The 135,614-nt window shown below is 38.7% G+C and overlaps 1 protein-coding gene across 1 annotated transcript; it reads left to right on the top strand.

The window, feature by feature from the left end:
- The first annotated feature begins 17,225 nt into the window (after positions 1-17,225).
- Positions 17,226-114,395, top strand: COMMD1 (copper metabolism domain containing 1). The gene is made up of 3 exons (XM_045828268.1): positions 17,226-17,415; positions 48,120-48,401; positions 114,179-114,395. Exons 1-3 carry the CDS (start codon positions 17,233-17,235, stop codon positions 114,287-114,289), a joined length of 576 nt encoding a protein of 191 aa, XP_045684224.1. The 5' UTR covers positions 17,226-17,232; the 3' UTR covers positions 114,290-114,395.
- Positions 114,396-135,614: the final 21,219 nt, after the last annotated feature.

Below are 135,614 nucleotides of genomic sequence, written 5' to 3'. Positions count from 1 at the left end.
TGATTTTCTCTGCTTGAAGTGTTGGGGTTGATTGTCTCCCACTGATCGATACCGAATGGTGGTTATAGTTTCAAATACACCCTTATTAAATACTAGAGAATCTTTAAAAAAAAATCATTGATGAAAAACATCGATTTATTGTTCCACTTATTTATTTATTTATTATTTTTTTCCCCACTTATTCACATACAAGAATCATCGGTTGTTTCTTGTATATATCCTGACTGGGGATCGAATCTCCAGCCCTGGCGTATGGGCAATACTAGAGAATCTTAAAAGTTTTGGAGCTGTGGTTACCTGCCAAAGTAGGACTGCCTTGCTAGTTAGTATAACGCCTTGGTTTTACACTAGATTCTTTTTAATTGTACTTTTTTTAAAGATTGCTCTCCTACACGCTGAACCTACAACCCAGGCATGTGCCTTTACCAGACATTGAACCGGTGACCTTTCCCTTTGTGCAGCTGAGCCCAGCTAACTGAGCCACATCCGTCAGGTCTAACACTTGTTTCTTCGGTGTAATGCAGCCACTGACTCTCAGGGAGCCTAAGCATTCAGTTGGGCCCAGTGCTAAACCCTTTACGTGTTTTAGCTCTCTTAATCCTTGCAACAAGCGTATGAAATACCTCCGTTTGTTTTGCTCTCTCTTCCCTCATCCACAGCCTGCTTATTTTACCTTTTTCATATCAAGAATCTCATATTCTCCAACCGAAGTGCCACTGTCTTAGACTCACAACATCATCTATTTGATTACTGTGACAGTTTAGCTTTTGGCTTACCCCAATTCCTCCAGTACGTTTTCTGTACTGCTACCACAGAGGAATCTTTTAAAAACTCAAATGTGTTGTTATTACTTGCCTGCTTAAAACCCTTCAGTAACTCCTTAACAACCTGGTATGAAAATGGGCACTATGTGTAAAATATGACCCAGGCCCTGTTTATCTTTTCAGGTTTATAACCCTGTACCCCTGGAACTGGTTCCACATTTGCTACTGTAGGTCAGGAAAGGATCTTTACGACATATTAATAAGAGAAAAGCATACAGATTTATTTAATGTAAGTTTTATGTGACATGGGAGCCTTGATAAGGAAATGCACAGCTGAAAAATGGTTAAACGTCAGCATTTTTATGCTAGATTTGATGAGTGGAAAGTTGTGGGAAAATGTGATAGGACACAGATATAAGCTAAAAGTAGTAATCTGGAAAAATTTAGGCCTGCTCATTCAGACTACCCTTGGCATCCCTCCTCTTTGGACCTAGGAGTGCTCTGGGTATAGGAAGGGCCCTTTTCATGTGAGGGTCTTGTGACCTGCTTCAGGAGAGAAGGGGGAGGTCAGAGAGTTCTTGCACCTGTCATTTCTAAAATTTTGTTTTGCATGTTCCTTCAAATATTTAATATGCCACAGTGCCATATTTTGGGGTAGTATTTCAACCCATTACGGTGTGCCTTAACACACTACTGTTTTTAATGCCCCCATACATAGGGACATGCTATTTTCCTTTTTTTTTTTGGTTGTTTTAAACATGTTTAATTAAAATAATCCTATAACAAAATATACCAACCCCTTCTTAACCCCCCTCTCAATCCTCCTCTCCAAAACCTCTATTGATATTTTTGGCTAATCATCTCTTCCCCTCTGGAATTGAGCATCTCAGAGATTCTAAGAACTATACATCTACTTTTATCTTTATTTATTTTTAATTTTTTTCTTTTTTTAAATTTTATTTTAATCATTGTTCAAATACAGTTTTCTCCTTTTTACTCCCAGTCCAGCCCCGCCTCCCATCCCTCTCCACTTCCCTCCCATTACCACCCTCCCCCTAGTTTTTGACCATGTGTCCTTTAAGTTTGTTCCCGTGAACCCTTCCCAATGTCCCCTGAAATTCCCTCTACTTTCCCCTGTGGTCACTGTCAGCCTGTCCTCTATTTCAGTGTCTTTGATTATATTTTGCTTGCTTCTTTGTTTTGTTGTTTAGGTTCCTGTTAAAGGTGAGATCATATGGTATTTGTCTTTCACTGCCTGGCTTGTTTTGCTTAGCATAATGTTTTCCAGCTCCATCCATGCTGTTGCAAAGGGTAGGAGCTCTTTCTTTCTGCTGCATAGAATTCCATTGTGTAAATGTACCATAGTTTTTTGATCCATTCATTTACTGATGGGCATCTTGGTTGCTTCTAGCACCTAGCTATTGTAAACTGTGCTGCTTTGAACATTGGGATGCACAGGTTCTTTTGGATTGGTGTTTTAGTGTTCTCAGGATAGAGTCCCAGCAGTGGAATCTCAGGGTCAAAAGGCAGATCCATTTTTAGTTTTCTGAGGAAATTCCATACTGCTTTCCACAGTGGTTGTACCAGTCTGCAGTCCCACCAACAGTGCACTAGGGACCCCTTTTCTCCACAACCTCTCCAACACTTGTTGTTTGTTGCTTTGTTTATGATGGCCATTCTGTCTGGTGTGAAGTGGTATCTCATTGTGGTTTTAATTTGCATCTCTCTGATAGCTAGCGATATTGAACATCGTTTCATGTGTCCTTGGATTTTCTGTATGTCCTCCTTGGAGAAGTGTCTGTTTAAGTCCTTTGCCCACTTTTTAATTGGATTCCTTGTCTTCTTAGAGTGCAGTCGTGTAAGTTCTTTATATATTTTGGAGATTAAACCCTTGCCTGAGGTATCATTGGCAAATATGTTTTCCCATACAGTTGGTTCTCTTTTAATTTTGATACTGTTTTTCTTTTAGCTGTGCAGAAACTTTTAATTTTGATGAGGTCCCATTTGTTTATTCTTTCCTTTATGTCCCTTGCTCTAGGGGACACGTCAGTAAAAAAGTTTCTTCGTGAAATATCTGAGATTTTCCTACCTACGTTCTCCTCTAGGACTTTAATGGTGTCACATTTATATTTAAGTCTTTTATCCACCTTGAATTTATTTTTGTATATGGTGTAAGTTGGTGTTCAAGTTTAATTTTTTTGCACATGGCTGTCCAGTTCTCCCAGCACCATTTGTTGAAGAGGCTATTTTTACTCCATTTTATGTTGCTGCTTCCTTTGTCAAATAGTAATTGACTGTAGAGACTTGGGTTTATTTCTGGGCTCTCTGTTCTGTTCCATTGGTCCATGTTTTTATGCCAGTACCAGGCTGTTTTGATTACAGTGGCCTTGTAGTATACTTTAGTGTCAGATATTGTGATCCCTCCTACTTTACTCTTCTTTCTCAAAATTGCAGCAGCAATTTGGGATCATTATGGTTCCATATAAATTGTTGAAGTGTTTGTTCTATGTCTGTGAAATAAGCCATTGGTGCTTTAATAGGTATTGCATTGAATGTGTAAATTGCTTTGGGTAGTATGGACATTTTGATGATATTAGTTCTTCCAATTTATGAACACGGTATGTTTCTATTTGTTTGTTTCTTCCTTGATTTCTTTCCTCAGTGTTATTTAGTTTTCTGAAAACAGGTCTTTTACCTCTTTGGTTAGGTTTATTCCTAGGTATTTTATTTTTCTTTTTGCTATTTCAAATGGGATTTTTTTTTTCTTGATTTCTGTTTCTGCTGTTTCATTGTTGGTGTACAGAAATGCCTTTGATTCCTGGATATTGACTTTGTATCCTACTCTTTTGCCAAATTCATTTATTAGATCAAGCAGTTTTTTGGTAGAGTCTATAGGATTTTCTATGTACACTATCATGTCATCTGCAAACAGTGACAATTTTGTTTCCTCCTTTCCGTTTTGGATGCCTTTTTATTTCTTTTTTCTTGTCTGATCACTGTGCCTAAAACTTCCAGTACTATATTGAGCAGAAGTGGTGAAAGTGGACAGCCTTGTCTTGTTCCTGATCTTAGTGGAAAAGATTTTAACTTTTGCCCATTGAGTATGATGTAGGCTGTAGGTCTCTCATATATGGCCTTTATTATGTTGAGGAATGCTCCCTCTATTCCCACTTTGCTGAGGGTTTTTATCATAAATGGGTGCTGTACCTTATCAAATGCTTTTTCTGCATCTATTGATATGATCATGTGGTTTTTGTCTTTGCTTTTGTTTATGTGATGTATTATATTTACTGATTTGCAAATATTGTACCATCCTTGCATCCCTGGAATGAATCCCACTTGGTCATGGTGTATGATCTTTTTAATGTACTGTTGGATGCGGTTTGCCAGTATTTTGTTGAGGATTTTAGCGTCCATGTTCATCAGCGATATTGGCCTGAAGTTTTCTTTCTTTGTTGTGTCTTTATCTGGTTTTGGAATTAGGATGATGTTGGCCTCATAAAAAGAATTTGGGAGACTCCCATCTTTTTGGATTTTTTGGAATAGTCTGTGAAGGATAGGAGTTAGCTCTTCCTTAAATGCTTTGTAGAATTCTCCTGTGAAACCATCTGGTCCAGGGCTTTTGTGTGTTGGGAGTTTTTTGGTTACTGCTTCAATTTCTTTTGTTATTGGTCTGTTCAGGCTTTCTGCTTCTTTTTCATTGAGTTTTAGAAGATTATATTTTTCTAGAAATTTGTCCATTTTACCTAGGTTTTCAAGTTTCTTGGCATATAGTTCTTTGTAGTAATTTCTTACAATCCTTTGTATTTCTGTGGTATCTGTTGTAATCTCTCCTCTTTCATTTCTGATTGTGTTTATTTGGGTCTTCTCTCTTTTTTTCTTGATGAGTCTGCTTAAAGGCTTGTCGATTTTGTTTATCTTTTCAAAGAACCAGCTCTTGGATTCATTGATCCTTAGAATTGTGCTTTTAGTCTCTATGTCATTTGATTCTGCTCTGACCTTGGTTATTTCCTTCCTTCTGCTTGCTCTGGGCTGTCTTTGTTGTTGTTCTTCGAGTTCTTGTAGACGTAGGGTTAGGTTGTTTGTTTGGAATGTTTCTGACTTTTTTAGGTGGGCCTGTATTGCTATGAACTTCCCTCTCAGGACTGCCTTGGCTGTGTCCCATAAGTTTTGGGTTGTTGTGAGTTCGTTTTCATTTGTTTCTAGAAACCTTTTGATTTCTTCCCTAATATCATTCTTGACCCATTCATTGTTTAATAGTATGCTATTTAATCTCCATGATTTTGAGTGTTTTGGGTTTTTTTCCTTGGGGTTGGTTTCTAGCTTCAGTCCCTTGTGGTCCGAGAAAATGCTTGGTATGATTTCAAGATTTGTTTCCAGCCCTTCACTTTCAGCCCGTGTAGGTCTTTTATCCTGAGGTGGGTCTCTTGTAGACAGCATATATGTGGGTCATTTTTTCTTATCCATTCAGCTATTCTATGTCTTTTGATTGGAGCATTTAATCCATTTACGTTTAAGGTTATTATTAATAAGTACTTATTCATTGTCTTTTATGTACGTGTGTTCCTCTCTCTCTTTTCCTTCCCTTCCTTAAAGCAGTCCCTTTAGAATCTCTTGCAGAGCTGGTTTGGTGGAGGTGTATTCTTTTAGACTTCTTTTGTCTGGAAAGCTTCTTATTTGGCCTTCTATCTTGATTGAGAGCCTTGCTGGATAAAGTAGCCTTGGTTACAGACCTCTGGTTCTCATTACCTGGAGTATTTCTTGCCATTCTCTTCTGGCTTGAAGTGTTTCCATTGAGAAGTCAGCTGTTAGCCTTATTGGGGCTCCCTTGTATGTTACTTCCTTTTTCTCCCTTGCTGCCTTTAAGATTCTCTCTTTGTCTTGAAATTTTGCCATTTTAATTATGATGTGTCTTGAGGTGGGCCTGTTTGGGTTCCTCTTGATTGGGATTCTCTGTGTTTCCTGGATTTGTGTGATTTTTCTCTCATCAAATTAGGGAAGTTCTCCTTCATTACTTTTTCGACTAGGTTTTCGATCCCTTGTTCTTCTTCTTCTCCTTCTGGTATCCCTATTATATGGATATTATTATGTTTCATATTGTCTTGCATTTCTCTTAATCCCTCTTCATTCTTTCTGAGCCCCTTTTCCTTTTCTTGCTCTTTCTGGATGTTGTTTTCTACTTTGTCCTCTAGCTCGCCAATCCTATCTTCTGCTTCATCGATCCTGCTTTTCATTCCTTCTACTGTGTTCTTCAGTTCAGAAATTGTATTCTTCATTTCCTCTTGGCCTTTGTTGGGAGTTTCTATTTCCTTTTTCATGTTTATATAGTTTGCAGTGAGATTGATGTAGTTTCCCTGTAATTTCTGATAGCTCATTGTGAGTTCATTGAACTTCCTGATAATCATTGTTTTGAACTCACTATCTGATAGTTGGGTTGCCTCTATTTCATTTAGCATTTTTCCTGAGGCTTCCTCATTTCCCTTCAATTGGGGGTTGTTTCTTTATTTTCTCATTGTTCGTGGGTTTCTTCTTGTTAGCCTCTGTTTCTTAAGTTGATCTGTTCTGGTTCCCTGCAATTATGGTGTGAACTTTTATGGTAGAATACTTGTGGGATTCAGTGGTGCAATCTCCTTCATGTATCCTGGTGTTCACAGCTTCCCCCTACTCTTTTTTTTGTGATCAGTTGGAGGAGTAAGGCAAAATGGTTTAAGACAGCAAGACAGTGTAACCCTACATTAACAGCCAGTAGAGAAGAGATGGGTTATCCTTTGGCTCCTTATAGTGTTAACCGTGATCCTCCACCCCACTATCCACGTTTTAAAAGGATGGAAAGAGGGTAAGACTCTTATTGGGGATGAGAGGATTGATAGTTGGATCTAGAAAGCTGTGAGGCTGTGGGAGGTCAGATTCTAAGGTAGGGTTGGATTAAAGATTAGTATATAGGAGTAGTGTGTAAAAGAATAGAGAGAACCCCCCACAATAGTATAGTTCAGGAAATTGCAAAGTGGGCTGAGATCAGGTAGGGGGTATTGAGTAGTATTTACAATTGTATGGACTAGGTCTTATTAACAGTAATAGTAAAGTGACAGTCTTGTGGCAGAATCGATGAGATCTAGATAACAAGAATAAAGAGTATAGAACCTTGAGAGGTGTATTAATGGAACACAGATGAAGGAGAGTAAATTATCAACACAGTGTAACTGAGATACCCGGGGGAACCTATCAAATGACAGTATAACCAGCCAAGCAACGAAGATTATACAAAAAGAAAAAGAATACCAAAATATTATTAAAATAAAAAATGTCGGAAAGGTGAGAAAAAGATATTACAAATTTACAGTAACTTGCAAGATAAAAAAAAAGGAAAGAAAAGCAGAAGATGGAGTGCAGGAGAGATAAATTTGGATTGGAAAGAATATTATTAGGATGAATGGAAGAGAAACATAACGGATTACGAGATATAAAAATAGTAAGAATTGAAAAATAAAATGTCACTTAAAACACAAGATAAAATCAATCATCCAACAACAGCCACAAAAACCAAACCAAACCAAACCAAACAAAACAATAAAAAAAACCTCTTGTTGGTTTCTAACTGGCCAGACCAGGTTTTCTGATCTTGCTGGCTTCAGCTGCCTGAGAGACCTTTGAAATGCTTCTCTCTCTTCCCAGCCAGATCTCAGCAAGTCTCTCAGGAACCCTGGGCACTCCTGAGCACACTCGCTCTCTAGAGCTCACTGCCACATTCTTCCAGACTCCAGGGTCCCTGCAGGGTTCCAGCTCTATGATCTCAGGAGGCACCCACGACATTTTGGGATTCACTGCACCCTCCCTGGGAGTCGTAAAAGGGCGCGCCCCTCCACCGAACTTTTGAGATTCGGGCTATAGGAAATCAAGATTCCTAATGGGGCGTGCACTTCCCCAGATCAGAACTGCTGGCTCCCAAGACCTGAAAACGCCCGAGCCCTTCCCAGCTCTGGGTTTTCCACCGATCCACACTTCCACCGGGCTATGGGTGCGGGCACATTTCCGGCCGCCCCTGGTTGGGCTGGCTGGAAATTTTTGAGTTTCAGGCTATAGGAAGGCACTAAGCGCCACTTCCCTTCCGGGATCACAGTGCGCAAGTCAAGATTCCCAATGGGGTGTGCACTTTACCTGATCAGAACTGCTGGCTCCCGAGACCTGAAAGCGCCCAAGTCCTTCCTGGCTCTGGGTTTTTCACCGATCGCACTCCCACCGGGCTAGGGGTGCGGGCGCTCTTCCAGGCTACCCCTGGTCATGCCGGCTGGAGGCCCTCACTTCTCCCAGGTCTCTGGGTGGGTGTTCATAGTCCCTGGGCAATTTTTTCCCAGTCCAACTGGCCAATCTGTGCCTTCAAGCAACAAGTTCTCCCCTGGAGTTGCTCAACCCCCGTATTCAGGGGAGGGAGCAGCAACTCCCCTCTCCTGGGAGCCCTGAGGCAGACCCAGGAGCACCGGGGCTGGGGACTGCACACCCCTAGTCCCCGCTCTGATCCCTAGGTCCCTTTTGTCCTGAAGCAGTCTCCTTACCGTTTGGTTTTTCAGTGATCGCAATAATTTTTGATGTCCTGCTTTCAAAAGTGATTCGGTAATCTAGTCCACTTGCTCTGTTTCTCCACCAAACCATGAGTTTCCTTCCTCTTCACAGAAGCCGAGAAACACCCTGCCCAGAGTAAAGCCGCCATCTTCACTCTCTACTCGGGACATGCTATCTTCTATGCAACATGTGCAATTATTTGTTGGTTGCAACTTTAGGAGTGTCCTGGGAGAAATCTGAATCCAGCACAACACCTACCCCCTTCCTACAAGCAGAGGATGGAGACCATTCCAGATTGATAAACAAGGGAACTTAATGAAGCTTGTCTTGTCACAAGACAAGTAGACTCTACACCTGCCCATCAGAATCTGATGCAGACACCGGCCCACAGTGTCTACTTCATTATGGATGAAATGAGACATTCACACAGACTATACTGAGTCCAGTGGAGGAAAAGGGACAGCATGGCTTTTCTCTCAAGGGGAGCAAAAGCCTTGGCCCTTGCCGTGACTGGCCTTTATTGGGTTTCTCGGCACATTACTTGATGGTCCTCATTTACTATGCACAGGTTCGCTTTAGGTGGTTGCCTTTTACAGAAAACAAAGGAGCTAATGCCACTAATCACATCACAGAAGAGGGATATTTGCAAATGAAAAGGCAAAAGTGGTTGAACCAGTTACACTCATCCTTGAAATGTTTAGCATGGATTTTAGGAAGTTACTTTGCAGTAAATGTCCTCAATTCAGGGTGAGGGAGTTTTTTCGCAAGAGCAAGACTCAAAGCGGCCTAGGCACACTGCAGGCCTGATTCCCCATGGGAGAACCTATTTATGGGTGTGGGTCCTGTGCATCTCCGAGTGGGAGCTGGGCCCATGTCATGCAGAATGGTCTCCTACAGAATCTTAAAGTTTATATAGAAGGTTTAACTGGGCTCAGTCATGTATATTGTCGAGATGGTGTCATCACCTCACTTTCAGGGCTGTGTCGTTGGATCCACTCCTACTGTGTAAATGATAAACCGAACGTACATTCCGAGGACAGGGAAAGGGTTGATTGTCCTGGTCCAGCTTGAAGGCCAACCAGTGATCCTTTTCTCTCAATTACCTCTTCCAATTCTATTTACTGTTAAAGCCTCCCTTTGACCTACTGAAGCTGAGTTAATAATTTTTCTTTTCTTCCACCACCAAATCTATTATCTCTAGGTACTAAGTAGTAACAACCCTTAGTTCATTGTATTTTAATCATTTGTTTATATAGAGGAGAAAATGCTTTCCTCTCTACCCTTCTGAGTGTTTTGCTGAAACTCCTATAACAAAAGACAGATTAACAAGAAAACAAGTTTATTAACATGTATACCACATATATACATGAGAGATCCCTATAGAAACTGAGTAACAAAGTGATGGCTTAGAAATTCAATTTGTGTACCATCTTCAGCCAAAGAGCAAAGAAAGGTGTCAGGAAGGCCAGTGATGGAGAAGTGACCAGGAAATGCAAGGCAAACATGAGTAAGGTTTATTATGAAGATTTAAATTAGTGCTTTTTCCATTGATAAGGGTTTATAGTTCTTGGCTGGGATTGACTTTGGTTCTTGGTAGGCAAGCAGGAGGGACACCTTTGAAGATTTATGTCCTGCTTTTAGGCAAATAGAGCGCATGGAGTTTTCCTTGTATCTGCTTCTTCTCAGTTGCCTTCAGCTAAAAAATAATCCTTATATTAAAATGGCATATTTTAGGGTGGCATACTCTGCAAACTTTCATTTACATACTATTTTCCCTTACCAGAATGTAAGATTTTAGGGCAGACTATTCAATTCTGTATCCCTTGGAGCCTGACAGAATGACTGGCTCAAAGCTCTCAACTAATACTTGTTGAGTAGCTGGCTGAGTGGAGAGTGAATGGTAATTAAAGTAGAATTGGAAAAGGTGGAGTAGAGACAGGGACCAGGGAGAGTTTATCGCAAAACTTTGGGGCCCCTGTGTTTGCACATTATTTCAGTTCACATTTTAAATTTTAACATTTTCAGAGCTAGAAAACCTCATAAAAAAAAAAACACTTGTTGCTGGTCTGGGACCAAACAGCCCATGAGCCATAAAAGGGTAATTGAATAGGGGAAGCTACCAGTTGTTCAATGGAATGTTAAACAGAAACCAGTTGGGCAACAATGAAAGGGAACCTGTTTAACAGGAGAGCCGCTATTAGGTGCTTGTAGTTTCTCTTCGAGCCAAGGTTTCAAGGTTTGTTTTCTTTGCTGTTGCCTCACAGCAAATAATCCTTTCAATAGGCCCATGCCCAGGTTTGTTGGATAAAACAGGTTGTGTTTTGACGTTTAATAAAGTTTTGTTCTCTGATCCTTTTGTTTCAAAGGCATTCTAAAAATGCAGCTGTTACCAACCTTGAACAGTTACATGGGCAATAGCAGCCCCTAGTGGCACAAGATGATTTTCTTTTATTGATCACTGGTGTTTCAGAGCTTGCTGTAGGCTCACGCAGGCAATATATATCCATGTATTACGTACATTGGAATAGGAGTAAAACAATGATAGTGATGTACAGGATTACCCCCCAACACACACACACACACACACACACACACACACTCTTATTTCCTGTGATGATTAATTAGCACTGGGAGTGCTGAGAGGGAGTTCTTAGGGCAAGTAGAAAACAGGAGGTTTATAGAAAGACTGCAGAGAGGTAAATTAACCCCTAGATGTTGCAACTACATTTGGTGTATCTTTGCATTTTGAGGAGAAAGTATCTGAGGTTTCTATGAAATTCTGAAAGCATATAATGCTATCAAAACATTTAAGAAGCTCTGACTGGTGTGTCTCAGTTGGTTGAGCATCATCCCACAAAGCAAAAGGCCACCAGTTTGATTCTTGGTCAGGGCACATGCCTGGGTTGTGGGTTTGGTCCCTGGACAGGGTGCTTATGAGAGACAACCAATAGATATTGCTCTCTCACATTGATGTTTCTCTCCCTCCCACTAGCTCTCTCTAAAAATAACTAACTAAATAAATAAAATCTTTTAAAATATGTTTAAGAAACATGTAAGGTGCATAGATTTTCTCAGTCATGTAGAACACATGTTCTTTTAAAACTTTCATTAAAAGAGGTTTGACTTTAGGATAACTACTTATTTTATATTCACATTACATAACTTTTTCTTACAACAGTATTACATGTATATTGCAGATGTTTAGAAGAATTAGGTAACCAGACAGAAGAAAATATAAACCATCCTCAGTTACTCAGAGATATACTCTAAAACCACTTTGGTAAATAAACTTCCAGACTTTTACTATGCAGTTTGATAGATTCAACTATACAAGTTCTGTCCAGAAAATATCCAGCCACGCACTGTGAAAAATAGAGACATTTATTGAAGAAGATACAAAAAACATTGTACGTAGGACAGTGATGCCTCCATCCCCTTCAAAGTAGGCACCTTGGGACCTCACACAGTTCTTCCAGCATGTCTTCCACTGGTCAAAACACTGTGCAAAACCCTTTGTTGGAATTGCCATGAACTTTCCCATCGTGTTTTCCTGAATCTCATTGACAGTCTGAAATCTCTTCCCTTTCAAAGGTGATTTTAGTTTTGGGAAAAGCCAGAAGTTGCAGGGCATGAAATCTGGGTTGCTGGGAGGCTGAGTCACCTGGGTGATTTGATGTTTCTCTAAAAAACTCTGTGGAGACATGATACATGAGTGGGCATATTGTAGCGATGAAGTTGCCAATCACCAGTTGCCCATAGCTGTGACCTTTTCATTGTGTTGCATGTCTCAACTCAGGAAGAACACTGAGGTATACTCCTTATTAATTGTTTGACCTGGAGGGGAATACTCATGATGGACAACACCTTCCCAATCAAAAAACACAATGACTATGGTCTGGATTTTGCTGCAACTTTGCCACACCTTCTTCAGGCACGGAGAACCAGGTGACTTCCATTAGGACGACTGGGCCTTTGTCTCCAGATCATAACCACAGACCCACCATTCATCTCTGGTTAAGATCTTGAGGAACTGTGGTTCATTGGTAGCAATTTGAATCAAGTCATTAGCAACTGTAGCACGATGTTCTTTCTGCTGTGGTAGCAGAAGCCACAGAATGAATTTTGCCATGACACGTTTCATGCCAAGATCCTGTGTCAAAATCTTGGACACAGTAGTTTTGGGAATCCCCAGGTCAGCTTCTAATTCTTGTGTGGTCAGTTGCTGGTCTTAGTTTGCATCCCGTACACATCCAACATTCTCAGGTGTTCTGCTTGTTGCAGGCCTCCCAGAATCTGGAAGGCCTTCCAACAAGGCCTTTCAGCAGATTCTCGACCATCTTTGAAATGCTTGTGCTACACTTTTATTTGAGCTGTGCACTCCCGAAAGCTTTCCAAATCATTTGAATAGTTTCGGTGGAGGAATCTTCAAGCTTAATGCAAAATTTGATGCAGATTTGTTGCTCTACTTGCTCAGTCATTTTGAATGTGATGGCCACATAGTATACATACTCACTCAATGGTGTCTACCACCCCCACCAACTAGTACATTGAAGTTGTCATTGTTCACACATGTGCATTCCAGTTCACTCTCCTTGGCTGCCAGGTTACATTGATGTTGCAAAAACTGTTCTTATTGTATTATCAATGGTTAGACTTTCTCCAGACAGACCTCATATATGTCCAGGGAAAATACTGAAGTATAGGTGATAAACATTAATGTTCCAAATGTATAAAGAGTTCTTAGAGATCAATGAAGTGACAGAAACCCCTATAGAAAATTTTCAAGAAAATAGGAAAAAAATGCAAGCATTTAATAAATATATATAAAAAGTACTCGCTTTCAAATTTTAAGAAATACAAATTAAAATAAGATGTTTCTTGTGTATCAGATGGCAAAAATTATAAAGAATAATACCAGTCAGGAAGACTTCCAGCCAAGATGGAGGCGTAGGTGGACACACTGTGCCTCCTTGCACAACCCAAATAAGGTCAGCAACAATTTAGAAACAAGGTAACAACCAGATCTGACAGAAAATTGAACTGTATGGAAGTCGGACAACCAAGGAGTTAAAATATGCACATTCATCCAGACTGGTAGGAAGGGCGGAGTCGGGCAGCCAAGCAGAGAGGGGTCACAGCACAGAAAGTGGTGGCACAGGTGCATAAAGCATCCCTGGTGCAAGACCACAGCGGGCAGACCCTGGGTATGCAGGCAGCTGGCAGACCTGATGATGTGACCATTGTGAAATGAGGCACTGCGCGCAAGGTGGCTGGCTGACCAGGTAGTCCCACATTCATGCACAGATAAACCAGGTGAAATTGGGCAGTGAGACAGACCATGCAACCCAGGGTCCCAGTGCCCGGAAATAGAACCTCAGGACACTGATTGAAAACACCTGTGGGGCTTGAGGCGCAGGGAGAGACTCCCAGCCTCACATGAGAGTCTGTTGGAGAGACCCATGGGGTCCTAGAACATACACAAGCCCACCAACACGGGAATTAGCACCAGAAAGGCCCAGTTAGCTTGAGGGAAGCAGCGGAAGGGACTGAAATCCAATGGAGAGCAGAGCAAGTGCCATTGTTCCCTCTCAGATCCCATGCCCACATACAGCATCACAACCCAGTGACTGGGTTGCCCTGTCCTGGTGAACACCTAAGGCTCCGCTCCTCATACCTTACAGGCGCGACAAGACAAAGGCCTGAACAGAAGAACAGATTGAAGCTCCACAGCAAATACAAATAAGTGACCAAGAGATAGCCAACCCATCAGATGCACATTTCAAAGCACTGGTTATCAGGATGCTCACAGAATTGGTTGAATTTGGTCACAAATTAGATGAAAAAATGTAGGCTATGATAAGTGAAATGAAGGAAAATGCACAGGGAAGCAATAGTGATGGGAAGAACACTGGGTGGACTCAGATTGATGGAGTGGACCAGAAGGAAGAAAGAAACAACCAAACAGAAAAGAATGAAGAAACAAGAATTCAAAAAAATGAGGAGAGACTTAGGAGCCTCCAGGACATCTTTAAACATTCCAACATCTGAATCATAGGGCTACCAGAAGGAGAAGAGGAAAAGCAACAAGAGGAAAAGTTATTTGAACAAATAATAAAGGAGAACTTCTCCATTCTGGCAAAGGAAATAGACTTCCAGGAAGTCCAAGAAGCTCAGAGAGTCTCAAAGAAGTTGGACCCAAGGAGGAACACACCAAGGCACATCATAATTACATTACCCAAGATTTAAATGAAGGAGAGAATTCTAGAAGCAGCAAGAGATAAGGGGACAGTCACATACAAAGGAGTTCCCATCAGACTGTCAGCTGATTTCTCAAAAGAGACCTTACAGGCAAGAAGGGGCTGGAAAGAAGTATTCCAAGTCATGAAAGGCAAGGACCTCCATCCGAGATTGCTCTATCCAGCAAAGCTTTCATTTAGAATGGAAGGGCAGATAAAGTGCTTCTCAGATAAGGTCAAGTTAAAGGAGTTCATCATCACCAAGCCCTTATTTTATGAAATGTTAAAGGGACTTATCTAAGAAAAAGAAGATCAAAAACATGTATAGTATAGTAAATGACAGCAAACTCACAATCATTAACAACCACGCCTAAAACAAAAACAAAAAGAAACTAAGCAAACAACTAGAACAGGAACAGAACCACAGAAATGGAGAACACATGGAGGGTTAGCAACAGGGGAGTGGGAGGAGGAGAGAGGGGGAAAAGGTACAGAGAATAAGTAACATAGACAGTAGGTAGAAAATATGCAGGGGGAGGGCAAGAATAGTATGGGAAATGTAGAAGCTAAAGAACCTATGACACATGGACATGAACCAAAGGGGGGGAATGTGGATCGGAGAGGGTGTGCAGGGTGGAGGGGAATAAAGGGGGGGGGGGGTAATGGGACAACTGTAATAGCATAATCAATAAAATATATTAAAAAATAAAACAAAATCAGCAAGAAAATTGTTAGGTTACTAAGGGGGAAAAAAGAATAATAACAGTCAATGTCAGTAAGGTTTCTTGGAAATAAATGAATACAGCCTTACTGGTGGGTAATTTGGAAGTCATGTGCTTAATAGTGCTGGCTGTTCTTTCCACTCACAACCCTTTAATTTCTCCATTACATTGCCCATTCTCGGCAACTCCTGTAGGCACACTGAACACAATGTATAGTTTAGCTCTAGGTTTGCTTTCATTGGAGCCATAAAAGCCTCTCTGAATTTGCCCTTTAGAAAATTAATTTCTTTTGGGAAAGAAATATATTTTTTTCTGTTATAAAGAATGCCTCTTGACTTCAGGCAAACACTGGATGGACATTAATTAATTAAAGCAGTCTACATCAGTGATTCTCAACAGTGCAACAAGATGGCACTACTTTGAAAAGGGGTATTTCACTTCTCACAATAATGGTGGGGGAGGAATGGCTCAGGCTCCACAGGGGCCAGGGATATAAGACATTCTGCGAATGAGGGGATGTTCATTTAGGTGAAAAATCTACCTGTTGGTTATTGTCTGAGCCTGAAGCCTAACTGCAACATAAATATAAATACAGTTATTTTTAGCATGGCTTTAAAATAAACAGAGCATTCCTGGTTTGCAATTACTGGGTAAAGTAAGGGAAGAATGTTTTTTTATTCTGAACTTTACCAACCCTTGCTCGCATTTCAGAACAACATGTTACTGGTAACAACCTGTCTGTCTCTATAACTTCCCCTCCCTGGAATCACCAATACAGCACACTTGAATTTATATTGGTGGAAGTCACAGGTGGTTCTGCCTAAACATGCAGGCATCAGGCTACTTTGTATGTCCCTGGTCACCTAGGTAGTACTACCCAAACACACATTGAAATACCTACATTATAAATTACTTTCCTATCATTTTCATCCTAAATTACAGGTAAGACATTATATTGATTTTTAAATTGAGATATAATTCACATACTGTGAAATTAATCCTTAAGTGTACAATTAAGTGGATTTTAGTATATTCACAAAGTTACGCAATCATAATCACTACCTAAAAATCTAGAACATTTGCATCACCCCTGCAAAAGAAATCTAGTACCCATCATCCCCTTTCAACCTTTCTCCAGTTTCTGGCAATCATCAATCTACTTCTGTATGGATTTTCCTATTCTGGACATTTCATATAAATGGGACCACGTAATAGCTGTACTTTTGCATATGCCTTCTTTTACTTAGCATGTTTTTAAAGTTCGCCCGTGTTGTAGCATGTATCTGTACCCCATTCTTCTTATGGGTGAATAATATGTTAAATTATTTAAATTATATGGGTAGGCATATCATGGGTAGGCAGTTATCTATGCATGTCATTTCAGGACAGTAAAAATGTTGACAAAATATTTGTTATGGAAAGGAGCATTGGATCAGAGCCACTGATCTAGATGGAAAGACAATTACGTGTATATAAAAAAGCAAGTAACAATCCAAGCAAACACATTATGTTATCAGGGGATAGATAAATTTTCCTGGACAAAAGGTGGATAGGCAAGGATTAGGCAGATATTAGATCTAAGTGATAGATCCTATTCAGTTGGTGGATTGGTAAGATCTGGAATGAGATGCAGCCGTCCAAAAGTTAAAACTGCCACTTTTATAGAATGCTATTCCATCTCAAGTGATCACCAAGTGTACTTTCCTTTGAGTGGGTCCTGGAGTAATGAAGGAAATCAGCAGAAGCAAAGTGATCCTTCTGGAACTGAGTGGATAGCTCAATGGTGGCAGCCTAGGGGTCGAGTTTTGCAGAGCAAACCTTGTAGCTGCCGATATCCGCCCCTGCTGCAACTTAGTTCCCACTTTCGCCCGCAGGCCTCTACCCGGGCTATTTAGGGCCCTCCGGGCTGCCGTGGCTTGCGGTACTCTCAGCTGTTGAGGGGCGGGGCCTCCAATGACAATGGCGGGCGAGCTTGATAGTTGCAAGCTCCTGAGCGGGTTGTTGAGTGGCCTGGCCCAGAAAGATTTCCAAGGGCACTCGGGTATTACCGAGGAGCTGCTGCGGAGCCAGCTCTATCCGGAGGTGCCACCCGAAGAGTTCCGACCCTTTCTGGCGAAGATGAGGGGGATTCTTAAGGTACCGTACCTCCCTGCAGCCTCCATCTCAGAGCCCAGACCCTTACCCGCCTCCCTCCGACTTGTTTCCCCAGAAGCTGAAAGGCTGTTCCCCTTAGACCTCTTTTCCTTGGGCTCTGCTTTACGCTACTTCAGAATCGGGGCGCTCGCTCAGTCGTCTCTTCTCACTTTCTTAAGGGTGATCCCTTTCTGCTCAAGCTCCCATCGCCTCCAGCAGTGCTGACCGGACTCCCACGGGAGAGGGTTCTGGGTGTTTCTGTAGATACGAGTTTATTGTTGTGTAGGTAACAATTTCGAGTTGCCTCGGCGGATCTGCGGGCTTTACACTTTTAAAAATTAAGAGTGATTAAGTCGTCAGACTTCTCCGTGTCGTGGAGGTGGGGAGCGTTAAAGTGAACCAGGATAAGGGGTGCTTCGGCCAGATTGAAACCGTCAAGTATTCCAGTGTGTAGTTAAGAGAACATATTTACCTTCTTGAAGTCAAAGGAATGTCCGATAGAAATGTAATGAGGCTAAACATATACTTTTAAATTTTCTAGTAGCAACATTAAAAAAGTGAAACGAAACAGATGAAGTTAATGTTAATGTTTTATTTAACCTGGTATATCAAAGTATTATCTCTTTACATGTAATCAATGTACAGTATTAGTAAGATATTTTTATATATTTTTTTCACTAAGCCTTTAAAGTATGATATGTATTTTACATGTAACGCACATCAGTTCGGACTAGCCACAGTTCCACTGCTCAGTGGCCACCATGTTGGACAACACTGGTTTAGACAGAACTATTCATAGGAATGCGGGTAGTGCCACAGTGTAGAGAGAAGACTGTAAAAAGGATTTTCGATTTTTGCGGGCCTCCTATGTGTTAGGAACTGTATTAGACGTTTTACATTTATTTAATTTGTTTCTTGCAAAAACCTTATATGGTGACACTCATTTTTAAGATTAGGAAACAGGTTTAGGGAGTCTAAACAGTTAGACTAAAATCACACTTTAGATTAAAGTCAATGTTAGCATTTCATCTGCTATACTTTTGCACTTGTTATTTGTTTCAAAACTACTTATGCTTTAAAAAAGCAGTTCTGTTTTTCTTTTTTAAACTGCTTTTGTTTATAGGATTTGAATACAGAAAAAAATCAATTATTTCACAAAAAGTAAATGGATTGTACCATGGAAATATAAGGGATAGTATTTCAGGTGTGATCCTAGACATGCTAAGTAAGTTGAGTTGATATCATAAATCACTAGTGAATGCCTTCTGTTTTTATCAAATTTTACTCTTTGGTCAGAAAAGGTTTGCTAGAGAATTGGATGTGTTACTTGGTTTTTTGAGGTGTTTGGTAGGCCACTGGGGAGGTGAACATGAGGCACTGCAGGCCAAGAAGTAGGAACAGTACATGTGCAGGCATTGTCTTAGGATCTCCAAACATTGGGGGCTACTTCTTTCTAGATGGACCGTATTTTTGATACTTTTGTTTTCTTCTGGGGTAAAAATTGCAGGAGACCCAGGGAAGCAATTTCCTGGAAATTCCCGTATTTTCTTTTAAGAATTTATTTATTTTTAGAAAGAGAGGGAGGGAGGGAGGGAGAAAAAGGAGAGAAGCATCAATTGCCTATTGCCTCTTCCACGCGGGGACCTGGCCTGCAACCCAGGCATGTGCCTGAACAGGAATGAAACTGGTGACATTTTGGTTTATAAGCTGATGCTCAGTCCACTGAGCCACACCAGCCAGGGCTTCTGTATTTTCTTTTAAATACATTGCTGAATAATATCCAGGTATCAGTCCTCTGCCAGAGAATGGAATACTTCAGGTTTCTGAGTGATTCTACTTTGAAGAGCTGGCATGGGTCTCTTGGTGTTGGGAGAACAGAAGACTTGCCTGTGCTTGGCAGCACAGCCTCTGCGTGGTCGGCTGGTCTGAGGTATTACGGGAGAAAGCCTTTAATTGTTTGACTTAGGGCTGAAATTTTAGGCTCTACACGACATCTAATTCCCATCTTCATTAATCTTATTAGCAACACTGAGGAGTAAACCTCTCTCTAACTCTTACAGTAACCTAAAAAGCAAACATGATTTTATTTTTTTTAATTACAGTTGACATTCAATATTTTGTTAGTTTCCGATTAGACATTTATATGATTTATGAAATGATCCCCCCATAATTCTCATACCCACCTGGCACCATACATAGTTATTAACAATATTATTGATTATATCCCCTATGCTGTGCTTTACATCCCCATGACTTTTGTAACTGCCTGTTTGTACTTCTTAATCCTTTCAATTTTTCACACAGCCTCCAACAAACATGATTTTAAAACCAAAGAGCTTTGAGTGGAGATAGATTATCTGTCTGCAATAAAAGAGAACATACACAAAAAAGCATGATTCAAGGATGCTATAGTGTTTGGAAGTAGACGTCTGAGCAAGCTGCTGTGGTCAGAAGAGAGGTATTAGTTCTTTTTGGCATGTTTCTAGGAGATGCCATTTTTGCTGCTCTTGAAAGCGTAAAGTATTTTAGACTAAAGTAAGAGGCAGAATATAGGGCATTTTAGGTTAAGAAAATAGCAGGGGTGTGGCAAGAAAATGTAGAGCAGATTTAGCAAATGGTGAATAGTCCAATTTGACCACAGCATGGTGGTACCCAATATGTAGTATTGTCATTGGAGGTGGCAAGAAATAAAACAACTTTTTATTCTTATATTTTTACTAGTTTTTATTCCTGCTCTTAAGCAAAGTATACATTTTTTTATTTTTCACTTTTTAAAAAAATTGTGGTAAAATACACATAATAAAATTTATTATCTTAACCATTTTAAAATGTACAATTTAGTGGTATTAAATACATTTATACTGTTTTGCATCCATCACTGGCACCCATCACTGGCACTTGAACGCTTTTTATCTTGTAAAACTGAAACTTCATACCCATTAAACAATAACTCCCATAACGACCCCCAACCCCATAGTCTCTGGCAACCACCATTATACTTTCTGTTTCTATGACTTTGACTACTCTAAATATTTCATATAAGGGGAGTCATACATTCCTTGTCTTTTTTTGTGACTTATTTCACTCAGCATAATGTCTTCAAGATTTATCTGTGTTGTAGCATATGTCAGAGATTCCTTCCTTTCAAGGTTGGAAGTATTACATTGTATGTATATACCACACTTTGCTTATCCATTCATCTGTCATTGGACACTTGGGTTGCTCTCATGTTCTATCTATTGTGAAAAATGCGGCTGTGAACACAGGAGTACAGGTATCTCTTTGAGACACAGCTTTCGATTCTTTTGGGTGTAGTACACTGAGAGGTAGAATTGCTGGGTCATGTAGTAACTCTATGTTTAATTTTTTGAGGGACCACCATAGTGTTTTCCACAATGGCTGTACCATTTGACAGTATATTCCCACCAGCAGTACACAGAAGTGCTGATTTCTTCAGCCTTCTCTCCAACACTTGATATTTTCTTTTTTTTTAATTTTTATTTTGTTGATAATGGCCATTCTCATGAATATGAGATGGGTAGGGTGTTTACATTTTTACATAGAGATCACAGCAGAGGTCAAAACATTTTTTTCTTTTGTCTTTGTGGAGTCTCAGCAATCTTGAATTCAAACTGCAGGCTAGAAGAAAAGCAGTGAAGAAAATACTAAATAAAAATGTAAGAGTCTAAAAAAATAAAGAAAATGAAAAAGAAACACAGAAGTCTAAGCAAAGGGAAATGTACTGAGGATAAGAATGGAGTAGTACATCAGTTCTCATTTAGTGGCCAGCCACATGTTTCAGTCATCTATAGAAAATTAAGTTCTGTGAAGAACTGAAAATGAAGAGGGACAATAGTGGTAGGAGGAACAGAACGAAGGGATGTATAACTCTCAGCAGGAAATAGGCAGTGGATACACGTTAGCAGCCTCCTTATTGCCCGTTGCCTGCATTCATTCATAGACAGTGTTTCAGGTACTCCTCGAGATTCAGTGTTTCTAATCTTCAAACTGAGTGACCGTGTACAATGTACTGATTGCTGGCATTTGTACTGTTGCCTGTTTTCCACTTGGAATGGAGCTCTCCAATCCTACTTGGCTGGGACATTGACCCCCTCTAGCTTTGCCTATTGATCACAAAAGGGCAAACCTTTCATCTCCTTGTAGATAAATGAAGCTGGCCATTCATTTACTCTAGCTTTATTTTTGGTAGCTCTTGAGAAGCAGTGAAATCTGTGAATTGAGAGTGGGTTTAATTAGGGAGATGACATCCTATATAAATGCTCTGTCATTTTTTATCTACTTCTTTTTGGCTTACATTTATATTTTCAACTTCTTGTAGATACGTGTTCACATACTCCCTATTTCTTGCTCCTGCTGTTAATCCTGTGGGTATGCCCTTTAATTCCAGTTTACTAGAATTCTAGAGAAGGATCTTAACTGTGAAGCTAGATTGACTTTTGTGCACTTAAATTCTGTTTTCACTACTGCCCTCTGTTGGTGATGATTTTGTGTTTCCTCACTGAAACTTCATTAAATAAAATACTTAATAAAAGTTTTATTGGATTTTGTTTTGTCTGTTGTTATATCCTTATACTTAGTTCTGTCAATTAAAAGTTAAGTTATCCGTTTTTCTTTCTTCTATAATTTGAATTAAAATATATTTAGATCCTTTTTTAGAAGTGTAGAAATACATGCAACACTTTATGGATTGGTCTTCCTCTTCACTTCTGCCCCCTCCAATTTATTCTCAGCACAGTGACTAGTGATTCTTTTTTCCCCTAGGTTTATCTTCCTGTCTTTATTCAAACATTTTAAGTGCTTTCTAAATCTCTTCAGGACCCTTGCGTTTACTCTTCCATATGCCTGTCATGCTCTTCCCTCAGATATTATATGGATTGTTAATTTGTTTTATTCATTCTCTACTTAAAAGTGATTTCTTGTTAGGTCTCCTTGATCTATCCAAAGAGCCTCACCTCTCCTTCCCCACTCTATTTACTTTGCTTTACTTTTCTTCATACTTAGCACTACCTGAAATTATATTATGTACTTATTAGCTTGTTTATTTGTTGACTTTCCTGTTGGAATGCAAGAATTAAGAGGACAGGACTTTATTATTCCTTTTTAATTCTTTATCCCTAACACCTGGTAATGTTTCTGGCATGTAGTAGGCACTTAATAAAAATCTGCAGAATAAGTGAATGAATTGATAGTGCCTAAATGAGGAGATTGCCATTTAAATATTGAATAATAAGCAAGAGAGAAAACCTACACTACTTCTGTATGGGCAAAGCTGGAAGCTGTAACACTCTACACCAGGTGTCAGCAAACTATGGCCTATAGAAGAAATCTGGTCTGCTGCTCATTTTTATAAATAAAGTTTGATTGGAACATGGCCATATACTTATTCATTTACATCTTGTCTACAGCAGCTGTCACAACAGTAATAATGGAGTTAGTTGAGTGGTTGTGACAGAGATCCTGTGGGCCTTCAAAGCCTAAAGCTTGGAACCTTTACAGAAAAAATTTCAAAAACTCATAATGTTTAATATTTGGAAACAATCTAATATATAAATTATATTTAGAAGTTAATTACTTGATAAAAATCTAAAGTGTAGAAATAGTGCTTATTTGCCATTACATCCTCTTGAGGGATTTCATTAACTTGTTCTTTAAGCTTATGAAATCTGTAGTAAATAAAAAATGGACTTTAATGTTTCTGTAATACAAAGTGTGTGTTCTTAGTAAGAGATAGAATTTGAATTTGGAATTTTTCCACATTCAGAGGATATAAAATTTATGTTAGTAGATGTAATATAATATAAAATGTAACATTGTGAATCTGAGAATCAAGTGAAAACTATGAACATAGAAAAACTGGTTTAAGCTTATATAAAAAAATAACTTAATAAAAGATTATAACAATATTCGTATTTTAAACACCTGGTTTTCTCCCATGAAGCCGTAAAAATTTGTAATTTGTTTGAGAATTAAATTGACTAGAAAGGAAAGAGCCGTGTTAATAGTTTTGGTATATTTTTTAATTGGGGTGTGTCACCTAAAGGATACTGAATTAAAATTTTTAAAAAATCTTTTAATTTTTTTGATTTTTCTTTTTTAAATATATTTTATTGATTATGCTATTACAGTTGTCCCATTCCCCCCCCCATCACTCCCCTCTGCCCTGCACACCCAGTCCCACCCACATTCCCCCCTTTAGTTCATGTCCATGTGTTGTACATATAAGTTCTTGGGCTTCTACATTTCCTATACTATTCTTGCCCTCCCCCTGCATATTTTCTACCTACCATCTATGTTATTTATTCTTTGTACCTTTTCCCCCTCTCTCCTCTTCCCACTCCCCTGTTGCTAACTCTCCATATGATCTCCATTTCTGTGGTTCTGTTCCTGTTTTAGTTGTTTGCTTAGTTTGCTTTTGGTTTTTGTTTTAGGTGTGATTATTAATGATTGTGAGTTTGCTGTCATTTTACTGTTCATATTTTTTATCCTCTTTTTCTTAGATAAATCCCTTTAACATTTCATAAAATAAGGGCTTGGTGATGATGAACTCCTTTAACTTGACCTTATCTGAGAAGCACTTTATCTGCCCTTCCATTCTAAATGAAAGCTTTGCTGGATAGAGCAATCTCGGATGGAGGTCCTTGCCTTTCATGACTTGGAATACTTCTTTCCAGCCCCTTCTTGCCTGTAAGGTCTCTTTTGAGAAATCAGCTGACAGTCTGATGGGAACTCCTTTGTACGTGACTGTCCCCTTATCTCTTGCTGCATCTAGGATTCTCTCCTTCATTTAAATCTTGGGTAATGTAATTATGATGTGCCTTGGTGTGTTCCTCCTTGGGTCCAACTTCTTTGAGACTCTCTGAGCTTCTTGGACTTCCTGGAAGTCTATTTCCTTTGCCAGAATGGAGAAGTTCTCCTTTATTATTTGTTTAAGTAAGTTTTCCACTTGTTGCTTTTCCTCTTCTCCTTCTGGTAACCCTATGATTCAGATGTTTAAAGATGTCCTGGAGGTTCCTAAGCCTCTCCTCATTTTTTTGAATTCTTGTTTCTTCATTCTTTTCTGTTTGGTTGTTTCTTCCTTCTGGTCCACACTGTTCATTTGAGTCCCAGTTTCCTTCCCATCACTATCGGTTCCCTGTGCATTTTCCTTTATTTCACTTTGCATAGCCTTCATTTTTTCATCTAATTTGCAACCAAATTCAACCAATCCTGTGAGCATCCTGATTACCAGTGTTTTAAACTGTGCATCTGATAGGTTGTCTATCTCTTTGTCACCTAGTTGTATTTTTTCTGGAGCTTTGATCAGTTCTTTCATTTGGGCCATTTTTTTTTGTCTTGATGCACCTTTACATAGTGAGGGGCAGAGCCTTAGGTGTTCACCAGGGCGGGGCAACCCAAGTTGCTGCACCATCAGGCTGTATATGGGGGAGGAGTCCCAGAGGGACCCCCTCTGCTTGGTCTCTCTGCTTGCTCTGTCCTCTGCTGGATTTCAGTCACTTCCCCCACTACCCACAAGCAAAGTGGGCCCTTCTGGTGCTGATTCCTGGTGAATGGGTTTGTGTATATTCTAGGACCCTGTGGGTCTCTCCAACGAATTTTCCTGTGAGGCTGGGAGTATCTCCCACTGACACCTCAAGCTCCACAGGTTTTTTCAGTCAGGTTTTGAGGCTGTGTTTCTCCAAGCTCGAACCCTGGATTGTGCAGTCTGTTCCACTCTCCAGTTGTTCCTCCCAGTTTATCTGTGCATGAATGTGGGACTGCCCAGTCCACAATCAGCCTCCTTGCCCACCCTGATCCTCTAGCTACTGCCTTGCTGCTTGTTCTCTCTGCCAAGCTGCCTGTCTCTGCCCCTTCTACTGGTCTGGATGAATGTATCTTCTTTAACTCCTTGGTTGTCGGGCTTCCATACAGTTCAATTTTCTGTCAGTTCTGGTTGTTTTTTTGTTTCTAAATTGTTGTTCTTTTGGTTGTGTGAGGAGACACAGTGTGTCTACCTACACCTCCATCTTGGCTGGAAGCCAAAAAAATTTTTTTTTGCAAACATTCAACTACCTGTGTTTTCCTCAATAGTTTTTTCATTTTTAGTGTAATTTTTCCCTTTAAAAAATTCATTTATTTGTATTATATAATTTCATTACCATTTAGCCCCCTTATACCCTTTCTACCTCCATTTAACCCTTCCCTTATTAATTTTTATTATAAACATTAACAGTATTAAAGAAAGTATAGAAATTTGAGACATGTAAAAACACTCAAATACCCAACATCCGAATTATAGGGGTACTAGAAGGAGAAGAGGAAGAGCAACAAGTGGAAAAGTTATTTGAACAAATAATAAAGGAGAACTTCCACAAGCTGTCAAAGGAAGTAGACGTCCAGGAAGTCTAGGAAGCTCAGAGAGTCCCAAAGAAGTTGGACCCAAGAAGAAACACCAAGGCACATCATAATTACATTACCCAAGGTAAAAATGAAGGAGAGAATCCTAGATGCAGCAAGAAATAAGGAGAGAGTAACCTACAAAGGAGTTCCCATCAGACTATCAGCTGATTTCTCAAAAGAAATCTTGCAGGCAAGAAGGGGCTGGAAAGAAGTATTCATGAAAGGCAAGGACCTCCATCCAAGATTGCTCTATCCAGCAAAGCTTTCATTTAGAATGGAAGGGCAGATAAAGTGCTTCTCAGATAAGGTCAAGTTAAAGGAGTTCATCATCACCAAGCCCTTATTTTATGAAATGTTAAAGGGACTTATCTAAGAAAAAGAGGATAAAAAATATGAACAGTAAAATGACAGCAAACTCACAATCATTAACAATCACACCTAAAACAAAAACCAAAAGAAACTAAGCAAACAACTAGAACAGGAACAGAACCACAGAAATGGAGAACACATGGAGGGTTAGCAACAGGGGACTGGGAGGAAGAGAGAGGGGGAAAAGGTACAGAGAATAAGTAACATAGACAGTAGGTAGAAAATATGCAGGGGGAAGGCAAGAATAGTATGGGAAATGTAGAAGCTAAAGAATTTATGACACATGGATATGAACCAAAGGGCGGAATGTGGATCAGAGAGGGTATGCAGGATAGAGGGGAATAAAGGGGGAGGGATATATTTTTCTCAAATATCATCAGGTGACATAACCAGTATTAATATTTTTGTGCATATGTATCCTACAAAAAATGTTCTTAATAAATTCCATGCATGGTACTTGGGATATAGTAATAAACATTACAGCTGTATTACCTGCCTTTCTGGGTCATACAGTTTCTCGTGAATGTAGACATTAAGCCGGTGGTTATTGGTATTTTGAAAAGGCATCCACAGAGCGCTATGTGCCTACTTAAGAAAAGCACTGGCTGGCGTAGCTCAGTGGATTGAGCACGGGCTGTGAACCAAAGTGTCTCAGGTTTGATTCCCAGTCAGAGCACATGCCTGGGTTGCAGGCCACGGCCCCCAGCAACCACACATTGATGTTTCTCTCTCTCTCTCTTTCTCCCTCCCTTCCCTCTCTAAAAATAAATAAATGAAATCTTAAAAAAAAATTAAAAAAGAAAGAAAAGAAAATTATAGGCAGGTTAGAGTAGTTCCTAGACCCTTCTACAATATGAACAAAGAAAGATAAAAGGAGGGTAAAGGCCTACTTATAAGATACAAGGAACTAAATGGAAAACCAATAGTGTAGAACTAATTTTTCTTTCCTTAGTTGTATATCCCTGGTCCAAGGTAGGGTTTTCTCATGGATGTGGTGTTTTTTTCCCCTTTTTCCTTTTTTTAAAAAATGTAATTCTACTTTATTTGAGTTTTTGTGTTTGCATTAAATTTTTTTTATTGTTCAATTACAGTTGTCCCCATTTTCTCCCTATGATCTTTTTATTGAATTTAGTGGGGTGACACTGGTTAACAAAATTACACAGGTTTCAGGTGCACAATTTCGCAACACATCATCTGTGTACTGTTTTGTGTGTTCACCACTTTCACTCAAGTCTCTGTTCTGAATATGGTTGACTAAAGTCATGGTAATGTCTTTCCTGGATGAGGATCTGGCTGCACTGGGACCTTCTTTTAAATTTCTTGACTTGATCTTTGGGACCAAATTGGCTGTTAAATTATCATCTGAACAGGCCAAGATGTGCATTGTAGTAGCTCCACCTTGTCGCTGCTACTCAGCTTTGCTTCTTCTCAGATCTTGAAGCATGTCCTCAAGTAGCTCCTTAAGAAAGAGGTAATTTTTTTTCTTTTTAAAATTGTCTTTATTCTAGTCTCACATTTAATTGCTAATTTGGCCGGAAATATATTTCTAGATTATGCAATAACTGACTCAAAATTTTCAAGGCATTGTTTCATTTAATGTGATTTCTCTTTGGAAGCTTTTAGGATTTTCCCTTTTTTCTTTATCCTTGATGTGTGATTTTCTTTTGTTTCATTTCAGGTTACTGCGGGCCTTTCAGTCTGCAGACACATGACTTTTAATTCTGGATAATGTTGTATTACTACTTAGATTATTATTATTTTTTAAGATTTTATTTTTAGAGAGCAGAGATGGGAGGGAGAAAGAGAGGGAGAGTAACATCGATGTGAGAGAAACATGTATTGGTTGCCTCTTGCTTGGGATCTCCATCTGGGGATCTGGCTCACAACCCAGGCATGTGTCCTGACCAGGGACTGAACTTGCAACCTTTGGTGTATAGGACAATGTTCCAACCACCTGAGCCAACCTCCCAGGGCCAGAATGCTTTTTAATGTTCTTATGCTTTTAATGTCTTTAATGCTTTTTAATGAACTTTCTTGTCTTCGTAGTAGAGTTTTTGCATTTATTATATAATGTAGAAATATTTTATTGTGTAAGATACTTTTAAATCTATTATTGGTCTCTATAAATGAATAACAATGTGTACAGCAGTATCATTTTGATACTTGAGTCAATTTAGGAATGAACTTCACCCTTATACACTTCGGTATAATATACAGCAAATATTAAGTAATAAGAATTTAATTTGAGTTTAAATATGGATGCAAAATATATGGTCTTAAAATATTTATATTAGGAGACATAAATAGAAGTGACTGAAAATATTTGACTTATTCTGTCATACTTTGAGGATTCATTTGTCTTCTCTCTTGCATTGTCTTGACTAAAAGTAGTAATTCTGCTTTTCTACTTTAGGTGGCAGTAGAATATTGGCTTGCAATACACCGATAACCAATTGGAAGCAACATAAAGTTTAAAATGTTCTTTCGCTTGAATATTCTAGTTCAGAAAACAAAGTTGGCTATTCAACAATAAGAATTTCTTACCCAAAAGAAGTCTAAATATGTGGTTTGATAATTTGAATTTTGAAATAATATTTCTGGCTCTGTAAATAGGTTCCTTTGCTATGGTTTTAAAATTTATTTATTTACTTTTAAAGATTTTATTTATTTTTTTAGAGAGAGAGGAAGGGAGGAAGAAAGGGAGAGAAACATTGATGTTTGAGAGAAATATCTATCAGTTGCCTCCCACAACCCATGCATATACCCTGACTAGGAATTGAACCACCGAGGTTCACAGGAGGTTCACTGAGCCACACCAGCCAGGGCAAGCTATTACTTTTTATTGTCACTGGACATCACATGATAAAGCAACGATTACAGATTACCAGCTGGAGTTTGCAGAATATTTTAATAGGCTCAAATGACCTGTAATGAGGTGTTCTGTCAGTTTTTTTCTTTTTCTTAGTTTAGGGCAAAACCCATATTAATTGAAGGTCTATGTTTGGTCCTTCTTTTCTCAGAGTAACTCTTATGGGTCTGGAAACTTGACTTGGGTTGGAGGAGTTCCTGAGTAGGGCAAATTTAAAGAAAATTCTTCTTTGATTTACCCATCAAATATTTCTCAGCCTATAATGTGCTATACCTGGCTGTACATAAAGGTGAATGTCCCTGTCTTGAAGAATTCTATATCATGTGGTAAATACCATAAGAAAGGTATAAATGATGCATTCTGGTGGAATGAATCCTTGTTTTAAAACTATAGAAATATGAAAAATCAAGGGGTTTTTTTGTACTAATAAAATACCCATCATCAGACTACCAGTAATATAATACTGTGTTAAGATATGACCAAAATTTATCAGGTCCTAATTTATGGGAAGCTGTATATTAGATAGTATTATTTTTATTAACATATGTCTCAGTAGTAAATAGCCACCCTACTTTAAAAATTATATGTTATATTCACTTAAATCTAAATATCAAGTTTATGTTTTTGTTTTCCTTTAACAAAGTAATAAAGCTTTAATATTTGGGGAAAAATCCACATTTTCTGACTTTGTCTTAACTTAGATTGTAGTTTTTATATATTTTGACTGTTTATTTTTAATAAAAAAATCTCAACTAATTCCTTTTTAAAAAGAGTCATATTATACTAAACTGTAAAAATTTTGGTGTGGTTTGTATTATGTGTGCCTTATAAATGATTAATTTTTAATGTCTTTTTATGCCAGTATGGGACTATTTTATGTCATAACATCTGATCATGGTATAGCTCTATTCCACAATTTTCTACAGCCCTATTTTTAAACAAAGAATATGCCATTTATGAAATCCTTAAATTTCTATTATGTTCATCCTGAGCAAATGGTACTTAAGAAATAAGCAGATGATTTACAAATTATTTATTATTTATTTAAAATGTGCTTATTAAATGAACACTTATTGAGTACTTGCTATGTGGCAGTTGCTGTGCCTGGCAATGGAACATCAATGAACCAAACACAATTTTTCTGCCTCCTGAACTTGATATTCAAGGGAGGCAGGGGTATCCTGACAGTAAAGAAGTATATTTGCATAAAGGAATGGTGGCAGAAAAATGTATTCATTGTTTACATAATTCTTTGGCTTCACCTCTGATAATCTTTTTTGATCCCTTAAAATCAATGGGGATAATGAATTTTACATCATTAGTATCTTTGGCTTTCTTATAAGAAAACCAGTACATTTTACTTATAATCAATATGATAAATGTTAAAATACTAATTTCGTGTAAATTTGATGTTTAGGACAATCTGCTAGTATATTATTTTTATCATCCAGATTTCCTTAGTATGTAATAAATTTCTTGATATAGAGGTACAAAGCAACTTACCTTTTCTATTGAGAATTCCACACAGAGGGTTCCACTCCTACACATATAAGATCCATGTAATTGACTTTTCTTTAGATTATATTTAATAATCTGTCCCTAATGTCATTAAGTCTTTATATCCTTTCTGGCTTTTCAGCTTGTTCTATATAAAGGATACTTCACTTTTTTTTTAGGTTTATAAAATAACATTTATTTTTAAAAAGTTAACGTGCATATAATAGAAAACTAAAAGCACAAGAAGCAAAAAACAGAGTCATCCATAATCACAAGCATTTTACAGTTTGATGTGTTATTCTAGGTCCCCTGTGTGATCTACACAACGAAGCTTCCATTTTTATGTAATTAAGATTGTACAGTTATGTATTATGCTTTTTCACACATTATGGACATTTACCATTTCAAACTCCCAAAGTTATATGAGTATTTTGATAACCAGGAATACACTGTACCAACTCAATCTGGAAGAGAAAAATGAGATCCTGCCTTTCTTGGTGACAAAAATTACATAGGGGCCGAAAATAGCAGCAGGCCTCTAGATAAAGATATTGGCAGGGTTACAATGAAAATACTGCATTCCCTTAATGTCCAATTAAAAATGAAACACAAAGCAACAGAGTACACACAGTATAATGCTTCTAAGAGAGTTCATTATGATATTTTAAAATACTAGCAAGGAGGCAAGTTTCCACTGAAATATTTCAATATATTCCTATAAACAACCAGAAGAGATGCACACACATCAGTGGTTCTCTGCACAGTGTAAATATGAACACATCCACATACATCCCTCGCTCTATGCTTCTGCCCCTCTGTGACCAGTATAATGAACAAGTCCTGATGTCTATTTCTGAGATGGATTAACAATTTCATGTCAAAGATGCCTCTTTTCTATCAGTCATAACAAGAATATATTTACAAATTGGGTAATTCACTAACTCTACTTTTTTATTATATATTGTCACCTCAAGACATCTAAAAAGTTCATATTGCAAAATAAAGAACAAACCTTGTCTAAAATAAACACAGGTACTTTACAGAAATGCACACATAGACCTATGGTTATAACCTAAAACTCTCTTCTAGATTGGGAGATACTAGCAAAGAGCCATTCCCTTCACCCTTCCTCTTCTTCTTCCTCCACCATTTCAATGACTGAGTACAGGACTACATCTAGCTCTAAGATGGGGATTAACAAAGACACTCCCAAGAAGACAGTCCTTCCTAAAAACTAACAAAAACGGCACTTATCGGGGGATTATTTTACTACCTCTACCTATAATATACTTTGGGCATTACTACTTGCTTATCCTTCAATACATAGCACTATTTTTTTAATTAAACATTTTTTTATTTTACTGACATTGGTTAATAAAATTGTATAGGTTTTGGGTATACAGTTCTATAACACACCATCTGTATATTATGTTCACCATCCCAAAACATTAACTAAAATGCACATATTTAACAATGGTTAGACAATCTGAACTTGTTTAAAGACTCACAGGCACAGAACTCTTCTCTACTTCCTTCCCTCTCCCCACCCCGATCATCCTGTGAATAGTCAACATACTCTCCAAGATAACAAGTTTAACAATTCCATTCCCCTTCCCCAAATACAACCATTCCTGTGAATTAATAACAAAAAAAAATACTTAAAGGGTGTTACTTTAACTCTCTACTTTTAACATATGTTGTATACTTTTAAACATCTAGAGAGACTAAGTGTTTTAAATAAGGATTTGAGTTTGTTCACTATACACATAGTAGCATTGAATAAAGTGCACACAGTGGCTGTAATCTGAAAGAAGATACTTATTTTAAGATCTTGTTATTGGATATAGCATAAACACAGAAAAGTACAGAGATGAGACTTGTGTAGCATAATGAATTTTCACAAACTGAACATACCCATGTAAGCAGCACCCAGATCAAGAAACCAAACACTCCCAGCACCCCAGAGCCTCCTTTATTACTCTACATTTATTTATTTTAATCAAATTCAAGTTTCAGTTAGGCAAAATGAGTAAGTTCCAGAGATCTACTGTACAACATTGTACCTATAAATTTATGTAATGCTCACCTCTCTTCTAGTCACTAGGCCATTTCCCCTTTCCCCACTTTTCTAACTTCTAACACCACAGTGTTTTTCCTGTTTGTTAACTTTATGTAAATGGAATATTACAGTACGTGCCCTTTTGTGTCTGGCTTCTTTCACCCAACATTTGCTTTATGAGATTAAGCATTATTGCATATAATTGTACATTATTTATTCTTATTGGTGTAGAGTAGGGGTCAACAAAGTATGACCCATAGGCTAACTCTGGCCCCTGTTTTTATATAGCCAGTGAGCTAATAATGGTTTTTACATTTTTATATTTATTAACTTTCTAGAATAAACATCTTTATTACATGAACTAAGACAGGAGGGATGAGGATTCATTTGCATTTTGGGTCTTGATTTTCTTCAGCTAGAACTCCAGCTCCTTGCCCTCCAGGATATAACCATGTGCTCGGCCACATGGGCCTGGTCTTGAAGTGCGTACAAGAAGCTTGCGCTGCTGGAACTGCTCCTCAAGAAAACTGGTGGTTTTGGCATTCTTTTTCCTTTCATCATATTCCTTCTGAAATTTTTCTGATCATTTTTTTGTTTGAAAATCTCTTCCTCTTCAGGAGTCAGCATGGCCCTCTTCTTGCAGCCCATGGGCTATGCATAGTGGGACTCGTACCAGTGTCTGTCTGTACAGTGTGCTATCAATGAGCATGATGCAGTTCTCTACTAGGATCTTGGCATGAACCAGTTTGTCACTGGATGCATTGTAGACAACATCAATAATCCTTGTTTTGCATCTACAACACTCTGAGCTGCAGCAGTTTGCCATTTCTTGTTGCCTCCCCACTCACCAGCTATGTGTCTACAGTGGGAACCAATGTCAGTGTTGGCTGAGGGGATCCCAGCTCCTATTTTCACTTCTTGTGGTAGGGGTTTCCCTTACCTCCCATTTTGTGGGGCTTGTGCCAGTTGTCCTGGGAGATGCCCATGGCTTGACACAGGCTAGAAAGAATGGTTTTTACATTTTTACATGGTTAAACAAAATTTTTACTGTGACCCATGAAAACTACATGAAATTCGAACTTCAATGTCCATAATACCATGATTGCTTTTGCTCTACAAGGGCAGAGTTAAGTAGCTGCAACAGAGACTGGGTGGCCAGCAAAGCCTAAATTATTTACTGTCTGGTTCTTTAAAGAAAAAATTTACCAATCCCTGCTGAGCAAATGATTGTTTGAATGTGTTACAATATGCTTATCCATTCTACTTTTGAGGGGGGATTTGTGAAGTTTCTGGTTTTTACCTTATTATGAAGAGTATACTACTTTTTATCCTTAAACTTTAGCTATTGCTTTCTCATTAGTCTCTTCCATTGAGTAGAGGAATATTTTGTTTATTTTAAAATGTACATTATTGTGAAAAGAAAACAAAATTTTAAGTATTCAATACAGTATTGCTGACTATAGGTATGTGCCAGCGTTATACAGCAGATTTCTAGAGCTTGAATTCATTTTGCTTAACTGAAACTTGAAATCGATTAGTAACACTATTAATTATAATTACTTTGAAAGACCCTTTATAGGCATCTGGCCAAATATTGTATATTACCTATGTATGAGAAGGTTAAGATGGGGATACAGATCTTTTTGGAGGTAAATAATTAAGAATCAAGTTCATAGACTCACCATTGACTTTGCTTTGCCCAGTTTCCAGGTGAGCATGCAAATTTGTTCTGAGTGACTAAAATTGCAGATCTTTTAGTTGAATGACAATTTAATGTAATCCTAATGTAATGTTCTATAATTAGACTTGGGTAATATGGAAAACAGCAGGTTGCTTTCAAGATCTAGCCTCGAGATTTTGCTGAAGCAGATACTAAATAGGCTGTTCTTTCAGACATTCACAATACATTGATTTGAAAACTGACTTGATTAGTGGACCTAAAAACAGAAAATACTACTTTTTATAGAATATATGTCAGGATTTTTTTGTTAATAAGTTGTAAACCCTTTTAACACTCCATCATATTAGGCATAGTCATTAATTTTCTTCTGTCTAGGTGGGTAAACTAAATGATAGATGATACAGAATTGGAGTATTCATTTTAATCCAGCAATGAAAGAAATATGCAGTCTTCCTATATTCATTAAACTATGTACAAAGTGTTGTGCTAAATTTGGGGGAACATTAAATGAGTAATACACTGTATTTCACAAGGAGCCTGTTGTTAACTGCAGGAGGTGAACATGTGTATACATGATTTGAATTGAAAGCAGATATAAAGCCCAATCAATAAGTTGTAATTAATTTCAATTATTAGGATGTAACAACATTTATTTATTTATTTATTAAGATTTTATTTACTTTTTAGAGAGGGAAGGGAGGGAGAGAGAGAGAGAGAAACATCAATGTGCGGTTGCTGGGGGTCATGGCCTGCAACCCAGGCATGTACCCTGAGTGGGAATCGAACCTGCGACACTTTGGTTCGCAGCTCGCACTCAATCCAGTGAGCTACGCCAGCCAGCACTAGGATGTAACAACATTTTAAAAAATTTTATTTATTGATTTGAGAGAGAGAGATAGACATTAGTCTGTTGTTCCACTTATTTATGCATTCATTGGTTGATTCTTGTATGTGCCCTGACTGGGAATGAATCTGCAACCTTGGTGTCTGGGGAGGATGCTCTAACCAACTGAGCTACCTGGCCAGTGTAGGATATAACAACATTTAAGTTGGGTCTAGAAGATAAGATTTCCACAAGCAGAATAAGGGGTTCTAGGTAGAGAACAACATTAACACATGCAAATGTGGAAATATGTGTTGAGTTCAAGCTGGCAGGGTCACTTTCAAACATGTGAGATATGAGATGATACAGGGGACATGACTGTCAAGAATTTTCTACTAAGAAACTTGGACTTTATTTTGTGGGTAGTAAGAAACCAGGAAAGGTTTTGATTGCACATGCAACATAAAGTCAGATTGTATTTAGAAAGAGCACTTCTGAAATAGTTTGAAGCATGTGGTATTTCATATATAGTTACTGAACCATGTGTAGTTCTGCAGTGTTCTAGGTGGATTAATTTATTTGTGAGGGGACCACAGAACCCACCCACACTTACTCATTGTAAGATTAGATTAAATTCCTGGTTTACTTAGCCAAGGATACAGAATCTCTCTCTGAGGGCAAGTGGTCATATAGTCCAGGAGAAAATGCAAACATATTTCAGCGTGGTGTTTTTTGGCTCCCACTGTTTCTCTGCCTGCAAAGTTAATTTTTGCTGCACATCTGTCTTTTTATATTGACTCATCACCATTGTAGATTTTAAAATGTTTAAAACACCTGACTTGTGTCAATAAGGCTTCATTTTAATCATCAAGTTTGCTGAGAAGGATCAGAATCAATCAGTTTGAATTTCACCACATCCTGTTGCTACTTACTCAGCTCAGATTTTTGGTAAACAACAGAATGGTCATGTGAGTACAGCAGAAGGAAGCAAAGTAACCATAGGATCCACAAGATGGGAGATCTTAAATTACGAAGTTGCTTTTTCTATAGTACAAAATACTAGATTTTGATTACCATAGTATATTACCTTTTACTTTTATTTCTTATTCTTTTATGAATTTGAATCTGTTGAATAGCAAATTCACTTAAAAATAAATGGGTTTAAATCTGGACTCATGGGCCTGATGAGTTAAAAGGTTTGGATTAGGCTTTTGTTGAGGAATGCCAGTAGAATTGCTTTTAGTTTCTACTATGTCTTAGTCTGCTTGGGCTATCATAACAAAATACCATAGACTGATAGGCTTAAACAGCAGAAACTTCTCAGAGTTCTGGAGCTGAGAAGTCTAAGACCAAGGTGCCAGCAAGGTAAGTTTCATTCTGAGTCCTCTTCTCTTGGTTTAGAGGCAACTTCTATTTTACTGTATGCTCACATGACCTCTTCTTTGTGTGTGCATTCAGGGAGGGAGAGGACAATCTCTCTGGTGTTTCTTTTGATAAAGGTACTAATACCATCATATTGGAGATTAGGGCTTTAACACATGATTTGGGTGAGCACAAGTATCCAATCCATAACACACTGGAAGTTTTTTTCCTTCACGATAATAAATTGTTGTAGTGCCACGCGTTTGAAGAGGAAATTAATCTTATTATGTATACTGTTTAGTTTGTACATAATTTTCTTCCTGAGAAATTTATAGTCATCAGAATCTTTTAGCTAATGTTTGACATTTTTTACTTCAATTCATAGAGTCAAAACCTGTGAAGTGCTCTTATTTTGAAGTCTGCCAAATCCAAATTGTTTTTTGCACAGAGACAGCAAGCAGTAAACAGAACAGGAACTGGCTGTGCGTTTAACTGTGGTATTGACATGTTCCTTCTTTTGACTTTCTGAAGAGGGGTAACAATGTCAGCTCCTAGAAAACAACTCTATATTCATCCTTTAAAAAATAAATGTCTGAAAATTTTCTTTTGATCATGTATGTCTCCTGATAAGAAAACATGCATTTAATTTTTTCCATAGTAACTAAGATCATTGAAACATATTATGGTTACTGTTTTAAAAAAGTAAATTGACTTAATTTTTTAGAGTAGTTTTAAGTTCACAGCAAAATTGAACGGAAAAGTACAGAGTTTTCGTATATTCCATGTTCTCACATATGCACAGCTTCCTCCATTCTCAACATCCTGGTCCAGAGTGGTACATTTATTATAATAGATGAGCCTACGTTGACCTATCATCATTACTCAGACCTTAGTTTACATTAGTTTACTCAGTTTACTCACTCTCTGTAATGTACATATTGTGGGTTTTGAAAAATGTACAATGACATGCACTTGACATTATGGTATAATACAGAATTTCACTGCCTTAGAAATACTCTGTTTTACCTATGCATCTCTCCCTCCCCCTTCTCCCTTGCTTGACAATCACTGATCTTTTTATTGACTTTGTTTTGCCTTTTTTCAAAATATTGTATAATTGGAATCATAGACTATGAAGCCATTTCAGATCAGCTTCTTTCACTTAGTAATATGCATTTAAAGTTCTGTGTCTTTTCATGGTTTGATAGCTCATTTCTTTTTAGTACTGAATAATATTCATTGTCTCGAGGTACCACAGTTTATTGATCTACTCACCAACTGAAGGACTTTGCGGTGGCTTCTAAGTTTTGACAATTTTTTTTCTTTTATTGATTCTACAGAGAGGGAGAAAAAGAGGGAGAGAAACACTGATATGAGAGAGAAACATCAATTGGTTGCTTTTTGCACGTTTCCCCACTGGGGACTGAACCCACAACCCAGGCATGTGCCCTGACCAGGAATTGAACCTGCGACTTTTCAGTTTGCAGGATGATGCCCAGCCAACTGAGCCACATTGACCAGGGCCCAAGTTTTGGCAATTATGAATAAAGCTACTATGAAACATCTGTGTGCAGGTTTTTGTGTGCACATAAGTTTTCAACTCATTTGGCTAAGTACCACAGAGCAAAATTGCTGGTTCACATGGTAAGAATATGTTTATAAGAAACCACTAAACTCTTTTCCAAAGAGGTTGCACTATTTTACATTTCCACCAGCAGTGAATGAAAGTTCGTGTTGCTTCACATCCTTGCCAGCATTTGGTGTGTTCATGTTCTGAGTTTTGTCCATTCTAATAGGTTCATTGCTGTTACTTTTTGATTTGATGATTTATTTCTGAAAGTCTTAGGGACTGCTTGGTAGTATGAAAGTATTAGTATATTTCGGGACATAGACAATATAGTTACCCAGATTAGAATCTAAATGCACTTGCCAAGCAGTCTTGAGTCGTGTATGTTTATACTGCCTTAAAGTACATCTATATGTGATTACAACTATGATCAAAATCATATATGCATATGGACGAGAGCTAGAAGGGAAGTTTAAAAAGTGATATGTTGGCCTGCCTTTTGTTTTCAGTAGAGTTATAATGTTTGTGATAAAGTTTGAATAGTTTACTTTTTAGGATGTATTTCAAATATTTAATATTTGAGTTGATTTTAGTTATAATCCAGACCATTTGTGAAGTCTTTGTGACATTTGTTTTTGTTAGATACACATTTACAAAATCTTTTCTTAAACTTAGTAATTTTTTACTCTGATTATATTCCAGAAATATGGCAATATGAGAAGAAATACCGTGTAGGCTACCATGGGTTTTAATGACTTTGTATATTTAAGACATCAATGATGCCTAAATTACCATACCACATAGGTCTGTAATTCAGATTGTTCAATGATTATCACTTGAAAATTTTAAAAGTTCTTTTAGGTTCCTTTGAAATTTGGCAAATGTTTTCCTGGTTTGTGTTATCCTCAAAGAAAGGAAGAATAAGACTTGAAAACAAATTCTGTCAGCAGTGTGCTAAGTCATGTTGTAAGAGAAAAAGACCACAGACTCAAAATTTAAAACTAAAGATTTTCCTAGTACTGCATTCCAGGAGGGGAGAAGGGGAGTGCTTACCAGTTAGAGGATGAGGGTTACCATCCCAATTTCTTATTACAACCTCAAAATTATAATGGGTTGGCCAAAAAGTTTGTTTTGGTTTTTTCATATGATGATTCTAGTAGTGCTTAGTGGTCTTTAACTTCATTCGAAAACAATTTTGTTAGATTGTATTGTGACAGCTGTCATATCAGCATGCATTTAAAAAAAACTTACCAAATTGGTGATTTTTTGTGCAGCCATTTTAATACTGAAGATGGAAGAAGATATGCAACATTTTCAGTGTATAATGCTTTGTTATTTCAAGAAAGGTAAAAACACAACTGAAATGCAAAAAAAAAAAGAGATTTGTGCAGTGTTTGGAGAAGGTGCAACGATTAATTGAATGTATCAGAAGTGGTTTGCTTGGTACTATTGACGTTTTGGCCAAACAATTCTTACACATTGGAAGATGTTTAGCAGCACCCCTGGCCTCTACCCACTTTAGAAGCCAATAGCAGAAGATAGCCAACATATCCAAAATATCCAAATCAATAAAGTTATTGGTGAAAATGAAAAATGTGTCTTTTATTTTACAGAAAAAACTAAATGGACTCTTTGGCCAACCCAATATTTTTCTTTTTTATAGGAAACCTTTTGTATGTGGATGGGGTGCAGAGGAGTGGATTGACTTACTATCGACAGAGGAGGATTCTCATGACCCTCAAGTAGAAAAGAAGAGACTTAAATCTTAGTTAGAGGACATGAGACCTCATGATACTCCATCTTGGAGAAGGAACAGAGATGGAGCTGGTCGTCTTACGGTAGCAAACTTTAAAAAGACTACTTTCCCTGACTGAGTAGCTCAGTTGGTTAGAGCATTGTTCTGATATGCCAAGGCTGCAGGTTCGATATTTGGTCAGGGCACATAAAAGAATTGACCAATGAATGAACAAATAGGTGGAACATCCATTCTCTTCGCCCCCCCACCCATCCAAATCAATTTTTTAAAAAAAGATTATTTGATCAACAGACTGATAAAAAACCTTTGAAAGGAAACATTATATTTATCCCCAAAATGTCATGGATTGTTTGTTTCTTTTTCAGACTATTCAAATGAAATGTAGCCTTATTTTGGAGGACTTATTTTGGATATAAATCAAAGAACCCCCAAGTTTATCCATAGAATATCAGTTCCTCAGGTTATTTTTTTAAGATATTTAAAATTTATTTTTAGAGAGGGGAAGGGAGGGAGAAGAAGGAAGAGAAATATCAGTATGTGGTTGCCCCAAGTGCACTCTCTCCTGGGGACTGCGCCCACAACCCAGGCACATGCCCTAGACTGGGAATCAAACCAGCAACCCTTTGGTTCACAGGCCCGCACTCAATCCACTGAGCTACACCAGCCAGGGCTCAAGTTATTTTTTAAAAGCATTTAGTGATCGATTAAGATTGGAAAATGCCTCATACTATATTCTTTTCTCGAAGATGGGCATTAACATATTAAAAACACTAATGTAGCAGGGTAGGTTGGACCAGAGATAGTTGGAGAATGAGGAGGACCCCAGTCTGGGGAACCCCAATCCTCTCAATTGGCTGCTCTCCCTCCCTCCAGGAGAAAGCAGGGGAAGGAGAGAGCTGCTGAGATGGCAGATTGAAGCAGTCTGCCTTCTCCAAAGGGAGGGGCCCCTGGATCAGAAAGATCATTTGAGGCAAACTGTAAACAAAGGTACTGTCAACCTTCAGCAAACCAGCAAACCTTACTTGAGGCAGCTGAGCAACTCATGACTCAGCAGAAGGGAGCATATGTGACTGGAGACTTTGCCCTCTTGCTAAACCACGGCAGCCAGAAGGTGGGCAAAGGCAAATGTGGCCAACACTGGCCCTCATTGGTTGAAAAACTGGATGCTCCCATTGGCTCACAGAACTCATGGAATTCTGGGAGAGAACTTTTTAAACAGTAGGAGGTCAGAAGCTACTGTCTTGCTGTCTTGGCTTCTTGGGCTGTTGTGATGCCTGGCACAGATGGGAGTGCTTGTGGGACCAGCAGATGCTGGGCCCACCTGGGACTTAAGTCCCACACAATTGGAAGTCAGCTCCCTGGAGGCAGAGTCCCACACTGGATGCATGCCTCACTAGGCTCCAGCCTTTGGGATGCTATGACCTAGTGCAGCACAGCACATGGGTCCTGGACTGCTTCTTCTCTCTTGTCCTGAAAGCAGGTTATGGAGACTGAGAGTAGCACATGGAGGCATGAACTGGAAAGTTCCTTATGTATGGAGTTTCCCTTGTACAACTATCTGGAGTGATCTGATGGTGCACTGCAGACTCTAAGAGAGAGAAAGTTGCTGCAAATGATAGCGACTCTGAAACCCACAAGTGCACACCCCAGAGAGGATGGAGACCTGTTTGTGTGGCTGGCTTTAGTTCCAAAAGGATAAATGAGCAATAAGGGGGAGCTTTTGGGTGTGACTTTGGTTTGTGATCTTTTGGGGGCAAGGGAGGTTCTCTGTGTTGTGGAAGAGAAGGGTTCAGGCAGGCTTGCTCCCATCCCCCCCTCCCCCAATTGGGAACCCTGTTAATGAAAACCTATTTCCTTCCACACAAATCCTTGTGTTAGGTGTATACACAGTGACAGATCCATGTCACCATGCCACCATAAGAGTTTGACAGATCAAACTCTTATTTGATCCATGGAACATCTCTCTTTCCCCCCACATAGCAACCATAATAGTTTTCTTAGCAACTGAATAGTCTTCAGTAAGTGGTCTATAATAGTTAACACCTACATAGTCCTTCAGCAAGTAATTTAATCTGTGCTTCAGTTTTTTAAAAGATAGAAACAAACTTTTTGAGTAATTATGTGTCAGGGAGTGGCAAAATTCCCTCTACCATTCTTAAATTCTAATGGCTAGACTAATAAAACTGGCATGATAAGTGGTAATGGAAAAAATACACCCCCTCAATATAAGATTGGCACAAGACCAGATTAATAGGTGAAAACTAATTAAATATATGGGCATGGGATAATAATGAATGATGTGCTCAGAAATGATAACCCATCCAGCTTTTTATACTTTTTGAACAAAAACCTGTAAATTTGTGAAGATCTTCTCCTTTTTATTGGGTTTATTGGGGTGACACTGGTTGACAAAATTCTATAGGTTTCATGTGCAAATTCCACAACACACTATCTGTGCACTCTATTATGTGTTCACCAGCTCAAGTCAAGTTTTCTTCCATCTCCATTATCCCTCTATAGTCTTTCCATCTCCCATCACCTGCCCTTCCTCGGCAGTTACTACATTGTTGATCCTGTCCATGAGTTTTTTCTTTTTTTGCTTAATCTTGCACCTCAACCCCTCCCACCAGGTGTCATCTTGTGCTCTGTCATGAGTCTGTCGATATTTTACTTATTAGTTCATTTTGTTCATTATGTCCACATATGGGTGAAATCACATGGTACTTGTTTTTCTCTGACTGGCTTATTTCACTTAGTATAATATTCTCCAGGTCCATCCACTGCTGTCATGAAGGGTAAGAATTTCTTTCTTTTTTTTATGGCCAAGTATTATTCCATTTTGTAAGTATACCAGTTTTTTAATCCACTCATCCGCAGATGGACACTTGACCTGCTTCCAGATCTTGGTGATTTTAACGAACACTGCAGTGAACATAGAGCTACATATATTCTTTCAAATTAGTGTTTCAGGTTTCTTGGACTATATTTCCAGAAGTGGAATCACTGGGTCATGAGAGAGTTCTATTTTTAAGGTTTGAGGTAACCTCATACTGTTCCACAGTGGCTGCAGCAATCTGCATTCCCACCAACACTGCATGAGGGTTCCCTTTTATGCAAAGCCTCACCAACACTTGTTCTTTGTTGATATATTTATGATAGCCATTCTGACAGGTGTGATGTGATATCTCATTAAGGTTTTAATTTGCATTTCTCTTATCATTAGTGAAGTTGAGCATCTTTTAATATGTCTATTGGCCATCTGCAAGTCCTCTTTGGAAAAGGGTTTATTCAGGTCCTTTGCCCATTTTTAATTGGATTGTTTGTTTTTTGGTGTTGAATTTTATAAGTTCTTTATAAATTTTGGATATTAACCCCTTTTCAGATATATCATTGGCAAATATATTCTCTCATTCAGTTGGTTGTTTTTTCATTTTGTTGATGGTTTCCTTTGATGTAGACCCATTTGTTTATTTTTTCTTTGTTTTCCTTGCCTGAGGAGACATCAGAAAAAATATTGCTATAAGAAATGTCCAAGATTTAATTGTCTATGTTTTCTTCTAGGATTTTTATGGTTTCAAATCTAACATTTAAGTCTTTAATCCATTTTGAGTTTATTTTTGTGTGTGATGTAAGAAGGTGTCTAGTTTTTTTTTTGCACATATTCGTCCAGTGTTTCCTGCACTATTTATTGAATAGACTATCTTTACCCCATATTATGTTCTTGCCTTCTTTCTCAAATGTTAATTGACCATAAATATGTGGGTTTATTTCTGGGCTCTCTATTCTGTTATATTGATCTATATGTCTGTTTTTATTCCAGTACCATGCTGTTTTTTTAAATTTTAAAAAAAGATTTAATTTATGTTTAGAGAGAGGCTGAAGGAGGGAGAAAGAGAGGGAAACATCAATGTGTGGTTGCCTCTTGCGTGCCCCTTAATGGGGACGTGGCCCACAACCCAGGCATGTGCCCTGACTGGGAATTGAACCAGTGACCCTTTGGTTTGCAGGTTGGCACTCAATCCACTGAGCCACACCAGCCAGGGCAGTGCCATGCTGTTTTGATTACTATGGCCTTGTAGTATAGTTTGATATTAGGTAGCGTGATTCCTCCAACTTCGTTCTTCTTTCTGAGGACCATTGTTGCTGTGTGGGGCCTTTTGTGGTTCCATATAAATTTTTGAAATATTTTGTGAATATTTAGTTCTGTGAGATAAGCCACTGATCTCTTGATGGGAATTGTGTTGATTCTATAGATTGCTTTGGATAGTATAAACATTTTAATGATGTTAATTCTTCCTATCCATGAATATGATGCATGCTTCTATTTAGTTGTATCTTCTTCGATTTTTTTTTTCTTCAGTGTCTTATAATTTTCTGAGTATAGGTATTTTACATTCTTGGTTAAATTTATTCCTAGATATTTTATTGTATTTGAAGCAGTTGTGAATGGGATTGTTTTCTTACTTTCTCTTTCTAATAGTTCATTTCCATGTATAAAAATGCAGTTGATTTCAGGATATTTATTTTGTATTCAGCTACTTTACTGAATTCATTTTATCAGTTCTAGTGGTTTTTTGGTGGAACCTTTAGGGTTTTCTATATACAGTATCATGTCATTTGCAAATAATGACAATTTTACTTCTTCCTTTCTAGTTTGCATGGCTGTTACTCCTTTTTCTTGTCTGATTGCTGTGGGTTGGACTTCCAGTACTATGTTGATTAAGAATGGTGAAAGAGGACATTCCTATCTAGTTCCGGATCTTAAGGAAAACACTTTTAGTTTTTTCCCACTGAGTATGATGTTGGCTGTGGGTTTGTCATGTATGACCTTTATTACATTGAGGTGTGTTTCCTCTTTTCTCACTTTGCTAAGAGTTTTTGTCATAAATGCATGTTAGGTTTTATCAAATGCTTTTTCTGTATCTGTTGATATGATCATGTGGTTTGTATCCTCCATTTTATTTATGTGATTTATTGATTTGTGGCTATTTTGTGCACCCCTGGAATAAAATCCCACTGGATTGTTCTAACCAGGCAGCATGGGGTCAGTGGCTTGTTGCCATGTACATGTATAACATGAAGATTTATAGGGAAGGAAATAGGTTTTTTGTAAACCACAGTACTCTTGAGGAAACTGGGAGCATTCCTGCTCTGAGCCAGGCTTGTCCACAGGGTAGAGAAAACCAGTCACCTGTAGAAAGATTAAAGTCTAAATCCATGACCAGAAGTTCCCATTATTACTTATATATAGCCCAAGGTTGTTACTCAAAGGGACCTCCATCTCTCCAGCTCTAATCTTGTCTCTTCTGGTGCCAGAGACACCATCACTTTGCAGCAGTTTTCTGGTCATGGTCTGCTCCAGGTGTCCTTTGGAGTCTGCACACTGGCCATCTGAAGTCTCACTCCTGGCACACTGCTTCTGATTTGGCTTCCACCTCCCCGACCAGCACTTGTTCCCTGTCTCTCTGGCATCAGCTTGTGGGTGCAACTGTGCTCCTAGCCAGATGGCTTCCAGGATTGGTTAGGGCAGCTGCTGCCTGCTCTGGCAGATGTTCATGGGGGCTCCGCCCTGCAGCCAGCTGCCAGGGAACATGGCTTCTGGGGCTGGCTTGGGTGCAAAGCACCGACCAGCTAAGTACCTTCCCGCACTCCCCTCTGTGGGTCTTATGCCCTGTGGGGCTGGAGCAGGTGGAGTGGCAGTGAGAGCAGGAGCTGAGAGTGATGGGGCCTATGTTGGAGGGGTGTGTGTAGGTAGCCGGTGGGTGGCTGCTGCCATGGCGTCCATTGCAGGGGAGAGATATCAGGTGTGCCGCCTGGCCACATTGTCTCCTGATCAGTTGGCCTGGGCCTCCTCCCTTTCTCCCTTACTGGTCAATGGCCTACTGTGCTCCTGGCCATGCAGGCCCTGGAGAGTTCAGGGAGTGACACAGAGAATGCTCTGGACCGCTAGGTTGCCCCAAGGTCCACAGGCTCAGGAATCTGAGCCCCTGGTGGCCAACTGACAAGCAAGGGGAGGAGAGAGCAAATTGCTGGCATTTCCCATGCTCTGCTTTTAAAGCCTGCCCCCAGAATCCGCCATGTACCAGAAGTTGATGAGAAGGGATCTCTATCCCTTAAGTCTCCTTCCTAGACTGACACAAGCACCCTACACACCACTTTCTGCTGAGTCATGGTGCAGTAGCCCTAGTTTCTGGGGCAATGCATGCATGCTCTGGTCCTTGGTGCTTCCCAACCCCTCCCCATATGTGGGCAGTGATGGTCCTGGTTATATTATGGTGTATGATCTTTTTGATGTATTTCTAGGGCAGGTTTGCTAATATTTTGTTAAGGGTTTTAGCATCTACGTTCATCAGAGATAATGGCCTACAATTTTCTTTCACATATTGACCTCATAAAATGACCCTGGGAGTCTTCCTTCCTTTTGAATTTTTTGGAATAGTTTGAGAAGGATAGGTGTTAGTTTTTCTTTGGACGTTAGGTAAAATTCACCTGTGAGGACATATGATGAAGGGCTTTTGTTTATTGGGAGTTTTTTGATTACTGCTTCAATTTCAGTAGTTATAATCTGTCTATTCAGATTCTCTGCTTCTTCCTGGTTCAGTTTTAGAAGGTTGTATGTTTCTAGAAATTTATCCTTGTAGGGAAAGTGGAGGCAGTCTGGCTTCCTCACCCAGGGGTCTGGGTAACTAAGGGAAACAGTGTTCCCATAGCCTTGGAGGGGCCTGATAACCAGTGTTGCCACAGCCTTGAGACTGGGTCTGATAAACTGTTCCCAGAACATGAAGTGGGCTCGCATGTGCAGAATTATGTTATGTTATATAATGTTCTGGCATTTCTCCGGCTTTGTTCCCCTCTAGTACTTAAAACAAGTAGGGGCTTCTCACTAGTTAGACACGCAGCTTGCCGAGTGCGTGATTTGCCCACCGGTGAATAAAGGTATGTCAAGCATCCCCATGGCTCCACGCATTTTCTTCCGTCTCCCAGAAGTGAGGGTGGATCTGCTTGGCCTTGATCTGCTGCAACACAGTCCTTTTTGTCCACATTGTCCAATTTGTTGGCATATAGTTGTTTGTACTATTTTCTTACAATCCCTTGTATTTTTGTGGAGTCAGTTGTTACTTCTATTTCATTTCTGATTTTATTTATTTGGGGCATCTCTTTTTCTTGATGAGTCTGGTTAAAGGTTTATTAGTCTCGTTTATCTTTTTAAAGAACCATCTCTTGGTTTCATTGATATTTTATATATATTTTTAGATGCTCTTGTTTATTTCTGCCCTGATCTTTATTATTTCCTTCCTTTTACTTACTTTGGGCTTTGTTGTTCTTTTTCAGGTTCCTTAAAGTATAAAGTTAGGTAGTTTATTTGAGATTTTTTCCTTCTTTTTTGAGATAGGCCTATAATGCTATGAATTTCCCATATAGGACTGATTTCTCTGTGCCCATAGATTTTTGGTGGTTATATTCTCATTTTCATTTGTTTCAAGGTATCTTTTGATTTCTTCCTAGATATCATTGTTAACCCATTCATTGTTTAGTAATGTGTTACTTAGCCTCCATGTCTTTGTGTGTTTTTCAGTTTTTTTCTTGTAATTGATTTCTAGTCTCATACTGTATGGTCAGAGAATATGCTTGATATGATTTCAGTATTCCTAAATTTACTGTGAATTGTTTTATGTTTTAACATGTGGCCTATCTTAGAAGATATTCTGTGTGAACTTGAAAAGAATGTATATCATGCTGCTTTGGGGTGAAATGCTCTGAAGATATCAATTAAACTTATCTGATCTAGTATGTCATTTAAGGCCATCGTTTCAGAGTAACATTACAGTGAATGAACTATTTGGTTGAAGGGGACTACAAAGCTAAAATAATGCATTCATTTAACTTAGTGCTTAGTGCTTGGAAATTTACTTAGTGCTTCTTATGGACAAGGCATCATGCAGTTATTGCATGTTAAACCACGCCTGACTGTTAGGCACTGTGAAATTATGTCAGATTTCATCAAAGAGCTAATTAATTTTATTCTCCTATTTTATTTTTAAATTATTATTTTATTATTTCCCCATCACAGTACTGGATATTTAAAAATTAGATTATAGTTATTGATATAGAATTTGAGTGACAGGGAAGTTTTAACAGTAGCTTTTCTGATATTTGATGTTTACAAAGGGAATATTTTTATACTTAGGAAGAATTTATTCTCATTACTGTCCCTTGAAAACTTATTCATTGATTATGAGTCACTCAAAATATGATCTTTAGTGAAGGAGCTACCTATTTCTAGTTATATACCAAATTCAAATTCATTACTTTTTCTGTCTTTATAGTCTATTGCATCTGCAGACATGGATTTCAACCAGCTGGAGGCATTCTTGATTGCTCAAACCAAAAAGCAAGGAGGAATCACATCTGATCAAGCTGCTGTCATTTCTAAATTCTGGAAGAGTCATAAGACAAAGATTCGAGAGAGCCTCATAAACCAGAGCCGCTGGGACAGTGGGCTTCGGAGTCTGAGCTGGAGAGTTGATGGCAAATCACAGTCGAGGCACTCAGCTCAGATACACACCCCTGTTGCTGTAGTGGAGCTGGAAATAGGGAAGAGTGGACAGGTGAGTTCACCTTCAATAAATCTCCCTTTGTCATCTATATTTTCCCTTACATATTAGCAATACATTCAAATTGATTTTATGTGATAGTCATCTTTGCAGAAATAGTGCGAATAATGGGAAAAGACCTGTTTCCTAGAATCTCACTTCAGAGATGGAATCATTTAAAAATTTGGACACTACCAACCATGTATAGAGTCTGGAAACCAGCCTCGGGGTTCTGGCAGCTATCACAGGGGAAAAAAATGGGTCACTAAGGTGAGAGTACAGAAGTTGGCCACTACTCCATTTTCATTTGAGTTCAGAATTCTTGGCATTTGGCCATAATCTCTAAGGCAATGATAGAGATGCTATATAAAGACCAGGAATTAAGATTAAACAACATAGAACAAAACTGCCTCACTTAAGTCATATTTATAGGCAGTCAGGTACTAGAAACAGTGTATCTTTTTTTTTTTGATGAATTACATGGTTTATTATTAACTTTAGAAAGGTCACTCAGAGGAGTGCCTTGTTCATTTTATATTATGCGCACTTCATTTGGTTATTTCCTGATAAAAGAGAACATTTTTTACCCCCTTACAAATCACGTTTTACTCTAAATTTAAGTTCCCTAGTTACGAGGCCCCTGTGGTTGGGTCCTTGCTTTCTCCTCTTGGCACCTTCCCTACTACTTACTGAAGCTCCCGAGTCTGGGCCGAGACCTGCCTAGGGCCTGGGGAGGCCTCTCCTCAAACCTGGGTTCCTATGACGTGCCCCACTGACGTGCCCCCCCTGACGAGGGCACAGCCGGTCAGCTTCCACTCCCCTTGCAGACTGACCCAGGAATAAGCGCTGATCCCTATACCATCACTTCTGGTAAGCGAGCTGTCTGCCAGCCCAGCGGCAGCGGCAGGTGCAGGCACCCTCTCAGCATTCTGGCTTTCTGCCTTTCAACTCCGGAAACAGTGTATCTTAAGTACCGTAATGAATTCTTACTAAAGACCCTAAGTGTGTCACTTCTGTCCTTGAGCCCACAAGTAATTTTTAATTTGATGTTGATTATTTACATGACATTGCTGCTTTTTCTTGCAGTCATTATAGCAGATGATTTTGGTAAACATGGTTTTTCTTGAAGTCATTTGGTTTGTGCTCCAGAATACTGCTAGATCAGGTTTTTAATGACCTGGTGTGTATGTCTTTTAGGGGAAAAAAGCAGCAACTTGTAATTAGGAAGAGAAAACCTAGATTACTGAATTAGCTAACCAGATTCATTTTCAGATAAATAATGAAATGCATGTTTTTATTACATTCTATAGTAGAAATATATTATTTTCTTCTAATGATGAGAACATTTTTTTAGCTGGCACGTTTCCTCATATATTCCCTTGAGTTTTTTAGGGTTTTCCAGGGTCTGTACTTCCATAATGACTTTACTTTTAATTTAAAATGTAATTCCTTTTTAAAAATATAATCCTTCTTCAAAATGCATTTGGAGAATCTTTTATTCAGTTATTATAAAATAGTACTAATTGCCTGTATTGACTTTGGTTTGTTTGACCCTAAAGTCCATTCTCTTAACCATTGTGTTTTATGGCTTTCTTTCTTCTGTTTCTAGACCAAAAGTCTGGCAGATTAGCAATATGCAGTAAGTACGTTTAGGTGTTTTACCAGCAATTTGTACAGGATATTCATTTTTTATCATAGCTTCCATATCTTGGCAATTGTAAATAATGCTCCAATGAACATAGGGGTGCTTATGTTCTTTCGAGTTAATGTTTTGGATTTCTTCAGATAAATTCCCAGAAGTACAATTGCTGGGTCATAAAGCAGTTCCATCTTTTTTTAAAAGATTTTATTTATTTATCTTTAGAGAGGGGGAGGGAGGGAGAAAGACAGGGAGAGAAACATCAATGTGTGGTTGCTCCTCGTGCACCCGCTACTGGGGACATGACCCACAATTTAGGCATGTGCCCTGACTGGGAATCGAACCAGTGACCCTTTGGTTCACAGGCTGGGACTAAGTCCACTGAGCCACACCAGCCAGGGTGGCAGTTCCATTTTTAGTTTTTTGTATCTCTATGCTGCTTTCCACAGTGGCTGCACCAATGTGCTTTCCTACCAACAGTGCAAAAGGGTTCCCCTTTCTCCACATCCTCACCAACACTTTTTTGTTGATTTATTGATGACAGTCATTCTCACCAGTGTAAGGTGATACCTCATTGTGGTTTTTAATTTGTATTTCTCTGATGATTTGTGATGTCAAGCATCTTTTCATATGTCTATCGGCCATCTGTATATCCTCTTTGGAGAAGTGGCTATTCAGGTCCTTTGCCCATTTTTTAATTGGATCGTTTGTTTTTTGGTGTTAAGTTTTATAAGTTCTTTATAAATTCTGGATATTAACCCCTTATCAGATGTAGCAGTGAATATATTCTCCCATTCTGTGGGTCGTCTTTTTATTTTGTTGATGGTTTCTTTTGCAGTACAAAAACTTTTTAGTTAGCACCCTGGCTGGCGTAGCTCAGTGGATTGAGCGCGGGCTGGGAACCAAAGTGTCCCAGGTTCGATTCCCAGCCAGGGTACATTCCTGGGTTGCAGGCCATAACTCCCAGCAACCGCACATTGATGTTTCTCTCTCTCCCTTCCCTCCCTAAAAATAAATAAATAAAATCTTTAAAAAAAAAAAAACTTTTTAGTTTGGTATAGTCCCACTTGTTAATTTTTTCTTTTGTCTCCCTTGCCTGAGGAGATGTGTCAGATGGTAGATACACTTTTGAAACCACCACTCCAGTCATAAGACAGTGTGCGTCACCCCCTAAAAGTTCCCTTGTGCCCTTTTACAGTCCATCCCTATCTTCACCTCAGTTCCTTAGCAACTACTAATCTGCCTTTTGTTGTGGCAGATTAATTTTTTTCTGCTTTAGTTTTTCTTTATGTCACTTATTACTGCCTAGCATGTTATATACAGTTGAGCCTTAAACAGCATAGATTTGAATTGTGTGGGTCCACATATACATGGATTTTTTTCAGTAAATATATTGTCAGCCCTCCATATTCCTGGTTGGAGGAAGCCCACAGATATGAAGGGCCAACTGTGTACATTGTCCTATACCATTTTATATAAGGTACTTGAGCACCCAAGGATTTTGATATCTGCAGGGGGTCCTGGAACCAATCCTCTGCAGATACTGAGGGACTGTAGTTAAGTTTTAGGCAAATCAAAAGTTATGAGTGAGAGGGGGTGCTTAACTCTTGTAATACCCGCATTGTTCAAGGGTCAGTTGTATTTTGTTTTATTGATTAATCTTGTCTGTGCTCCACATTAGCATATAAGGGGGGCAAAGTTTTTGCTATTTTGGTCACTGCTGTATCCTTATGATCCCGGGTCTTGGATACTTCCTGGCAAATGGTGGTCAGTAAATATTTGTTGAGTGAATAAATGAATCATATAATTCACTATTTACTAAGCATCTACTGTGTATCAGACACTATATAGGTGTTGGAGATACATCATTAAACAGTATAGACAGTTCCCTTATTTTATGGAGCTGACAGTAAAAGAAACTAGTAATTAGCGTAAGAAAGTATGTCAGAGAAAAAAAGAGCCTTATCAAATCTCAGAAGAGGGAATGGCTCTCTTTACCTGGGAAATTGAGGAAGGTGGTTCTGAGGAGGTGACATTTACATTTGGTTTCTCTAACAACTTCATTGCTTATTTTGAGCTGAGTGTCATGATCAGTAAAAAAGTTGGTACATGCAGTACTAATTCTCTAAAGTTTATAAACATAACTCTTGCATGTTACATGTAGGTGTGACTGTTGGCACTGGTTTAGTATGGTTTCCTGATGATTGCCATTTCTTTTTTATTTTAACCACTTTCTACATGTTGGTTTTTCAGTTTTTCAACTCACAGGCAGTAAGAAGTAGCAAGAAGTAAATTGGCAGAAAATTGTTTCAAGAAAAAGCAAGACTTATCTAGTGCAGCGATTTTCAGCATCACTACATATCATACTCACCCGAAGAGCTTTAAAAAATTATGGGTGCTCAGACCCCACCTCAGAGTAAAGGGCACCACTTCAGTTTGAGTGAGGAAGGCTGCTCTAAGGAAGCAGGCTGCTCTGGGAGTGTAAAACACAGGCAGAGGGAAGAGCAAAGGCAAGAAGTTGGCCTTGGTGAGAAATTTGGATTTTTATTCTAAGTGTAATAGGAAACCATCAGAGGGTTTTAAACAGGGCATTATGCAGTGTGATTTATGTTTGCATAGGATTACTTTAATTCACATGTGAAGGATGGATTATAACATACTGAAAAATGAAGCCACGGTACTAAGATCCAGGAAAAAACATCACTAAGGTTGGAATTGTTTATTTGCACATTAAAAGCAGCTTTCTTTTACTTCCAAATCTCTGTGTGATAGTAGTTAGGTAAAATGGGATCTCAAGATAAAAAACAAAAAGCTTCATTCTTCATTCTATTAGCAAGGTTAAGTATCCCAAATGAACAGAGCCAAAATTAATACTCCACTTCAAAATAGGGTTGTGTTCAAAATGGGGTTTTGGACAATCTCCATTCTATACTTCCACCTCTGTTCACATGACAGTTCCATCATAATGTCTCAAAATTTGTTTTCAAGCCTAGGAATAACTAATACAAATCAATATTGTGCCAAAAGGAAGAAAAAAGTGAGGCTAGGAAAACATGTAGAAGGAGCTATTGCAGTGGTTTAGGTGAAATAATATTAGCAAGGTAGATGGAAATAATTTTGGCAAAGTGGAGAGAAGTGAGAAGATAGAAGAAATGTTTTGAATATAGATGACTTACTTTGAGATGAATTGGAAGGGATGTGGAAAAATGAAAGAAAGTGAGGAATTGGTGATAACTTTTTTGTGTGTGTGAATGTTAGTTAGTATAAATTGGTAATCCTAGTCTTGAACAGTTTTATTACTAAGTTGACCATCTCATATGCAACTTGAGTTCTTTGATAGCTTTAATTAGCCCTTCCACTTGGGAAAAAAATAAATCAAAAGAAACTATTTAACATTTGGCAGTTAAGAAAATGCTCTTTGTGCTGAAGTAATTTTATTTTTAAGCTCTCAATTTATAGAGATGCATCTGAGTTTATTGAGCTTAAATTTTTCCTTATAGGCTTAACAGGTCTTTCTTATGATGTGCCCTTTTCTGTATGTATATTTTACTTCAATAAAAAGATATAAAGAGGGAGAGAAAGATATGAGTGTCTTTGCAAACTTATTGACCCTCCGAGAGCAGGTCTTTGGCAGGACTGAAGTTCTTAGCTTCTAAGTAACCTGCCAACAGGGAGCCCCTAGTTTTGGACTTCTTTCAGATTTTTGCTGTTCCGGCTCTGGTTCTGGTTGTGGACAGTTGGGGGTGATTGAGAGGAAGCCAGGAAACTAAGCCTTAAGAGGACTTGGAAATGACATTTGGATGTCAGTGTTTTTTGCTAGACTCAGGGTGACAGTATATCTTGCCCAGCAATGTTGAGACTGTTTGTGTTTGTCTAGTATTTGTGTACTGGCTGGTTGGCTCTAGGCTTCAATCCACGCCACTGCTCTGCTGCTAGGATGCGTGTAGGAGGCCTGTGGCCCAAGCCCATTCTTAGCATTTGTTTTGTATGTGTAATATATCTCGTATATTATGTAAAATTGACTATTTAACCACTTTTAAGTGTACAGTTCAGTTGTATAAAGTATATTCACAACATTTTGTAAACATCACCACTCTCAATTTCCAGAACTTTTTCATTATCCCAAACAGGAACTCTGTGTCCATTAAACAGTCACTCTCCATTCCTACCTCTCTCTGGCCCCTGGTAACCTCTTCCTACTTTATGTGTTCATGAATTTGCCTATTTTAGGTACCTCATATAAGATGAATCATACAATATTTGTCTTATTGTATCTGGCTTATTTTGCAGAGCATAATGTCTTAGGATTTATCCATGTTGTAGCTTGTGTCAGAATTTCATTCCTTTTAAAGGCTGAATCATACTATATGTTTATACCACATTTTATTTATCTGTTAATATGTTGATGGACATTTGAGTTGTTTCTACCTTTTGACTATTGTGAATAATGTTACTATGGACACAGATGTGCACATGTCTGTTTGAGTCCCTGCTTTTAATTCCTTTACATGTATACCTAGGAGTGGAGCTGCTGGATCATATGGTAATTCTATGTTTAAATTTTTGAGAAACTGCCAAACTATTTTCCACAGTGGCTGTGCCATTTTACATTCTTTCTGTCAATGCATGAGAGTTCCAATTTCTGCATATTCTTGTCAACATTTGTTATTTTCTGGGTTTTTGTGTTTATGTGTGTATATGTGGATAAATTGCCATCTTAATGGGTGTCTCATTGTGGTTTTGAGTTAAGTTCCCTAATAATTAGTGATGTTGACCATCTTTTAATTTGCTTATTGGCCTTTTATAAGCTTTGGAGAAATGTCTATTCAATTCCTTTGTCTATTTTTTACTCTGGTTGCTGTTTTTTGTTGTTATAGCTGAGTTGTGGTAGTTTTTAATATATGCCTGAATATCAATCTCTTATCAGATATATGATTTTCAGATATTCTCTCATATTCTGTGGGTTTTCTTTTCACTCTCTAGATGATATCCTTTAATGCACAAAAATTGAAATTTTGCCCTGGCTGGTGTGGCTCAGTGGATTGAGTGCAGGTTGCAAACCAAAAGGTCACTGGTTTGATTCTCAGTCAGGGCACATGCCTGGGTTGTGGGACAGGTCCCCAGCAGGGGGTGCATGAGGGGCAACCACGCATTAATGTTTCTCTCCTCTTTCCCTCTTCTCCTCTCTCTAAAAGTAAATAAATAAAATATTTTTAAAAATTTAAATTTTGATATAGTCCAGCATATCTACTTTTTCTTTTGTTTCGTGTGCTTTTGGTGTCATATCTAAGACCTCAATGCCAAATCTGATGTCATAAAATTTTTCCTCTATATTTTAGTCTAAGACTTTTATAGTTTTAGCTCCTATGTTTAGATCTTTGATCCATTTTGAGTTAATTTTTGTATATGGCATAAGAACATTCTTTGCACTTTTGTATGGGTTTTCAAAAATGATTTCTCAATTGGGGAAACAGAACGTGGGACTTCCTAACTTGGAAGCAAAGTTTCAGGTTTATCATTTTATTGCCAGGGTTATTAACCTAAGTAGAGTAGAGGAAGTCAATAATAGGAAAGTATGTATTAATTTTAATAAATCATTTGTGGATTTTTAAGTCTTGTGGATACAGTAGAGAAGCATGAACGGAATTATGATGATAAAGCTATTGAGAATGGTGACATCTAAACAATATTGATCATGAAATGAATTAGACCTCTCATCTTGTGATACCTTCTCCTTACATACTCCCTTAATCTAGAGAAAACAGCCTAGCTCCTAAGAATATAATGTAAGGCTTCTATGCTCTATCACCTATTTATATTGTATAGTTCAGCCAAGTGGTACTATATTTTCATACATGCATATCCTTTCCTGTTGCTACTTGGAATGTTCTTGATCCATCCCCATTTTCACTCGCTAAAATCCTCTCTCTTTTCAGAGACCATGTTAACTACCATGAACTTCTCCCCAGTTATTGCAACTGAATCTGATAATATAAATTATCAGGATATTTGGAACATTTTTTAGCATTTGATACAACTTAGATTTAAAATAAAAAACAAAAAAACTGTATTAGTGTCTAACTTAATTAATCAAAAAAGGGGGTTAGTGGATATATGAGTCTATTTAGGAAGCCCAAAAGTGGTTAATGGTTTCAGATGTCTCTTGGTTCTCTCTGGCTATGTTCATGTCATTTCTGCAAGCAAGCTTACTCCCTGCTGATGTAAAGTAATGGCTATCAGCCCATACCAGTAGAAAGAGGTGCTTTTCTCTTCCCAACTTACTTGTATTGATTAAAGACTAATCCTTATTTTTCTGGCTCAGAATACATGGCTACTCATGGAGAAGTCACTGTTTACAGGAATTAGGGCAATTTAAGCTTGCAGTATTTGCCCAGCCCTTTCACCAGGGGCAATATAAGGCATAGATTGGTAGCTGAATAGGTGAGGAATTTCTCAAAGGAATTAGGTATATTGGACAAACAAAACCAATATATGTCCACTACAGTGGACTGTTAGTTTATACCTTCAAGAAGCCTACAATTTATCATTAATATCTGTATCTCTTAAAGCCTTCTAATATTAAAATAGATGTTTGATAAATTTTGAGTGAATTAATAAGTGAGAGAATCCACATATTAGTTACCTATTGCTAAATAACAAATTTTCCAAAAAATTAGGGGCCAAAGACAACAAATATTTATTATCTCAGGAGTTGGCATATGAATTTGGGAGCAGCTTCACAAAGTGATTTTTAGCTCAGCGTCCCTCAAGTTGTACTAGTTGTCAGCCAGGGCTACAGCCATCCCAAGCCTTGACTGGGGCTGGAGGATCTGCCTGCAAGCTCATTCACTGGCTGTTGTAAAATAAGAAGCCTCAGTTTCTTTCTGGTTGTTGACCATAGAGTACTATATTTTGCCATGTATAATGTACTCCCGTGTATATGCACACCCACATTTTTGGCCCAAACTTTCAGGAAAAAAAATCCTTCAGTTTATTTTTTTAATTCAGTTTTTTATTTATTTATATTTAGAAACAAAACCAATTATCGTATTCTAGGGTATTATTTTGCATATGGATATTGATATTGCTTTCTAGAGTTACACTTTTTTTAAAAAGATTTTAAAGATTTTATTTATTTATTTTTTAGAGAGGGAAGGGAGGGAGAAAGAGAGAGAGAGAAACATCAATGTGTGGTTGCTGGGGGCCATGGCCTGCAACCCAGGCATGTGCCCTGACTGGGAATCGAACTTGCGATACTTTGGTTCACAGCCCGCGCTCAATCCACTGAGCTACGCCAGCCAGGTAGAGTTACACTTTTAATGCATAAACACAAATAAAAGAATTGAAAACATTTATATAGATATGGAATAGTACTACCCATGTATAATGTGCACCCTTATTTTTCCATCAAAAATTTGGGCAAAAAAGTGCTCATTATACATGGCAAAATATGGTAATATAACTTGTTACTTCCACAGTGGGTGAGTCAATAGAGAAAAAGCAAGCATGAAGCCACAGTGCCTTATATGACCTAATCTCTGACTTGCACACCATTACTTCTGCTTTTTTATTTTACTTTAAAACTTTATCTATATACCTATTTATTTTTAGAGAGAAGGGAAGGGAGGGAGAGTGAGAGGGAGAGAAACAGTGATGTGAGTGAGAAACATCAATACGTTGCCTCTCATAAGCACCGTGACCAGGGACCAAACTCACAGCACAGACACGTGCCCTGACTGGGAATCAAACCAGTGACCCTTCACTTTGAGGGATGGCACCTGATCAACTGACCCACATCAGTCAGGGCTACTTCTGCTTTTAAAAAAAATAGTAAGTATATGTTAAAGCTTATTTTTGGTGGGAAATGAGGATAGAGTAGTATCACAAGTATGGAATTAATGAAGCTAGCTCTTATTGGTTTGTTATTGTATGTTTTGGTTTTTATCTATTTAGCAAATATCTAACAGTGTTTAATGTAAAAATAATAATAGCTGTTATTTATTATATCCTCACTGTACCCCAGGCACTGTCTTAAACATTTATGACAGTGCCTGGGGTACAGGCACTGTCACTCAGTGCCTCTTTAACTCACTCAGTCCTCTTACCTACCCTCTGAAATAGGTATGATTTTTTTTGCTATAGATTAACTTTATTTTTAAATATTTTATTTTTTAAAATATATTTTATTGATTATACTATTACAGTTGTCCCATTTTCCCCCTTTACTCCCCTCCACCCTGCACACCCCCTCCCACCCACATTCCCCCTCTTCAGTTCATTTCCACGTGTCATACATATACGTTCTTTAGCTTCTACATTTCCCATACTATTCTTGCCCTCCCCCTGTCTATTTGCTACCTACCATCTATGCTACTTATTCTCTGTACCTTTCCCCCTCTCTGCCTTTCCCACTCCCCTGTTGCTAACCCTCCATGGGATCTCCATTTCTGTGGTTCTATTCCTGTTCTACTTGTTTGCTTAGTTTCTTTTTGTTTTGGGTGTGGTTGTTAATAATTGTGAATTTGCTGTCATTTTACTGTTCATATTTTTATCTTTTTCTCAGATAAGTCCCTTTAACATTTCATAAAATAAGGGGTTGGTGATGATGACCTCCTTTAATTTGACCTTATCTGAGAAGCACTTTATCTGTCCTTCCTTTCTAAATGAAAGCTTTGCTGGATAGAACAATCTGGGATGTAGGTCCTTGTCTTTCATGACTTGGAATACTTCTTTCCAGCCCCTTCTTGCCTGTAAGGTCTCTTTTGAGAAATCAGCTGACAGTCTGATGGGAACTCCTTTGTAGGTAACTGCCTCCTTTTCTCTTGCTGCTTCTAGTATTCTCTCCTTCATTTAAATCTTGGGTAATGTAATTATGATGTGCCTTGGTGTGTTCCTCCTTGGGTCCAACTTCTTTGAGACTCTCTGAGCTTCTTGGACTTCCTGGAAGTCTATTTCCTATGCCAGAATGGAGAAGTTCTCCTTTATTATTTGTTTAAGTAAGTTTTCCACTTGTTGCTGTTCCTCTTCTCCTTCTGGTAACCCTATGATTCAGATGTTTAAAGATGTCCTGGAGGTTCCTAAGCCTCTCCTCATTTTTTTGAATTCTTGTTTCTTCATTCTTTTCTGTTTGGTTGTTTCTTTCTTCCTTCTGGTCCACACCATTCATTTGAGTCCCAGTTTTCTTCCCATCACTATTGGTTCCCCGTACATTTTCCTTTATTTTACTTAGTGTAGCCTTCCGTTTTTCATCTAATTTGTGACCAAATTCAACCAATTCTGTGAGCATTCTGATTATCAGTGTTTTGAACTGTGCATCTAATAGGTTGGCTACCTCTTTGTCGCTTAGTTGTATTTTTTCAGGAGCTTTGATCTGTTCTTTTGTTTGGGCCATTTTTTTTTGTCTTGACATGCCTGTTACATACTGAGGAGCAGACCCTTAGGTGTTCACCAGGGTGGGGTGACCCAGATCGCTGTGTTGTGACACTGTGTGTGGGGAAGGGGTCTGAGAGGGAACAATGGCGCTTGCTCCATTCTCTGCCAGATTTCAGTCACTTCCCCCACTTCCCACAAGCAAATTCTGGTGGTGATTTCCAGGTGGGTTGGCTTGTGTACGTTCTAGGACCCTGTGGGTCTCTCCAATGAACTTTCTTGTGAGGCTGGGAGTTTCTCCTGCTGCTGCCTCAATCCCCACAGGTGTTTTCAATCAGTGGTTTGAGGCTTTATTTCCTGGCACTGGGACCCTGAGTTGTGCAGTCAGTTCAGCTCCCCAGTTTTGCCTGATTTATCTGCACACAAATGTGGGACCACCTGGTTTACCAGCTGCTGCCTTGCTGGCCAGCTGCAACCTTGAGGGCCACACCTGTTTCACAATCTGCTGCCTTGCTGGGTCCGCCAGCCACAGCTTTGCACACCCCGGTTTGCCAGCTGCTGCTCTGCCTTGAGTCCTCTCCGCACCTCCTACCAGTCTAGATGAATATGTCTTCTTTAACTCCTTGGTTGTCGGACTTCCATAGTTTGATTTTCTGTCAGTTCTGGTTGTTTTTTGTTTTCAAATTGTTGTCCTTTTTTTGATTGTGCGAGGAGGCACAGTGTGTCTAACTATGCCTCCATCTTGGCTGGAAGTCTATTTTTGAATAATTTTAAATTGACACAGAAGTTGCAAAGATAGTAGAAGGTCCCTTGTAATCCTCATCTAGTTTTTCCTGTTAACATCTTACATTACCATGGAATATTTATAAAAGTAAGAAACTAACATTGGTGTATTGTTACTAAACTACAGATTTTATTTGTATGTTACCAGTTTTTTAAAAAATATATTTTATTGATTATGCTATTACAGTTGTCCCATTACCCCTCCCCATTATTCCCCTCCGCCCTGCACACTCCCTTCTATCTGTATTCCCTTCCCCCCTTAGTTCATATCCATGGATCGTACATATAAATTCTTTGGCTTCTACCTTTCCTATGCTATTCTTAACCTCCCCCTGTCTATTTTCTACCTACCATCTATGCTACTTATTCCCCGTACCTTTTCCCCCATTCTCCCCTTCCCCGATGATAACCCTCCATGTGATCTCCATTTCTGTGATTATGTTCCTGTTCTAGTTGTTTGCTTAGTTAGTTTTTGGTCTTGTTTTTGTTTTTTTAGGTTTGGTGGTTGATAGTTGTGAGCTTGTTGTCAGTTTACTGTTCATATTTTTTATCTTCTTCTTTTCCTTAGATAGTCCCTTTAACATTTCATATAATAAGGGTTTGGTGATGATAAACTCCTTTAACTTTACCTTATGTTAGAAGCACTTTATCTGCCCTTCCATTCTAAATGAAAGCTTTGCTGGTTAGAGTAATCTTGGATGGAGGTCTTTGCCTTTCATGGCTTCGAATACTTCTTTCTAGCCCTTTCTTGCCTGCAAGATTTCTTTTGAGAAGTCAGCTGATAGTTTTATGGGAACTCTTTTGTGGATAACTGTCTCCTTTTCTCTTGCTGCTTTTAAGATTATCTTCTTATCTTTAACCTTGGGTAATATAATTATGATATGCCTTGGTGCGTGCTTCCTAGGGTCCAACTTTTTGGGCACTCTCTGAGCTTCCTAGACTTCCTGGAAGTCTTATTTCCTTTGCCAAATTAGGGAAGTTCTCCTTTGTTATTTTATCAAATAAGTTTTCCATTTCTTGCTCTTCCTTTTGTCCTTCTGGCACCCCTATGATTTGGATGTTAGAACGTTTAAAGTTGTCCCAGAGGTGCCTAAGCCTCTCCTTTTTTTTTTTTTTTTATTCTTGTTTCTTCCTTTTGTTCTAGTTGAGTGTTTATTTCTTCCTTCTGCTCCAAATCATTAATTTGAGTCCTGGCTTCCTTCCCTTCACTGTTGGTTCCCTTTATTTCACTTTGCATAGCCTTCATTTTTTTCCTCTATTTTGTGACCATACTCAATCATATTTGTGAGCATCCTGAATTCTGCATTTGATAGGTTGGCTCTCTCTTCGTTGCTTAGTTGTATTTTTTTCTGGAGTTTTGATCTCTTCTTTCATTTGGGCCATATTTTTTGTCTCTGCACACCTGTTTCGTAGTAAGAGGTGGAGCCTTAGGTATTCACCATGGCAAGGCAACTCACGTTGCTGTGTTGTGGTGCTGTATGTTGGGGAGGGTCCTGAGAGGGAACAGTGATGCTTGCTCAGCTCTCTGCTGGCTTTTAGTCACTTCCTCCACTACCCAGAATCAAATTGGGCCCTTCTGTTGCTGATTCCCGGGTGGGTGGTTTTGTGTACATTCTAGACCCTGTGGATCTCTCCAATGAACTTCCCTATGAGGCTGGGAGTTTCTCTTGCCACCTCAGCCCCTACAGATTTTTTCATTCAGAGGTTTTGAGGCTGTGTTTCCCCATGCTGGAACCCTGGGTTATGCAGCCTGTTTCACTCCCCAGTTGTTCCTCCTAGTTTATCTGCATTCAAATGTGGGAGGAACTGCTCTGCCAGTCCCCACCTTGCCGCAAGTGAATCCTTTCTACCCAGGCTGCCTCTCCTCACACCTCCTACTGATTTGGATGAATATTTCTTCTTTAACTCCTTGGTTGTTGGACTTCCATACAGTTTGATTTTTCTGGCCGTTCTGGTTGTTTTTTGGTTTTAAATTTGTTGTTGTCCTTCTTTTGGTTCTGCGAGGAGGCAAAGTGTATCTACCTACACCGCCATCTTGGCTAGAAGTCTCCCCACTCCCATGTTCTCTTTAGGAAACCATTCCTAGCCTGTATATTTACTTAAATTCCACAGTCTGAAATCACAGAGACGAGCATAAAGAATAGATATCATTTTAAAAAGGTTCAGTAATTATGTTCCAGCCTTCAAGAGAAAAAGCTTGAGCTTTTCTCTTTTATCTGATAGAGCATTACAATGGCTTTGCTTTAAGGAGTTGATTAGCCACTTTGAAACAAAGAGTGGAAGTGAGAATAGCACTGTAGGGTTAGGTGGTGTTTGCCATTTATCAGGCTCTTGTATAGCATATGCATCTTAAATATTAGGGAAATTGAGGTACTCCTTGCATCCCACCGTCAGAGTTGGACAGTTCAAGTTACAATTTTGAGCATAGTGGCCTGATTCTGGTAGGTAGTTATAGACATATAGGAAAACACAGTCCTGTCTGACAAATAATATACTTGCTGATGGAGTACTAAATGTGAGATATCCCAGAAGGGTAGTATTTCCTGTCTTCTGGATGTTAACGGAATTAAATATCTGAAAAGAAATGTTCTTTTTTCATTTGTTAAAACTCTGCTGGAAAAAAAAAGTTCTTAGAACCAGGAATTCCATAGGAATTAGGAACTTAACTGATTAGGTATTTTCTGTCACAGTAACATGTCCTCCTGGGAAAATTTTTAAAATTCCACAGTAATTAGCTATTCCACATTAGCTATTTATTGAGTACCTCTTATGTGCCAGTTCTTAAAATAATGTTTTAAGGTACATAGATGAGGAGAAAGGTTCAGAGATGTTAATGTACTCAAGGTCATACAATGCAATTAGAAGGGTTAAAGGGTTGAGCACAATTCCCCTTGACTGTAAAACTCATTTTCTTTTCCTCACCATGCTCTCTCAGTCAAAAATCATTAATGAAATAATCTTTTACTTTTCAGAGTTATAGTTTCCCTTTGTCAAGTGGATCTTTAATTTTTTTGTGGTGAAATTAGACATAATATACCTAAAAATTAAAATCCAAAAAGACTAAATTAAAATATTTCAGGGAGAAAGTTCAAGTTGAAATCTTTGGAATTAAATATCACCAGCATTGATTTGTTTTGCTGAGGGTTTTAGTATATCCCTGTCAGCTTGCTTTTTGTGTTATATTCTCTTTTTTAGAAGATTTTATTTATTTATTTTTAGAGAGAGGGGAAGGGAGGGAGACAGAGAGGGAGAGAAACATCGTTATGAAACGTGGAAACATTGATCATGCCTCTTATACACGCCCCAGCAGGGGACCGAACCTGCAATTGGGGCACATCCCCTGACTGGGAACGGAACCAGCACCTTTTCGCTTTGCTGGACGATGCCCAACCAGCTGAGCCACACTGGTCAGAGCTATGTTGTGTTCTTTAGTATGAAATTTTTCCTTGACCACTGATCACAATTTTCCTCTTCACACTGCTATACTCCCTACACCTGAGAGATTATAGGCATCTTTTTAGTCCACACCTTTCCTCTCCATGACAAATATACGATGCAGTATTACCTTTAGTCAGTAGGTGCCATCATCTAACATGACATACTTCAGCCTGAAACTAACTTATTCATGGCTTTTGTTTATTTTAAATGAATTTATTTTTACCTTCTAGATCAGAAAATTTTTTAATTATTTTAAAATTAATGTTTAAAATTTAAAACATTTTAAATTTAATTTTTTTAAAATTAATGTTCCAATACAGTTGTCTCCATTTTCCTACCACCACCTTCTCCTGCCCCTCCTACCCCTTCCACCCACCCTTAGTCCTACCCACCTTTGGCTTTGTCCATGAGTCCTTTATCTAGATAAAAAATTTTGGATCCCTAATTTGTTTATAATGAAAAATATTTTGTTTTCTTTAATAAATTACATCTGTAAAGTAGACTTGTGTTTTCTTCTGCCTGTTTTATTATTAAAAGAAGTTGAATAATTACCAAATTGTTTTTATGTATTTTTAATGCTGGTGCTGGGGTAATGAATGGTACCAGTGGTAAAACAATCCTTTTATGAGTATGAGATATCAGGCCAGTTAATGTTTTTACCTCTCAAGGTATTTATGAGAAATTGAAACACCTTGTTTTTAAAGCTAAACAATACTCCAAATGTATTTTTTTCTGTGAAGATTTTGATACTTGAGAAGATTGTTAAGTATCCTCTAAGGAACGTTATACCAGGGAACACTGAGTATACCATCTTTCACCCACTAAACATACATTCTTTTATTCAAAGAGGCTAAGCCCTATCATCATCTTGAGATCTGTCTATGAGTCTCAGCCTTTGGAAATACCAGCTAAACCCATGATACTGGGTATAGCTTTAGGCAAAGGGAATAACTTGTATCTTGGCCAGTTGGAAATTAGACAAGAGTGGCAGTTACTGTTCACCAAAGATGCCTCTGCTTAACAATGACTGGGTAGTCTAAGGGGGTCTCTCAATTCTCAGACTTGAGTTCACTGCCTTATTTCATGTTTCTTTGTTAACTGTCCTCTCTTTAGTTCTTTATAATTTTATTTTTTAAAATATTTATTTATTTTTAGAGAGAGAGGAAGGGAAGGAGAACGAGAGGGAGAGAAACATCAATGTGTAGTTGTCTCTTTTACACCCCCAACTGGGGACCTAGCCTGCAACCCAGGCATGTGCCCTGACTGGGAATCGAACCAGCGACCCCCTGGTGGTTCGTAGGCCAGCACTCAGTCCAGTGAGCCACACCAGCCACGTCTATAATTTTATTTTTTGAAACCAAATCTCTTTGGAATTATTTTTTAATCTCATAAGGAAAGGTTTTTAGATTTTTATTGTTGTTTAATAGTATCCCATATGCAGTTAGTATGTCTGTATTTGCTCTAAATTTGAGTTAACTTGAAAGTTAGGTTCAACTAAGTCTATCCACATGATTGGAAATAGTGGCAGAATAGACTATTCTGTAGTGTTCTCTGTCCTGCTCGTGTACAAGCTATTTGGGATATCCTCAGGTCTGAAATACAATGAACTGAAACAAAGATGGCATATTGGTGTAGGAGAGAAGCTGAAGGAGTACTATGTAATTCTTCATATGCATAGCAAGGAAGAAGCTTAGTTACTTACTCTGAGAAACTTAACCTGACTTTTCTTCATCCCTTATGTTTCAAATGTCCCTTGATTATGGAGACTTTTTCCTTGACTTCCCTTTTATACTTCCCCTATTATACTACCTTCCATATATACTTCTCCCTTTATCTTTTTGTAATGCCTATTCCATTTGTAGTTCTTCGTCTGTTGTCTACTATCCGTCTCACTGTACTTTAAGGCACATGAAAGTAGGAATGAATAATAGGCTATCATTCATTGTTGAATCACAGGTGCTTAATACAATATTAGGTGTAGTGATACCAAATATAAATTTGTTAATGTTAGTGAGTGAATGAATGGTCAGATGTTGTGAGAGGCTATTAATTCTGGGTAAGGACTTGCCTGATTCGTTCTCCCTAAAATTTTCATTCCCCAAATTAAGAACTTTCCTCTAAAATCCTTGAATTACTTTGCCTAAGTAGATACTGAAGGAAGAACATTACGAATGAATATGGAGTAGTTAGCTGTTTTAAGAAAGGTCTTTTATAATTTTACAAGGTGGGTGGTAACTTATTTTTTAATAACCCCAGACACATTGAGCCATTTATTTCTAAATTTATTGTGCTGGCTTTTTGGAGGATATTTATTTTATTTTTCTACTTCTTTCTGATTAGGCTGAACATCATTTTTTTTTATTGGATACTCATGCCAGCTTATTATTTTTGTCTGTGTATTCATTGGTTTGATTTATAAAAAGAACTAAAGATATATAAGATTTTACCATATTAACTAGCAGATATGTGAACATTTGTGAGTAGAGACTGAAAGGAAGGAAAGAAAATAAAATAGTTATTTGAATGACCTTTTAAACCATTTCTTAAATAATAAACATTGTTCATAATATTCCTGTACCACTCATTGTGGCATTTAGGAATACTTGCTATATCATTTGCAGAATATTTTGTTTCTTTAGGGAGGAAGGGAGCATCAAAACATTTTCACAGGAAAATCATGATCCTCAAATAGTAAAGTTTGTTCTTTGCTGTCTTTATAGCTTTCCTGCTGCTAAACTCCAGGTGTTTCCTTTTGCCTTTTGGTTTCCTTCTTGCTTGTATTAAATATAACAATAATTAAATTCCAAAACCTTTTCAAATTTTGTCCACAAATTTGTAATCTACTTGTTTATTCTTTTTCTTCATTGTGAATAACCAAGACTGGGTTTTATTTTACAGAGTTACTTGAATTTGTGGCTTGTCTGTCAGACCTTCATTCTGTCCAATTAGTCTTTGTAAGGTGGAGGAGAGATGTCATTTTGAAGGGAGAGGACTTTATCTTATTTCCAATTGCCTTGTAACCTACTGCCTAGTTAATCTCTTGCTTTTGCTTTTTGTTTATTTCAATTTTCTGCTTTGATCCTTTTACTGACTTTCTTGTTGGCTTCATTTTTTAAAAGTACCAATTTAAATTGGTTATTAGGCACAGAATTTAGAAATGTGAAAGTAGCTCTTTAATATATTTTCTTTGCATTAGTGCCTTTCCTCCACATGATTCCTGTCTTCTTGGCATCTTTGCAAAATAGATTTAAAAGGACTGGGCTTACTCTGTTTCTTTTTTTAAAATTTTTTTTTTCTCAAAGGTTAAACCAAGCATCATAGACTAACATCCAGTGTCAAAGAAAGGTGAGAAGAAGTGAAAAAATAGGACTTTAGGGACTGGAGTTCCATTCCTACTCCAATCACCAACCAAAGAAATAATCTGGTGAGAACGGGCTTCTGTTCATTTACATACAGGATCTACAAGGAGCCAGCTCCCGACTATGAAAAGAACAACCTGTTTTTTTCTCCTTTATAAACTCTTAGAGGCCTTCTGTTGCCATGTTCACTTTATTTTGATCTGTGATACAGACTTTTGGGAACTAAGAGTACTAGTATCATTTTATAGAAGATGAACAATGAGTCCTGGATAGGTCATACAACTTTATTCTATTTCAGCTATCCTTTTAGCAAGTGCAAATGTGAAGCTAGTTCTGTGCTATGTGGACATCCTGCACAGAACTTGGTCTGGATTAAGGAGACAAGACAAGCTCCGTGTATATAGTTCTGAATAATTAAGTTTATGATGACGTGACTGGAAGGACTGTGGCAAATGCTGGACAACTCGAAGCCAAGAGAAATGAGGCTAGTTTGAGGGAAAAAAGAAGAGTTCATGAAATGGTGACTTGAGTAGGATTTATCCAGATCCCCTTGGCTTTTAACAGAGCTGGGTTTATTGGTCATTGTGGAATTCATTACATGCTACCACTTTATGTCTAAAGATTAAAACTAGTGTGGGACTCACCATGAAACATTCATTGAAGAAGTTAAGCAAAGGGAAAAGCTTGTGAATTCTTATACCTGTTTTCTGTTGGCTTGATTCTCCAAACACATTTCATTTTCTTTGCAGTGAATCTTTACCACATGATTCAAAAAATTTAGTAAATGCCAGTTTTGAGGAAAAGAAACTTGATGGATTTATTTTCTCTTTCCAGTTCATGATTTACAAAGCCTTAGATGTTTAGTTCTCTATAGTAGCTCCAGTCCTGGACTAGGTAAGTAGGTGAACTAATGCATAACTTAGAAAGATGAAATTAGGCAAGTGAGTCTTGTGAAACAAAGTGTTTTTGTTACTGAATAGACCCGTGGGGGAGCCCAGATACTGTTACTGAAACAACCCGTCCTCCCCTGGGGTCTTTCTGTTCTAGGTTCGTCTTTGCCTGCCACTGATATGAACTGTGGCTGTCAATGCCAGAGTTTGGTGAAAAGGAAAGGAACTATTTATTCAAAAGTTATACAGGCTTAGAGTAATGGCGAAATGTTCCCATTAAAATCCCCAAATCCCTTTAAAACACCCACAAACACACACACAGTCTTGACTTCTGCCCAACCAGGCCAATCTGTGGTACCCTATCTCAGGAAAAAGAAATAGAAGTCAGTAGCTCAGCTAGACTCCTGGTTCCTCCCAGTAATCCAGGCTCAACTGGGCAGGTCTCCTGCAGTCCCAACTGTAATCTCCAGTTCTTTTTATTTTTTAATTTAAAAAAAAATATTTTATTTATTTATTTTTAGAGAGAGGGAAGGGAGGGGAAAGAGAGGGAAAGAAACATCAATGTCTGGCTCCCTCTCATGTGCCCCCAGATGGGGGTCTGGCCTGCAACCCATGCATGAGCCCTGACTGGAAATTGAACCAGCAACCCTTTGGTTCATAGGCCAGCACTCAGTCCACTGAGCTATACCAGCCAGGGCTCCAGTTCTTAATCCAAAACCACGTGGCACCTCCTCATGGCCCCCAGCCAGGGGGGAAAGAGTCCTTTCCTCCCTTTTCTTCCTGCATCATCTCGCATTGTCCTTGCATTGTCTGCTGTAATGCTTCTGACCCGCATGGCAGCCTGCCTTTAGTTTAAATCCCAGCCTGGAACCTCCTTTGCAACCCCATTTCTGACTTTTCCCACAATCAGCTACACCTGCTAGCACTCCTGTATTTTCAGCCTTTCTTGGCTGTTATAGTTAGTCTGAGCAGGTGTAGCCCTGTGGTTTGGAGCAAACTATCTCCAAGCTCTCACACAGGCACTGTAACCAGGGGGAGCTGCATCTGAGTTACATTGTAGGTCATAGTTATGCATACCTTCTGGCTCCATTCAGGCTGGAAGACTAGTGTGCTGTTATTGATGCACAAAGTAACCATTTTTGCATATCAGGCATGAAGCAGGCCTGCAAAATAACTCTCAATGGCCCTGCTTCATGTCTCCCCCCCTAGCCGGGCCTATTATCCTGTATTCCTGAATGCCCCAAGTTCTGGACTCTCATTACAATCCCCCCTTTGGGGGGCTCTGGGGCCTCCCAGCCTACACCCCATTACATTTGGTCTCTCTGTGTTATCTTTGGATGCAGATTTGAAGTGGTCACTCCCACCACCACCTTCAACTTGGAAGGAAGCCAGAGTTCCTTGCTTGAGAGAGATGTTAAGAAAGACTAATTCAGTTTTATTAGACACCAAAGAGTATTCAGGAGAGTTACAATATACAGTCCCTACATCCAGGTTCTCTATGATCTGATTGGGGACACAGAAATGAAGAATATAACTTGTCTATGTGTTGCTAGTACTTTACAGTTTGTAAGCACTTTTCTCACATACTCTATTTTATGAGACTTTCAGAATCACCATTTTTAAGTTGATTTGGATGAGAAACTAAATCTCACCACTTAAAATTACTGAATTGTGTAATATGGACAATAAATGTTAATAGTCATTCAGGAATGAGAGAAACCATTACCTATCAGTAGATTTTGGGAAGTTCACAAACTCCCTGAAATTATATAGTAAAGTTTATATGTTAGTGCATTTTTCTAGGAAAACAATTCATAGTTTTCATCAGGTTTTTAAAAATTGATGTATAATTGTCTATTTCATCAGAATTTGAAAGTGAGGCTGTGGCTTCAAAAAAAAAATTAAAGAACTACTTGTCCAGTGTGTTTGAAGAACACCTAGAGAATGAGGCCTGGAGATGAGTTCTGAACAATAGGTTGAGAGAAAAGAGCAATCTGAACAGAAAGGTGACAATATCTAAAATTTCTTTTATCTTCTCTAAATAGCAGTGCCCCAAGCTGTTAAATCTTCAGCACAGATCCCTTTTGTTCTCATGCTACTTTTCCATGCCAGCGATCCACTTCCTGTTGCTATCCCACGTGTTCCAAGAGTCACAATCGGTTTGGATGTGGTGCTTATTGGTTACATAATAGGTCTTAATAATTAATTTTTAGATATGATTTAACTAGTAGAGTTTTTTTCTAGTTAAAGTGGGTGAGAGAAATACATTTAAGAAATGACAACAGCCCTGGTTGTTGTGGCTCTGTTGGTTGGGCATCATTCTGCAAAGTGAGAGGTCCTTGGCTTAACTCTCCATCAGGGTACATGCTGGGGTTGCAGGCTTGGTCCCCTGTTGGGGTGTATATGAGAGGTAGCCAACCCATGTTATTTTGTTTTTTTAAAGAAAGAAATGACAATACTTGTAGTAGAAATCATGATAGTTTAACCTGGAATTGAATACTGAAGGTATATAATATCTCCGTATTTTAGCCTATTTAACTAACATTGTCAAACACGTGTCATGGCCCAGAAACTGACTGCTGAGAATACAATAGCCAGAAAAATTGGACCAAGCTCTTTCTCTCATCAGGCTTTTAAAACAAATTTCATAAATGTGTGTATAATTTATAAACTCAGTTATACTCTTAGATTTTTCTTTTTGGGAAAATCCCAAATAAGATAATTGGCCTTTATTAACAGGACCCCTTTCTGATGGTTGTTGTCTTCCTATAATAGTGATTCTCATTGGGGCTTGTAGCAGATGGGTTGTCTCCAAAGTACATTTGGAAATGTTAGGAAATAGCTGAGGAGATGCTACTGGCATCCAGTGGAGGTGAGGGATGCTGCTAAACCTCTTATGATGCACAGGACACCTCCACAACAAAGAGTTATCCAGCCTGAGCTGTAAATAGTGCCAAATTGAGAAACCCTGCCCTAGATGGACATTTTAAAGTAACTGAACAAAGCTGTTGAATAGGCCTTAAGATAGACTCAGGGCTTACTTAAGCATTCCAATACTACAGTATTATGCCACCTTATTTTCTGGTATTTCCTCACTAGTGGGTTACAGATTTTATTAAAAGAAAAGATTCTCTGGTATACCAGCTAATATTCTGCTTTGATTGATTCCAGTGGATGTGGTTAATGTAGTAGGGGATGGCAACTTGGGTTTGAAGTTTAGAACTATCCTTTTATTTTTTGCTTGGAGCACAACCTTTGTTCCATAATTATTCTCTCTATCATTTGATTGCTCTGAGTTTGTCCTCTACAAGGTTTTAACAAATATTTAATTATTTATTTTTTTAAACATTTTTCTGTTGTTCAAGTACAGTTTTCTGCCTTTCCCCTCTACCCTTCCTCACCACCCCAGCCCTCCCCACCTCCCTTCCCTGTTTCCACCCCCCACCTTATTATTATCTATGTGTCCTTTATAATTGTGGAACTATTCTTTTATAAACATCACCCCAAATGTCATGATATGATTGATTTATTGTTACTGTCTCTTATTGTCAATACTTACTGACTACTGTTGTTAAATATTTGGGTAAACCCCCAAACATAGTTGTAGACTGACATATAGGAAGGACTTAAAAAGGAATCAGTATAGGTGTTTATTCCTAGGTGAATACTCTAGAACAGCAATTTTCAGCCTTTTTCATCTCATGGCACATATAAAGTAATTACTAAAATTCTGCAGCACACCAAAAAAATATTTTTTTGATAATCTGTTTGATTCATTCATACCACGCAACTATTGTTGTATTGGCTGTTGTCATTTTATTATTTGACAATCTAAGGGAAAAGAGGTCAGTGCCCCTGACTAAATAGTTAGGTATTTCATGTTTTAAAAATTTTTGCACCACATCAGTTGAAAATCACTGCTGTAGAACAGTGATTCACTAGCTTGATGTGCATTGGAAACACCTGGAAATCTTAGTAAACTACAGGCTCATGTCTGAAGTGAGGCCTGAAATTCCACATAGTTGATAACACTATTCTCTGACCAAGAGAAGGTTAATTTTTAAAATGCTTTCCACTTTTTACTTTTGTCATTTCACTTTTTAGTTATAAAAGTGATAAAACTAATGTTGGAGAAAATTTGAAGAACAGAAAAGAAGACAAATCTCTACCACTCCAAAGAAGCTGCTAGTACTTTGTATATTTCCTTTCAGTAATTTTATCCCAAGGGTCTTTAAAAATATATTCTTAACCACGGTCTGTGCTTTACACAATTTTATGTCTGCTTTTGTTGAATATAAAAGAAGAGAAAAATTTCCCTTTTTTCCCTTATTTTTATTCTCTTCTCTAATACTACATTTTGAATTTATCAGGAAGTCTTGCTTCAAGGAATAAAGGATCACATGGCTTACTGTAGAGACTTCGTTTTGTAAGCTGACATATGTCATGTGGCAGTTAAAAATATATTTCTCATAACTAGGAAAACGAAGCTCGGAAACAGATATTCCAGAAGTTGACCTCATCAGGAAATGCCATTCCTATTTGAAATTGAACTTTTCTTTTCTTTTCTTTTTTTTGCCTTTTTAAAAATATATTTTATTGATTATGCTGTTACAGTTGTCCCGTTTCCTGCCTTCACTCCCCTCCACCCTGTACACCCTTTCCCACCCACTTCTCCCCCCTTTAGTCCATGTCTATGTGTCATGCTTATAAGTTCTTTAGCTTCTACATTTCTCATGCTATTCTTACCCTCCCCCTATCTATTTTCTACCTACCATCTGTGCTACTTATTCTCTGTACCTTTTCCCCCTCTCTCCTCCTCCCACTCCCCTGTTGCTAACCCTCCATGTGATCTCCATTTCTGTGGTTCTGTTCCTGTTTTAGTTGTTTGCTTAGTTTCTTTTGGTTTTGCTTTAGGTGTGGTTGTTAATAATTGTGAGTTTGCTGTCCTTTTACTATACGTTTTTTTAAATCTTCTTTTCTTAGATAAGTCCCTTTAACATTTCATAAAATAAGGGCTTGGTGATGATGAACTCCTTTAATTTGACCTTATCTGAGAAGCACTTTATCTGCCCTTCCATTCTAAATGAAAGCTTTGCTGGATAGAGTAATCTGGGATATAGGTCCTTGTCTTTCATGACTTGGAATACTTCTTTCCAGCCCCTTCTTGCCTGTAAGGTCTCTTTTGAGAAATCAGCTGATAGTCTGATGGGAACTCCTTTGTAGGTGACTGTCCCCTTATCTCTTGCTGCTTCTAGGATTCTCTCCTTCATTTTTACCTTGGCTAATGTAATTATGATGTGCCTTGGTGTGTTTCTTCTTGGGTCCAACTTCTTTGAGACTCTCTGAGCTTCCTGGACTTCCTGGAAGTCTATTTCCTTTGCCAGAATGGGGAAGTTCTCCTTTATTATTTGTTCAAATACATTTTCAATCTGTTGTTCTATCTCTTCCCCTTCTGGTACTCCTATAATTCGGATGTTGGAATGTTTAAAGATGTCCTGGAGGTTCCTAAGCTTCTCCTCATTTTTTTTTTAATTCTTATTTCTCCATTCTTTCCTGTTTGGTTGTTTCTTTCTTCCTTCTGGTCCACTCTATTGTTTTGAGTCCCAGTTTCCTTCCCATCACTATTGGTTCCCTGTGCATTTTTCTTCATTTCTTTTATGGTTACCTGCATTTGTTCATCTAATTTGCGACCAAAATCAACCAATTCTGTGAGCTTCCTGATCACCAGTGTTTTGAACTGTGCATCTGATAGCTATTTCTTGGTCGCTCAAAAGGATGAGTTCTGGGGCACTGAGTTGTTCTTCTATTTGAGCCATCTCTCTGTCTCTATTTTTTTTTTTTTTTGGTCTGGTTGCTCCTGTTACGGTGAGAGGGGGAGCCTTAGGTGTTCACCAGGGCTGGGCACCCCAGTCACTAGATTGTGACGTTGTATGTGAGGGCGGGGTTGGGAGGGAACAATGGCAGTAGCTCCATTCTCCGTGGGACCTCAGTCCCTTCTCTGGGATCCTGGATTGCGCGCTCTGCCCTGCTCCACAATCACTGCCTCACTGGGTCTGCCAGCTGCCAGTTGCATACTCAGGGTCCACCCGCTGCAATCTTGCACACCCCAGATGCCTTATGCGCCCAGTTCTCCGCACTGTGACCTGTGCCTGGCTGCTCTCTCTGCCCCTCCTACTGGTCTGGATGAACAGGTCTATTTCAATTTCTTGGCTGTCTGACTTCCATTCAGATAAATTCTCTGTCAGTTCTGGGTGTTATTCTGCCTCTAAATTGTTTTTGTTCCAATCTTGGTTGAGTGTGGAGGTACGGTGTGTCCACCTATGCCACCATCTTGGCTGGAAGTCTCTAAATAAAATCTGACAGGAGGAAGTAGAACTTTTATTTTCTTAAGGAAATAATTTTTCTTCCTTATAGTTAGAAGCTCAGTAACAAATGTGCACTGTAATTTTTCAGTTACTGAAAATCTGTGGGTGAGTTGAATGTCTGTGATAGTGAATCTTATTTTCCGTTTCCTTATTTTATTGTTTCAGAAATGTCCTCTAAATGAGATCATAAAGAAATTTACAAATTGTTAGAAAAAAATTAAACTTTGCTCTATGCTTTTGTTGCAACTTATTTTTTTTTCATTACCTTCTCACCTTACTAGGTTCAGTGTATCTGCTAATAGGCTTCTAGATTAACAAGGAATTAATTTATATTCTGGATTTTTTATTTTAAAGGTCCATTTAAACTATCTGAGGTCTCTGAAGTTTCATTCAACCATATATACTTCTTTAATCTCAACTAATAATTTATAGAAAGCATCAAATTTTAAAAATAGTCATTTTATAGTTTTAAGAAATTTTATTGCTATCCTGAAAAGTGTAACATTTTTTCATAATGTGTCTTGTCATTCTAAGTCAGTGATTTATAACAAACTTTATTCTCATATGTGGTCTTTGTCTTCTATAACATTGAAATCTTTCAAGTCTCTTGATACTTTCTTTAAATTGACAAATTTCTGAGAGTGGTTATATAGTGTATCCCATTAGTTATTTAGCCCTGTTATGCTGTTGAGAGTGATTGTTTTACAGATTTTCTTAGGTGTGACTCTTCAAGAAATGGATTTTTAAGTCTCCTGTGGTTATATCACAACTGGTACCTTTTGGGCCTCCTGGAATTCATTGAGAGCAACTCTGTAAATGGTGCAAAGATTTTTAAAGCCATATGTTCTGTAAAGCATATTAATGATTTAGTGAGCTTCTGTACTCTGTCATCGATGTGATTAGGCTTCATAGCAACTATCAGCATTCTGGTAATATGCCAAAGACTTAGTTCATTGACTCAGCAGAGTTAACCCTTTAAAAGACTCTTATTTATGCTATACAAACAACCTTTAGACTTGCCTCATTATATTTCCTTTCTCAGAGAATGTATTATCCTCTCTCAGTCTATTTTAGTGGGATGATTCTACAGCTTACTCAAAAGGAATCTTTCTACTATCCTGTTTTTCTTTACTTATTTTATTAGTTAGGATTAAGTTCAGCTGCTAGTCACAGAGATTCAAATTAACAAAGCCTTAAAAAAAAGATTGAAGTTTATTTCTCCTTTATTTGAAAGTCCAGAGATAGGCTCTATTCAACACAATGTTTGAGTCCCAGACCTTTCCATCATATCATTCCACTGGCCCTTGGACATTGTCCCTGTCCTCATGACCCAAGAGGCCATTGTATCTGCATCTCAGTCAATAGGCTGCAGGAAAGGGTCAAAGAGAAAAGGGGCAAAGTTACACATCTCCTGTCTTAAGGAAGATTGTTTGAAGCTGCTACAACATTTTTTCCACTTATCCCCCACTGATTAGAACTTAGACACATGGCCATACTTAGTTACAAGGGAGGGAGGAACATGCTTTTATTCTACATACACAATTTACTATGGAAGAAAGGACCATGTATAAGAGGAACAGATGGCAATCTATCACTCTATGATTTGGTTCTTATAGTTGTTGATTAGAATAAATTTCAACACAGTTTTATCCCAATTTTAGCATAGTGTCTTTGGGATATTATTGATGAGAACTTTGGGAAGGGTAGGCTAAGACTGGGGGAAACAAACAGAACTGACACCATCTGTGTGTCAGTGTATCATAAACTCTTCTCATTGTTGAATTTCTGTGTATCAGTTCAGAGTTCCTCACTAGTCATTGCAGTTTCTTTATGATTTGGACCAAAGGGACAGCTCACTGGGGGTCATGCTAATGGAAGATCCTTCCAGTCTTCAGTGAGTCCTGAGCATCAGAAACCTAGACTGATGAAAAAGTATCATTCTTGATACCTTCTTTTTTTAAGTCTGATGACTACCTTACCACCTTAGAAAGGTGAGTATGGGAGCAGTTACAGGAAAAAATGACATAAACTGTTAAATAGAAAAGTTTTCCTAGTAGTGCAGGGCATTGAAGACAAGATACTTCATAGAAACAGAACATGAAACCATGAGTTAGGATCCCTAGAAAGGAAATGAACACCAAGACCAGCTATGAGATTAATAGGATTTTGTACAATGAGAAGAAATTGGGTGATGTTTCCACCTTGCTTTTCCAGTGGGCGGAGAAACAATATTCTCAACTCTTTCTGATCCAAATCTGTTTTTGAGGCTAATAAACTGAATTTAAGGCTGGAACTTGGAGAAAAAAAGAATAGAGAGGGATAGTTCCTTCTTTTCAGTTGTCCACATGAGCTCAGTCAGTTTTTTTTAGATTGACTGACTTCAGCAATTAAATTTCAGGGATGACCGAAATGGTTGGCTTGGCCATAATGCAGTCCAGCAGGATATCTGGAAACACATTTGACCTAATTGCAAGGAACAATGGGCATGTCCATGGATATCACATTGATGTCATGCCTTTTACCCCAGAGAAAGGAGCTTTTTGTGAATGAGGTATTATGGTTGACAAATTTTCTATGTACATAGAGTATTTATATACTGCTGAATGTTTCATTTTTATTTTTGTCCATTGTGTTTTGCGCATGTGCGCGCGCGAGAGAGGTAGATAGATAATATTGGTTGCCTGATTGCCTTCATTTTTCAAAAAAAAAGATTTTATTTAGTAATTTTTAGAGAGAGAAGAAGGGAGGGAGAAAAAAAGGGAGAGAAACATCACTTGGTTGCCTCTCCCATACCCCTAACTGGAGACCTGGCCTGTAACCTGGGTGTGTGCCCTAAGCAGGAATCCAACCAGCAGCCTTTCAGTTTCTGGGACCATGCCCAACCTACTGAGCCATATCAGTCAGGCCCCTGAGTTGCCTTATTATGTACATCCAAACCAGGGATCGAACTTGCAACCTGGGTATGTGCCCTGACTAGGAACTGAACCCAGGTCTACACAGGGTGATGCTGCAACTGAACCTCACCCTCCGCCCCCCAGGGCTCTTACAGTATTATTAAAGTTATTCTGTATTGGATTGAAGCAATATATAATTCAAAGGAACATAGTCAGCCTTATTATATCAATATTTGTCAGTGTAAAAATACTCTATTTTTATGTATGAGTGGGTGATGAAACTTGAAATACTATCAGTAGGATGCAGAGATTCAAAATATATGAATCAAAACTAATTACAACAGACCACCATGATTCAGAAAATTACAGTAGTGATATAAGTACTTACTCCAAAGGGAATCTGGAATTTAATTGTTATTTTCATTTCAAATGCTCTTTTAAAACTAATATCATTTAGATGATGAGGACATGATGTTTATTATACTTGTTTATTTGTTTTTAATAAGTTCTCAGTAGAACTTTGATAGATTGTAGTTCAAGGCAAAAATTAACCTAGATGTTTCTGTACATTTCAGAAGAGGAGGAATCATTTAACTGGAAAACTCTTTATAATGATTTGAATTCTGTTATGCAATTTGATTATTAAATTAGAATTAGAAAAGCTGTGAAAGAAAATGAGAGAAACAGAGAAATAAGAATGGAAAGTATCTAGTCACTATGAAAGAAGTATGTGGCAAACCCGGTGGACTTGGTATGGTGGTTGGGTCTTTCCATTTACCACTCTAGAAGTGCATCTGAATTAACAGTGCTATTTCCCAGTTAGTTGGCTGGTTGTAGGCTGTGAAACTGACATTATTCAAACTTTGAATTGGTTAGGGATTCTTGCTCCCATTTTTTTTAAGATAAAGTTGGAGAGGAGAGAATTAGATTCTTGAATTAGTTATTTATAATTCCACAATTATTTCCTGAAATGACCAATAGAAGAGAAATACCCTCCTTATCATTTTTCTTCTCTTTACTAATGGGCTTTAATCTTACAATAATCTTTGTTTAGCATTTCAGTACTTAGACTATAGATTGAAGGAGAAGAGGGCAAAATATCTGCCTGAAAGTGATTATGAAAATGCCTAAATTCTCAGGGGACAATGAGGGGAAATTTTGACTACAGCTGCTTCATTCCTGTGATGGCTGATCAGGGATGCAAATCAAGACCAACTTTATGCAAATTTGATGGGCTGTTTGTTATTGCTGAAGTCCTAGATTCAAGTTTTAATATTCAAATGTGGAGAAAAAGATGGAAACTGGTGTTCATGAGTACTTAAAATTAGACACCTATGTGAAAAAATGAGAAAAAAAATTGTAACCTATTCAAGGCATTTTTCTGTTTTCTCACTTGACCTTCAGTGATCCTATATAGTAGGTATCTTTATCCCCCAGATATATGACTATCTATCTGCTTATTCCTTTGTCAGATATTAACAGAAAAAATCTGAATGAACTGGAAATCAGTGAGAATTGATACATAAGGCTTTTATGCAGCACTTAAATAAGTAGGGAGTGGTATAATGTGAAGCACTGAAAAATAATATCTGTCTGAATATAATCTTTCCAAATGGTCTGACATAAGCACCCCAAGCAATTCTACATCCTGAGAAATAGAAATAGTTGTACATCTCAGAATGCTTTTGAAGAAATGGCTAGTATTTTGTATTATTTGCTTTTTTTATCTACCTGTCATATAAAGAATATACTTTCAAAAAATGTCTTCAAAGAGTGCCAGGATGAAGATGAAACTAGCACAGTGTCTGCTTGCTCGCTGTTCTGTCTCTCGTACCCAGCAGAGTTGGTTGTAAATAAGTGTGCTTTAAGTGAATAACCTGTGCACTTGGTGTATGTTAATTGGTACCTAAGATGTGCATTTGGATTGCATTGTGGTCAGAAAAGAAGTTGGACACACAGCCCTGACAGCAGTTATTAGTGGAAGGTGTGTGCAATTGACTTGTAGCAGAGGAACAGGTTTGTATAGTCCCAACTCTAGTTAGTCACTAAATGAGATAAAGAAATCCCTTGTAAAGTAAATTTCATTTATTAAGCTCCTTTTTAAGATTACAAAAGAATACTTATAAAACTAGTTAAAAAATATAAAAATATGTAAGTCTTTAATAAGATATTCTCCAATTCTGCCAATGGTCATATTCTTTTACATTGTCTTCCTTGCAAATACAAACATAATTATAATTACAAGGTTCCAGGGAGTGGTTGGATATTTTTACCAAAATTGGACTATATGATGCATATTACTTTGACAACTTGTTTTACCACTAAATAGATTGTGGGCAACTCTCCAGGTCAGTACATATAGGCATATATCATTCTTTAACAGCTGCATAATCCTCACTTCACATCCTAGTAAACTATTCTATTTATTGTACATTCAAGATATTTCTACTTTGTCTTTAATTGCTGTTTCTGCCACTCCAAACCCGCTATTTTCAACTGGTGTGCCACAGCAGGCACACTGAAATGCTGCAAGAATTTTTTCTTTTTTTAAGATTTTATTTATTTATTTTTAGAGAGGGGAAGGGAGGGAGAAAGCAAGGGAGAGAAACATCAATATGTGGTTGCCTCATGAGCACCCTCCTACTGGAGACCTGGTCTGCAACCCAGGCATGTGTCCTAACTGGGAATCGAACTGGTGACCCTTTGGTTGGCTGGCACTCAATCCACTGAGCCACACCAGCCAGGGCTGCTGCAAGAATTTTTTTTTTCATTTTTTAAAAGATTTTTTAACCCTGGCTGGTGTAGCTCAGTGGATTGAGCGTGGGCTGTGAACCAAAGTGTTGCAGGTTCGATTCCCAGTCAGGGTACATGCATGGGTTGCAGGCCATGACCCCCAGCAACCACACATTGATGTTTCTTTCTCTCTCTTTTTCTCCCTCCCTTCCCTCTCTAAAAATAAATAAATAAAATCTTAAAAAAAAAGAAAAAAAGAAAAAAAGATTTTTTAAATTTATTCTTAGAGAGAGGGAAAGGGAGGGAGAAAGAGAGGGAAAGAAACATCAATTTGTGGTTGCTTCTCATGCACTCCCTACTGGGGACCTGGCCTGCAACCCAGGCATGTGCCCTGACTGAGAATCGAACCAGTGACCCTTTGGTTTGCAGACTGGCACTCAAAAGAATTTTTTAAACACACAATACCTGACTATTTAGTCAGGGGCACTGACCTCTTCTCACTTAGATTGTTAAATAAAAAAATGACAACACCCAACACAACAATAGCTGTCCAGTATGAATGAATCAAAATTATACCTGTTTTCTGTCAGATTGGCAAAAAAGACAACATACCTTCTGGTGTGCCTCAGAATTTTATTAGTTTATATGTGCCAATGAGATGAAAAAGGTTGAAAATTGTTTCTCAAAACAGTCTGGCAAAAATATATCTCCTTCTATACTAGTGCCTTTGTTTCTATAAGAGAGTCCTAAAAGTAGAGTTTCTGTTGCAAGGGGTATGTGTATTTTAACTTTTAATAGCTATTGATGAATCACTTTTCAAAAGGTGGTAATATTTCACACTTCTGCCAGCAGTGCATAAAATTGTTCCTTTGCCTTATATCTTTACCATCCTTGATGTTACTTTTTTTCTTAGCCTGTGTTTTTAAAAATGATATGCCGTTGCTTTACCCTGCATTCCCTTGTTCATTAGTCGAGGCTGTTGTCAAGAGCCATCTATCTGGATCTCCTCTTATTAAATGCCTGTACACATCCTGTGCCTGTTTCTTCTATTGGATTGCTTATGATTTCTTTATCCATTTTTAGAAGATTTTTGTATTACTGGGTTTTAAAATCCATTATGTATTGAAGTTTATTGCTGTTTTACTTTGTTAATGGTGATTTTTTCCAGAAAGATTTTAAATTTCTATATATTCAGATATATCAGTCTTTTTCTTTATGCTTTAGGTTTCCTGACTTTTGTTAGATCTCCTTTAAAAATATTCTCCTGTTTTGGGTTTTTCTGTTTATCTTTTGACATTAATATTAAACTTGTAACCCATTTGGGATCTGTTTGTATATAGTATAAGTCAGGCATTTAACTTCCTTTTTCTAAAGTGTCATTTAAATATTATACACCTATCATTGGACCTCCAAATTGACATCCTATCTAGTAATTTAATACAATTCATCACTGGATGGATTAGTAAGAATGGGATGTATGACCCACCCTAAATTACCAAATTCTAAAAGTTTGTTCCATAAATTTTTGATTTGTGATGTTAAGGTTTTTATTTCTCTGTGATGCTAAAGAACAGAACAAATATTTTTTTTTTTAGTTCTGAATACATATATGTTTTGTAGTTACTTGTACCAGGGTCAAATAAATGTTCTGATAGTGCATTGTTTTGTGTCTCTTTAATCTAGAACAGGTTCACCAAATTTTTCCTGTAAAGACCTGGATAGTAAACATTTTAGGCTTTGTGAGCTATATGGTCTCTGTCACAACTATTCAACTCTGCCATTATAGTGTGAAAGCAGCCATATACAACAGGAAAAGAATGAGCCTGATTGTTTTCCAATAAAACTTTAATGGGGAGAAAAACCAGCTCAGAACAAACTACATTTGGTCCATGGGTTGAAGTATGCCAATTTCTGATTTGCAGCAGTATACCTTCCTGTCTTTTGTGTTCTTTTCTTTAAAAAGTCTAAACCAGTGTTCTTTTAGAAGGTCTCTTTAGATGGCAGCAATTGCATTTATACATTTGTTATCTTACTAGTGTTCTTTTAAATGGTCTACATAGGTACTAGTTGTTGCTAGTGGCTTACATCTGGATTACACAAGCCAAGATTTATATCTAAAGTATTTTTTTTAAATATTTTAGTCTGGCCCTGGCTGGCGTAGCTCAGTGGATTGAGTGCGGGCTGCGAACCAGGCATCACAGGTTTGATTCCCAGTCAGGGCACATGCCTAGGTTGCAGGCCATGACCCCCAGCAACCGCACATTGATGTTTCTCTCTCTCTCCCTCTCTTCCCTCTCTAAAAATAAATAAATAAAATCTTTAAAAAAAAATTAAAATATTTTAGTCTTTTCCCAGCACAAACTTTAGGTAAACCTGAGGTAGGAAAAATGGCATCAGAATAATTCCATTTATCATTGATAATTAGGATCTTCCATCTTTGGAATTCAGAGAGCTACAAGAACATTATCTCATAATTCTCAAGTCACTCTCTGCAGGCAAATACTATTATCTTAACTTATAAATGTAGTTTGTTGTCTTTAAAGGTTAGAGAGCTTCTTCACATAAGTTGAAAGCAAAAGTAGAGATGAATTTTAAAAGCTGTTTCATAATCTTTCTAGACCACTGTTAAGTCAATAGTTGCTTTTATTAGAATTATATGGATTATTATAATGTAGTTTGAAATTTTTCTAGTCAAAAGATAAAAACATGAAATGGTAATTTCAGTCTGTTCTGGTTAGTTCATTTTATGCTTAACTAAACATTTCTGATGGGTGCTGAATAAATAGTTAATGATAATGGTCCTTTTCAAAAATATTTAAGAGTTTATAGAGAACAGCAGATACTATCTTTATTATTTATCACCTAAATGTCATTAGTGTGAATAACATTTTATTCTTAAAGGTTCTCCAGGACTAGATAGTATATCTAGCATTCAAAAGTAATTTAGGGTTCATGTTATTAATTTTGTTAACTTTTGGATAGAGACATTTCTATAGATGAATGTGTGATGTGTGTTATTCTTACTTTTACTTCAAACGTATTTCTTCCTCTTATTTACTGTTTTGGTTAATGGCGTCTTATAACCCAGGCTGGATATATCAGTGATCTTCATTACTTTTCTCTCCCTTTCCTCTAATCAATTTGGTTACTTACTCCTGCATGTCTACAGTATTTTATGTCCTGCCCAATTAATTAATTCATTCATTATTTCCTTCCTTCCTTCCCATGGCCACTGCCCTAAATCAGTTTCTTTTCACCTGAGCTCTGATCTTTACCTTTCTAGTTCTTCACACTGCTTCCTGAAATACACACCCAACCACTGAAATCTTCTCAAATGACTTCCATTATCCGAAGTCCTAATGCCTTATTATGAAATCTCACCTTGAGTGTATCTCATCCTTACTCTCCTTCTGTTAGACTTTTAAACTTTATAAAAATAATCTCTGCATTACTTCTGTTGTTTCCTCTACTCTGAAATATCCCTTCCTGTATTTTTTCCTGTAAAAATTTTAGGGCACATGCCATTTCCTTCATGAAACTTTAATTCTTCATGTTAGACTTAATTATTTCCCTTGTATATGCATTCATAAGACCAGTATCAATCCTTTTTTTATTTTTTATTTTATTGATTATGCTATTACAGCTGTCCCAGTTTTTACCTTTTTCTCCCTCTGCCTGGTACCCTTATTCCCTCCAGTAATCCACTCTCTGTAGTTCATGTCCATGGGTCATGCATGTAAGAGCTCTTTGGCTACTCCATTTCCTATACTGTTTTTAATATCCCCTCTCTATTTTGTACTTCTTAATTCCTGAACTTTTCCCCCTAATCTTCCCCTTCTCCCTCTCATCTGATAACCCTTCAAATGATCTCCATATCTATGATTTTGTTTTCGTTCTGCTTGTTTGCTTAGTTTGTTTTTTTAGATTAAGTTGATACTTGTGAATTTATTGCCATTTTAATGTTAATAGTTCTGATTTTTTTCTTATATAATTCCCTTTAACATTCCATATAATAAATATATGGAATATATGGAATAACACGCCATATAATGGCTTGGTGATGATGAACTCCTTTAGTTTTACCTTATCAGGGAAGCAATTTATCTGTCCTTCAATTCTAAATGATAACTTTGCTGGATAGAGTAATCTAGGCTGTATGCCCTTGCTTTTCATGACTTTGAATACTTCTTCTATCCCTTTCTAGCCTACAAAGTTTCTTTGGAGATATCAGCTGAAAGTCTTATGAGAACTCCTTTGTAGGTAACTCTCTGCTTTTCTTTTGTTTCTTTTAAGATTCCGCCTTTATTTTTACCTTTGGCATTTTAATTATGTGTCTTTGTGTGCTCCTCTTTGGGTTCAACTTGTTTTAGACTCTCTGTGCTTTCTGGACTTAAATGTTTATTTCCTTCATCAAATTAGGGAAGTTTTCTTTCATTATTTTTGCAATAAGTTTTCAATTTCTTGGTCTTCTTCTTCTCCTCTGGCATCCCTATGATTCAGATGTTGGTACATTTGGAGGTGTTCCAGAGACACCTTAGTCTCTCCTCATTTTTTAAATTCTTTTTTCGTTTTGCTCTTCTGATTGAATGCTTTTTTTCTTCCTTGTGTTCCAAATCATTGACTTGATTCTTGGCTTCCCTGTAGATTTTTCTTTATTTCACTTAATGTAACCTTCATTTCTGCCTGCATCTTTTTTATGCTGTTGCAGTGCCCAATGAGTTTTTTGAGCATCCTGATAACTGGTGTTTTGAATTCTTCATCTGATAAGTTGGTTATCCCCATTTCTTTTTAGTTCTTTTTCTGGAGTTTTGTTCTGTTCTTTCATTTGGGCTATATTTCTTTGTCTCCTCAATTTGGCAGCCTCCCTGTGTTTGTTTCTATGTCTTAGAGCTGCTTTGAACCCCTGTCTTAGTAGCGTGGCCTATTGTAGAAAAGCTTATTTGTAAGTTGTGTGAAGCAGAGCCTTAGGTAATTGCCAGGGCAGGACAATCCATGTCACTGCTCCATGGCTCTGTGGAGGAGAGCTTGGAGAGGGGACAATGCTGCTGCCTGTTCTCTTGAGTTTTGCCCCGGAATAAGCTGCCTGCCAGCACTTACCCTGTTGCCAGTCACTTCACGTTTCTTCCCTTATGCCACTGGTGCCCTTCTAGCTATTGCGCTGATGCTGAATTCCAAAAAGGGTTTGTCTGCGGAAGTCTTTATAATACAGACTCTTTAAGAGGAGCTTTTAAAGAGGAGCTCCTCTTTAAGAAGAGTCTCTTGAGAATCCTGCAGTTTCTTCTACCGCCCCATTCCCCCACTGATTTTTACAGCCAGAAGTTGTGGGGATGTACCTTCCTGCTGCTAGAACCCTGGCCTGGGTGGACTGGTCTGGGGCTGGGATCCCTCACTCCCAAGTATCCCTCCTGATTTTTATCCACATCACATGGATGTGGGATCGCCTGCTCCACATCTCTGCTCTTCTCTGTGTTACTCTTTGTCTCCACACCATTGCACCCCTCTCCACATCTCCACTCCTCCTACCCATTTAGATGAATGTGGCTTCTTTAATCTTTGGTTGTCGGACTTCCATACAGCTCAATTTTCTGATGAGTCTGGGTAATGTTTGTTTTGTAGTCTAGTTGTAATTTTTGCTGTAGTTGTGTGATGAGGTGAAGCATGTTTACCTATGCCTCCATCTTAACCAGAAGTCAGGACTAAACCTTTTCAATTACATCTTTAACATTTTATTTTGAGTTGTAGCTTATTGTGTGTGTGTGTGTGTGTGTGTGTGTGTGTGTGTGTGTGTTTATATATTTATATATATATCCTGTACTACCATGAGCTTGTTGTGGGGGGAGAGTGTATATAGAACACAGTCATACTGGAATAACTTTGCATGTAGTAGTCCTTGCTTTCAATTTTTCCTTGAATTCTATAATTCATTGAGCAGATCAATTGAGCAATTTTAAGAATTGATTCATCTTCATACTTATCTTAAATGGCGAAAATGTCTACTTGGCTTTTAAAAGTTCTCTGTGCTCTACCTAGGGAAGCTTATTTTTTGCTCTTCCTGAGCTACAGCAAGAGGACATGCAGATTGCCAATAGATGCTCAACAGCACTAATTACTAGAGAAATGCAAATTAAAATCTCAATGAGATATCACCTCATACCTGTCAGAATGACTAGCATCAATAAATCAACAAACAGCAAGTGCTGGCAAGAATGTGGAGAAAAGGCAACCCTTGTGCATTGTTGGTGGAATAGTAAAATGGTGTGGCCACTATGGAAATGGTATGGAGATTCCTTAAAATATTAAAAATAAAACTACCATCTGACCTAGCAATTACACCTTATGAATGTTTATCTGAAGGAATCCAAAATTACTAATTTGAAAAGATGTATGCACCCCTATGTTAATTGCCTCATTATTTACCATAGCTAAGACACAGAAGAAACTTATGTACATCAAAGATGAATGAATACACACACACACACACACACACACACACTATAGATAATGGAATATTAGCCATAAAAAAATGAAATCTTACCATTTGCAACAACATGGATACACCCAGAAAGGTATTTTGCTAATTGAAATAAATCAGACAGAGAAGGACAAATACCATATGATTTCACTCATATGTGTAATCTAAAAAACAAAATAAATGAACAAACAAAACAAAGAAACTCATAGAGAACAAATTGATAGTTGCCACATAGGAGCGGGGGCGGTTTGAGGGGATAGGTGAAAAAGGTGAAAGGGATTAAGAAGTATGAATTGCCAATTATAAAAATAGTCACAGGGATGTAAAGTACAGCATAGGGAATTTTGTGAGTAATATTGTAATAAAAATGTGTGATGTCAGGTGAGTACTAGACTTATCAGAGTGGTTGCTTCATAAGGTATATAAATGCCTAGTCACTATGTTGTACACCTAAAACTAATACAATACTGTATGTCAACTGTAAATAAAACATTATTAAGAAGTCTTTCATGATCTGCCCTGCCTGCCAGTTGACCTAAGAGATGCAGTTTTCCTTGCTGGTCCCAGCTAATTAGATCAGAGGGAACCCTGAACAAGGGTGGCCCATGGTTTGTGTGTGACACTCTCAGCTAAGGCAGGGATAATAATTTGGGGATAAGATAGATCTTTTGAGGACTTTCAGTTTTTTAATGTAGGGAAACTGCTAAATGTTGATGAAGTTTATAACTGAGAGAGTGCATGGAGCTTGTGTTAAGGTAGTAATTACTGGCCATCTATTTCTTTCAGCTTTCTGAAAAGAACAGAACCAATCAGCTTAAGTAGAGACACTGTGTGGGATGTGTGCATGTGTGAGATAGTTTGTACATATGTAAGAGAAAGATACATGCCTGAAAGAGTAACAACAGTTCCTGATAGTATCCTAGGCCCTGGGAGGCCCAGACTGTCCTAACTGTCCTACAGACATATGATGCTCATCCCAACTGTGCGTTTGCTTAAACTGGTCTTCCTACTTTTCGTCTTTCTCCCCTCTTCAAGCCATACCAAATATTACCACTAGGTTAGTGTTTCTTAAAATCTGCTCTGATCATGTCATTTGTCTGGCCAAAAATCTTTAATGATTCCTTCATTCCTTTGTAATAACGTTTAAGTTCCTTAGAAATATGTGCAACTTTACTTCTGGGTTGTTTTCTCTAAAAGAACAAAGTTCCTTTGATTTGGTATTTTGGTATCACAGGTTATGATGAAAGTCACTAGCTCTGTTCTGTTGGCTATTTGTTCCAAAGAATTTTACTGAGAATATCAACTGGACTGGAAGCCCCAGAATCATTTGGTGCAGGATAAAACAGAAATGGCTCTGTGGCTTGTCTCTCCCTGGTGAATGTAGATGGTGGTGTTCTGGGGCTTGTGGAAGACTTTTATGAGGCCAGTCTCCCACCATCCGGCTTCTTGCTGACAGACAGTCTGATGAGAGCTCTGTCTGATGATGAATCTGACCATGTGCCAAACTGTCCAGTAACCTTTTCTGGGTTTTAAATGCTAAATGTTTTTATTGATCAGAAAGAAATAGCCTTTTAGAGATCATTTAATTTTTGCTTTGAAAGCCTTGACCACCAGTGCCAACAGAGCTGACTTGTAGTGTGGTTGGTTAAACTTGCATTCATTTGGGAATTTTTTTTTGAATTTCAAGTATCATGGGTCCATGTTCAGCCTTATCCTCTATGTTTGAGGGGAAAAAGGAGAACAGCAACATGCAACTTTTGGCAGGATATGAAATATAATGATCTCCCTCCTCATAATGGCTCTCCATTGTCTATAGACTATCTTTTAAAGGTTATCTATAAAAATCTTAACTCTGTATTCTAGAATTTAGTGTCTTTCAACTTTTTTTCCTATCTGTGCCCCTTCCTTCTCTAAGGGAATTCTCTTTTTCACCAAACTGGTCTGTTCATTCTCCTTCTTCCCCATAACATGCCAGGCATACTTCTACCTTATTGTCTTTACATATGTTTGCCTAGCCTGAAGTGTTTCTAGCTGGTAAGGCCCTCCCCTTAATATTTACTCCCTCAAATCAGAATAATGCTAAATTATATATCAGCATTAATAAATACCTTATAAATAGATGACTTGCCTTTTCACTGACGGAAGAAATCTGCCTTGTGAATTTATAATTGCCCCAGGTAACTACGGGCAATTTGTAAATAAAATTAAGTTTTTCAGAGGCATTATACAAAAAATGTGGTTTCTGGAATAACAAAGATCAACACAGAGCCCACTTTTGTACAAAATAGGCTAAAGCTGAGAAGTGATTATCCCTTTGGATGATTCTTGTACTCGCCACTTCAGTCCCACCACTTCTCACTCTCTCTCCATATTGCCCCAGCCTGTTTTGGCTCTGTACTTCAGCCCCCCCTCCACTCCATGGACAGTTGAATTTAAGATGGTGCCTATAAGATACCAAAGGAAAATGAATGTGTAGTCTTTCAAGGAGAAAAGAGATGATAACATCATGGTCCTCGATAATCCATCTTAACAGCTAAGAGAGAGGACTTCATACATACTTCTTACCTCCTAATTGATAATAATCAGTAAGAATAACTCAAAAGTGACATTTAATCATGGGGTAGGACACCAAGAACTAAAATACCTTTTAGAAAGTAATTTTCTGATCTTGGCTGAGAGTGGGCAGTAATCACTAAGAAGGACTGTTTGAATCCTGACATCACTTTTTAGGATCCATTTTCTCCAAAGGGTGAGCCCTTTGGGACATAAAATGGAAACAAAGGTTTCAAAACAGCTAATATGCAAGAAGGGATTCATTAGGTCTTAACTATAGTTATTTCTTTCTCTTCCTTCAAATGTTTGATTAGGCAATAATGGTTGGTATTTGCCCAATGTTTTAACTGGTGTTTTAACTGTCTTCCTACTTTTAGTCTTTCTCCCCTCTTCAAGCCATACCAAATATTACCACCAGGTTAGTGTTTTTTAAAATCTGCTCTGATCATGTCATTTGTCTGGCCAAAAACCTTTAATGATTCCTTCATTCCTTTGTAATAAAGTTAAAGTTCCTTAGAAATATGTGCAACTCTACTTCTGGGGTATTTTCTCTAAAAGAACAAAGTCCCTTTGATTTGGTATTTTGGTATCACAGGTTATGATGAAAGTTACTAGCTCTGTTCTGTTGGCTATTTGTTTCAAAGAATTTTCAAGTTCTCTCATTATATTGCCTTATTTAGGTTTTCCTAAAACACCCTACAAAGTGAGGTAGAACAGGCGAAGGAGGTCATGCTCTAGGAGTTTACGTGAATTACCCAAGCTCACATGACTAATAAGTGAAAGAATTGGAAGCAAATGCTAGATCTTAGGATTTCTGGTCTTGTGCTCTGTAATTTTATACTGTCTAGGTCTTCATTATCTTCCTATGAATGATCTCATCCTGCTTTTGTATGTGTTACCAAAGGACAGAGGCAATGACACTGAGTCCATAGCAAGGAGACAATAATGTGAGAATTGAATTTTGGAACTGGGTCAGCCTCTATCTGTAATTTATTCAGTCTTTACCTCCTTAAATAAACTCCCTGGGAGGTGGCTAACAGTTTCTTATAACATCAGAAGTTTTTATTTATGTGTTTACTATAGGTCAAAAATATTTATCCACTGAAATTGCCTCAAATTAGTCCACTAAAATTAGTGGACTAATTTCAGTGTCCACTGAAATTAGTGTTCTAATTTTTGTTTTAACCTTCACTGAAGGATATGTTTATTGATTTTAGAAAGGGAGGAAGTTGGGGGGCAGTGAAGAAAAAGAGAGATATATAACATTAATGTGAGAGAGAAACATCCTGTACGCACCCTAACTAGGAATCAAACCCACAACCTTTTTGGTGTACAGAATGATGCTCCAACTAACTGAGCCACCCGGCCGGAGCTAAAGTGTTTTAATTTATTGTCCATTTTTTTCTCATTAGAATTCGAGCTCCTTAAGGGCAGCAACTCTATCTTGTTTACAGCTAAATCCTCAGTGTCTAAAACTGTACCTATCTGGTATAAGACAGTAAGTATCTGATGCCTAATTCACTGACTTAGTGTTTTATGATCCTCACAATGAGAACACATCCCCCCAAGTCAAATGTTGTCTGCTTTTCTGACATTTACTTTCTGCTTTAGAGCTGATGGGTGGTTCGCCCTGTAAAGGAGTGTGGACAGTGACCCAGAGCTGCTTGGAGTTGAAACAATTATGTTTATGTGCTAAAAGTCTCTGAGTCAGGTGGCAAATAATTGATCTTTGTATACCATTTCTTTGTCACTGCTACTTGTACTTTAATCTTTTGTAGCAATCAGTACTTTCAAGTTCCATTTTCAGAGATGCCATGTGGCAAGGTCTGGTTGTACCATGAAGAAGAAAAGGTCATGAAGCATTGCTTTATTAGATTGTAGGTAGAGTCTGAGGTTCTGGACTTCTGAGTAAGAACTCCTCTACGTGCTAAAAGTTAAGTGATAATGTAGGTGAGGGAAATACACAGATGTGTTTGAACTAGTACATCAGCAAATCTGCTTTCTCCAAGAGCAGAAAACACAAATCCAGGTGCTAAAAGGTTAATAAAGACTTACTGTTTATTCCTGAGACTTTGCCAGTTTCTTCATGGTTGAACCTGGCCTTTTCTGATTGTTAATATTTGAATCCATTGGGTGGTCTTGTTGAATAAAGAACTCTATTAAGAAGGGGAAAAAATGACAAATAATGTGTCTGATCCTTGCAAGAGAGAAAAGACTATTGAATGAGCACAAAACTCTCAAGACATAATGTGATAAAAACATTCAGAAATTAATTTACTGCTTGGGGCTTGTCATAGCCTGCCTGTAGCAGTTGGTGGTGTTCCCGAATATGAACACTTCTTTGTTTCCGGTGGGTAGTGTCAGGCCCCAGGAGTCTTTCACATGACCATTTATTTGTCACTAGTAAGAACCAAGTGCCTGTTTTGAAGAAAACAGAACTGGTCATTAAGTGTTTAGCAAAATTCCTCATAAAGTATCAGGGGACAGAATGTATATAGCAGTAGAAAGGGAGGCTAACGTTTATTGAGTCTGTGTCACACTAGATGTAATGCTAGGTGCTTGCACATGTGCTATCATATTTAGTCTTTGTACCTTACCTATTAGATTGGTATTATTTTTCTGTTTTCTAGATTTGGAAACCAAGACTCATAAAATGACTTTCCCAAGGTCATACAGCTAATAATAGTGGAGCCAGATCTAAATCCAAATTGTCTAACTCTGAAATCAGTGGGGCTTTTTTACCCTCAGAAAACTGCTTTGGGTTCCATGGGTAATGATGGATTGAGCTCACTAACTCTAGGTCACAATATCTACATCATTCACCTTACTTCATCTTATCACATAGGTATTGTATCATCTCACATCATTAAAGGAAAAAGAAGTGAGTACAGTACAGTAAAATATTTTGAACAAGAGAGAGACTATTTACATAACTTTCATTTAAGTGAAGAGGTTCAGAACAGGCCTCCCCAAGATGTGCTACTTTGGCATGTGGATCATTTTGAGCTGAAGGCAGTGGTGGCTTTGCAAGCCCAAAAGAAACTTGTACTCCTCTGTAAAATATTTAAATTGGGAACCTGGCCCATAATGAGTTATTACCAGAAGTAATTTGTTATGACTTATCTCTAAGCAGGACAAACTTCTAACTACTGAATATCTGATCTTCAGATCATCTTCCAAATTATCTTCCTTCCCTCCCTCTGAAGTCTTCAGGTGCTTTACCTCATCCTCGGCTGTGAATGTCATACATACCTCATTCTCTCTGTCTCTGAATCTTTCCTGTATGTGGGGTTTCTGATTCCCTGATATATGGGGTTCCTATATGCTATTTATGTAATTAAACTTGGTTATTGTCTCTTATTGATCTAATCTGTCTCATGCAGATTTAATTAGGCTAGCTGAAAGAACCAAGGAGGGTTCTTCCTCCCTCACAACAGTATATTGTTGTAATTGTTCTATTATTAGTTATTGTTGTTAATCTCTTAACCATGACTAATTTAAACTTTATTATAGGTATATATGTATAGGAAAAGACATAATATATATAGTGTTCAGTACTATTTGTAGTTTCAGGTATCCACTGGGGTTTTTTGGATATATCTCCCATGGATAAAGTAAGATTACTTAAGAAAATCGTAGGAAATTTAAAAGTAGGGAATTTCTGGAAATTCCCAGTAGAGCCGTTATGTCCTAAGAAACAGGGATTATAGTGACCTTCAAAGTATAGCATCTTAATTGTTATCTATTTAGATTTAATCTCCAGTTTATAATTCTCATTTCTAAAACAGTTCATTTCAATGAACTTATTTGGAGGAAGACTGAAACTTAGGGCCTCTACCCTATAAATGACAGAATTAATGGATGTTCATGTTATAGTATTTCTGCTTTTCATTTATGAAGATAAAAATAAAGATTTGCATTAGAATTTTTTATATCTTTTCAGACTACAGATATAAGCTCTAATTTCAGCACAGTTATGAAAATATAATTTTCCATTTGCTTTGCTGGACACCTTTCCTTACAGTTTGAAATTTGGGACACAAAAATTTTCTTGTTCGTTTCATTTCATTTCATTTCATTTTCTTTTTTTGACTCCAAGGGCTCATTTGACATTCATTTGAAGTTCTAACTGATGGGGCGTGGCTGGGAGGATGGAAAAATGATAGAATATTTGAGTTACTAACACAGAAAAACCCAGATTAAATTAGAGTCCAAATCTCAAAAGTGGGTTTGTACTTCTGCACTTAGAAGAGTTGGTGCAGCTGCTATAATCATTTTTTTTGTTTTGTTTTAATCTCTGACATAAAGTATTGGTTTAACATAAGTAGAAGAATTTTATTGATGTTTTCTAAGAGAATGTAGGGAGTGTTAAAAAACAAAATTCAGCTCAGTAAACTTGAAGATCTAATTGGTTTTAATTGATTCATGAATCCGGCAGCATCACATCAAACAACTAGAAGGGCTCTCTGTGGGTTGTACAAAATAAGAGTATTTTTATGGGAAGAAGGATGGGGCTAGGGATCTATTGACAAAAGCAAAGAAAGGATTATTTTCTGGCAGACATCTTTTTTTGGGGAGGAGAAATTAGGGAGGGTTTTTATTATGTAGATTGCCCTTTTCTACAGGATTTGGAGAAGGCTCATGTGACAGATTACCTTACTGGTGCTTGACCCAAAAATTCTATATGGTTGATTAAGATTATGTTTCTGGGAGAGGATGAAGCTGCAATTAAATCAGGTATTAAATCATGGGCTTTTAGCAGGAGAGACACCATTTTGGGGCTATTTTTTTTTCTTCAACAGGAGGATATAACCATACTAAAATAATAGGTTGGATATGCTCTGTATACCAGCTCCCTTACCCTCTTGCTATGGGCAAGGGAATTATGGAAATGAAGTATGAATGTCATTTTAACTATGGACCTCCCAGTTTTTACAGTGTTTTTTTAAAAAACAATGTATTATTGATTTTGCTGTTACAGTTGTCCCAATTTTTCCTTTTTTGCCTTGCCCCAGCACCCTGCACTCACCTCAGGCAATTCCCCCACCTTTGTTCATGTCCATGGGTCATGCGTATAAGTTCTTTGGTTACTCCATTTCCTATACTGTACTTTATATGCCCATGGCTGTTCTGTAACTACCTATTCATACTTCTTAATCCCCTCACTTCTTCACCCATTCTCCCAAACAACCCTCATGTCTGGTAACCACCAAAATGCTCTCTGTGTCCATGATTCTGTCTCTGTTCTTCTTGTTTAGTTTGTTTTTTAGATTCAATTGTTGATAGGTATATGTTTATTGCCATTTTATTTTTCATAGTTTTGATTATCTTTTTCTTAAATAAGTCCCTTTAACATTTCATTTAAGAATGGTTTGGTAATGGAGAACTCCTTTGTTATTTCTTGTGTAGGAAGCTCTTTATCTGCCCTTCCATTCTAAATGGTAGCTTTGCTGGGTAGAACAATCTTGGCTCTAGGTACATGCTTTTCATGACTGAATATTTCTTGCCAATCCCTTCTAGCTTGCCAAGTTTATTTTGAGAAATTGGCTGACAGCCTTGTGGCAACTCCTTGTAGGTAACTAGCTGCTTTTCTCTTGTTGCTGTTAAGTTTCTCTCTTTATCTTTAACCTTTGGCATTTTAATTATGATGTGTCTTGCTGTGGACCTGTTTATATCCATCTTCTTTGGGACTCTCTGTGCTTCCTGGGCTTGCATGTCTATTTCCTTCATCAAATCAGGAAAGTTTTCTTTCACTTTTTTTTTCAAATAGGTTTCTAATTTCTTGCTTTTTCTCTTTTCCTTCTGGTACCCCTATGATGCAAATGTTGGTTTGCTTGAAGTTGTCCCAAGGCTGCTTACACTATCCTCATTGTTTTGCTTGGTCGTTTTTTGTTTCCTTATGTTCCATATCATATTTGATTCTCAGCTTCATCCATTCTACTGTTGAATCCTTGTAAATTGTTCATTTCTGTTAGTATATTCTTCATTTCTTCCTCGTTCTTTTTTTGTGCCGTTGAAGTACTCAGAGTTCTTTGAGTATCCTTATAGCCGGTGTCATCACACATGTCACCGCTGACGTGTATGATGGCCTGTTCGGCGGCACCTCGTCCAGGCTGTGATGGTGGACGGCAGCCCTGGTTTTCTGGGCTTCTGCATTGTGCCTGTGAAGCAGCAATTCTCATGCCTAGCCTGCATATTAGGATCACTGAAATATTTTTTTATTTTTTACTTTTTTAAGAATTTTTTGAACTCTGCATCTGATAGATTGTGTATCTCCATTTTGTCTAGTTCTTTTTCGGGAGTTTTGATCTCTCCTTTCATTTGGGCCACGTTTGTTTGTCTCCTCATTTTGGCAGCCTCCCTGTGTTTGTTTCTGTGTAGTAAGTAGAGCCACCAGGACTCCCTGTCTTGGTAGCATGGTTGTAGGCTCCAATAGTACAGTCTTACCTATCACCCAAACTGTGTACTCAAGGTTCACCCTCGTGTGGGCTGAGTACATCCTTCTCTTGTAGTTGAGCCTTGCTTGTTCTTGGTAGGTATGTGGAAGGGATTTACCCAGTCCAGTTAGCTTCAAGGACTGGCTGTGACCACTGACCACTAACCTCCTCCCTCCATGGAGGATCAGCTGTGCTGGGGCAGGGTGGTGGTGCTCTGAGGTGTTCTGTAGCTGTCCACTGGGTGCACAGGTTCTGGGGTTTCCCAGGTGGTGCAGGTCAGGGTCAGCCACTACCCGTGATCCACCCAGGGCTATCCAGCATGAGCTACAAAGCAGTCTGCAGATGGCTGCTACTTTTGCTGCGCTTAGAGGTTTCCAGGCAGAGCCAAACTGTGATCCAAAGCTGGCTGCTGTTAGGGGCCAGGCCTCAGTCCACTTAGCCAGAGGTACAGTTCTGTGGGAGGGCTGTAATTTGGGTGGGACAGAACTTGAGGTAAACGCCATGGCGGGGTAAAAAGTGTAAGCCAGGTTGATGGAGTCTCCTGCTTGTTGGCTTTGTGGCTCCATTAGGGGAGGGCTCAAAAAACACACAGTGCCCCACTTTTCTGTCTGTCTCCCAGCTCTCACCCTAATGCCACACACTTAGTTCCTCCCCATATGTCACTGGTGCCTTTCAAGCTGCTGCCCTGGTGGTGCTGGAGTTCAGAGGGAGTGCATCTGAGTTAAGTTCAGCATAAGCCCTTTAAAAGGAACTTTTGGGGTGTCCAGTAGTCTTTTTCACCAACTCTAATCCCACTGGTTTTTACAGCCAGAAGTTATAGGGGCTTCTCTTCCTGGGTCTGGTACTCTGGGCCTGAGTATGGGACTGGGACCCATGGCTCTTGAGATATTCCCCCTGAACCATCATTCACCACATGTGGGTATGGGTCCTGCCTGTCAGTGTCTTCGCACCAATCTGGATTGGTGTGGTTTCTTTAGTTCTATAGTTGTTGGATTTCCATTGAACTTGACTCTGACAGTTCTGAGTGATCTTTGGTCTGTAGTTTAGTTGCAATTTTGATGTGGTTGTGTGAGGAGATGAGCCCATGTTTATCTATGCCTCCATCTTGACTGGCTACATTGTTATTGTTGAATATTGATCTCTTAATTTGAACTATCAGAAAATTACTTCATTTTGGGTATTCTCTTTTGGAGGATTGACAGTAATGGGTTGACAGGAGGACAGAGTTTGCACCTCAGACCCTGCCCCTGAGTTTAGTCAGAGTACTCATCATCATGTTCACATTCTTGGTAGTTCTAGCCTGGAGGCTTCTTTGTGTTTGGTGCCTTTGTCTACTCCTCCACCCCACTGCACTGGCCAGTGTCTCTGCGAGAACTCAGCAGGAAGAAACACGCTCATTGTCACACCTCTGGTGTTCTTTCACTAGCCAGTGCTTGTGTACTTCTTGGCTAGTACAGGCAGCGGCAGGATATCTGGAGGCGGCCAATAATGGAGGCATTCAGGAAGTGAGACGCTGCTGCCAGCTTCCGCCTGGCAATGAAGTGCTTTAGCCATACGGGATTGCTACAGGTGGCATGCAATGTCAGAGTGAAGTCCTCTTTTCCCCTTTGGGGAAGTTTAATAGAGATGCTGCTTAACCAACCAATATTATTTTAATGCTGCTGGGTATGAGATACTGTGGTTAAATTAGAGAGGTGTAAAATACAGTTCTGCCCATCCCCCCAAAACTGTGTTAAGTTGCTTTAGATGCATTATCTCATTAAATTTCATAGCAACCTTACCAGTTAAGTGTGTTAAATCGCCATTTCACAGATCAGGAAACTAAAATCTAGGCAGTCTCACAGCTCAAAAGTGGTGGAGTTTTATTTAGATTTGAATTTAAGTTTGTATGACTTCGAAGCCTGTGTTCACTAATCACTGGAGATATAACTAGTAAATAGATTAGGCATGTTTACACACACATAGAATCTAATTATGAGGAAATATCAAACTCAAGTTGGCATTCTGTAAAGTAACTAGCTTGTATTATTTTAAAAAAAAGTTGAGTTGAAGAAGCATAAGAAAGGTTGACTGAGAAACTTTTCCAGATTAAAGGACACTAAAGATACATCTAAATGTAATCAGTGTGTGATTGTGGATTTGATTTGGGAGCAAGAAAAAAACTTTATAAAGGACATTATTGGGGCATTTGGTAAAATTTTAATAGAGGCTGGATTAGATGACATGCCTATATAAGAGATTATCCTTGTCTTTGGGAAGGACATATTAAAGTTATTAGGGATAAAAGGGAATTATATCCCTACTTACTGTCAAGTGGTTGTATGTTAGAGAAAGAGAATGACAAGGTAAATGTGGCAAAATTTGAACAATTAAACAAATGATGAGTCTAGAGAAACAGTATGGGAAAGTCATATTTTTGTCATATTTTCTATATACTTGGAATGATGTAACCAAAAGTTTTAAGTGGCTTATATTCTACACATTTGTTTAAAATTCTTCCAGCAAAGGAACCAGCAAAACCCAACTCAGCTAGGAGTTAAAGACAACATTCATCCTTCCTCTATTGGCAAAGAATTTATCAAACCATATTCACAGAGGAAATAAATGTCATAGTGTCAAGATGTTTTTCTTATACCTCCATTAGAGAACATATTGGATTGGACAAAAAGTCCATTTATTTTTTCCATAAAATAAAAGGCACATTTTTTATTTTCTCCAATAACTTTATTGATTTGGATATTTTGAGTATGTTAGCTGTTTCCTACTCTTGGCTTCTAGCGGGTGGAGGTCAGAGGTTGTGCTAAACATCTTCCAATGAATAAGACAACCCCATAGCAAAGAATTATTTGGCCAAAATGTCAATAGTACCAAGAAACTTTACAAACCACTTTTGACATGTTAACAGCACCTTCACAGCACCTTCTCTATACACTGCACAAATCTCTTTTTTTTTTTGCATTTCAGTTGTATTTTTACCTTTCTTGAAATAATAAAGCATAACATGCTGAAATGTTGTGTATTTTCTTTCATCTTCAATATTAAAATGGATCCCCCAAATCCACCAGTTTTAAAAAAAAAATTTCTCAAGTATTTTATTTATTTATTTTCAGAGAAAAGGAGAAAAAGGTTACCTCTCACGCACTCCCAACTGAGGACCTGGCCTGCAACCCAGACATATGCCCTGACCGGGAATTGAACTGGCGAGCCTGTGGTTCCTAGGCTAGTGCTCAATTACTGAGCCACACCAGCCAGAGCAAAAACATCACCAGTTTTGATATTTTTTAAACACGTGCTGATATGACAGCTGTTCACAGTACAATCTAGAAAAATTGTTTTGAAGTTAAAGACAATGAAGCACTACTAGAACCAGAGAAAAATAATTGTACAGAAAAAAACCCCACAACTTTTTGGCCAACTCAATATTTAACTTTTCTTCAAATTAATTTTTTTTACTATTCTCCCCCCATTTCTTTTGATGCTTTTAGATAGTTCATATTTCTGGAATATTGACATAATCTTAACTAGAATGATAAATGTGTTTGTAACTCAGGAGCTACAAACCGAGAGCTATACTGCACTTGTGTTCATGATTTCCAAAAAAACCACCCAGAGGACTAGCAGATATGAACATGCTGTGGACATGCTTTTCATTACTCACATTATAGGGGAGTGCACCACTGGCGGAGGATCGGTTTGAGAGTGACCAAACCCCACCTCTAGCCTTGGTGCTACTTAGAAGGATAAGGCAGTGAAGAGGGAGCTGCAGTAGTGTGTGAAAGTGCTACAGGGTTGTGATAAACATAGGGGCCTTGAGAAGGCTGGGACTCCAGATAAAGGCTGTTTTCCTTGCTCGTTATGGTTGCTGGCCAGGTGAGCCACTTGTTGTCGGAAGTGGAGGGGCTATGTCTTGAGTTATCCCACAGTGGGTTATTTTTTTTTCATAAAAGGATAGATTGCAAAGTAGAGTAAGCATTTATTTTTACCGATTATTTGTCAGCTTATTTTTAACAATGTGCATGTTGCCTGCAGTCTTTACGCTTTTAGTCAGGCACTTATGTATGACTGAACTATGCTGTTTTGGGCATTAACAAGAGCTCTCTTTCCACCCATTCTTATTTATCCTTGGCTTGGCCAAAGAATAGATGTGGGCCAAACCCTTGTTAAGAGTTTAACATCCTTCATATTTAATGAATTTAATGTATTTATCTTTAAATTATGAAGCCTCACAATTTAATGTGTTTATCTTTTTGCATCCCAAAAGTTCCTTAAATGCTATTCTGATTTTTTCAATTTAAATAATTTGGTGTTCTTGGGTTAGACAACAAGGTAGAATTGGGAATTCCTACTGATTATGGTTGAAAGAATCCCAGGTTTAAGCAAGATATTTTGGTTCTGCTGACTGTGTTTTGGGTTAGTGGGAGAAAGAGTCTGTCTAATTCAGGGAGCTCTACACATTAGTCCATAGAACAACAAAGGTAAACTTTTGTGTCCAGCTCCCCTGGTGATGGGGACAAGTAGCTAGATACATATACAGTCACACCTTGGTACTTACTAGCTTCAGAATTTATCAAACCCTGTACTTGTTGCATTTTTACGAGAAAAAAATGTTTCAGCACTTGGCACTTGCTTGAGACTTGTTACACTTGCTAGAACTTGTGTAAGTCATGCCGCTGCCGCACAAGAGAAAATGCTTCATCACTCATCACGTTCAGTGCTCATCTGTTTCAGCACTCGTCATGAGTTCTGGAATGAATTAATGATAAGTACTGAGGTACCACTGTAACTAAATTCTCCTGCTTCTTCCTCCCCCACAACCTCCCAAACACACAAAAAGAGAAAGGGAATAAAAGCCTATCTTTCTCAGAATAAAAATTTAGTCTCTTTATGATATGCTTCTGTGCCAGGGTCATATGCATATATTAACTTAGCTGTGTGGTACCCATTACACTTAGACTAAATCTAGAAATCTTTCTGTGCAACCAGGATGTATCCATTGCCTATCCAAATGTTTTGATAGGCCACTTTAGATTGACTTTGGGTAATCATACCGTCAGCACTCAACTTTCCTTGGAATGTTTGTTAAAGTTAACTAAATCCTAGAATAGCTTTCACATGTGGATACTTAGTGCTTATTGACGATGTTTATGTTATATATGAATGTGAGTCAGGATTGTGAAATGATTAAGTGCTCAGGCTCTAAAGCCAGGCACACCTGGTGTTAAAACAGGCTCTGCTACTTACCACCTGTGTGGTCTTACACAAGTTGATCCTTCTTCCTCACTTTCATCATCTGTAAAATGGGATAAAATTATCCTCACCAATGTTAAATGATGCATGTAAAGCACATAATATAATGCCTGGCATTTTTATGTGTTCAATAAGTCTTAGCCATTGTTAGTTATCATTGCTACTAATATTATCTTTATTGTAATTTCTGTATCCCTCTGAATTTGCTTATGTCTTCAGATTTTTCACACTTTTCCCACAATCTCTCCTACTCCTGTGTTCCAGACTGACGTTTTTAAAACTGTGGCATTTCATTTTTCTCCAGGGTCTAGAGATGATCCTTGCATCCCTCTCAAACTTTTGTATTCCCTCCACTGCTTCCAAACTTGACTGAATGAGTGGTAGTCAAATAAGGAAGTCCATTTCTTCTCCAGTTAGGACCTGACTGCCTGCTCTGCTTTTTTACAAAAGACTGAACTTTTAATATCTAGTTTCTAGATTTGTGGGCTCTCTTCCTACATAAATTGGATCAGAAGTATATAAAAGCTATTGCATTATCTGATAATGCCTTCCTGCCAAAGATAGCTGAGCAGATCTGCTTTGGGTCACATTGACAAGATCTGTCAGTTCTGCAGTTGTTCAGAGAAGCTGATCCCTGGCCTCTTTCTAGTTAACAGGTCTGTTCTAAGGATCAGATGAGATCATACATGTGCAAGTGATTTCTAAACTGTAAAGCACTGGGTTAATGTGAGGGATGATTACTGCATGTGAACAAAGACCAAGCAATTTAAGTGACATTAGAATTCAGTGCTATATAATAAATGCAGTTGTCTCTCTTCTGCCATCTCCAGAAGTTTGCAGTAAGTCATTTGAGCTAGGGAAGCTAGTGACTCACTTCATGCAGTGACTAGTAATCCTTTCTCTTTCCTTCATCTCCATATTCTATCACAGAATGGTGTGCCAGACCCCGAGTCAGTCTTCAGGGCTGGATGTTGGGACATAGGATGGCAGGCAAGGTACATAACAGGCTCTGGGAGTGAGGATTATGAGAGTTTTTTAAAGCCATTTTCCATTCCATTCCCAGTAGTTTTTATTCTGGCAGACCCCATAGGTTAAATGACATTTCAAAATCAAGTTCAGTGAGGGTGAGGTCAGATATGGCTTTTGCCACACTGGGCTGGCAGACCTGAGCAATCTTCAGATAGTTTTTGCACGTATCTGTTTTTTGTGTTTTTGTATGCGTCTGTTTTTTGTGTTTTTATTAGAAATTCTTTTCTATTAGAATTTATTAGAAATTCTTTCCTGTAAGATATGAACAGCAAGTCTAAAATCATGTGTAAGATCATCATCATTAACTGCAAATGTTCAGATGCTTGGTAAACACGGGCTCCTCCAAGCACTGGGGATTGTTTGGACTGGGTGTCCCTTTTGCAAAATGATATGTTAAAGTCCCAACCCCTCCTAGTACCTCAGAATGTGACTATATTTGGAAATTGTCGAAAATGAAAAAAAATTAGTCCTCTTTCCCCATAACCTCAAGAAAAAAAATCATTTACAACTTTCCTCCCCCAAATTAGCATTTTCTGAGGTTGAAACTCCTTTTACCCTTGGTCAAGTATTTCCACCTTTGCCCCCTTTGCTTATTTGCTTCCTCCAGAGAAGGGCCAATGGAAATACTGCTTTCTCACTATGCCTGTTTCTGCTTAATTGTGCAGTCATTAATGACTTAAACCGCAATGAGAAAGCTGGGAACAGAGGATGGTGCTGTTGGCAGAGCCAAGAGTATGATCTCTCTAGTTGGAGAAAATCTGCAATCACATAATTGGTTTGATTAGTACTGCTTCTGTCTTCCTCCCCTGCCGAGGAGTCTGTTATTCATTCCCACACTCCTATCTTTTTATTGGATATATTGAGATGTTCCTGCCATCTTAATGTGTAGATTATCAAGAACCCCAGAAAACAAGTGACATTGCATACTTTGTTCCTGCCTGACCAGTGGTATTGCTTAAGAAACAAGCAACTCTGGATGCTTATTTTGTTTATTTTTTTTTAATCTCTGTTCCTGTCATGTAAATATATTTTAGTTTGTTTGTCAAAGTTTTTTGCAAATGAGTTTGCTCTGGAATGTACCTCTTCAGGAATGAGGAGGGCCCCAATCTGAACTTCAAAACTAAAATTAGCGACACAGTTCCCCCCCACCCCCAACCCTACCCCTGCCCAGTGCTAAAGAATTCTGTCATTTGTTTTCTCTAAGGTTTAAGTGAAATTGTTTTCCTTCCTTCAATGTGATTTGCCTTTTCAGCAGTTCAGCTATTGTTCCTCTTGTTCTTTGTCCATTTTCACATGGGAAGTAGTTCTACTTAGCCAAAAGCTAGTATGATTTTCTACAGATCCAACCAGAGCACCTAAAATAGTTTTCTACCCAAATATTTTTCAGCCGAAGTTTTTCAAAATACAGAAAATCTGAATAGCTAAACATTCAATCCTACCCAAAATGAAGTCGTAATATGAACTAGAGCACATTTTGAAAAACACAGAAATCAGCCAATGATCTAATCGTGTTGAGCTTTTCATGTTTATATAATTTGGCTCCATTTTATTTTCTTTTGTTGGGTGGTTCTAAAATATCTTTGTAAATGCTTAAGTCCTGGTATTTATGTAAATCAGCATAAAATCTGTAATTTTTTAAATTAGTTTCCATTCTGCTTTGCTATATATACTTTATTAATCATGTTTGGAAGTGTCCAAACTCAGAATCAGATGTGTTAGTGGTTGACATTTTAAATCAAAGAGCTGGGAATTCTGGGCTTTTTGTAATTAGAGTTATTCTGTGAGTTTCTTTTGTTTTTTTCTAGTGATAAAATGAAGATTGATGGTACCTCTATCATTGACTATCCACCGACCTGTAAGGGGGAGCAGAATAAATGTCAGGCTGCTTTGAAATCCGGGCGGGGGGGGGGGGGGTGGCGGGGAAGGATAGTGATACTCTTAGTGTAGCAACATCATTCAGCCAACAAAAGAACCACTCATTCTTGCAAGGTCAAAACTATTTCCTCTCTTTCAGAAACAAGTTAGGGTTGCCTAGCCCAAAAATTCACATTCCTTTTGACCACACATTGGCAGGACAGGCATGTATAGTTTTCTTCTAAATCATGGCTCTAGTTATTTTCCATCTTTAGAAATCTTAAACCAAAAGGATCTCAGGGTCCTGTTCTTGGCATACTGCCACTTTCTTAGAAATTCAAACAACTTTGAGTGAGCAGTGTTCTTGGAATCTTACTGCCTTGGTGGCTCACATACCCTGACTCTGCAGATAAAAAGGAAAGCACAGCATCAGAAGGTTTGTGTTTATCTGTAAATTCATCCTTTGGTTTTCATTGAAATTATCTTGCTAGTGTTTCCTTTGTAAGATTTCCTAGGTTTTCCTAGGTTTTCCTGGTGCTAGCAACTTCTGTGACCAGGTGACTAGAAAGGCATGGAGAGTATGGATCAGGGAATCTGAGTTACTTAATATACTTCACCTCTGTGCAGCTGATACGGGTTCCGGGGTAAAGAGAAGGATTTGCCTTTGGTACTTTCCTAGTTCTTTTATACTTTGTGCCCTATCTATACCTCTTAATGGCAAGGTACCCTGTGTTTTAAGGCAGACTACTTTGGTTCATGCATATTGGAAGAAAACAAATCTCCTGATTAAAGAAATAGAAAGGTGTCAGTAACTTTTTGTAATACCTCTCCTGGGAGTACTTATATTTTAAATATGTCTAGGCTGAGAACAGTAGTCCTGGTTACTAAATAAAAGGAAATATTTGGATAAGAAGATCTTTTTTACTTAAATTGCACTATATGGGTGTGATTTTCAAAAGTAGTTATATGAAATCAGGACTAAAGTTTTTCCCAATAGCTCTAATCTCCTTTTCTGTAAAACATCTTACAGAGCTGTTATGTTTAAATTTTATTTTATATCTTTCATTTTGTGGAAATAACTTAAAAGATGAACCAAAAAAGGGGAAGAAGTGAAACAGCAGAGACACATATCATAGGACTCTGAATAATTAAGATCTGATGTTGTTTTTAAAATTTTGCCACTTTTATATAAAATGAGCGTGTCATTGGTAAAATTGAAGTTAGTTGCCTCAGCTTTGTTTAACAGTAAACTAACATCAGTGGTAGGTCTGAAACTTCCTAGATACCAATGTCTTTTTTTTTGTCCTTAGGATTCTAGTTAACTGATGAAAAGTTTATTTTCCTATAGAGTTTATTTTTTTAGTATAATTAGAATTTATGGCAGTGGGGGCTTTTTAATTTTTTTAAAGCGCTTTAATTTCTTTTGTCAGGTTGTCCTCACAAAAACCTCCAGAAAACTCAGTAATTATTGTCCAGTAATGGTTAATGCTTTTAAGCTACACTGGTAATATACCTTGTCCTTTTCTAGGAGATAGTGGGACTGTGGAAAAACATTTCCTCTAGAATGGGGCTGTCCAACCTTTTGGTGTCTCTGGGCCACACTGGAAGAAGAATTGTTTTGGGCCACACATGAAATACATTGCAACATGTAATCACAAAAAAAATCTCTTAATGTTTTAAGTAAATTTACGATTTTGTGTTGGGCCACATTCGTAGCCATCTTGAGTCGAATGTGGCCCACGGGCTGCAGGTTGGATGCTCCTGATTCTAGGAGCTGGTCTGGCTTCTACTGAAAGCACCGGGCATGTGCTGAGGCATTGCTATTTTTATTTGTTACAGTAAATTCTTTTAGTTTTTGGAGACCCTATCTTGGTCCCACATTATTGTTAGAATATTATGGACACCTCTTAAGTTTTGGGGTGAGCCATTTTAATTTAGTTACTCGGTCATTAAGTTGCAGTCTTAGAGCTCCAAAAGAGTCTGATTTCAGTCTCTTTTCATCCTCAGTAGGATGATTTGTTTTGTGATTCAGAGTACAATTATTTTTCCCTTTTGGAGAATTGGGTTAGTCTGTTCTTTAAACAATAGATGTAGGACTTGTCAGCTATTATATTTGAAGTGAGGATTTCCTTAGGATAAAAATGGCCTGAGTAAAGACCATTGGTTGTAATATGTATTGTTAAAAATCACAGGTTTTCTTTTCTGAAGTATTGTTTTAAGCCACAGCTGAGCTATCCATTGTTTTACATATAGGATGTAAGAGTAGGTTATAGATAGAGATGAGGCCATATTTCTGATATCAAAACCTTTGATGCAAATTCTTAATGAAATCTAACCTTCCACAGTTGTCACTGCTATTGTTATTGTTGTTTTTCTTTAATATCAAAGTGCTACTATATAAGATTTTGATATCAAATAAGAGAAAAATAACTGTTCTGGCTTATCCTGTTATTTACACTTGGAGGGCAGCCTTTCTACCAACTTAAACATGATGAAAAGCCTTGCTTTGCTCATTTTTGGAGTTTGTATTGGATGAGTATGTACTTCAGCAATCTGAAGAAACTCATCTTAATGTTTATACTGAAGTACTGATTGATGCCAGAAAGTAAAGTGAGAAATGAAGAAATAACACTCCCACATAACAAATATTGGCAATGGTAGAGGAGAAGGAGTTGGGGGTTGGGAAATAAACATCCTGATCCCTCTTTCCTCTTGCCTGAACCCAACTATAAGCCAGAAAACAAGGGGGTGATACAATCTCAGAGACCAGCTTCACAGGGCATGGAATAAGGCAGAGAAGGGTGGAGAATAGATACGAAAGGACAAGTGGAGAATAATCGCAGTTTTCAGGGAACTATAACATTTTAATTTGGGGGAAATGGTTCCTTAGGAAGGAACTTGAGAGATCCTTTGCCACAGAGAAGCTATTTTGAGATCTCCTGAAGGAGTTAGGGAACAGTATCAATGATAGTTCTGAGAAAGCCATAGGAAGTATGGGAATGAGTGGTGAACACAGGTTTACTTAGGAAGATGTTTTGAACTTCTCAGGTGGACAATGTTCAAAACTTTTGGGTAACTTATTTATTATATAATTGCTCTTTAAGAAGCTATTACCAGTTTTGACCTTTGCCACATGTTCTTGTTCTCTCTCCAGTTGCTAAACACAGAAGACACAGCGGGGCTAGAGCTGCAGATCAGAGGGTTAATTTAAGTTTATGAAATAAACAGCGCAAATAGGGGGATAGGCCTTATGAGTTAAGTTTTAACCCAGCAAAGAGTCCCTTTGTGTCAGTAAATACTGAGCAGGATGGTAAGAAGCTAGGAAATTCCTTGGCAAGTGGAATGGGGAAACTGAGACAGATGGATGGTTCAAGCTTACCCTATCCAGAACCCTGACTCACCTGCCTCCTTCTCCTTTGCATGACTGCTCCCTTAAGCATCAAGCCCTCAGGACAATGAGGTTCTGATCAGCATCAAATAATCTTAGGAGTTTTGGTCAAACTAGAGATAACATCTAGACCTCAGTTGCGTTTTAGCTCCAGGCCCAGAAGAACAGCAAAAGCAGACAGAATTACTTACACCATGGCTGACATAAGGACCCGGTGCAATGACTAATGACCTCCCTAGTGCCAACCAATCAATAGAGACCACAACACTGACCCTGTAAAATATCTTTAAGACAAAAGGACTCAGTGCACTTGCTCTTGTTCTCTCTCTCACTCTTTCTCTCTCACACACCTTCCCATATCTCTCCTGTTCCCACCACCACCTTCCACCCCCACCACTGCCCTGTCCCCCCATTAGGTGTATATCATTGTTTTCTTTCTCCTAAGCTCAAAGGGCCCTTCTTTTGCCTCTGTAACTTGTTTCCTGAGTCTGTGCATCCCAGCCGGCTCACTTTTGCCCCTGTGACTTTCTTTCTAAAAGACCAAGGCAGCCCTGACTGGTGTGGCTCAGTGTGTTGGGTGTCATCCTATAAGCTGAAAGGTTGCGGGTTTGATTCCTGGTCAGGGCACATGCCTGGGTTGTGGGCCAGGTCCCCAGTTGGGGGCATGTGAGAGACAACCAATCAACATTTCTCCTCCTCTCTTTTTCCCTCCCTTCTCCTTGCTCTAAAAATAAATAAAATCTTAGGGGGGAAGAAAAGCCAAGGCAGATCTCTGAGCAGTCCACTTGATTCTTAACTTCAAGTGTACTTTCACTTTGCTTGTTGTATATAAACGCCATACACTAGAGTTCTTGCCTCTGAATTCTTTATTTGCTGAACTCAAAAACTGGGAGCTCATATCACCAGTAACAAAAACTTTGGGAATAAGCCTTATGAAATCTGGCCAAATGTATGTGGCCTTCTTGAGTCAGTATCGGTTCATCAGGATCCTAAGGCACTCGTTCCCATTGTCACCCTCCATCCCCCAACTTGAGCATTTTTCAAGAAACCACAGCATGTTAGAATTTGCTGATGTTGTATTATCATGCTAAATATGGTCAATAAATTGAGAATACAGCTTTGTGAAAATTGTGCATGGAAAATTATAATATAGAAAATAGGTTATAGGATTTCTATTTTATGTTGAATTGATTCTAAATGGTTTATAGGTATTTTATAAGTTGTAGTCTTTTTTATTTTCTATTTTTAGCATCTTATCATTGTAGTATTGTAATGGGGGACCCTCCCCCATGTCAGTGGGGAAAGGGTGGAGAAGCACCAAGAATGGCACATGAGTGGTGGCTACACTGTAGCTGCCAGAACCAGTGTGAGTGGTCCTGACAGCCAGGGTGATAACACAGCTATTTCCAGCATGCAGGGGATTCTGGGGGCATCCTTTAAAAAGAGGAGCATGCAGAAATGCCGTGCTCATTGTTCTCTCCTCTTTCCCAGCTGCTGGGGGCCGGAGTTGCTGGGCCCCAGGCTGTGAAGACCACATAGTCTGGGAATGTTCCTGGTGCCCTTCCTCAAGCACTCCAGGGCCTACCTGGAGCACAGCGGGAACTAAGCCAGTAAGAGAGGAAAAGAGGAGGCTTCGGGCAACAAGGCCTGGGAGCCTGAAGGCAGGGCAAAAAGCCCTGTGCCCCTCTCCCACATGGGAAGCTGTTGTGGGAGCTGCCCACTCTCCAACCATGCCCTCCTCCAGTGGAGGCCGTCAGCAGCAGCTCTCACAGGGCAGCTGCCTGCCTGCCACTCACATGCTCCTCCAGCAGGTGGGCCATCAGCAGCGGTCGGTCGCTGCCACTGTGCCTGCTCCAGCCTGGGCAGGGCCTTGGACGCACTGCACCAACATGTGGGTCAGGGCTTAGAGGACCAGTCAGTGCTGGTCCTGGAAGTCCTGTGGCCGGGTAACAAGCCCTGTGCCCTTCCCTTGCACAAGAATGGGCAGCGGCACAAACAACTAGAACTGTGCCATGTAGGTCCTGCTTGGCCAGACACACAGACACACGGGAGGGCAGCCCCAGGAAAAAGAGGACAGCTCACCGCAAGTAGGATGCCTGAAGGCACAGACTCCAAAAGATGCCTGAAGCCAGACAGTAATTGGAAACCAGCTAAGCCACATATATTTCTTAAAGGATGATGCCTTTGGTGGGAGAAGAGGTTCCAGGTGCAAACCAGAACTAAGTTGGCAGAGGGTAACAGGATGATTTTCTTTGGGTGTTTTGGAGGAACAGGCTTTGAGACAAAAACCTGCCATTATTTCAAACTGTATATACTTTAAATAAAAAGATTCCTTTTTATTTCCACCAAACTCTATCTCCAGAATTTTTGCCTAGTGGCAGCGAGCTAGGTAGGACCCCACTGGTTGGTTGGTTACCGTATTATTTTACCAAAGAATTGCTTAGAGTACGCTTATGGGCCAAGATAAGGAAGTCATCAAAATGGACATCCTATACAAAGAGGTTACTTAGTGTGAGATGGGGAAACCCAAACACTTGTTTAATGGCAGTCTTCAATTATTTTATAAATGAATAATGAATTATACTCTCTGACCCTGCTAGGAAATGAGCTTCAGATAAAGAATTAAAGACTTAGGCTTGACAAGTTAGAGCTTCCTGAAGAATGTTAGAGTGATTACCTGGGAAAAGAGTTTCTGAGGAATCTGAGATGGTCTTCTCTGGAAGTCATTAAAGCTAGCTTGTTTTTGTTTGTTTTATTTTGTTGTTGGTTCAGACAGGGTGGTTTCTCAAGGATCTCTTCTTAGAATTTTATAGTGTTTGCACTTGGAGAAAATATTTGACTATTTTGCCTCTGCTTTCTTCTCTAATTTAAAATAGTTATTTAAACCCTTGAGTTTAATACAATGACGTACTCCCCTTGATCACAAAGTACATAGTCTTACTAATGATGTGCTTGCTTATTCATCTGCTGACCACTTTCTGACTCTTCCCCACGCTGTATCCACACTCTACTAAAAAGAAATAGGTTCTAACTCTTTGCTCAGATATTTACATACAGGAATTTAGTGTTGTCATTTCTTACTATTATGATCATTTAGGTCCAGATCAAGGTAGATGACTGAAAAAAAGCTGAAGTGTTTCATCTGTACTTTTTCCCTCTGGCTTAATAAACACCACTTATGTTTCTAAAGATATTTTCAAGTGTACTAAATGTACTTTTGGTAGGGTACTCCAGTCAAATGTGAAATTTGAAAAAGCCCCATGTATTAATTTCAGCTTAAAGGCTCTCAAATTATTGATAAAATATTGATAGCATAACTAAATGAAGCTAGGCATTGATAATACAGTTGCAAGTAAACTTTTTCTTCAAGACTCATGGGTGGTTACATGTGTCTTTCTAAGACTGTTAGTGTGCATTGCTTCAAGGGTGAGAGGTGCAGGTTGGGAAAGGATAGAAAATATTTAACTTTTGATTCTCTTTATCTAGCCTGCTATTTCTCTTTAGTATTTTATTTCCTTTAAAAATAAACTGAACTTCATTAATACTTAAGAGGGCTAATCAAAAATAATGTGAGTACTAAAACCTCTTACAAATTAATGATTCCTGCTCAGAAAAATCCTGGCTATTTATTAATAAACTGTGCTTAGGCGTTACTATCCCTATGAGCATTGTCCTCGATAATCTCTTCTCATGTAAATAGAAATGTATCATTGTAACAGACTTTCTCTCACTGAGGTGAAACAGAAATTACATCATCTTTTCTGGCAGTTTCCTAAATATATGTTAGACTCCCCTAATTATTATTTTCCAGGCCATTGTTTCAAAAAGCCAAATGTTAAAACATGTTTAAAAGTCAAGCTAAGACTTCCGGCCGAGATGGAGGTGTAGGTAGACACACTGTGCCTCCTCGCATAACCAAAATAAGGACAACAAAATTTTAGAAAAAAAAAAAAAACCAGTACCGACAGATAATTGAACTGTATGGAAGTCTGACAACCAAGGAGTTAAAGTAGACACATTCATCCAGACCAATAGGAGGGGCGGGGCTGGACAGCTGGGCGGAGAGGGATCAAAGCAAAGCGGTGGCTGGTGGACCCAGGGTGCACAAGGTGGCAGTGGATGGACTCAGTGAGGCAATAGATTGTGGAGGGGCATGGCACACAAGTTGGCTGGTGGACCAGGTAGTCCCACGTTCACACACAGATAAACCGGGCAAAACTGGGGAGCAAGACAGACCACACAACCCAGGGCCCCAGTGTGGGGAAATAAAGCCTCAAACCACTGATTGAAAACACCTGTGGGGGTTGAGGTACCAGGAGAAACTCCCAGCCTCACAGGAGAGTTCATTGGAGAGACCCACAGGGTCCTAGAACGTACACAGACCCACCCACACGGGAATCAGCACCAGAAGGGCCCACTTTGCTTGTAGGTAGTGGGGGAAGTGACTGAAATCCAGCAGAGAGCAGAGCAAGCGCCACTGATCCCTCTCAGACCCCTTCCCCACATATAGTGTCACAACGCAGCAACTTGGGTTGCCCTGCCCTGGTGAATACCTAAGGCTCCACCCCTCACTACATAACAGGTGTGTCAAGACAAAAAAAAAGAAATGGCCCAAACAAAAGAACAAATCAAAGCTCCAGAAAAAAATACAACTAAATGACAAAGAGGTAGCCAACCTATCAGATGCACAGTTCACAACACTGGTAATCAGGATACTCACAGAATTGGTTAAGTTTGGTCACAAATTAGATGAAAAAAGGAAGGCTGCGCTAAGTAAAATAAAGGAAAATGTACAGGGAATCAATAGTGATGGGAGGGAAACTGGGACTCAAATCAATGGAGTGGACCAGAAGGAAGAAAGAAACATCCAACCAGAAAAGAATGAAGAAACAAGAATTCAAAAAAAAAATGAGGAGAGACTTAGGGAACCTCCAGGACATCTTTAAATGTTCCAACACCCGAATGATAGGGGTGCCAGAAGGTGAAGAGGAAGAGCAACAATTGGAAAAGTTATTTGAACAAATAGTAAAGGAGAATTTCCCCAATCTGGCAAAGGAAATAGACTTCCAGGAAGTCTAGGAAGCTCAGAGAGTCCCAAAGAAGTTGGACCCAAGGAGGAACACACCAAGGCACATCATAATTACATTAGCCAAGATTTAAATCAAGGAGAGAATTCTAGAAGCAGCAAGAGATAAGGGGACAGTCACGTACAAAGGAGTTCCCATCAGACTGTCAGCTGATTTCTCAAAAGAGACCTTATAGGCGAGAAGGGGCTGGAAAGAAGTATTCCAAGTCATGAAAGGCAAGGACCTACATCCAAGATTGCTCTATCCAGCAAAGCTTTCATTTAGAATGGAAGGGCAGATAAAGTGCCCTCAGATAAGGTCAGATAAGGTCAAGTTAAAGGAGTTCATCATCACCAAACTGTTATTATATGAAATGTTAAAGGGACTTATCTAAGAAAAGAAGATAAAAAATATGAACAGTAAAAAGACAGCAAACTCACAGTTATTAACAACCACACCTAAAACAAAAGCAAACTAAGCAAACAAGTAGAACAGGAACAGAACCACAGAAATGGAGATCCTATGGAGGGTTAGCAACAGGGGAGTGGGAAGAGGAGAGAGAGGGAAAAGGTACAGAGAATAAGTAGCATAGATGGTAGGTAGCAAATAGACAGGGGGAGGGCAAGAATAGTATGGGAAATGTAGAAGCTAATGACACATGGACATGAACTGAAGGGGGGGAATGTGGGTGGGAGGGGGTGTGCAGGGTGGAGGGGGGTATGGGACAACTGTAACAGCATAATCAATAAAATATAGTTGGAAAAAAGTCAAGCTAAACATCTTAGGGAAACTGAATGAATAAAAGGCTTTCAAGTCTGAGGTCTGTTCTTAATTTAGCCATCTAAACTGCCTCATTTGCCATAAATTTCCTTCTCCTGAAACTTAAACACAGCAAGCAAGCTTCCTTCTCCTTTTTTTTTAAATTGATTTTTGCTTTTGACTAATTGAAAACCTGGCAGTTTCTAAGCTCACATTTGAGAGACTATTCCTTTCTCCTACCCAAATACATGTTTGAGGAGCAAGTTCCCTGTTAGGGAAAGCTGCCTTCCCTCCCCTTTGGGAGACTGTCTTCTGAGAGGCCCCTTATTTTTCCTCTGTATTTGTTTTTTCTGGTGGATGTCCAATGCCATCATTATAGACTCAGCATAGGAGCTTAGCAACAGCAAAGGTACGTACTTTTTCAGAATCAACTCCTGAAGGTTCTTCCAGCTGATGATAGAGTAACTCCCTCCCTCTGAAGAAGCTGCGGTCTTCTTTTACCTTCTACCTTGGGGATAGAGGTGGGAAATGCCATAGCATTTACAGAGGAGCTTGTGGAGAAGAGCATTGATCTGGTGGCTCTGCCATCAACAGAGGGGTGGACAATAAGCATGCCATGTGATATGCTCAGGGCCTCAATTTCATTATCTAAAAAACAAGGAAGTTGGATTATATGATTTCTACTTGTTCTTAAGAATCTTGAATATAGTTCCTCTTGGATATATATAAATTGCCCTTATCTCTCAAGACAGCGTGCACCTTGGATTTGTTTAGTGCTAGTGAAGTTTCTGTTACCATACTTTAAAGGCCTTTTTCTTTGATATCTACCTGATATAGGGTTGATAGACTGATGCTTAACAGTGATTAAAGGGAATGTGTTTGAGGGAAATCTTGGGAGAGCTGGCTGGCAACAAGTAGAATAGCCCTAGACATATTTAGGGCTGTTTCAAGATCTAGTTATCAATTAATCTGACTGATGTTTCCCAAGAAACTTGGACACCACTTGTCACAATTTCTAGTATCACCACTCAATCCAAGTTAGCCCAATTCCCAGGGTCACACAGAGCTAAACCAAATCCTCCTTTCATTTTATGTTGCAGGATGCTGTGGAGGCAGCGTGAAGTTCACAGCCTGGCCTTCCCTCTTTCTGATATTGTGATACAGGTTAACTCTCTGTGCCCCGTGATCATCATCTGTAAAACAGCATACTTAAGTACTTACTTAAAAATTATTATGGGATCAAATGTGATGACAGACAAGAGCTTCTTATGTGCCTCATAATGAGAACACCTGACACTTGAATACCTCTTTACCATTTATGAAACACTTCAGAAAAGCAGTTTGATTTAGGGCGTTGTCTTGGATTTGCTGTGATGGGTAAAATTCAGGTATAGAGGCTTGAGTCCGGTTTCCTGAGTAAGGGCCCTAGTCCTTTAGAGCTGGGTAACACCAGATGCAGAGCTTTAGCTATCTTGAGGGTCTCTTCTATCTATAAAACACCCTTTTATGTTTTGCAGGAATCTGAATTTCTGTGTTTGGAATTTGATGAGGCCAAGGTCAACCAAGTCCTGAAGAAGCTCTCAGAGGTAGAAGAAAGCATCAGCACACTGATGCAGCCAGCTAGCTGAAGATGGAGTTGTTGAAGCAAAGATGTTCACAGTCCCTCCTTACTGACCTGTTTTTTTGTTTAATATTATTCACCAATTAGTATTAAACCCTCAAATTCAAATCTTGTCTGCCTCTGCTTCCTGAGACTTATTTCTTCAATTTACTCTTAGAGTTGTTCTACTGCAAAGGTTCTTATACTTCAGCATGTAGAGGCACTTGAGTTGTAGTGGCATTTTTTTTTTTAAAGGAAGTGTCCAGGACCCCATCTCCAGAGACTTGGATTCAGGTGGACTGGGCTGGGGTCGACTTTAGAAACCCTTGCTGTGGTGACTTGTTCCTGGGTTGGATTTTAGGAATTTATACATGATAAATTATACAAGAATGAGAAAACATTTTATTCATACAAATACAAGGCTGACCAAATACCATGCGTCTTGAGCTGAGGCCTAGAGATTTACTGACCCTCATCAGTAAAAGCAGAGATGCTTCTGGAACTGATTCAGATATTTGAATTAGTTCTGCCCAAGTCTAGGGTGTCTGGTTTGACCTGAGCCACTGACTGGCCTGATCACAAAGGGGCTCTCCCTCTTACCCCCAGTCAGGATTGTGGGGAGAGAAAAATGTCTGTGGAGGTGATGTGAGGTTTTTTACCTCAGAAAATTTTAGTTGAGTCATCAAAACCTCTTCAAGGAAATTTCTTCAAGAAAACTAGTGTAAAAAGTAGATCCCAGTAGAGAAGTTACGTGAAACACCAAGATTATTATTCCAAGAAGAGGATGCTGCCAACCAGTATATTAAGGTGATGGTCCTTGTTGAACAGGTTTTGTCATCTGATATTGATAAAATTTAGAAACTTCAGTTGTCTTTGGGATATAATGTGTTAAAAAAATGTAGTTCTCTTGATCTGTGGTTATATCATATGTCAGTTCTAATGAGTTTATTCCAGGGCAGAAATAATTCCTCTTCTTTATGCATTTTCTCCTATATCAGTTTGGAGACATTTTAGGAGTTCTTCCAATACCCAAGCTGAAAATATTGGCTTCCTTCCTGGTTAAAACCATCCCAGCAGTTAGCAAACAATAACCAGAGGTTTTAAATATAGTCCCTGTGGACCCTTCAGAAAACATCTTGAAATAGTAGGGTAATGTGCTTTGGCCACAGAGCTATTAAAATTTGCTCTGTTCCCAGGGCTACTGACATGTGCTTCAAAAGAATTTAGATAATGTCTTTGCTGTAAAATGGAGGTAAACAGTATCTTATTGGAAAATGAGATTCCAGTGTCTTCGGAAGGAAGGAAGAACTATAGCTACCACATTATTATTAACTCACATTGCAGTGGGGGTTTGTGGACGCCTAAGGGAACAGTCCATGGGCCCACAGGGAAAGCTCTGTTTAGATAGATCATCTCGTGAAGGTAACAGCCACAAAAGTGGACATGGGCTTTTTTATTATACCCTCAGACCACAGATCACTAGAAAAACTGGTTATATACACTGTGTTTCTCATCGTCATCATCCAAAAAACCTCCCAAAACTGGTTACTGAAGGTTAACACTAGCGCTTTCGAATGCAAGTGGTTCTGGACAGGGTGTGTTTGTGTGTGTTTTATATTTAATGGTGATTTTAAAATTTTTGATTACCAAAGGAGTAAATGTTTATTATAGTCTATTGTGAAAATACAGAACACATTAAGATAAGAACAATTAAGCCCTGGCTGGTGTGGCTCAGTTGATTGAAGAGTTGTCCTGTAAATCAAAGGGTTGCAGGTTTGATACTGGTCAGGGCACACACCTGGGTTGTGGGTTCGGTCCCAGTCAGGGCGCATGCAAGAGGCAACTGATTGATGTTTTTTCCTCACATCAATGTTTCTTTCCCCCCCTTTCCCTCCCTTTCCTTCTCTCTAAAATCAATAAGCTTGTCCTCTGGTGAGGATTTTTTTAAAAAAAAAAGGAACAGTTAAATGACTCATCAACCTAATATACAGAGATAATAGAAAGCTAGAACCAGGAGAAAAGTTGACTTACACTGAATAAATTCTTGGAAGTGGAGCATACTGTTTTTAAGACTTTGATAAACACTGCCAAATTCTCTCCAGAAAAGTTGTATCAGTTTATATTCTCGCTAAAAAGTATGAGAATAAAACACTGTTCTTCTTGTCTAATTGTATATATTACCTGTTTTTGTATTTTCTGGGACTAACTTGCTTTTGTAAATTTTTGTAAGGGACACTTAAACCAGGACATCTCCCTGGGGAAGGGCCCAGGGAAGGAGCAAACTGGCGTAAGGGTCCCAGCAGACTCCACTGGGTTTCCTACCTCTGTAATCCTCGGTTACAGCCACTTTATTTTGAGTTCAGGATATGTGGGGCAAAACCAAAATAATCCTCAGCCTGAATTAGACCTTGTAGAAATCGTCCCTGCTTAAGCGATAAGCATTCTAACTTGTCTGTTGAGAAACAGTCCAGGCAAGCCAAAAGTTGCTTTCAGAATAAAATCAGACAGGCCCTGGCTGGTGCAGCTCAGTGGATTGAGTGCAGGCCTTCAAACCAGAATAAAATCAGACAGAAACTCCAGACTTCAGTAATTTCACATCAATAAGAAGCGAAGGATTGGCCCCATCCTCAGGGATGGCTTTCCGTGGAAGCTCTGGTTCCTACCAGCTTCATCAGTGAAGCCCTAAATTCCACCACTACATCCTCCCCTTCCCTTCATGTAACTTTCTCTTTCCCCAGTCTTATTTCAATGATGATTCAAAAGAATTACAGTGTTTTAAAATTTAGTTTAACTTATTTTCCCCCAAATGCAAGAAGGCAATGAAAAACCAAGGATGATATTGAGTATCTGAAATCTTAAATAACTGCTGTCTATCAAGCTATTAGTTACTGAATTTCTTTTTTTAGACCTGGGTGAAATTTTGCAATACAAAATGTAAATAGAAATTAAATGAAAATGAGTGTTAAACAGAATGTTAGAAAATATTTTTGCACAGTAAATATCTAGACCAGCAAAGAGACAAGGAAGGATGTAGAAGGAAGTTTATTCTAGAGTCAGCTCAGAAATGAGTGGCATTTTTCTGAAAGAGCAGGATGTTGGAAGGGATGGACCTTTGCAGGACAATTGCCCCCTTATCCTTCTTAGCTGTCCAATTTCCAGTCAAGTTTTTCAAATATTTTCAGGGGTGTCAAACTCATTTTCACCAGGGGCCACATCAGCTTCACAGTTGCCTTCAAAGGGCCGAATGTAATTTTAGGACTGTGTGAATGTAACTACTCCTTAACAGTTAAGCAAGAGCTCGGTGCTGGCACCTGGTAGAAACAAGGTGCCAGGCGAGATAAAATAAGGTGGAGGGCCTGATTCAGCCCACGGGCCTTGTGTCTGCTACCTGTGTTTTAGATGGTGATTTAGCCAGCAGAATTGAAAATCAAAATAGAACATAATTAGTTTGAGCTTAATTCTAGTTGCGAAGGATATTGTTTTTCCCTCAAAATTTGAGAGAGAGCCGTTTTTATCTAAGTGCAGTCAATTCTGCCTTACCCAAGGCTGGCCACGATCATCACTCATAGCATCACTGCTGTATGCAGCACTGAGCCAGCCTTTGTTACAAAGGAACCCATCTGTGTCTGCTTCCTGGAAAATGGTGCCAATCGACATAAGTTACTGGTTCACTACATATACTGTCAGAATAAAATACTAAACCTATACACGAGCAGTTAGAAAAATATGGGTATTTACATCATTTTACTCACCAAGGACTATAATTAGGCCTTTTGTTTCATTTTGTGTCTGCTCTTGGATAGTTTTCTGTTTCCTGCTGTTGTTTGGGTTTCAAGTTTCTTTGATTCACAGGATGCAGGCAGGGAGAAATGGAAAGGGGGATAATAAGGATTTGAAAGCACAAATAGAACACGAGATTAAACTGTTAGTTTAAAAGAAATTTAGCCCTGGCTGGTGTGGCTCAATTGATTGAATACCAGCCTATGAAACGAAAGGTCACGGGTTCGATTCCCTGTCAGGGCACATGTCTGAGTTGCAGACCAGGTAACCAGTTGATGCAAAAGTCAACCATTCAATGTGTCTCTCGCACATTGCTGTTTCCTTCCTCTCTTTCTCCCTCTCTGTAAAAGTAAATAAATAAAATCTAAAAACAATAATAATTGCAATATTACCTTTAAAAAAAGGAAATTTGGGTTGAAAGGGGAAAGTAGTTAAAATCTTTAATGCTGTTATACTGTTTTTATATTAAAAGTAAAAATAAATTGAGAGATATTATGTGATTCACATTCTGGATACTTTTAGAACCATGGTGAAAATTTGGCACTAATCTCACAATGACTGATTTGCAGGCTTTTGGTAGAAGCTATTTTCTCATCTTGTCAAATGGGAAACGCCTGGACGACAGGGCAGAGGACTTGTACAAGGCCATGGTTAGAAAGAGACCTCAGGGTACTTGTCTTTCAGCTCTATGTTCTACCTGCCAAACCTCCAAAAGAATAACATGTACATGTAAAAAAAGTCTCTGTCCATGTGCATTGTGTTTAGGTGATGACAGTTACTACAGTGATGATTTTGTATGCACATGTGACTTTGGGGGCAGTGAGTTTCATTTTTACTTGCAACCTGCATCCATCTTAAACCTGCCACTGTGCAGAGACCGCCTTTGCTTTTGTAGAGCCTGATGGTGTTTCTGATGGCCTTGGCCTTACTGTCTGTCCAATGGCACCCATCTCTGGTTGCCATGTGCAAGGCGAATCTGCTGCCATATGGGGCTTCCTGGCTATCCACAGTACCCATTAGGCAGCAATTTATCAGTATCCTAGCTGGGCAGCCGTGACCCAAGCTTGCTAAATGCAGCATAACTCTTGGCCGTTAATTCATTGTAACAATGTTTATAATAAATTGTGTAGCAGCTACATTCACACTATTATGGTTTTCTCAACATAGCCTACCCACAGTGCTATAAAACAGATCAGATTCTTTTTACATTTTAATTACAAAAGCAATACATGCTTATTAAAAATTATTAATTAATTATTTAATTTTTAAATCAGTACAGAATTATATGGAGCAAAAACGACTCCCTTGCCTTCTGCTTTAAAAAAAAAATCTCTTTTCAGAAGTAGTTGCTATTAATAGTTTGGCATGTTTCCTTCCAGATAGTTTCTATGCATGTGAAAATAAGTGTGTGTATATATATGTGTGTGTTTATATAGTTGTGTATAGTTATATGTTCAGGCATACCTTCAAATTATCATTTTAGTGGTTCTTAACTTTTGGATGACACTTTATGTCTAAAGAGTCCACTAAATGTTATGGATTCTCTCTCCCAGAAAAAAAAATGCACATATTCACTGGATTTTTCACTGTGTCAGGAGTTTCCAGAATTCTCAGAAGATGATCTGTGACCACCTCTGCTCACTCATTATGGAACCAGGGGCAGTGTAGGAAGTAGCAACACTATAATGGATTGGGAGGGTATTATTATTCATAGCAAAAACCTAATGAACCAGAATACTCAGGGTGCTCTTAGTTGAATTTTCTGGTCAACAGAGCTTATCACAAAATCTTTTTTATCCCAAAAGCTTGGGTTAAAAACCTTGCAGAAAGTCTAAGTTCATTTCCCTATGCGGCAATCCAAGGATCCGTGCATACAACTTCATCTCTATGGTTGCCGAACTTTCACAACTGCCATCACAGCACCTACAACATTTTAGTGCATCTCCTTGACTGCCACTTGTCTCATACATCTTCTTATCCTTTCTCCTCCCCCTGCCTGCAAATGTCTCTACCATTGTGCATGTGATGAGTATCTCAGGTATAATGCTAATCAAATCCATGGTTTCCATTTGGTGGTCAGGAGAAAGCATTAGATCTAGGCTTTATCACGGCTCTTTACAGGTTCCTGGTTGTGTGACCTCACGCAAGTTTAGTTTTCTCATCTGAAAATCTAATTTTAAAAAATATTTTATTTATTTATTTTTAGATAGAGGGTAAGGGAGGGAAAAAGGGAGAGAAACATCAATGTGTGGTTTCCACTCATGTGCACCCCCACCAGGGACCTGGCCTGCAACCCAGGCATGTGCCCTGACTAGGAATCAGACCAGTGACCCTTTGTGTGCAGGCTGGCACTTAATCCACTGAGCCAGACCATCCAGGAGGATGATAAATCCAATTCCCAGATTTAGGTACTATGGAGTGAATGGGACTTAGGGATTAATGTAAAAGATATCTTTTAGAGACCTAAGGGCTCTTCAACTTGGGTTAAAGCCTGGCTTCTTTATTTACTAGTTGTGTAAGCTTGGTGCCTTGGTTTCTTCTATTGTAAAAAAACCCAAAAAACCAAAAGGTGATACTATAGTAGGATATTGGGAAAATAAAATGAGTTAACATGTGGCATATTTAACCTGCATGGAGTCAGTCACCTATAAATGTTTGCTGCTGCTATTATTATCATCATTACTACTGTTAGGAACTGTCTCCTTAGGGAGTTGAGACCTGCAACATGGAGTAGTTTATGAGCAATACAAGTCACTAGCCAGATAGAGTCCTACAACAATTGCTGGGAGAGGCTTAGCAAAGAGCAAGGTCAGGGGGACTGAAGTCATCAGGAGAGGTTTTAAGCTAGAACTTCTTTCTTCTCTTTTATTTTGCAGTTTTTAAAAATTGTTTATTTTCCAATTACAGTTGACATACAATATTATGTTTCAAGTGTACAACATAGTAACTAGACATTTATATACCTTAGGAAGTTATCACCTCGATAAAGAAGTCTAGTACCTATCTGACACCATACATAGATATTACAATATTTTAAGCTAAAGCTTTTAGTATTTTTTAAAGATTATTTACTTCTGGTCAAGATGGTAACATAGGTAAACACACTTTGCCTCCTTGTGCAACCACAGAGAGAATTACAACTATACCTCAAAACAAATAACACCCAGAACTATCAGAAAATTGAACTGTATGGAAGTCCAACAACCAAGAATTTAAAGAAGCCATATTCGTCCAGATGGGTAGGAGGGGTGGGGACTCAGAGAAAGGCAGAGAGGTGTGGAGGCATGGTGTGACGTGCAAAGGTTGTGGTGGGGAAATGGGAGGTCCCACATTCACATGTGGGTAAAAATTGGGAAGGATACCTTGGGGGTGAGCAATCCCAGGCCCACGCCAGACCACACAGCACTTCCTGGCTCTGGTGCCAGGAAGATAAATCCCCATGACATCTGGCTGTAAAAAACTGGGGGTTGGAGTGGTGGGAGAAACTGCTGGATTTTCAGGAGACTCAGCTTAAAGGGCCTGCATGGACTTAAAATGTACACAGACTCACTCCCTCTGGGATTCAGCACTGGGGCAACAGCTGGAAGGGCACCAGTCACACAGCGAGTTCCAAGCAAACCTCTAGAAGCCAGGCAACATCATTGTCTCCTCTCCAAGCCCTCCAGCTGCACAGAGCCACAAAGCAGTGGAGCATGTTGTCCCACTCTGGCAATTACCTAAGGCTCCACACCAAACAATTTACTGGTCTTTTTCTTACAACAGGCCACACTCCTAAGACAGGGAGTCAAAGCAGCTCTATGTAATACACAGGAAAATCCGGTGGGGTGGTGCGGGGGGGCTGCCAAATTAAGGAGACAAATATAGCCCAAATGAAAGAACAGAAGAAATCCCTAGAAAACTAAATGAAACAGAGATAACCAACCTATCAGATGCAGAATTCAAAACACTGGGGATCAGGATGCTCAAAGAACTCACTGAGTACGCCAACAAAATAAAAATGACCCAGGAAGAAGTGAAAGTTACATTTAGTTGAAATGAAAAAAAAATCTACAGGGAACCAACAGTGGGGGGGATGATGCTGAGATTCAAATCAATGATTTGGAACATAAAGAAGAAATGAGCATTCAACCAGAACAGCAAGAAGAAAAGATAATTCAAAAAAGATGAGGATAGTTTAGGACATCTCCAAACATACCAATATTCAAATCATAGGGATGCCAGAAGGAGAAGAGGAAGAGCAAGAAATTGAAAACTTCTTTGAAAAAACAATAAAAGAAACTTCCCTAATTTGGTGAAGGAAATAAACATTTAAGTCCGGGAAGCACAGAGAGTCCCAAACAAGTTGGACTCAAAGAGGAACACACCAAGGCACATCATAATTAAAATGCCAAAAGCTAAAGCTAAAGAGAGAATATTAAAAGTGGTAAGAGAAAATCAGAGTTACCTACAAAAGAGTTCCCACAAGACTGTTAGCTGATTTCTCAAAAGAAACTTTGCAGGCAAGAAGGGACTGGCAAGTAGTATTCAAAGTGATGAAAAGCAAGGACTTGCAACCTAGATTACCCAGCAAAGCTATCATTTAGAATGGAAGGGCAGATGAGGTGTTTCCCAGGTAAGGTAAAGCTAAGGAATTCATCATCACCAAGCCATTATTATATGAAATATTAAAGGCGCTTATGTAAGAAAAAGAAGAATATCAAAACTATGAACATTAAAATGGCAACAAACTCACAACTATCAACAACTGAATCTAGAAAACAACCTAAGCAAACAACCAGAACAAGAAACAGAATCATAGATATGGAGATCATTTGGAGGCTTATCAGTTGGGAGGGGGAGAAGGGGGTAAAAGGTACAGGGATTAGGAAGCATAATTGGTAAGTACAAAATAGACAGGGGGATGTTAAGAACAGTGTAGGAAATGGAGAAGCCAAAGAACTTACATGCATGACCCATGGACATGAACTAAGTGGGGGTGGATTGCTGGAGGTAATGGGAGTACTGGGTGGAGGGAGCAAAGGGGGGAAAATTGGGAAAACTATAATAGCATAATCTATAAAATATATTTGAAAAAGTTATTTATTTTTAGAATGAGGGGAAGGTAGGGAGAAAGATGGGAGAGAAGCATCGATGTGTAACATTGCCTCTTGCAGGGCCCCAGCCAGGGACCTGGCCTACAAACCAGGCATGTGCCCTGATTGGGATTCGAACCCCTATGCTTTGTGGGACAATGCCCAACCCACTGAGCCACACCAGTTAGGGCAAAGCCAAAGCTCTTAAAATCAGGTAAATTTGTGAAGTATAGAGGGATATGTCCTTGGATCTGGAGGTGGAAAGGTAACACATTTCCAGAAATGAGTGGGATCACACGACTTCACGGAAGGAGCCTTTCTTTTCTCTTGGTGGATGTTTACAAACCCAGATGATATCCAGCTCATCATCTGGGGCTCAGGTCCTTAGTGATGAGTTGTTATGAGTGGAGAGCTGAAAAAAGTTGTGTTCCCATGGAAGACAATCAAACAAAGCTAAACATAGCTGGACTGAGAGAACCTATGACTGCTAACAGACATGCAACTGAACAAACCCCAAGGCTTACTCCCTCCCTGGGGAGTTGAGACCAGAAACAGTTTTTGTAGCTTCCTCGGCAGAGCCGTGGGCCCATTCTGGCTTGATTGGGAAGGAAGGTGAGATTTGCTGTTCTTTCAAGGGGGTTATCTACCCCTGAAGAGAATCCCCAGGGGTATAGTCTGGAAAGGGAAGGAAAAATGAGGAGAATATACAAAAAGAAACTTTGTCTTGTTAGCCCATGAAAATTCCTGTTTACATTCTCCAAGCAGTTTGCAGAAAGGAATGAGGATTCTTAAAAAAAAAAAAAATAAAAAAATCCTTAAAGTGGAGTCTTGTAAGTTCTTTATATATTTTGGAGATTTAATCCTTGCCTGAGGTATCATTGGCAAATATGTTTTCCCATACAGTTGGTTCTCTTTTTATTTTAATACTGTTTTTTTTTTAATTGTGCAGAAGCTTTTTAGTTTGATGAGATCCCATTTGTTTATTCTTTCCTTTATGTCCCTTGCTCTGAGGGACATATCAGTAAAAATGTTGCTGCGTGAAATATCTGAGATTTCCCTGCCTATGTTCTCCTCTAGGACTTTAATGGTGTCATGACTTATATTTAAATCTTTTATCCACCTTGAATTTATTTTTGTGTATGGTGTAAGTTGGTGCTCGAGTTTCATTTTTTTGCATGTAGCTGTCCGGTTCTCCCAACACCATTTGTTGAAGAGGCTATTGTTACCCCATTTTATGTTGCTGCCCCCTTTGTCAAATATTAATTGACTGTAGAGACTTGGGTTTATTTCTGGGCTCTCTGTTCTGTTCCATTGGTCCATGTGCCCTTTGTGACAACATGGATGGAACTGGAAAGCATTATGCTAAGCGAAATAAGCCAAGCAGTGAAAGACAAATACCATATGATCTCACCTTTAACAGGAACCTAATCAACAAAACAAAGAAACAAGCAAAATATAACCAAAGACACTGAAATAGAGAACAGGCTGACAGTGTTCAGAGGGGAGAGGGGAGGGAATTTCAGGGGAATTTCAGGGGAAAAGGGGAAGGGTTTACAGGAACAAGTATAAAGGACACAGGGACAAAAACTAGGGGGGCTGGAAATGGGAGAAAGGTGGGGAGGGGTGGGTGGGTGGGCTGGGATGGGAGTAAAACATAGAAAATTATACTTGAACAATAATTAAAATAAAATAAAATAAAATACTTTATTAGTTAAAAACAAAAAAATAAAAATAAAGTATTTTATTAGTTTAAAAAATCCCCTTCTACTTTTTCCCTCAAATCAGAGTTCAGTGGTGGAAGACTTAAAGGGGGTAAAGGCTGTTACTCGATGCACAACTAAACTTTGCCTAAAAAGTTTATATGAGCTGCCAACTGACATCAGCCAAAGAATGGACAAGAAGGCAGACAGACCGTGTAACTTTTCAATCTTCCCTGGAGCCCCAGCCTGACTGGATTTGGCTGGCCAGGGCAGGGGCTAGAAGTAAGGTGCCAAATCCTCAGGGCACAGAGGGACCACCTGACTCTGGACCTCCTAGACCAAGGAGATGCCTTTCTCCAGGTCCCCTCTGGGAAAGGGGACCTGGGGATTTGCTCGAAGAAAGCAAATCACTTTATAAGTTCCTGTGTGATTCATTAAACCACAGATGTAGCCATTTGCTGGATAGTGTACCCCCACTTCAAATATGACCTATAAGGAATTTAGAGGAAAATCTTTTTCCCACTATCAGGAAGTAAAGTAAAAAATATTAGGTAGATAATCTGGGTCCAGGAACATCTAGTGGGAGACTTAACAGACACACCAAATTCCCTTGCTGAAACAGGTGGAAAAAGCTGATCCTTCTCTTCATCAAAGTGTGTACTTGTAATTTTAATAAATGGGAAAGGATAATGCAACAGTGTAACAAACACTTTCTTTTCCTCTCCCTGTACACATAGGGAGGAGATATTAAAAAGCTAAGGGAATTTGATTTTGAAGGTCTCTAAAGAGCTGAAGAAATCTCCTTACTGGGGACCTGACCCTGAGAGAATCAACTTGCAGCCCCTGTGGGCAAGCAGGCCGGGAACCATTGCTGGAGGGGCAAGACCTAGCACGTCTCTGGGGTCTTGCTTGAGCCCAGGGAGAGAAGTGGTTGTTGAGTAACCAGGGAGCCATTCTTTGTAGATCAAGCACCACACCTAGTTTTGCACCTGGAAGCTTCGCCAATTAACGTGTGCAAGGCTTGTTAAGGATCTGGTTTGATGACACAAGTAGTGATTAAATTCTGGTCCTTTCCTTCCATTTTATCTCATCCTTGTCTTGGAAAAGGACTATAAAGATTGCTGATGACTTGTCCCATTTTTCATTCTTGTGTTGCCAGGTGCTAAATCATCCAGTTAGTTAAAATTAAGCACATGCTTCCTGCTAAGCCAAAGTTTTTTAGAGAGATTTAAAAATTTTCAAATATCAAAAGTATCACCATAGTCATAGGGAAAAAGTTGAACTTTGTAGGATATTCTTACTTCAATAGTATTTTTATTTTGAGTTATGAATGCAGATAAGGGAGGAGAATCATTATCTTTTCAGGGGCTATTCAGGGTTTTAATCAGGCCTGATATCCCTGCAAAGTTTCCAGAATGCCCAGGGAGAGAAGTGTAGGGCCGCTCTAGAGGCCTGGGCCGCTGGAGGAGAGATTGTATCCAGAAGTAAGAAGGTGCCTCCCTTGCAGGAGCTCAGGACAGCTGTAATAGCATAGTTAATAAAATATATATGTATTTTTAAAGTGCTATCTTCTTTGGCCTGGCATTTTCCCATTCATCAGTAAGGTTGAGAATCTTTTCATGTCTGTGCTATTTTTATTCCCTCTACTGTGAAATAGTCCATCATTATAATATATATAACCTATTATATAATATATGTATAATATACATAACCTATATATGGTTCTATATATAACCATAGCCAAGACTTGCAAGCAGCCCAGGTGCCCATCAGTAGATGAGTGGATAAAAAAGCTGTGGTGCTCTGACTGGTGCAGCTCAGTGGGCTGGGAATCATCCCGCAAAGCAAAACAGCCTTTGCCTGTTTTTCTTTTGAGTTATTTGTCTTTTTCTTATTGATTTGTAGGATTCCTTAATGTAGTCTGGAACCATATTGTCCATCAAGGAGTTTTAAATCTTTTCTAGAGAATGAAATTGGAGGAATCTTCCCAGATTTTATTGAGCACCTGCTATACAAACATATCCATCGAGGACTGGGACTGAGAGAAAAGTGCACATTGTATAATCAGACTCTGTGTGTACTTGTTTACCATTGTGGAGGGTCAGTTGAATGCACACAGGCATACCAGTAATACTAAAAAAGTAATTATTGTAGAAAAAATAAATAAGTTGTATTTGGGCTCAGTCAGCCTATTTGTCATTTCTTTTCACAAGTATCTTATTGATCCTTACTTCTGTTGGGGTTACTTAGGTCACTGGACTTTTTTCTTTTTTTTGAGGGAATCTGTATACCAGCACTTCTGCTTTTCACTGCTGGCCCAGATCTAAAGGTAGAGTGCTTCTCTCTCCAGGCTTTTCCCCTAAGAATGGCTGGCTGCTACTAGCTTACTGTCCTCTGGGATGAATTAGGAATTTACATTTTTTTTTCTCTGGAATGAACTCTTCCCAGAATCCCTCAAATGCACATGGCCTGTTCTTGCAAAGGCAGGGCTGTGTAGGAAGAAACATAATAGAGATGTCATTGTAACTGGGAGCGGTTATCTGCAAAATGCAATTTTGACTGCTTTAAACGTGCTGCTCAGAGAGATTTCATACTTGAACCAGACATCAAAAGTTTTACATTGATGCTGAAATAGCACTAGGTGGTAATACAGATGTTAGGAAAGGCAACCGTTGCATCCCCCAGTTCTCTGGCATTTTTGCCCTTCCCCCTTCCTCCCATCGCCACGCCCAGTACTGGCTTTACTGAATTCTGAAAGAGTGTCTTGATTCTCTGAGTTTGCACCGAACTGGAAACAGTAGCTTTGGCAATATGTTAGAGCAGCAAGTAGTTCTTAACCAGGGATGGATGTCAGAATCCCCTGGGGAGTGTCTATGAAACATGACAAGCCTGCTGAATCAGACTCTGGGAAGAGGCAAGGCCCATGTATTTGACAAAAGTTCTGGAATGATTTTGGTATGCCCTTGAGAGTAAGAACCACGGCTCTAGTGCCATTCTATGACAAGATTGGTCCAGAAATTCAGGGTAAATATTTAGAAACATTTATAGCGATTTCATAGAGTATGTATGTGGAATGTAATAAGTTTGGGCCTGTATTGTACATATCTTGTACTTTACAAAATTATGTGTCTTAGAAAATTATCAGGCTATGATACATTGGAAATTTAAAAAACAAGTGCTTCCTCACAGGTTTAGAAGCACAGTCTTAGGATAGATTAGCTATATCCAGTCAGACAAGCACAATAAAAATTGTCTGGTTTGGTAGCTTTGTGATCTTACGTGACGAAGTCTCAATGACTTCTTCTGCTGGGTCACTGCGGGGATCAGAGATAATGAATGCACCTAAAGCATCCAACATAGTACCTGATGTTAATATGAGTTATTGGAAGCCCATGATGGAACAGTTTCTCCCAGTTGGTTGTTGAACACATAGGATCATGGAACATGGTGAGTGAATCTTTTTATTCAGGATAGTGCATGATATTCTAACCAACCTAGAGTACATGGCATGACAGAGATTTGAGTGGCCTCTATTATAGAGTCTGTAAGCTGTTCAACCATGAGAAAGGGGGCTTAGTGGCCATGGCACTCACAGGGCCAACCTTTGGTTAGCAGACTTCCCCTCAGCCTCTCCTTCCTGCCTTTTCTTTCATCTTCCCCCTTCCCCATAGTCCCAGTTTCTATTGCTTCCCCCAAATATCCCAACTGCTTTTTTTAAAAAAAAATCCTTGCCCAAGGTTATATTTATTGATTTGAGAGAGAGAGAGAGAAGAAAGAGAGAGAGAAAGATGGATGTGAGAGAGAAACATCACTCACTCACTTCCAGTACAAGCCCTGACTGGAAATCAAATCTGAAACCTTTGGTGTGTGAGACCACATTCTGACCAGCTAAGCTGACTGGCCAGGACCCAATTGTTTTTTATTTCTTAAAAGCATAGTCATTTTCTATTCCTTGTGGAGGGTAAGGAGGACAGGGGATGAAAATTTCTGCCTGTGGTCTGGCCTCCTGTTCAAGCATTAAAAATAACCATGCACACATATGTTCATTGCAGCATTGTTCATAGTAGCCAAGACTTGGAAGCAGCCCAGATGCCCATCAGTAGATGAGTGGCTAAAAAAGCTGTGGTGTTCTGACTGGTGTGGCTCAATGGGTTGGGCATCGCCCCACAAAGCAAAAGGTTGCCGGTTGATTCCCGGTCAGGGCACCTGCCTAGGATGCAGGTTCAGTCCCCAGTCAGGGCATGTACAAGAGGCAAGCAATTGATATTTCTCTCTCACATTGATGTTTCTTTCCCTCTCTCTTCCTGCCTTCTCCTCTCTCAAATAAGCAAACAAATAAATAAATAAATCTAAAAGAAAGCGGTGGTACATTTACACAATGGAATACTACTTGGCCATAAAAAAGAAGGAAATCTTATCTTTTGCAACAGCATGGATGGACATGGAGAGAATTATGCTAAGTGAAATGCCAGTCCTAGAAAGACAAGTGCCATATGATTTCACTTATATGTGGAATCTAATAAACAAAATAAACTAATAAAATAGAAACAGACTCATAGATACAGAGAACAGACTGACAGCTGTCAGAGACAGGGGTTAGGGAGTTGGGTGAAAAAGATGAAAAGATTAAGAAAAACAAAACTCATAGACACAGATAGCAGTATGGTGACTACCAGAGGGGAAGGGAAGTGCAGGGAAGTACAAGAGGGCAAAAGGGAGATAAATGGTGATGAAAGGAGATGACTTTGGGTGGTGAACACACAATACAACATACAGATGATGTATTACAGAATTGTACACCTAAAACCTATGTAATTTTATCAGCCAATCTCAATCAATTCAGTTTAAAAAAATAACTTGACCACTCATACTGGGCCAATTAACCTCCTGCTGCATCACTCCTGTGACCCAGTTGTACTGAGAATCTGTCCCTTCTTTTGACTTAAATTACAAAAAACCTTCTCTTACCTTCACCTTGAAAGTCACCATTGCCATTATTAGTTGAGACAGTACTGTGCGATCGTTAAATACAGGGGCTCTGGAGCTGACAACTCTGGAATGATTTCTTCTTACTCTACTACTTGTTAGTTGTGTGGCTTAGAAAAAATATTTTTAAAAATTATAATAATCACTATTAGAAGCCGTAACAGCAGGGTTATTTTATTCTAATGGATAATGGATTCGAGCCATTTGACCTGACCTGAATATACACAAAAATTGAATTGAGTAAAAGGCTTTAACAGGTCACCTCTTCTCCCAAGAGCTACAGTTTTGTTTTGTTTTGGTTTGGTTTGGTTTTTTTGGATGACAAAACAGAACACTGGATTGGTCTGACTATAATTCTGAAGTTCTCTGGTTAGGGTTTTAAAATTTAAGACAATGTGATTTTAAATTCCTCTGTCCCCAGTATTTCCTGTAAATCAGAAGTTAGGTCTAGAGTCTTGATTAATTAAGATTGAAATTTTGGGCAAGAATACTTCATAGTTTTCTTGAACCTAAATTCCTACACAGATATTTTTATCCTTACTCAAGGACATTTAGAGAGGGAGGGAGAGAGAGAAACATCGATGTGAGAGAGAGGCATTGACCAATTGCTTTCTCATAGGTGCCCTGAGTGGGGGTTGAACCCACAACCTGGATATGTTCCCTGATCAGGAATCGAACCCACAACATTTTGGTCTGTGGGATGATGCTCCAACTAACTGAGCCATGCCAGCCAGGGCTAAATTTCTACACAGATGTAATTCTAGTCACTAACTAGTTAGTTGTTTACCTCCCCATGATTCCTCTGTTTATCTCCACTGACTCAGTCAGCCTTCAGGCCTCAACTTAGACAACAATCTCTCAGGGAAGCTGCCTCTGTTCCTCCACAACTAGGACATGGGCTCCTGTCAGGGCTGCACTAGAGAGAATTGTAATTACCTGTTTATGTATCTGGACCCTCTACCAGTGAATGAGCTGCTTGTACACCTCCCCTTGCTCCAACTTCCCTGCCTTTCTCCTTCTTGATATCTGCCCATCCTTCAGTCCTCAGTTTGAATGGTACACCCTCTAGGCCAGCTTTCCCCATTACACAGACCATATTCTCCTGTGCTTTTCTTTCACAGCATTTACCACATTATTTCTGGGTTTTCTTTTTCATGAATGTCTTTCTCATTTATTAGACTATAAACTCCTTGGAGGCAGGGTCCATGTTTGCAATAGTGCCGTGTCCCCAGCACCTAGCATGGGACTTGACTCTTTGTAGCAATTACTAAACATTCGATTGTTGATGTTTGGCTTCAGTATCTAGCTGGTACACCACGCCTTCCACAAGATTTTGTTGTGCAGGTAGGTACCCAAGTTCCTCATAGTATGAGAAAGAAAGGCAGGAAAATAGGTGTGCAAGGGGGCCAACAAGATGGGAAAATAGGTTTCTACCACTTGTGAACTGTTCTTGCCAAAAGTGTTTAACTGGAATCTAATCAAGCCTCTAGACCTAACTTTCAGTTTACAGGAAATAAAGAGATAGAAGAATATTTCATAACACCATGAGGAAGCAATCAAAGACAGAAATTGCAAAACATTCTGTAAGACAACTGGCCTAAACAAAATGTCATGAAAAGGAAAAAAAAAACAATGAGAAGAATTATTTTAGATTAAAAGACTGCAGAGACATAACATCCCAATGTGTTATATGATCTTTGGTTGAATTGTGGTAGCAAAAAGGCAATTATGAAAGACATTCTGAGTACTATTGGAGAAGTTGGAATATGGACATCTATTAGATGACACTTTGGAATTATTGATGGAAGGTGTACAGATGATTGCTGTACAAGATCTTTTGTTTATGGTGTTTGGATGGCAACTGGGTCGGGTTTAATGAGATATAATTTATATAGAGTAAAATTTAAAAATTTTAAATTTACAGAGTATAACACATGATTAAACAACACATGCAGTTGTTTACCTCTTACCACAATCAGGAACTAGAACTTATCTATTGTTCTCAAAATTCTCCCACGTCTCTCTGCAGTTAGTCCTTTGTCCTACCCCCAGCCTCTGGCACCACAGATCTGCTCTCCATCCCTATAGTTTTGCCTTTTCCAGAGTGTCCTATAAAAACGCCTTTTGGGTGTGGCTTTTTTAAACCTAGTGTAATACTTTCTTAGTGGTGCTGTAACAAAATACCACAACTAGGTGGCTTACACAACAGAAATTTATTATCTCACAGTTCTGGATGCTAGAAGTCCGACATCAAGTTGTCAGAAGCAACATGCTCTCTGGATAGCTCTAGGGGAGAATCTGTTCCTGCCTTTATCTCTGTGTCCAGTGTCACCAGCAATTCTTGGCATTCCATATTTTACAGCTGCATAACTCCAGTCTGCCTCTGTCACCAGGAGCATTCTCCCAGTATGCTGCCTTTGTCATTGCATGGCTTCTCCCTGTGTGTCTCTTACAAGGACCCACTACTCATATTGGAGTAAGGACCCACCCTATTCCAGTCTGTTCTCATCTTAACTAATTACATCTGCAATGACCCCATCTCTTTTTTCTAAATAGTGAAATCACTAGACTTTCTTCAGCGCTTATAATGTGCCAGGCACTTAAGTTCTTTCTTTTATTTTGTACAGTGACCACGTTAAGTAAATACTATCATCTCCTTTTATACACGAGAAAACTGAGGCTTGAAGAGGCTAATGACAGCCCATGGGCATGCATCTAAGAGTCCCAGAATCAGGCAGTTGAGTCCATGCTGCAGTCCAGTGTCTAGCATACCTCGTATTTGTAAAGGATGGGCCCTGTTCTCTGTGCTTTCCAGCAATGACTATTTCTAAATAAGCTCACATTTTGAGGTGCTGGGGGTTAGGACTTCACTTTTTAGGAGAGAGGCATAATTGGCTTCATGACATGTAGCATAATGCATTGGAGATTCCTCCATGTTTTTGCATGTATCAGTTTGCATGTTCCTTTGTATTGCTGTGTGGTATTCCACTGTGTGGGTGTTCTACATTTGCATATAGAACTTTGTGTAAACATAAACTTTTACTTCTCTTGGGTAAATATTAAGAAGGGGCATATTTAATTCTAAAAGAGATTGTGAGACTTTTCCAAAGTAGTGGTACCATTTTCCAATCCCCTCAGCTATAATATGAGAGTTCCAGTCATCTACATTTTCACCAACACTTGATATTGTCAGTTTTTCTGATTATAGTCATTTTAATGCATATGTAGTGGAGCTCATTGTTTTTAAAATATACTTTTGGTTATGTTATTATAGTTGTCCCATTTTTATCTCCCCTTTATTCCCCTCTGCCCTGTACCTCCCCTCCCATGTAGTGGTACCTCATTGTGATTTTAATTTTGTATTTCCTTAAAGCCTTATGTTCAGCATCTTTCCACATACTTATTTGCCATTTATATATCTTTAAATTATTTGTTTTCTTATTATTTAGTTTTATGAGTTCTTTGTATATTCTGGGTACAAGTCCTTTATCAGATGTATATTTAAAATACTTTTCTCAGTCTGTGGCTTATTTTTTATTTTTCTTAATAGCACCCTTCAAAAAGCAGAGGCTTGTAGTTTCTTTTTATGGATTGACTTCCAGAATGGCAGAGTAAGGAGCTCAGCCAACCTCCTTAGCAAACAAATTGGTGAAAAACATTTTTTAAAAAAACTCTAGGAGTTGTCCTAAGAGCATACTGCAAATGAGTAAACATTCATTGAAGAACATCTTTATCTCAAGCTGGCAGAGCTCCTTTCCGGAGCTCCTAGTCGGAGAGGACAGTCTAACCCCAGCAGGGCAGGCTGCCAGTGTTCCCATCCCTCTCCCACAGCGCCTTGCTGCGGAAGCTCCATAGCAGGCAAGCACAGCGGGGAGGACCGGCCCTCCCTTCTCCCACTCGGCCTTCATTCATAGAAACTGGACCACTCGAGCACTCCTGGAGAGAATGTAAAATGGTACAGCACTTTGGGAATCAGTTTGGCAGTTTCTTAAAAACCAAAACATACAACTAGCATACAACCCAGCAAGTGCAATCCTGGGCATTTATCCCAGAGAAATGAAGACATATGTTTAAATCAAAACCTGAACACATATGTTTATAGCAGCTTTATTTGTAATAGCTCAAAACTGGAAGCGACCCAAATGTCCTTCAATAGATGAATGTTTAAACAAATTGGTATATCCATATGATGGAGTACTCCTCAGAAACAAACTACAGATCATGCCAACAACCTGGATGAATCTGCAGAGGATTATGCCAAGTTGGGAAAAAATCCCAAAAGGATATATACTGTATTACTTCATTCATATAACATTCTTGAAATGACAAAATTGTAGAAGTGAAGAACAGATTAATGGTTGCCAGGGGTAAGGGGGTGGGAGCGGAGGGAAGTGGATGTGGCTATAAAAGGGCACTGGGGGCGGGGATCCTTGTGGTGATGGAAAAGTTCTGTATCTTCACTGTATCAATGTCGGTATCCTGGTTGTGATATTGTACTATTGTTTTGCAGAATGTTACTATGGGGAAAACTGAGTATAGGATACATAGATGTTCTCTACATTATTTCTTATAGCTATATATAATGCTATAATTACCTAAAAATAAAAGCTTAATTTTTAAAAAATTGAAAAGGATTTAAATAGATATTTCTCCAAATGAGATACATAAACAGCGAATAAACACATGAAAAGATGTTTAATATCATGAGTCATCAGGAAAATGCAAATCAAAACCACAATGAGATAAGATAGCTATAACCAGCCCTGGCTGGTATAGCTCAGTGGATTGAGTGTGGGCTGTGAACCGAAGGGTCACCGGTTTGATTTCCAATCAGGGCACATGCCTGAGTTGCGGGCCAGGTCCCCACTGGGGGCCATGTGAGAGGCAACCACACATTGATGTTTCTCTCCCTCTCTTTGTCCCTCCCTTACCCTTTAAATAAATAAGTAAAACTCTTTTTTAAAAAAAAAGATAGCTATAACCAAAAGCCAGCCAATAACAGGTGTTCAGAGGATGTAGAGAAACTGAAATCCTTGTACATTGCTTGTGGGAATATAAGTGCTATGGCTCAGTGGATTGAGTGCTGGCCTGTAAATCAAAGGTTGTTGGTTCAAGTCCTACCCAGGACACATGCCTGGATTGTGGACCAGGTCCCCGGTAGAGGGCACAAAGGTGCAACCATACATTTATGTTTCTCTCCCTCTCTTTCTCCTTCCCTTCTCCTCTCTAAAAATAAACAAAAATCTTTTAAAAATTATAAAAAAAATTCTTCCAGCCAAGATGGAGGCATAGGTAGTAGACACACCGTGCCTCCTCGCACAACCAGAAGAAGGACAACAAATTTAAAAACAAAAAGCAACCAGAACTGACAGAAAATAGAACTTTATGAAAGTCTGACAACCAAGGAGTTAAAGAAGAAACATTCATCCAGATGGGTAGGAGGGATGGAAATGGGCAGCCAGGTGGAGAGAACTAGTGGAAAGGTGATGGCTGGAGGACCAGTGAGGCAGCAGATTGTGGACTGGGCGGTCCCACATTTGCATGCTGATAAACTGGGAAGAACAACTGGGTATTGAGACACATGACACAACCCAGGGTTCCAGTGTGGGGAAAAAGCTTCAAAATATCTGGCTGAAAACACCTGTGGGGGTTGAGGCGGCAGCAGGAGAAACTCCCAGCCTCACAGGAGAGTTTGCTGGAGAGACCCACAGGGTCCTAGAATGTACACAAAACCACCCACCCAGGAATCAGCACCAGAAGGGCCCAATTTGCTTGTGGGTAGTGGGGGAAGTGACTGAAAGGTGGGTGAGAGCAG

The sequence above is a fragment of the Phyllostomus hastatus genome, unplaced genomic scaffold (assembly GCF_019186645.2).
Source record: "Phyllostomus hastatus isolate PE091 unplaced genomic scaffold, TTU_PhHast_1.1 phas_scaffold_78, whole genome shotgun sequence".
In the NCBI taxonomy this organism is placed as follows: domain Eukaryota; kingdom Metazoa; phylum Chordata; class Mammalia; order Chiroptera; family Phyllostomidae; genus Phyllostomus; species Phyllostomus hastatus.
This window is presented reverse-complemented; position numbering and strand designations above follow the sequence as displayed.

What these genes read in the sequence shown, in the direction of transcription:
- COMMD1 (XM_045828268.1), top strand. Translation starts at nt 17,233, where the DNA reads ATGACAATGGCGGGCGAGCTTGATAGTTGCAAGCTCCTGAGCGGGTTG. An exon ending in AGATGAGGGGGATTCTTAAG is followed by an intron (nt 17,416 to 48,119) that starts GTACCGTACCTC and finishes CTGTCTTTATAG; the next exon opens with TCTATTGCATCTGCAGACAT. An exon ending in AAATAGGGAAGAGTGGACAG is followed by an intron (nt 48,402 to 114,178) that starts GTGAGTTCACCT and finishes TATGTTTTGCAG; the next exon opens with GAATCTGAATTTCTGTGTTT.